Source organism: Patagioenas fasciata, chromosome 37 (genome assembly GCF_037038585.1).
Source record: "Patagioenas fasciata isolate bPatFas1 chromosome 37, bPatFas1.hap1, whole genome shotgun sequence".
In the NCBI taxonomy this organism is placed as follows: Eukaryota; Metazoa; Chordata; class Aves; order Columbiformes; family Columbidae; genus Patagioenas; species Patagioenas fasciata.
The window spans coordinates 1,603,914-1,748,092 of NC_092556.1; the positions used below are offsets into that span (position 1 = coordinate 1,603,914).

General features: G+C 60.8%; 1 long non-coding RNA gene across 4 annotated transcripts; it reads left to right on the forward strand.

The window, feature by feature from the left end:
* The first annotated feature begins 522 nt into the window (after positions 1–522).
* Positions 523–62,462, forward strand: LOC139826234 (uncharacterized). Of its 4 annotated transcripts, none has more exons than XR_011736214.1 (4): positions 523–923; positions 1,719–1,778; positions 61,133–61,250; positions 61,350–62,462. It is a non-coding gene; the product is annotated as an uncharacterized lncRNA (long non-coding RNA). The 4 variants fall into 4 exon arrangements; XR_011736215.1 differs by having other exon boundaries at positions 61,138–61,250; XR_011736212.1 differs by lacking the exon at positions 523–923 and having other exon boundaries at positions 1,208–1,778.
* The last annotated feature ends 81,717 nt before the right edge of the window (positions 62,463–144,179 follow it).

Genomic DNA, 144,179 nt, shown 5'->3' on the forward strand with positions numbered 1-144,179 from the left:
TGACCCATTGATCCCCATTGACCCCATTGAGCCATTGAGTCATTGACTTCATTGACCCCCCATTGACCCCCATTGCCCCCCATTGACTCCCATTGACCCCATTGACCCATTGACTCCCATTGCCCCCCATTGACCCCATTGACTCCCATTGCCCCCCATTGCCCCCATTGCCCCCATTGTCCCATTTCAGGTAAAAGAGGACATAAACAAGAGAGAAAAAACAAAACACAACACATTTGGGCACTCCTGGGTCCTTTGGGGCACTCCTGGGTCCTTTGGGGCACTCCTGGGTCCCTCCTGAACTCCTGGGTCCTTTGGGGCACTCCTGGGTCCCTCCTGAACTCCTGGGTCCTTTGGGGTACTCCTGGGTCCCTTGGGGTACTCCTGGGTCCCTCCTGAACTCCCCATAGACCCCCATAATTTCCCCCTTAGGGACCCAGGAGTGCCCCATAGTGACCCATAAGTGACTCATGGAGCCCCCTAAGTGCGTTCGGGTCCCCTCGGGTCCCTTCGGGTGAGTTCGGGCCCCACTCGGGTCCCTTCGGGTCCCTTCGGGTGTGTTCGGGTCCCCTCGGGTCCCTTCGGGTGCGTTCGGGTCCCTTCGGGTGCGTTCGGGTCCCTTCGGGTGCGTTCGGGCCCCACTCGGGTCCCTTCGGGTGCGTTCGGGTCCCTTCGGCTGCCTTAGGGTCCCCTCGGGTGCGTTCGGGCCCCACTCGGGTCCCTTCGGGTGCGTTCGGGTCCCTTCGGGTGCGTTCGGGTCCCTTCGGCTCCCTTCGTGTATCTTCGGCTCCTCTCGGAGCCGCCTCTGCGCACGCCACGCATAGTGGGCGTGGCCACGCACCTCCCCGCCGCTTCCCATTGGCCACCTCCTGAGGAAGGGGGCGTGGCCTCGCTCGCAGCCGCCGCCGCGGCGGGAAACGATCGTGAGGCGGAAAAAGGGGGAGAAAGTGGGGGGGGGGGGGGGGGGGCGGGGAGGAAGAGGAGGGGCCGGGGGGGGAGCGGAACACGGGTTTTGGGGTAAAAAGGGGGGGATTTGGGAGTTTGGCGCCTTTTGGGGCACTTTCGGGTGGGTTCGGGTCCCTTCGGGGAGACTTCGGGCCCCTTCGGGTGGGTGCGGGTCCACTCGGGTGGGTTCGGGCTCCTTCGGGTGGGTTCGGGCCCCTTCGGGTGGGTTCGGGTCCACTCGGGTGGGTTCGGGTCCACTCGGGTGGGTTCGGGTCCCTTCGGGTGGGTTCGGGTCCACTCGGGTGGGTTCGGGTCCCTTCGGGTGCGTTCGGCTCCACTCGGACCCCTTCGGGTAGACTTCGGGTCCCTTCGGGTGCGTTCGGCCCCGGCCGGGACTCGGGCGCCGTTCGGCTCCGCTCGGGCGCCGTTCGGCTCCGCTCGGGCGCCGTTCGGCTCCGCTCGGGCGCCGCTCGGCTCCGCTCGGGCCCATTCGGCTCCGCTCGGGCGCCGTTCGGCTCCGCTCGGGCCCATTCGGCTCCGCTCGGGCCCATTCGGCTCCGCTCGGGCCCATTCGGCTCCGCTCGGCTCTTTCCGTCTCCGCTCGTTTTCCCGCGCTTTCCCTCAGAGCGCGAAACGAAGCGCGGGGACCCCCGGGGCCGCTTTTTTCGCGCTTTTCCCGAGGTGACAACAGCGGGGGCTTTGGGGACACAGCTCGGGGAGCCTCAGCGGGAGGGTTTTGGGTTGAAAAAGCGCTATTTTGGGTCAATTTTGAGGTGGTTTGTGGCCCTCCCGGCGGGGCAAGATGGCGGCTGCGGACATCGAGGGGCTGCTGGGTGAGTAATGAGGGGGAATTAGGGGTGATTATCGCGAATTAGGGGGTAATTAGGGGGCAGCGGGGATATGGGGGGGTGGGGGGGGTGTTAATTAGCGCTGCTGAGGGTGTTAATTGTTAATGAATGCAGAGGAGGAGCCGTTGCAGGAGCTGCACCCCGGGCTGGCCCCGCTGAGGGGGATTGGGGGGGTGGGAGCGGAGCTGGAGAGGGAGGTGAGACAGGTAAGGGGGCATTGGGGACAATGGGGACAGAGAGAGAGAGTGTGTGCGGATCAGCAGTGATCACCCCAAACCTGCCCCGCAGACACGGCACCCAAAATCCTGCACCCCAAAATACTCTTCCCAAACCTGCACCCCAGATCCTGACCCCAAGCCCTGCACCAAAACCCTGCCCCTCAATCCTGCATCCCCAAATCCTCCACCCCCGATCCTGTCTTCCCAAACCCTGCACCCCAGATCCTGCACCCCCAAATTCGGCCCTACCAAACTCTGCACCCCTAAACCCTACAACTGAAACCTTGCACCCCCTAATCCTGCCCTCCCTACCTTCCTGAACCCCGAAACCTGCACCCCAAACCCTGCATTCCCAAATCTTTCCGTCCTATACCCTCCACCCCTAAACCTGCCCCCAAACCCTGCACCCCAAAGAATTCCCTCCCAAACCCTGCACCTCCAAATCCTGCACCTCAAAGGCCTGGCAACCCAAACCCTTCAACCCCATCCCTGCAACACCAAATCCTGTACCCCAAACCAGCACCCCAGAATCCTGCACCCCAAATCCTGCCTGCCAAACCTTTCACTGCAAACCCCTGCACCCCAAGATTGTGCTGCCCTAAACACTGAACCCCCAAATCCTGCAGACCCGGATCCTTGCCTCCCAAGACTCTGCACCCCCAAATCCTGCACCCAAATCTCTCACCCCCACCACCCTGCACTCCCAACCCCTGCACCCCAAAACTCCACACCTCCAAATCCTGAACCCTGAAACCCCGCACCCCCAAATCCTGTGCCCCAGTCCTGTGAACCCCACACTCTGCAACCTTAAATTTCCCCCCAAGCCCCTGCACCCCAAACGCTGCACTCTTAGACCTGACTTCTAAACCCCAAGGGCCCATTGTGACATCCCAGAACCTCCTATTGTCCCCAGGGCCCATTGTGACATCCTGGGGACCCCCATTGTCCCCAGGGCCCATTGTGACATTCAGGGGACTCCTCTTTGTCCCCAGGGCCCATTGTGACATCCTGGGGACCGCCCCTTGTCACTGGGGCCCATTGTGACGTCCCAGGACCCCCCGTTGTCCCCAGGGTTCATTGTGACGTCTTAGGACCCCCCATTGTCCCCAGGGCCCATTTTGACATCCTGGGGACCCCTCTTTGTCCCCAGGGCCCATTGTGACATCCTGGGGACCCCCCCTTGTCACTGGGGCCCATTGTGACATCCCAGGATCCCTCCTTGTCCCCAGGGCCCATTGTGACGTCTTAGGACCCCCCATTGTCCCCAGGGCCCATTGTGACATTCAGGGCACCCCCTTGTCCCCAGGGCCAATTGTGACATCCTGGGGATCCCTCCTTGTCCCCAGGGCCCATTGTGACGTCCCAGGACCCCCCATTGTCTTCAGGACCCATTGTGACATTCAGGGCACCCCCTTTGTCACTGGGGCCCATTGTGACATCCCAGGACCCCACATTGTCCTCAGGGCCCATTGTGACATCCTGGGGACCCCACTTGTCCCCAGGACTCATTGTGACACTATGGGCACCCCGCCTTGTTCCCAGGGCCCATTGTGAAACCGTGGGTACCACCCTTGTCCCCAGAGCCCATTGTGACATCCAGGGGACCCCCTTTGTCCCCAGGGCCCATTGTGACATCGCAGGACCCCCACTGGTCCCCAGGGCCCATTGTGACATCCTGCGGACCCCTTTTGTCCCCACGGCCCATTGTGGCACCATGGGGACCCCCTTTGTCACTGGGGCCCATTGTGACATCCCAGGACCCCACTTTGTCCCCAGGGCTTATTGTGACACCATGGGGACCTCCCTTGTCCCCAGGGCCCATTGTGACATCCCCTGACCCCCCTTTGTCCCCAGCGCTATTGTGAAATCCTGGGGACCCCCTTTGTGCCCAGGGCCCATTGTGGCACCATGGGGAACGCCTTTGTCACTGGGGGCCATTGTGACATCCCAGGATTCCACTTTGTCCCCAGGGCTCGTTCTGACACCTTGGGGACTCCCATTGTCCCCAGGGCCCATTGTGACATCCTGGGGATCCCCCTTTGTCCCCAGGGTCCATTGTGACATCCTGGGCAACCCCATTGTCCCCAGGGCCCATTGTGACATCTGGGGGACCCCCTTGTCCCCAGGACCCATCGTGACACCGTGGGGCCCTCCTTGTCACTTGGGCCCATTGTGACACCATGGGGACGCCCCCTTTGTCCCCAGTACCCATTGTGACATCCTGCTACCCCCCTTTGTCCCCAGGGCCCATTTTGACATTCAGGGGACCCCCTTGTCCCCAGGACCCATCGTGGCACCGTGGCTGCCCTCCTTGTCACTTGGGCCCATTGTGACACCATGGGGACTCCCCCTTTGTCCCCAGTGCCCATTGTGACATCCTGCGGACTCCCCCTTTGTCCCCAGGGCCCATTTTGACATTCAGGACACCCACCATTGTCCCCAGGGCCCATTGTGACCTTCAAGGGACCCCCATTGTTCCTAGGGCCCATTGTGACGTCCTGGGGACCCCCTCTGTTCCCAGGGCTCATTGTGACTTTCAGGGGACCCCCCCCTTGTCCCCAGGGCTGATTGTGACGTCCTAGGGCCCCTCTGTGTCCCCAGGGCCCATTGTGACACTTTAGAGACCCCTCTTTGTCCCCAGGGCCCATTGTGACATCCTGGGGACCCCCCCTTGTCCCCAGGGCCCATTGTGACATCCTCGGCACCCCCTTGTCCCCAGGGCCCATTGTGACATTCAGGGGACCCCTCTTTGTCCCCAGGGCCCATTGTGACATCCTGGGGACCCCCTCTTGTCCCCAGGGCCCATTGTGATGTCCCAGGACCCCCCATTGTCCCCAGGGCCCATTGTGACATCCTGGGGATCCCTCCTTGTCCCCAGGGCCCATTGTGACGTCCCAGGACCCCAGATTGTCCCCAGGGCCCATTGTGACATCCTGGGGACCCCCTTTGTCACTGGGGCCCATTGTGACGTCCCAGGACCCCACATTGTCCCCAGGGCCCATTGTGACATCCTGGGGACCCCCTTTGTCTCCAGGGCCCATTGTGACGTCCCAGGACCCCCCATTGTCCCCAGGGTCCATTGTTACATCCTGGGGACCCCCTTGTCCCCAGGACCCATCGTGACACCATGGGGACCCTCCTTGTCACTGGGGACCCATTCCGACACCCTGGGGAGCCCCCCTTGTCCTCAGGGCCCATTGTGACATCCTGGGCATCCTCCTTTTTCCCCCTGGACCATTGTAACACCGTGGGGACCCCCTTTGTCCCCAGGGCCCATTGTGACACTGTGGCACCCCCCCTTTGTCCCCAGGGCCTATTATTCCGTCCCGGGACCCCCATTGTCCCCAGGGCCCATTGTGACACTTGGGGACCCCCCTTGTCACTGGGGACCCATTGTGACACCATGGGGACCACCCCTTGTCCTCAGGGCCTATTGTGAACATCCTGGGGAACCTCCATTGTCCCCAGAGCCCACTGTGAGTCCTGGGGACCCCCTTGTCCCCAGGTCCCATTGTGACATCCTGGGCAGCCTCTTTGTCCCCAGGGCCCATTGTGACGTCCCAGGACACCCCATTGTCCCCAGGGCCCATTGTGGCATCCTGGGGACCTCCTTGTCCCCAGGACCCATTGTGGCACCGTGGGGACCTCCCTTGTCACTGGGGACCCTTTGTGACACCATGGGGACCTCCCATTGTCCTCAGGGCCCATTGAGACATCCTGGGGACCCCCTTTGTCACTGGGGACCCATTGTGACATCCCAGGAACCCCATTGTCCCAAGGGCCCATTGTGACATCCTGGGGACCCCTCTTTGTCTCCAGGACATATTGTGACACCGTGGGGACCACATTAGTCCCCAGGGCCCATTGTGACATCCTAGGAATCCCCTCTTGTCCCCAGGGCCCATTGTGACATCCCAGGACCCCCCTTTGTCCCCAGGGCTCATTGTGACATTCTTGGACCCCACTTTGTCCCCAGGGCCTATTGTGACACCATGGGGAACCCTCCTTGTCACTGGGGACCCATTGTGACACCATGGGGACCCCCCCTTTGTCCCCAGTGCCCATTGTGACATCCTGCCCACCCCCCTTTGTCCCCAGGGTCCATTGTGACATCCTGGGCAACCCCATTGTCCCCAGGGCCCATTGTGACATCCCAGGAACCCCATTGTGCCAAGAGCAGATTGTAACATCCTGGGGACCCCCCTTTTTCTCCAGGACGCATTGTGACACCGTGGGGACCTCATTAGTCCCCAGGGCCCATTGTGACATTGTAGGGACCTCCCTTTGTCCCCAGGGCTCATTGTGGCACCATGGGGACCCCCCCGTGTCACTGGGGATTGTGACACCATGGGGACCTCCCCATGTCCTCAGGGTCCATTGTGACATCCTGGGCACCCCCCATTGTCCCCAGGACCCATTGTGACATCCTGGCCACCCCCTTGCTCCCAGGGCCCATTGTAGCACCATGGGGACCGCCTTTGACCCCAGGGCCCCTTGTGGCACCATGGCAACCACTTTTGTTCCCAGGGCCCATTGTGACATTCAGGGGACCCCATTGTCCCCAGGGCCTATTGTGACACCATGGGGACCCCTCCTTGTCACTGGGGACCCATTGTGACACCATGGGGACCCCCCCATGTCCTCAGGACTCATTTTCACATCCTGGGCACCCCCCATTGTCCCCAGGGCCCATTGTGACATCCCAGAACCTCCTATTGTCCCCAAGGCCCATTGTGACATCCTGGGGACCCCCATAGTCCCCAGTGCCCATTGTGACATTCCAGGACCCCCCATTGTCCCCAGGGCCCATTGTGACATCCTCGGCACGCCCTTGTCCCCAGGGCCCATTGTGACATTCAGGGGACCCCTCTTTGTCCTCAGGGCCCATTGTGACATCCTGGGGACCCCCCCTTGTCACTGGGGCCCATTGTGACGTCCCAGGACCCCCCATTGTCCCCAGGGCCCATTGTGACATCCTGGGGATCCCTCCTTGTCCCCAGGGCCCATTGTGACGTCCCAGGACCCCACATTGTACCCAGGACCCATTGTGACATTCAGGGGACCCCCTTTGTCACTGGGGCCCATTGTGACATCCCAGGACCCCACATTGTCCCCAGGACCTATTGTGACATCCTGGGGACCCCACTTGTCCCCAGGACCCATTGTGACACTATGGGGACCCCCCCTTGTGCCCAGGGCCCATTGTGACACCGTGGGTACCACCCTTGTCCGCAGGGCTCATTGTGACATCCCAGGACCCCCATTGTCCCCAGGGCCCATTGTGACATTCAGGGGACCCCCCTTTGTCCCCAGGGCCCATTCTGATACCGTGGGGACCCCCTTTGTCCCCAGGGCATATTGTGACATCCTGGGGACGCCCTTTGTCCCCAGGACCCATTTTGACACCGTCGACACCCCCGTTTGTCCCCAGGGCCCATTGTGACATCCAGTGGACCCCCTTTCTCCCCAGGGCCCATTGTGACATTGCAGTACCCCCCCTGGTCCCCACGGCCCATTGTGGCACCATGGAGACCCCCTTTTGTCACTGGGGCCCATTGTGACATCCCAACACCCCACTTTGTCCCCAGGGCTTATTGTGACACCATGGGGACCTCCCTTGTCCCCAGGGCCCACTGTGACATCCCATGACCCCCATTTGTCCCCAGTGCTATTGTCAAATCCTGGGGACCCCCTTTGTTCCCAGGGACCATTGTGGCACCATGGGGAACCCCTTTGTCACTGGGGCCCATTGTGACATCCCAGGACCCCACATTGTCCCCAGGACCCATTGTGACATCCTGGGGACCCCACTTGTCCCCAGGACCCATTGTGACACTATGGAGACCCCACCTTGTTCCCAGGGCCCATTGTGAAACCATCGACACCCCCCTTGTCCGCAGGGGTCATTGTGACATCCTGGGGACCCTCCTTGTCCCCAGAGCCCATTGTGACATCCAGGGGACCCCCTTTCTCCCCAGGGCCCATTGTGACATCGCAGGACCCCCCTGGTCCCCAGGGCCCATTGTGACATCCTGGGGATCCCCCTTTGTCCCCAGGGTCCATTGTGACATCCTGGGGAACCCCATTGTCCCCAGGGCCCATTGTGACATCTGGTGGACCCCCTTGTCCCCAGGACCCATCGTGGCACCGTGGGGACCCTCCTTGTCACTTGGGCCCATTGTGACACCATGGGGACCTCCCCTTTGTCCCCAGTGCCCATTGTGACATCCTGCGGACCCCCCTTTGTCCCCAGGGCCCATTTTGACATTCAGGGGACCCACCATTGTTCCCAGGGCCCATTGTGACCTTCAAGGGACCCCCATTGTTCCCAGGGCCCATTGTGACGTCCTGGGGAGCCCCCTCTGCTCCCAAGGCTCATTGTGACTTTCAGGGGATCCCCCCATGTACCCAGGGCTGATTGTGACGTTGTAGGGCCCCTCTTTGTCCCCAGGGCCCATTGTGACATCCTGGGGAACCCCCTTGTTCCCCGGGCCCATTGTGATGTCCCGGGACCCCCCATTGTCCCCATGGCCCATTGTGACATCCTGGGGATCCCTCCTTGTCCCCAGGGCCCATTGTGACGTCCCAGGACCCCCCATTGTCCCCAGGGCCCATTGTGACATCCTGGGGATCCCTCCTTGTCCCCAGGGCCCATTGTGACGTCCCAAGACCCCCCCATTGTCCCCAGGGCCCATTGTGACATTCAGGGCACCCCCTTTGTCACTGGGGCCCATTGTGACATCCCAGGACCCCACATTGTCCCCAGGGCCCATTGTGACATCCTGGGGACCCCTCTTTGTCCTAAGGACCCATTGTGACGTCCCAGGACCCTGCATTGTCCCCAGGGCCCATTGTGACATCCTGGAGACACCCTTTGTCCCCAGGACCCATTGTGACGTCCCAGGACCCCCCATTGTCCCCAGGGTTCATTCTTACATCCTGGAGACCCCCTTGTCCCCAGGACCCATCGTGACACCATGGGGACCCTCCTTGTCACTGGGGACCCATTGTGACACCATGGAGACCCCTCCTTGCCTCAGGGCCCATTGTGACATCCTGGGCATCCCCCTTTGTCACCCGGGACCATTGTAACACCGTGGGGACCCCCTTTGTCCCTAGGGCCTATTGTTACGTCCCAGGACCCCCCGTTGTTCCCAGGGCCCATTGTGACACCTTGGGGACCCCCTTGTCACTGGGGACCCATTGTGACACCATGGGGACCACCCCTTGTCCTCAGGGCCTATTGTGAACATCCTGGGGAACCTCCATTGTCCCCAGAGGCCATTGTGAGTTCCTGGGGACCCCCTTGTCCCCAGGTCCCATTGTGACATCCTGGGGAGTCTCTTTGTCCCCAGGGCCCATTGTGACATCCTGGGGACCCCCTTTGTCCCCAGGGCCCATGGTGACATCCTGGGGACCTCCTTGTCCGCAGGACCCATCCTGGCACCGTGGGGACCTCCCTTGTCACTGGGGACCCTTTGTGACACCATGGGGACCTCCCATTGTCCTCAGGGCCCATTGAGACATCCTGGGGACCCCCTTTGTCACTGGGGACCCGTTGTGACATCCCAGGAACCCCATTGTCCCAAGGGCCCATTGTGACATCCTAGGGACCTCCCTTTGTCCCCAGGGTTCATTGTGGCACCATGGGGACCCCCTTTGCACTGTGTCACATTGTGATATCCAAGAACCCCACTTTGTCCCCAAGGCCCATTTTGACATCCTGGGGACCCCCTTTCTCCCCAGGGCCCATTGTGACATTCAGGGGACACCCCCCTTGTCCCCAGGGCCCATTGTAACTTCCCAGGACCCCCCATTGTCCCCAGGGCCCATTGTGACATTCAGGGGACCCACTTTGGCACTGGGGCCCATTGTGACATCCCAGGACCCCACATTGTCCCCAGGGCCCATTGTGACATTCAGGGGTCCCCCCCTTGTCCCCAGGACCCATTGTGATGTCCCAGGACCCCTCATTGTCCCCACGGCCCATTGTGACATCCTGGGGACCCCCCTTTGTCACTGGGGCTCATTGAGACATCGTGGGGACCAACTTTGTCCCCAGGGCCCATTGTGACGTCCCAGGACCTCCCGTTGTCCCCAGTGTCCATTGTGACATCCGAGGAGCCCACTTTGTCCCCAGGACCCATTTTGATATTGAGGGGAACCACGTTTGTCCCCAGGGCCCATTGTGACACCATGGGGACCCCCCCTTGTCACTGGGGACCCATTGTGACACCATGGAGACCCCTGCTTGTCCTCAGGGTCCATTGTGACATCTTGGGCACCTCCCATTGTCCCCAGGACCCATTGTGACATCCTGGGGACCCCCTTGCTCCCAGGGCCCATTGTGGCACCATGTGGACATCCCCTTTGTCCCCAGGGCCCATTGTGACATTCCAGGACCCCCCATTGTCCCCAGGGCCCATTGTGACATCCACTGCACCCCCTTGTCCCCAGGGCCCATTGTGACATTCAGGGGACCCCTCTTTATCCCCAGGGCCCATTGTGACGTCCCAGGACCCCCCATTGTCCCCAGGGCCCATTGTGACATCCTGGGGATCCCTCCTTGTCCTCAGGGCCCATTGTGACGTCTTAGGACCCCCCATTGTCCCCAGGGCCCATTGTGACATTCAGGGGACGCCTCTTTGAAACCCAGGGCACATTGTGACATCCTGGGGACCCCCCCTTGTCCCCACAGCCCACTGTGACGTCCCAGGACCCCCCATTGTTCCCAGGGCCCATTGTGACATCCTGGGGATCCCTCCTTGTCCCCAGGGCCCATTGTGACACTATGGGGACCCCCCCTTGTTCCCAGGGCTTATTGTGACATCCTGGGTACCACCCTTGTCCGCAGGGCTCATTGTGACGTCCCAGGACCCCCCATTGTCCCCAGGGCCCATTGTGACATCCTCTGCACCCCCTTGTGCCCAGGGCCCATTGTGACATTCCGGGGACCCCTGTTTGTTCCCACGGCCCATTGTGACATCCTGGTGACCCCCTCTTGTCACTGGGGCCCATTGTGACGTCCCAGGACCCCCCATTGTCCCCAGGGCCCATTGTGACATTCAGGGGACCCCTCCTTGTCCCCACGGCCCATTGTGACATCCTGGGGACCCTCCTTGTCCCCAGAGCCCATGTTGACATCCAAGGGACCCCCTTTGTCTCCAGGGCCCATTGTGGCACCATGGGGACCCCCTTTGACACTGGGGCCCATTGTGACACCGTCGACACCGCCCTTTGTCCCCAGGGCCCATTGTGACGTCCTGGGGACCCCCCTTGTCCCCAGAGCCCATTGTGACATCCAGGGGACCCCCTCTTGTCCCCAGGGCCCATTGTGACGTCCCAGGACCCTCCATTGTCCCCAGGGCCCATTGTGAAATCCTGGGGATTCCTCCTTGTCCTCAGGGCCCATTGTGACGTCCCAGGACCGCCCATTGTCCCCAGGGCCCATTGTGACATCCTGGGGATCCCTCCTTGTCCCCAGGGCCCATTGTGACGTCCCAGGACCCCCCATTGTCCCCAGGACCCATTTTGACATTCAGGGGACCCCCTTTGTCACTGGGGCCCATTGTGACATCCCAGGACCCCACATTGTCCCCAGGGCACATTGTGACATCCTGGGGACCCCACTTGTCCCAAGGACCCATTGTGACACTATGGGGACCCCCCCTTGTCCCCAGGGCCCATTGTGACGTCCTGGGCACCACCCTTGTCCGCAGGGCTCATTGTGACGTCTCAGGACCCCCCATTGTCCCCAGGGCCCATTGTGACATCCTGGGGATCCCTCCTTGTCCGCAGGGCCCATTGTGACGTCCCAGGACCCCCCATTGTCCCCAGGGCCCATTGTGACATCCTCGGCACCCCCTTGTCCCCAGGGCCCATTGTGACATTCAGGGGACCCCTCTTTGTCCCCAGGGCCCATTGTGACATCCTGGGGACCCCCTCTTGTCACTGGGGCCCATTGTGACGTCCCAGGACCCCCCATTTTCCCCAGGGCCCATTGTGACATTCAGGGGACCCCTCTTTGTCCCCAGGGGCCATTGTGATGTCTAACGACCCCCCATTGTCCCCAGGGCCCATTGTGACATCCTGGGGATCCCTCCTTGTCCTCAGGGCCCATTGTGACGTCCCAGGACCGCCCATTGTCCCCAGGGCCCATTGTGACATCCTGGGGATCCCTCCTTGTCCCCAGGGCCCATTGTGACGTCCCAGGACCCCCCATTGTCCCCACGACCCATTGTGACATTCAGGGGACCCCCTTTGTCACTGGGGCCCATTGTGACATCCCAGGACCCCACATTGTCCCCAGGGCCCATTGTGACATCCTCAGCACCCCTTTGTCCCCAGGGCCCATTGTGACATCCTGGGGACCCCCCCTTGTCCCCAGGGCCCATTGTGACGTCCCAGAACCCGCCATTGTCCCCAGGGCCCATTGTGACATCCTGGGGATCCCTCCTTGTCCCCAGGGCCCATTGGGACGTCCCAGGACCTTACATTGTCCCCAGGGCCCATTGTGACATTCAGGGGCCCCCGTTTGTCACTGGGGCCCATTGTGACATCCCAGGACCCCACATTGTCCCCAGGGCCCTTGTGACATCCTGGGGACCCCACTTGTCCCCAGGACCCATTGTGACACTATAGGGACCCCCCCTTGTGCCCAGTGACCATTGTGACACCGTGGGTACCACCCTTGTCCGCACGGCCCATTGTGACATCCTAGGGACACCCCCTTGTCCCCAGGGCCCATTGTGACATTCAGGGGACCCCCCATTGTCCCCAGGGCCCATTGTGACATCCTCTGCACCCCCTTGTCCCCAGGGCCCATTGTGACATTCAGGGGACCCCTCTTTGTCCCCAGGGCCCATTGTGACATCCTGGGGATCCCTCGTTGTCCCCAGGGCCCATTGTGTCGTCCCAGGACCTCCCATTGTCCCCAGGACCTATTGTGACATTCAGGGGAGCCCCTTTGTCACTGGGGCCCATTGTGACACCATGGAGACCCCCGCTTGTCCTCAGGGTCCATTGTGACATCCTGGGCACCCCCCATTTTCCCCAGGACCCATTGTGACATCCTGGCCACCCCCTTGCTCCCAGGGCCCGTTGTGGCACCATGGGGACACCCCCTTTGTCCCCAGGGCCCATTGTGACATCCCAGGACCCCCCTTTGTCCCAAGGGCCCATTGTAGCACCATGGGGACCCCCTTTGACCCCAGGGCCCATTGTGGCACCATGGCAACCCCTTTTGTCCCCAGGGCCCATTGTGACATTCTTGGACCCCACTTTGTCCCCAGGGCCCATTGTGACACCATGGGGACCCCTCCTTGTCCTCAGGACTCATTCTCACATCCTGGACACCCCCCATTGTCCCCAGGGCCCATTGTGACATCCACTGCACCCCCTTGTCCCCAGGGCCCATTGTGACATTCAGGGGACCCCTCTTTGTCCCCAGGGCCCATTGTGACATCCTGGGGACCCCCCCTTGTCCCCAGGGCTCATTGAGACGTCCCAGGACCCCCCACTGTCCCCAGGGCCCATTGTGACATTCAGGGGACCCCCTTTGTCCCCAGGGCCCATTCTGATACCGTGGGGACCCCCCATTGTCCCCAGGGCCCATTGTGACATGCTGGGGACGCTCTTTGTCCACAGGGCCCATTGTGACATCCTGGGGACCCCCCCTTGTCCCCAGGGCCCATTGTGGCACCATGAGGACCCTCATTGTCACTGGGGCCCATTGTGACATCCCAGGACCCCCCTTTGTCCCCAGGGCCCATTGTGACATCCAGGGGACCCCCTTTGTCCCCAGGGCCCATTGTGACATCCCAGGACCCCCCTTTGTCCCCAGAGCCCATTGTGACATCCAGGGGACCCCCTTTGTCCCCAGGGCCCATTGTGGCACCATGAGGACCCTCATTGTCACTGGGGCCCATTGTGACATCCCAGGACCCCCCTTTGTCCCCAGGGCCCATTGTGACATCCTGGGGACCCTCCTTGTCCCCAGAGCCCATTGTGACATCCCAGGACCCCACTTTGTCCCCAGGGCTTATTGTGACGCCATGGGGATCTCCCTTGTCCCCAGGGCCCATTGTGACATCCCATGACCCCCCTTTGTCCCCAGTGCTATTGTGAAATCCTGGGGACCCCTTTTGTCCCCAGGGCCCATTGTGACACCGTGGGGAACCCCTTTGTCACTGGGGCCATTGTGACATTCCAGGATTTCACTTTGTTCCCAGGGCTCGTTCTGACACCTTGGGTACTCCCATTGTCCCCAGGGCCCATTGTGACATCCTGGGCAACCCCATTGTCCCCAGGGCCCATTGTGACATCCTGGGGACCCCCATTGTCCCCAAGGCCCATTGTGACATTCCAGGACCCCCCATTGTCCCCAGGGCCCATTGTGACATCCACTGTACCCCCTTGTCCCCAGGGCCCATTGTGACATTCAGGGGACCCCTCTTTGTCCCCAGAGCCCATTGTGACATCCTGGGGACCCCCCTTCTCACTGGGGCCCATTGTGACGTCCCAGGACCCCCCATTGTCCCCAGGGCCCATTGTGACATCCCAGGACCCCCCATTGTCCCCAGGACCCATTGTGACATTCAGGGGGCCCCTTTGTCACTGGGGCCCATTGTGACATCCCAGGACCCCACATTATCCCCAGGACACATTGTGACATGCTGGGGACGCTCTTTGTCCCCAGGGCCCATTGTGACATCCTGGGGACCCTCCTTGTCCCCAGAGCCCACTCTGACATCCAGGGGACCCCCTTTGTCCCCATGGCCCATTGTGGCACCATAGGGACCCCCTTTGTCACTGGGGCCATTGTGACATCCCAGGACACCCCCTGGTCCCCAGGCCCCATTGTGACATCCTGGGGACCCCCTTTGTCCCACGACTTCATTGTGACATCCTGGGGACCCCCCTTGTCCTCAGGGTCCATTGTGACAGCCCAGGACCTTACATTGTCCCCAGGGCCCATTGTGATATCTGGGGGACCCCCTTGTCCCCAGGGCCCATTGTGACATCCCAGGACCCCCCATTGTCCCCAGGGCCCATTGTGAACATCCCAGGACCCCCCATTGTCCCCAGGGCCCATTGTGACATCCTCGGCACCCCTTTGTCCCCCGGGCCCATTGTGACATCCTGGGGACCCCCCCTTGTCCCCAGGGCCCATTGTGACGTCCCAGGACCCCCCATTGTCCCCCGGGCCCATTGTGACACCATGGAGACGCCCGCTTGTCCCCAGGGCCCATTGTGACATCCCAGGACCCCCCTTTGTCCCCAGGGCCCATTGTAGCACCATGGGGACCCCCTTTGACCCCAGGGCCCATTGTGGCACCATGGCAACCCCTTTTGTCCCCAGGGCCCATTGTGACATTCTTGGACCCCACTTTGTCCCCAGGACCTATTGTGACACCATGGGGACCCCTCCTTGTCACTGGGGACCCATTGTGACACCATGGGGACCCCCCCTTGTCCTCAGGACTCATTCTCACATCCTGGACACCCCCCATTGTCCCCAGGGCCCATTGTGACATCCACTGCACCCCATTGTCCCCAGGGCCCATTGTGACATTCAGGGGACCCCTCTTTGTCCCCAGGGCCCATTGTGACATGCTGGGGACGCTGTTTGTCCCCAGGGCCCATTGTGACATCCTGGGGACCCCCTTTGTCCCCAGGGCCCATTGTGGCACCATGGGGACCCTCTTTGTCACTGGGCCCCATTGTGACATCCCAGGACCCCCCTTTGTCCCCAGGGCCCATTGTGACATCCCATGACCCCCCTTTGTCCCCAGTGCTATTGTGAAATCCTGGGGACCCCTTATGTCCCCAGGGCCCATTATGACACCATGGGGAACCCCTTTGTCACTGGGGGCCATTGTGACATTCCAGGATTCCACTTTGTCCCCAGGGCTCGTTCTGACACCTTGGGGACTCCCATTGTCCCCAGGGCCCATTGTGACATTCCAGGACCCCCCATTGTCCCCAAGGCCCATTGTGACATCCACTGCACCCCCTTGTCCCCAGGGCCCATTGTGACATTCAGGGCACCCCTCTTTGTCCCCAGGGCCCATTGTGACATCCTGGGGACCCCCACTTGTCACTGGGGCCCATTGTGACATCCCAGGACCCCCCATTGTCCCCAGGGCCCATTGTGACATTCAGGGCACCCCCTTGTCCCCAGGGCCCATTGTGACATTCCGGGGACGCCTCTTTGTAGCCAGGGCACACTGTGACATCCTGGGGACCCCCCCTTGTCACTGGGGCCCATTGTGACGTCCCAGGACCCCCCATTGTCGCCAGGGCCCATTGTGACATCCTGGGGATCCCTTCTTGTCCCCAGGACCCATTGTGACGTCCCAGGACCCCCCATTGTCCCCAGGACCCATTGTGACATTCAGGTGGCCCCTTTGTCACTGGGGCCCATTGTGACATCCCAGGACCCCACATTGTCCCCAGGACACATTGTCACATCCTGGGGACCCCACTTGTCCCCAGGACCCATTGTGACACTATGGGGACCCCCCCTTGTTCCCACGGCCCATTGTGACACCGTGGGTACCACCCTTGTCCGCAGGGCTCATTGTGACATCGCAGGACCCCCCTTTGTCCCCAGGGCCCATTCTGATACCGTGGGGATCCCCTTTGTCCCCAGAGTCCATTGTGACATCCAGGGGACCCCCTTTGTCCCCAGGGCCCATTGTGACATCGCAGGACCCCCCTGGGCCCCAGGGCGCATTTTGACATCCTGGGGATGCCCCCTTGTCAACGGGGCCCATTGTGACGTCCCAGGACCCCCCATTGTGTCCAGGGCCCATTGTGACATCCTGGGGATCCCTGCTTGGCCCCAGGGCCCATTGTGACGTCTTAGGACCCCCCGTTGTCCCCAGGGCCCATTGTGACATCCTGGGGATCCCTCCTTGTCCCCAGGGCCCATTGTGACGTCCCAGGACTCCCCACTGTCCTCAGGACCTATTGTAACATTCAGGGGACCCCCTTTGTCACTGGGGCCCATTGTGACATCCCAGGACCCCACATTGTCCCCAGGGCCCATTGTGACATCCTGGGGACCCCATTTTCCCCAGGACCCATTGTGACACTATGGGTACCCCCCCTTGTCCCCAGGGCCAATTGTGACGTCCCAGGACCCCCCATTGTTCCCAGGGCCCATTGTGATGTCCTTGGGAGCCCCCTCTCTTCCCAGGGCTCATTGTGACTCTCAGGGGACCCCACCTTGTCCCCAGGACTGATTGTGACGTCCTAGGGCCCCTCTGTGTCCCCAGGGCCCATTGTGACGTCCCAGGACCCCCATTGTCCCCAGGGCCCATTGTGACATCCTCAGCACCCCCTTGTCCCCAGGGCCCATTGTGACATTCAGGGGACCCCTCTTTGTCCCCAGGGCCCATTGTGACATCCTGGGGACCCCCTCTTGTCCCCAGGGCCCATTGTGACGTCCCAGGACCCCCCATTGTCCCCAGGGCCCATTGTGACATCCTGGGGATCCCTCCTTGTCCCCAGGGCCCATTGTGACGTCCCAGGAACCCCCATTGTCCCCAGGACCCATTGTGACATTCAGGGGACCCCCTTTGTCACTGGGGCCCATTGTGACATCCCAGGACCCCACATTGTCCCCAGGGCCCATTGTGACATCCTGGGGACCCCCATGTCACTGGGGCCCATTGTGACGTCCCAGGACCCCGCATTGTCCCCAGGGCCCATTGTGACACCTTGGGGACCCCCTTGTCACTGGAGACCCGTTGTGACATCATGGGGACCACCCCTTGTCCTCAGGGCCTATTGTTACGTCCCAGGACCCCCCATTGTCCCCAGGGCCCATTGTGACACCTTGGGGACCCCCTTGTCACTGGAGACCCGTTGTGACAGCATGGGGACCACCCCTTGTCCTCAGGGCCTATTGTGAACATCCTGGGGAACCTCCATTGTCCCCAGAGCCCATTGTGAGTTCCTGGAGACCCCCTTGTCCCCAGGTCCCATTGTGACATCCTGGGCAGCCTCTTTGTCCCCACGGCCCATTGTGACATCCTGGGGACCTCCTTGTCCCGAGGACCCATCCTGGCACCGTGGAGACCTCCCTTGTTACTGGGGACACATTGTGACACCATGGGGACCTCCCATTGTCCTCAGGGCCCATTGAGACATCCTGGGGACCCCCTTTGTCACTGGGGACCCAATGTGACATCCCAGGAACCCCATTGTCCCAAGGGCCCATTGTGACATCCTGGGGACCCCCCTTTGTCTCCAGGACATATTGTGACACCGTGGGGACCACATTAGTCCCCAGGGCCCATTGTGACATCCTAGGGATCCCCTCTTGTCCCCAGGGCCCATTGTGACGTCCCAGGACCCCCCATTGTCCCCAGGGCCCATTGTGACCTCCTCGGCACCCCCTTGTCCCTAGGGCCCATTGTGACATTCACGGGACCCCCCTTTGTCCCCAGGACCCATTGTGACATCCTGGGGACCCTCCTTGTCCCCAGAGCCCATTGTGACATCCAGGGGACCCCCTTTGTCCCCAGGGCCCATTGTGACATCCTGGGGTCCCCCCTTTGTCCCCAGGGCCCATTGAAATGTCCCAGGACCACCGTTTGTCCCCAGGGTTCATTATGACATCCTGGGGACCCCATTTGTCCCCACGGCCTATTGTGGCACCATGGGGACCCCCTTTGTCACTGGGGCCCATTGTGACATCCCATGACCCCCCTTTATCCCCAGTGCTATTGTGAAATCCTGGGGACCCCTTTTGTCCCCAGGGCCCATTGTGGCACCATGGGGATCTCCCTTGTCCCCAGGGCCCATTGTGACATCCCATGACCCCCCTTTATCCCCAGTGCTATTGTGAAATCCTGGGGACCCCTTTTGTCCCCAGGGCCCATTGTGGCACCATAGGGACCCCCTTTGTCACTGGGGCCCATTGTGACATCCCAGGACCCCCCTGGTCCCCAGGCCCCATTGTGACATCCTGGGGACCCCCCTTGTCCTCAGGGTCCATTGTGACAGCCCAGGACCTTACATTGTCCCCAGGGCCCATTGTGATATCTCGGGGAACCCCTTGTTCGCAAGGCCCATTGTGACATCCTGGGCACCCCCCATTTTCCCCAGGACCCATTGTGACATCCTGGCCACCCCCTTGCTCCCAGGGCCCGTTGTGGCACCATGGGGACACCCACTTTGTCCCCAGGGCCCATTGTGACATACCAGGACCCCCCTTTGTCCCCAGGGCCATTGTAGCACCATGGGGACCCCCTTTGACCTCAGGGCCCATTGTGGCACCATGGCAACCCCTTTTGTCCCCAGGGCCCATTGTGACACCATGGGGACCCCCCCTTTGTCCCCAGTGCCCATTGTGACATCCTGCGGACCCCCCGTTGTCCCCAGGGCCCATTGTGACATTCAGGGGACCCACCATTGTCCTCAGGGCCCATTGTGACGTCCCAGGACCCCCCATTGTCCCCAGGGCCCATTGTGACATCCTCAGCACCCCCTTGTCCCCAGGGCCCATTGTGACATTCAGGGGACCCCTCTTTTTCCCCAGGGCCCATTATGACATCCTGGGGACCCCCCCTTGTCTCCAGGGCACATTGTGACGTCCTGGGTACCACCCTTGTCCACAGGGCTCATTGTGACGTCTCAGGACCCCCCATTGTCCCCAGGGCCCATTGTGACATCCCTGGGATCCCTCCTTGTCCGCAGGGCCCATTGTGACGTCCCAGGACCCCCCATTGTCCCCAGGGCCCATTGTGACATCCTCGGCACCCCCTTGTCCCCAGGGCCCATTGTGACATTCAGGGGACCCCTGTTTGTCCCCAGGGCCCATTGTGACATCCTGGGGACCCCCTCTTGTCACTGGGGCCCATTGTGACGTCCCAGGACCCCCCATTTTCCCCAGGGCCCATTGTGACATTCAGGGGACCCCTCTTTGTCCCCAGGGGCCATTGTGACGTCTAACGACCCCCCATTGTCCCCAGGGCCCATTGTGACATCCTGGGGATCCCTCCTAGTCCTCAGGGCCCATTGTGACGTCCCAGGACCGCCCATTGTCCCCAGGGCCCATTGTGACATCCTGGGGATCCCTTCTTGTCCCCAGGGCCCATGGTGACGTCCCAGGACCCCCCATTGTCCCCAGGACCCATTGTGACATTCAGGGGACCCCCTTTGTCACTGGGGCCCATTGTGACATCCCAGGACCCCACATTGTCCCCAGGGCCCATTGTGACATCCTCTGCACTCCCTTGTCCCCAGGGCCCATTGTGACATTCAGGGGACCCCTCTTTGTCCCCAGGGCCCATTGTGACATCCTGGGGATCCCTCGTTGTCCCCAGGGCCCATTGTGACGTCCCAGCACCCCCCATTGTCCCCAGGACCTACTGTGACATTCAGGGGAGCCCCTTTGTCACTGGGGCCCATTGTGACACCATGGAGACCCCCGCTTGTCCTCAGGGTCCATTGTGACATCCTGGGCACCCCCCATTTTCCCCAGGACCCATTGTGACATCCTGGCCACCCCCTTGCTCCCAGGGCCCGTTGTGGCACCATGGGGATACCCCCTTTGTCCCCAGGGCCCATTGTGACATCCCAGGACCCCCCTTTGTCCCCAGGGCCATTGTGAAATCCTGGGGACCCCTTTTGTCCCCAGGGCCCATTGTGGCACCATGGGGAACCCCTTTGTCACTGGGGACCATTGTGACATTCCAGGATTCCACTTTGTCCCCAGGGCTTGTTCTGACACCTTGGGGACTCCCATTGTCCCCAGGGCCCATTGTGACATCCCAGGACCCCACTTTGTCCCCAGGGCTTATTGTGACATCTGGGGGACGCCCTTGTCCCCAGGACCCATCCTGGCACCGTGGGGACCCTCCTTGTCACTTGGGCCCATTGTGACACCATGGGGACCCCCCCTTTGTCCCCAGTGCCCATTGTGACATCCTGCAGACCCCCCGTTGTCCCCAGGGCCCATCGTGACATTCAGGGGACCCACCATTGTCCTCAGGGCCCATTGTGACGTCCCAGGACCCCCCATTGTCCCCAGGGCCCATTGTGACATCCTCAGCACCCCCTTGTCCCCAGGGCCCATTGTGACATTCAGGGGACCCCTCTTTTTCCCCAGGGCCCATTGTGACATCCTGGGGACCCCACTTGTCCCCAGGACCCATTGTGACACTATGGGGACCACCCCTTGTGCCCAGGGCCCATTGTGACACTGTGGGTACCACCCTTGTCCGCAGGGCTCATTGTGACATCCCAGGACCCCCATTGTCCCCAGGGCCCATTGTGACATTCAGGGGACCCCCCTTTGTCCCCAGGGCCCATTCTGATACCGTGGGGACCCCCTTTGTCCCCAGGGCATATTGTGACATCCTGGGGACGCCCTTTGTCCCCAGGGCCCATTGTGGCACCATGGGGACCCTCTTTGTCACTGGGCCCCATTGTGACATCCCAGGACCCCCCTTTGTCCCCAGGGCCCATTGTGACATCCCATGACCCCCCTTTGTCCCCAGTGCTATTGTGAAATCCTGGGGACCCCTTATGTCCCCAGGGCCCATTATGACACCATGGGGAACCCCTTTGTCACTGGGGGCCATTGTGACATTCCAGGATTCCACTTTGTCCCCAGGGCTCGTTCTGACACCTTGGGGACTCCCATTGTCCCCAGGGCCCATTGTGACATTCCAGGACCCCCCATTGTCCCCAAGGCCCATTGTGACATCCACTGCACCCCCTTGTCCCCAGGGCCCATTGTGACATTCAGGGCACCCCTCTTTGTCCCCAGGGCCCATTGTGACATCCTGGGGACCCCCACTTGTCACTGGGGCCCATTGTGACATCCCAGGACCCCCCATTGTCCCCAGGGCCCATTGTGACATTCAGGGCACCCCCTTGTCCCCAGGGCCCATTGTGACATTCCGGGGACGCCTCTTTGTAGCCAGGGCACACTGTGACATCCTGGGGACCCCCCCTTGTCACTGGGGCCCATTGTGACGTCCCAGGACCCCCCATTGTCGCCAGGGCCCATTGTGACATCCTGGGGATCCCTTCTTGTCCCCAGGACCCATTGTGACGTCCCAGGACCCCCCATTGTCCCCAGGACCCATTGTGACATTCAGGTGGCCCCTTTGTCACTGGGGCCCATTGTGACATCCCAGGACCCCACATTGTCCCCAGGACACATTGTCACATCCTGGGGACCCCACTTGTCCCCAGGACCCATTGTGACACTATGGGGACCCCCCCTTGTTCCCACGGCCCATTGTGACACCGTGGGTACCACCCTTGTCCGCAGGGCTCATTGTGACATCGCAGGACCCCCCTTTGTCCCCAGGGCCCATTCTGATACCGTGGGGATCCCCTTTGTCCCCAGAGTCCATTGTGACATCCAGGGGACCCCCTTTGTCCCCAGGGCCCATTGTGACATCGCAGGACCCCCCTGGGCCCCAGGGCGCATTTTGACATCCTGGGGATGCCCCCTTGTCAACGGGGCCCATTGTGACGTCCCAGGACCCCCCATTGTGTCCAGGGCCCATTGTGACATCCTGGGGATCCCTGCTTGGCCCCAGGGCCCATTGTGACGTCTTAGGACCCCCCGTTGTCCCCAGGGCCCATTGTGACATCCTGGGGATCCCTCCTTGTCCCCAGGGCCCATTGTGACGTCCCAGGACTCCCCACTGTCCTCAGGACCTATTGTAACATTCAGGGGACCCCCTTTGTCACTGGGGCCCATTGTGACATCCCAGGACCCCACATTGTCCCCAGGGCCCATTGTGACATCCTGGGGACCCCATTTTCCCCAGGACCCATTGTGACACTATGGGTACCCCCCCTTGTCCCCAGGGCCAATTGTGACGTCCCAGGACCCCCCATTGTTCCCAGGGCCCATTGTGATGTCCTTGGGAGCCCCCTCTCTTCCCAGGGCTCATTGTGACTCTCAGGGGACCCCACCTTGTCCCCAGGACTGATTGTGACGTCCTAGGGCCCCTCTGTGTCCCCAGGGCCCATTGTGACGTCCCAGGACCCCCATTGTCCCCAGGGCCCATTGTGACATCCTCAGCACCCCCTTGTCCCCAGGGCCCATTGTGACATTCAGGGGACCCCTCTTTGTCCCCAGGGCCCATTGTGACATCCTGGGGACCCCCTCTTGTCCCCAGGGCCCATTGTGACGTCCCAGGACCCCCCATTGTCCCCAGGGCCCATTGTGACATCCTGGGGATCCCTCCTTGTCCCCAGGGCCCATTGTGACGTCCCAGGAACCCCCATTGTCCCCAGGACCCATTGTGACATTCAGGGGACCCCCTTTGTCACTGGGGCCCATTGTGACATCCCAGGACCCCACATTGTCCCCAGGGCCCATTGTGACATCCTGGGGACCCCCATGTCACTGGGGCCCATTGTGACGTCCCAGGACCCCGCATTGTCCCCAGGGCCCATTGTGACACCTTGGGGACCCCCTTGTCACTGGAGACCCGTTGTGACATCATGGGGACCACCCCTTGTCCTCAGGGCCTATTGTTACGTCCCAGGACCCCCCATTGTCCCCAGGGCCCATTGTGACACCTTGGGGACCCCCTTGTCACTGGAGACCCGTTGTGACAGCATGGGGACCACCCCTTGTCCTCAGGGCCTATTGTGAACATCCTGGGGAACCTCCATTGTCCCCAGAGCCCATTGTGAGTTCCTGGAGACCCCCTTGTCCCCAGGTCCCATTGTGACATCCTGGGCAGCCTCTTTGTCCCCACGGCCCATTGTGACATCCTGGGGACCTCCTTGTCCCGAGGACCCATCCTGGCACCGTGGAGACCTCCCTTGTTACTGGGGACACATTGTGACACCATGGGGACCTCCCATTGTCCTCAGGGCCCATTGAGACATCCTGGGGACCCCCTTTGTCACTGGGGACCCAATGTGACATCCCAGGAACCCCATTGTCCCAAGGGCCCATTGTGACATCCTGGGGACCCCCCTTTGTCTCCAGGACATATTGTGACACCGTGGGGACCACATTAGTCCCCAGGGCCCATTGTGACATCCTAGGGATCCCCTCTTGTCCCCAGGGCCCATTGTGACGTCCCAGGACCCCCCATTGTCCCCAGGGCCCATTGTGACCTCCTCGGCACCCCCTTGTCCCTAGGGCCCATTGTGACATTCACGGGACCCCCCTTTGTCCCCAGGACCCATTGTGACATCCTGGGGACCCTCCTTGTCCCCAGAGCCCATTGTGACATCCAGGGGACCCCCTTTGTCCCCAGGGCCCATTGTGACATCCTGGGGTCCCCCCTTTGTCCCCAGGGCCCATTGAAATGTCCCAGGACCACCGTTTGTCCCCAGGGTTCATTATGACATCCTGGGGACCCCATTTGTCCCCACGGCCTATTGTGGCACCATGGGGACCCCCTTTGTCACTGGGGCCCATTGTGACATCCCATGACCCCCCTTTATCCCCAGTGCTATTGTGAAATCCTGGGGACCCCTTTTGTCCCCAGGGCCCATTGTGGCACCATGGGGATCTCCCTTGTCCCCAGGGCCCATTGTGACATCCCATGACCCCCCTTTATCCCCAGTGCTATTGTGAAATCCTGGGGACCCCTTTTGTCCCCAGGGCCCATTGTGGCACCATAGGGACCCCCTTTGTCACTGGGGCCCATTGTGACATCCCAGGACCCCCCTGGTCCCCAGGCCCCATTGTGACATCCTGGGGACCCCCCTTGTCCTCAGGGTCCATTGTGACAGCCCAGGACCTTACATTGTCTCCAGGGCCCATTGTGATATCTCGGGGAACCCCTTGTTCGCAAGGCCCATTGTGACATCCTGGGCACCCCCCATTTTCCCCAGGACCCATTGTGACATCCTGGCCACCCCCTTGCTCCCAGGGCCCGTTGTGGCACCATGGGGACACCCACTTTGTCCCCAGGGCCCATTGTGACATACCAGGACCCCCCTTTGTCCCCAGGGCCATTGTAGCACCATGGGGACCCCCTTTGACCTCAGGGCCCATTGTGGCACCATGGCAACCCCTTTTGTCCCCAGGGCCCATTGTGACACCATGGGGACCCCCCCTTTGTCCCCAGTGCCCATTGTGACATCCTGCGGACCCCCCGTTGTCCCCAGGGCCCATTGTGACATTCAGGGGACCCACCATTGTCCTCAGGGCCCATTGTGACGTCCCAGGACCCCCCATTGTCCCCAGGGCCCATTGTGACATCCTCAGCACCCCCTTGTCCCCAGGGCCCATTGTGACATTCAGGGGACCCCTCTTTTTCCCCAGGGCCCATTATGACATCCTGGGGACCCCCCCTTGTCTCCAGGGCACATTGTGACGTCCTGGGTACCACCCTTGTCCACAGGGCTCATTGTGACGTCTCAGGACCCCCCATTGTCCCCAGGGCCCATTGTGACATCCCTGGGATCCCTCCTTGTCCGCAGGGCCCATTGTGACGTCCCAGGACCCCCCATTGTCCCCAGGGCCCATTGTGACATCCTCGGCACCCCCTTGTCCCCAGGGCCCATTGTGACATTCAGGGGACCCCTGTTTGTCCCCAGGGCCCATTGTGACATCCTGGGGACCCCCTCTTGTCACTGGGGCCCATTGTGACGTCCCAGGACCCCCCATTTTCCCCAGGGCCCATTGTGACATTCAGGGGACCCCTCTTTGTCCCCAGGGGCCATTGTGACGTCTAACGACCCCCCATTGTCCCCAGGGCCCATTGTGACATCCTGGGGATCCCTCCTAGTCCTCAGGGCCCATTGTGACGTCCCAGGACCGCCCATTGTCCCCAGGGCCCATTGTGACATCCTGGGGATCCCTTCTTGTCCCCAGGGCCCATGGTGACGTCCCAGGACCCCCCATTGTCCCCAGGACCCATTGTGACATTCAGGGGACCCCCTTTGTCACTGGGGCCCATTGTGACATCCCAGGACCCCACATTGTCCCCAGGGCCCATTGTGACATCCTCTGCACTCCCTTGTCCCCAGGGCCCATTGTGACATTCAGGGGACCCCTCTTTGTCCCCAGGGCCCATTGTGACATCCTGGGGATCCCTCGTTGTCCCCAGGGCCCATTGTGACGTCCCAGCACCCCCCATTGTCCCCAGGACCTACTGTGACATTCAGGGGAGCCCCTTTGTCACTGGGGCCCATTGTGACACCATGGAGACCCCCGCTTGTCCTCAGGGTCCATTGTGACATCCTGGGCACCCCCCATTTTCCCCAGGACCCATTGTGACATCCTGGCCACCCCCTTGCTCCCAGGGCCCGTTGTGGCACCATGGGGATACCCCCTTTGTCCCCAGGGCCCATTGTGACATCCCAGGACCCCCCTTTGTCCCCAGGGCCATTGTGAAATCCTGGGGACCCCTTTTGTCCCCAGGGCCCATTGTGGCACCATGGGGAACCCCTTTGTCACTGGGGACCATTGTGACATTCCAGGATTCCACTTTGTCCCCAGGGCTTGTTCTGACACCTTGGGGACTCCCATTGTCCCCAGGGCCCATTGTGACATCCCAGGACCCCACTTTGTCCCCAGGGCTTATTGTGACATCTGGGGGACGCCCTTGTCCCCAGGACCCATCCTGGCACCGTGGGGACCCTCCTTGTCACTTGGGCCCATTGTGACACCATGGGGACCCCCCCTTTGTCCCCAGTGCCCATTGTGACATCCTGCAGACCCCCCGTTGTCCCCAGGGCCCATCGTGACATTCAGGGGACCCACCATTGTCCTCAGGGCCCATTGTGACGTCCCAGGACCCCCCATTGTCCCCAGGGCCCATTGTGACATCCTCAGCACCCCCTTGTCCCCAGGGCCCATTGTGACATTCAGGGGACCCCTCTTTTTCCCCAGGGCCCATTGTGACATCCTGGGGACCCCACTTGTCCCCAGGACCCATTGTGACACTATGGGGACCACCCCTTGTGCCCAGGGCCCATTGTGACACTGTGGGTACCACCCTTGTCCGCAGGGCTCATTGTGACATCCCAGGACCCCCATTGTCCCCAGGGCCCATTGTGACATTCAGGGGACCCCCCTTTGTCCCCAGGGCCCATTCTGATACCGTGGGGACCCCCTTTGTCCCCAGGGCATATTGTGACATCCTGGGGACGCCCTTTGTCCCCAGGACCCATTTTGACACCGTCGACACCCCCGTTTGTCCCCAGGGCCCATTGTGACATCCTGGGGACACTCCTTGTCCCCAGAGCCCATTGTGACATCCAGGGGACCCCCTTTCTCCCCAGGGCCCATTGTGACATTGCAGTACCCCCCCTGGTCCCCACGGCCCATTGTGGCACCATGGGGACCCCCTTTTGTCACTGGGGCCCATTGTGACATCCCAACACCCCACTTTGTCCCCAGGGCTTATTGTGACACCATGGGGACCTCCCTTGTCCCCAGGGCCCACTGTGACATCCCATGACCCCCATTTGTCCCCAGTGCTATTGTCAAATCCTGGGGACCCCCTTTGTCCCCAGGGACCATTGTGGCACCATGGGGAACCCCTTTGTCACTGGGGCCCATTGTGACATCCCAGGACCCCACATTGTCCCCAGGACCCATTGTGACATCCTGGGGACCCCACTTGTCCCCAGGACCCATTGTGACACTATGGGGACCCCACCTTGTTCCCAGGGCCCATTGTGAAACCATCGACACCCCCCTTGTCCGCAGGGGTCATTGTGACATCCTGGGGACCCTCCTTGTCCCCAGAGCCCATTGTGACATCCAGGGGACCCCCCTTTGTCCCCAGGGTCCATTGTGACATCCTGGGCAACCCCATTGTCCCCAGGGCCCATTGTGACATCCGGTGGACCCCCTTGTCCCCAGGACCCATCGTGGCACCGTGGGGACCCTCCTTGTCACTTGGGCCCATTGTGACACCATGGGGACCTCCCCTTTGTCCCCAGTGCCCATTGTGACATCCTGCGGACCCCCCTTTGTCCCCAGGGCCCATTTTGACATTCAGGGGACCCACCATTGTCCCCAGGTCCCATTGTGACCTTCAAGGGACCCCCATTGTTCCCAGGGCCCATTGTGATTTTCAAGGGACCCCCATTGTTCCCAGGGCCCATTGTGACGTCCTGGGGAGCCCCCTCTGCTCCCAAGGCTCATTGTGACTTTCAGGGGATCCCCCCATGTACCCAGGGCTGATTGTGACGTTGTAGGGCCCCTCTTTGTCCCCAGGGCCCATTGTGACATCCTGGGGAACCCCCTTGTTCCCCGGGCCCATTGTGATGTCCCGGGACCCCCCATTGTCCCCATGGCCCATTGTGACATCCTGGGGATCCCTCCTTGTCCCCAGGGCCCATTGTGACGTCCCAGGACCCCCCATTGTCCCCAGGGCCTACTGTGACATCCTCTGCACCCCCTTGTCCCCAGGGCCCATTGTGACATTCAGGGGACACCTCTTTGTCCCCAGGGCCCATTGTGACATCCTGGGGACCCCCTCTTGTCCCCAGGGCCCATTGTGACATCCTGGCGATCCCTCCTTGTCCCCAGGGCCCATTGTGACGTCCCAAGACCCCCCCATTGTCCCCAGGGCCCATTGTGACATTCAGGGCACCCCCTTTGTCACTGGGGCCCATTGTGACATCCCAGGACCCCACATTGTCCCCAGGGCCCATTGTGACATCCTGGGGACCCCTCTTTGTCCTAAGGACCCATTGTGACGTCCCAGGACCCTGCATTGTCCCCAGAGCCCATTGTGACATCCTGGAGACACCCTTTGTCCCCAGGACCCATTGTGACGTCCCAGGACCCCCATTGTCCCCAGGGTTCATTCTTACATCCTGGGGACCCCCTTGTCCCCAGGACCCATCGTGACACCATGGAGACCCCTCCTTGCCTCAGGGCCCATTGTGACATCCTGGGCATCCCCCTTTGTCACCCGGGACCATTGTAACACCGTGGGGACCCCCTTTGTCCCTAGGGCCTATTGTTACGTCCCAGGACCCCCCGTTGTTCCCAGGGCCCATTGTGACACCTTGGGGACCCCCTTGTCACTGGGGACCCATTGTGACACCATGGGGACCACCCCTTGTCCTCAGGGCCTATTGTGAACATCCTGGGGAACCTCCATTGTCCCCAGAGGCCATTGTGAGTTCCTGGGGACCCCCTTGTCCCCAGGTCCCATTGTGACATCCTGGGGAGTCTCTTTGTCCCCAGGGCCCATTGTGACATCCTGGGGACCCCCTTTGTCCCCAGGGCCCATGGTGACATCCTGGGGACCTCCTTGTCCGCAGGACCCATCCTGGCACCGTGGGTACCTCCCTTGTCACTGGGGACCCTTTGTGACACCATGGGGACCTCCCATTGTCCTCAGGGCCCATTGAGACATCCTGGGGACCCCCTTTGTCACTGGGGACCCGTTGTGACATCCCAGGAACCCCATTGTCCCAAGGGCCCATTGTGACATCCTAGGGACCTCCCTTTGTCCCCAGGGTTCATTGTGGCACCATGGGGACCCCCTTTGCACTGTGTCACATTGTGATATCCAAGAACCCCACTTTGTCCCCAAGGCCCATTTTGACATCCTGGGGACCCCCTTTCTCCCCAGGGCCCATTGTGACATTCAGGGGACACCCCCCTTGTCCCCAGGGCCCATTGTGACTTCCCAGGACCCCCCATTGTCCCTAGAGCCCATTGTGACATTCAGGGGACCCCCTTTGTCACTGGGGCCCATTGTGACATCCCAGGACCCCACATTGTCCCCAGGGCCCATTGTGACATTCAGGGGACACCCCCCTTGTCCCCAGGGCCCATTGTGACGTCCCAGGATCCCCCATTGTCCCCAGGGCCCATTGTGACATTCAGGGGACCCTCTTTGGCACTGGGGCCCATTGTGACATCCCAGGACCCCACATTGTCCCCAGGGCCCATTGTGACATTCAGGGGTCCCCCCCTTGTCCCCAGGACCCATTGTGATGTCCCAGGACCCCTCATTGTCCCCACGGCCCATTGTGACATCCTGGGGACCCCCCTTTGTCACTGGGGCTCATTGAGACATCATGGGGACCAACTTTGTCCCCAGGGCCCATTGTGACGTCCCAGGACCTCCCGTTGTCCCCAGTGTCCATTGTGACATCCGAGGAGCCCACTTTGTCCCCAGGACCCATTTTGATATTGAGGGGAACCACGTTTGTCCCCAGGGCCCATTGTGACACCATGGGGACCCCCCCTTGTCACTGGGGACCCATTGTGACACCATGGAGACCCCTGCTTGTCCTCAGGGTCCATTGTGACATCTTGGGCACCTCCCATTGTCCCCAGGACCCATTGTGACATCCTGGGGACCCCCTTGCTCCCAGGGCCCATTGTGGAACCATGTGGACATCCCCTTTGTCCCCAGGGCCCATTGTGACATTCCAGGACCCCCCATTGTCCCCAGGGCCCATTGTGACATCCACTGCACCCCCTTGTCCCCAGGGCCCATTGTGACATTCAGGGGACCCCTCTTTGTCCCCAGGGCCCATTGTGACATTCAGGGGACGCCTCTTTGAAACCCAGGGCACATTGTGACATCCTGGGGACCCCCCCTTGTCCCCACAGCCCATTGTGACGTCCCAGGACCCCCCATTGTTCCCAGGGCCCATTGTGACATCCTGGGGATCCCTCCTTGTCCCCAGGGCCCATTGTGACACTATGGGGACCCCCCCTTGTCCCCAGGGCCCATTGTGACGTCCTGGGTACCACCCTTGTCCGCAGGGCTCATTGTGACGTCTCAGGACCCCCCATTGTCCCCAGGGCCCATTGTGACATCCTGGGGATCCCTCCTTGTCCGCAGGGCCCATTGTGACGTCCCAGGACCCCCCATTGTCCCCAGGGCCCATTGTGACATCCTCTGCACCCCCTTGTCCCCAGGGCCCATTGTGACATTCCGGGGACCCCTGTTTGTTCCCAGGGCCCATTGTGACATCCTGGGGACCCCCTCTTGTCACTGGGGCCCATTGTGACGTCCCAGGACCCGCTATTGTCCCCAGGGCCGATTGTGACATTCAGGGGACCCCTCTTTGTCCCCAGGGCCCATTGTGACATCCTGGGGATCCCTCCTTGTCCCCACGACCCATTGTGACATCCTGGGGACCCTCCTTGTCCCCAGAGCCCATTGTGACATCCAAGGGACCCCCTTTGTCTCCAGGGCCCATTGTGGCACCATGGGGACCCCCTTTGACACTGGGGCCCATTGTGACACCGTCGACACCCCACTTTGTCCCCAGGGCCCATTGTGACGTCCTGGGGACCCCCCTTGTCCCCAGAGCCCATTGTGACATCCAGGGGACCCCCTCTTGTCCCCAGGGCCCATTGTGACATCCTGGGGATTCCTCCTTGTCCTCAGGGCCCATTGTGACGTCCCAGGACCGCCCATTGTCCCCAGGGCCCATTGTGACATCCTGGGGATCCCTCCTTGTCCCCAGGGCCCATTGTGACGTCCCAGGACCCCCCATTGTCCCCAGGACCCCTTGTGACATTCAGGGGACCCCCTTTGTCACTGGGGCCCATTGTGACATCCCAGGACCCCACATTGTCCCCAGGGCCCATTGTGACATCCTGGGGACCCCACTTGTCCCCAGGACCCATTGTGACACTATGGGGACCCCCCCTTGTCCCCAGGGCCCATTGTGACGTCCTGGGTACCACCCTTGTCCGCAGGGCTCATTGTGACGTCTCAGGACCCCCCATTGTCCCCAGGGCCCATTGTGACATCCTGGGGATCCCTCCTTGTCCGCAGGGCCCATTGTGACGTCCCAGGACCCCCCATTGTCCCCAGGGCCCATTGTGACATCCTCGGCACCCCCTTGTCCCCAGGGCCCATTGTGACATTCAGGGGACCCCTGTTTGTCCCCAGGGCCCATTGTGACATCCTGGGGACCCCCTCTTGTCACTGGGGCCCATTGTGACGTCCCAGGACCCCCCATTTTCCCCAGGGCCCATTGTGACATTCAGGGGACCCCTCTTTGTCCCCAGGGGCCATTGTGACGTCTAACGACCCCCCATTGTCCCCAGGGCCCATTGTGACATCCTGGGGATCCCTCCTTGTCCTCAGGGCCCATTGTGACGTCCCAGGACCGCCCATTGTCCCCAGGGCCCATTGTGACATCCTGGGGATCCCTCCTTGTCCCCAGGGCCCATTGTGACGTCCCAGGACCCCCCATTGTCCCCAGGACCCATTGTGACATTCAGGGGACCCCCTTTGTCACTGGGGCCCATTGTGACATCCCAGGACCCCACATTGTCCCCAGGGCCCATTGTGACATCCTCTGCACCCCCTTGTCCCCAGGGCCCATTGTGACATTCAGGGGACCCCTCTTTGTCCCCAGGGCCCATTGTGACATCCTGGGGATCCCTCGTTGTCCCCAGGGCCCATTGTGACGTCCCAGCACCCCCCATTGTCCCCAGGACCTACTGTGACATTCAGGGGAGCCCCTTTGTCACTGGGGCCCATTGTGACACCATGGAGACCCCCGCTTGTCCTCAGGGTCCATTGTGACATCCTGGGCACCCCCCATTTTCCCCAGGACCCATTGTGACATCCTGGCTACCCCCTTGCTCCCAGGGCCCGTTGTGGCACCATGGGGATACCCCCTTTGTCCCCAGGGCCCATTGTGACATCCCAGGACCCCCCTTTGTCCCCAGGGCCATTGTGAAATCCTGGGGACCCCTTTTGTCCCCAGGGCCCATTGTGGCACCATGGGGAACCCCTTTGTCACTGGGGACCATTGTGACATTCCAGGATTCCACTTTGTCCCCAGGGCTTGTTCTGACACCTTGGGGACTCCCATTGTCCCCAGGGCCCATTGTGACATCCCAGGACCCCACTTTGTCCCCAGGGCTTATTGTGACATCTGGGGGACGCCCTTGTCCCCAGGACCCATCCTGGCACCGTGGGGACCCTCCTTGTCACTTGGGCCCATTGTGACACCATGGGGACCCCCCCTTTGTCCCCAGTGCCCATTGTGACATCCTGCGGACCCCCCGTTGTCCCCAGGGCCCATTGTGACATCCTGGGGACCCCCCCTTGTCCCCAGGGCCCATTGTGACGTCCCAGAACCCGCCATTGTCCCCAGGGCCCATTGTGACATCCTCGGCACGCCCTTGTCCCCAGGGACCATTGTGACATTCAGGGGACCCCTCTTTGTCCTCAGGGCCCATTGTGACATCCTGGGGACCCCCCCTTGTCACTGGGGCCCATTGTGACGTCCCAGGACCCCCCATTGTCCCCAGGGCCCATTGTGACATCCTGGGGATCCCTCCTTGTCCCCAGGGCCCATTGTGACATCCCAGGACCCCACATTGTACCCAGGACCCATTGTGACATTCAGGGGACCCCCTTTGTCACTGGGGCCCATTGTGACATCCCAGGACCCCACATTGTCCCCAGGACCTATTGTGACATCCTGGGGACCCCACTTGTCCCCAGGACCCATTGTGACACTATGGGGACCACCCCTTGTGCCCACGGCCCATTGTGACACTGTGGGTACCACCCTTGTCTGCAGGGCTCATTGTGACATCCCAGGACCCCCATTGTCCCCAGGGCCCATTGTGACATCTGGGGGACCCCCCTTTGTCCCCAGGGCCCATTCTGATACCGTGGGGACCCCCTTTGTCCCCAGGGCATATTGTGACATCCTGGGGACGCCCTTTGTCCCCAGGACCCATTTTGACATCGTCGACACCCCCGTTTGTCCCCAGGGCCCATTGTGACATCCTGGGGACACTCCTTGTCCCCAGAGCCCATTGTGACATCCAGGGGACCCCCTTTCTCCCCAGGGCCCATTGTGACATTGCAGTACCCCCCCTGGTCCCCACGGCCCATTGTGGCACCATGGGGACCCCCTTTTGTCACTGGGGCCCATTGTGACATCCCAACACCCCACTTTGTCCCCAGGGCTTATTGTGACACCATGGGGACCTCCCTTGTCCCCAGGGCCCACTGTGACATCCCATGACCCCCATTTGTCCCCAGTGCTATTGTCAAATCCTGGGGACCCCCTTTGTCCCCAGGGACCATTGTGGCACCATGGGGAACCCCTTTGTCACTGGGGCCCATTGTGACATCCCAGGACCCCACATTGTCCCCAGGACCCATTGTGACATCCTGGGGACCCCACTTGTCCCCAGGACCAATTGTGACACTATGGGGACCCCACCTTGTTCCCAGGGCCCATTGTGAAACCATCGACACCCCCCTTGTCCGCAGGGGTCATTGTGACATCCTGGGGACCCTCCTTGTCCCCAGAGCCCATTGTGACATCCAGGGGACCCCCTTTCTCCCCAGGGCCCATTGTGACATCGCAGGACCCCCCTGGTCCCCAGGGCCCATTGTGACATCCTGGGCAACCCCATTGTCCCCAGGGCCCATTGTGACATCTGGGGGACCCCCTTGTCCCCAGGACCCATCGTGGCACCGTGGGGACCCTCCTTGTCACTTGGGCCCATTGTGACACCATGGGGACCTCCCCTTTGTCCCCAGTGCCCATTGTGACATCCTGCGGACCCCCATTTGTCCCCAGGGCCCATTTTGACATTCAGGGGACCCACCATTGTCCCCAGGGCCCATTGTGACCTTCAAGGGACCCCCATTGTTCCCAGGGCCCATTGTGACGTCCTGGGGAGCCCCCTCTGCTCCCAAGGCTCATTGTGACTTTCAGGGGATCCCCCCATGTACCCAGGGCTGATTGTGACGTTGTAGGGCCCCTCTTTGTCCCCAGGGCCCATTGTGACATCCTGGGGAACCCCCTTGTTCCCCGGGCCCATTGTGATGTCCCGGGACCCCCCATTGTCCCCATGGCCCATTGTGACATCCTGGGGATCCCTCCTTGTCCCCAGGGCCCATTGTGACGTCCCAGGACCCCCCATTGTCCCCAGGGCCTATTGTGACATCCTCTGCACCCCCTTGTCCCCAGGGCCCATTGTGACATTCAGGGGACACCTCTTTGTCCCCAGGGCCCATTGTGACATCCTGGGGACCCCCTCTTGTCCCCAGGGCCCATTGTGACATCCTGGGCACCCTCCATTGTCCCCAGGACCCATTGTGACATCCTGGCCACCCCCTTGCTCCCAGGGCCCATTTTAGCACCATGGGGACCGCCTTTGACCCCAGGGTCCCTTGTGGCACCATGGCAACCACTTTTGTTCCCAGGGCCCATTGTGACATTCAGGGGACCCCATTGTCCCCAGGGCCTATTGTGACACCATGGGGACCCCCCCATGTCCTCAGGACTCATTTTCACATCCTGGGCACCCCCCATTGTCCCCAGGGCCCATTGTGACATGCCAGAACCTCCTATTGTCCCCAAGGCCCATTGTGACATCCTGGGGACCCCCATAGTCCCCAGTGCCCATTGTGACATTCCAGGACCCCCCATTGTCCCCAGGGCCCATTGTGACATCCTCGGCACGCCCTTGTCCCCAGGGCCCATTGTGACATTCAGGGGACCCCTCTTTGTCCTCAGGGCCCATTGTGACATCCTGGGGACGCCCCCTTGTCACTGGGGCCCATTGTGACGTCCCAGGACCCCCCATTGTCCCCAGGGCCCATTGTGACATCCTGGGGATCCCTCCTTGTCCCCAGGGCCCATTGTGACGTCCCAGGACCCCACATTGTACCCAGGACCCATTGTGACATTCAGGGGACCCCCTTTGTCACTGGGGCCCATTGTGACATCCCACGACCCCACATTGTCCCCAGGACCTATTGTGACATCCTGGGGACCCCACTTGTCCCCAGGACCCATTGTGACACTATGGGGACCACCCCTTGTGCCCAGGGCCCATTGTGACAATGTGGGTACCACCCTTGTCTGCAGGGCTCATTGTGACATCCCAGGACCCCCATTGTCCCCAGGGCCCATTGTGACATTCAGGGGACCCCCCTTTGTCCCCAGGGCCCATTCTGATACCGTGGGGACCCCCTTTGTCCCCAGGGCATATTGTGACATCCTGGGGACGCCCTTTGTCCCCAGGACCCATTTTGACACCGTCGACACCCCCGTTTGTCCCCAGGGCCCATTGTGACATCCTGGGGACACTCCTTGTCCCCAGAGCCCATTGTGACATCCAGGGGACCCCCTTTGTCCCCAGGGCCCATTGTGACATTGCAGTACCCCCCCTGGTCCCCACGGCCCATTGTGGCACCATGGGGACCCCCTTTTGTCACTGGGGCCCATTGTGACATCCCAACACCCCACTTTGTCCCCAGGGCTTATTGTGACACCATGGGGACCTCCCTTGTCCCCAGGGCCCACTGTGACATCCCATGACCCCCATTTGTCCCCAGTGCTATTGTCAAATCCTGGGGACCCCCTTTGTCCCCAGGGACCATTGTGGCACCATGGGGAACCCCTTTGTCACTGGGGCCCATTGTGACATCCCAGGACCCCACATTGTCCCCAGGACCCATTGTGACATCCTGGGGACCCACTTGTCCCCAGGACCCATTGTGACACTATGGGGACCCCACCTTGTTCCCAGGGCCCATTGTGAAACCATCGACACCCCCCTTGTCCGCAGGGGTCATTGTGACATCCTGGGGACCCTCCTTGTCCCCAGAGCCCATTGTGACATCCAGGGGACCCCCTTTCTCCCCAGGGCCCATTGTGACATCGCAGGACCCCCCTGGTCCCCAGGGCCCATTGTGACATCCTGGGCAACCCCATTGTCCCCAGGGCCCATTGTGACATCTGGGGGACCCCCTTGTCCCCAGGACCCATCGTGGCACCGTGGGGACCCTCCTTGTCACTTGGGCCCATTGTGACACCATGGGGACCTCCCCTTTGTCCCCAGGGCCCATTTTGACATTCAGGGGACCCACCATTGTCCCCAGGGCCCATTGTGACCTTCAAGGGACCCCCATTGTTCCCAGGGCCCATTGTGACGTCCTGGGGAGCCCCCTCTGCTCCCAAGGCTCATTGTGACTTTCAGGGGATCCCCCCATGTACCCAGGGCTGATTGTGACGTTGTAGGGCCCCTCTTTGTCCCCAGGGCCCATTGTGACATCCTGGGGAACCCCCTTGTTCCCCGGGCCCATTGTGATGTCCCGGGACCCCCCATTGTCCCCATGGCCCATTGTGACATCCTGGGGATCCCTCCTTGTCCCCAGGGCCCATTGTGACATCCTGGGGATCCCTCCTTGTCCCCAGGGCCCATTGTGACGTCCCAGGACCCCCCATTGTCCCCAGGGCCTATTGTGACATCCTCTGCACCCCCTTGTCCCCAGGGCCCATTGTGACATTCAGGGGACACCTCTTTGTCCCCAGGGCCCATTGTGACATCCTGGGGACCCCCTCTTGTCCCCAGGGCCCATTGTGACATCCCAGGACCCCCCATTGTCCCCAGGGCCCATTGTGACATCCTGGGGATCCCTCCTTGTCCCCAGGGCCCATTGTGACGTCCCAAGACCCCCCCATTGTCCCCAGGGCCCATTGTGACATTCAGGGCACCCCCTTTGTCACTGGGGCCCATTGTGACATCCCAGGACCCCACATTGTCCCCAGGGCCCATTGTGACATCCTGGGGACCCCTCTTTGTCCTAAGGACCCATTGTGACGTCCCAGGACCCTGCATTGTCCCCAGAGCCCATTGTGACATCCTGGAGACACCCTTTGTCCCCAGGACCCATTGTGACGTCCCAGGACCCCCCATTGTCCCCAGGGTTCATTCTTACATCCTGGGGACCCCCTTGTCCCCAGGACCCATCGTGACACCATGGGGACCCTCCTTGTCACTGGGGACCCATTGTGACACCATGGAGACCCCTCCTTGCCTCAGGGCCCATTGTGACATCCTGGGCATCCCCCTTTGTCACCCGGGACCATTGTAACACCGTGGGGACCCCCTTTGTCCCTAGGGCCTATTGTTACGTCCCAGGACCCCCCGTTGTTCCCAGGGCCCATTGTGACACCTTGGGGACCCCCTTGTCACTGGGGACCCATTGTGACACCATGGGGACCACCCCTTGTCCTCAGGGCCTATTGTGAACATCCTGGGGAACCTCCATTGTCCCCAGAGCCCATTGTGAGTTCCTGGGGACCCCCTTGTCCCCAGATCCCATTGTGACATCCTGGGGAGTCTCTTTGTCCCCAGGGCCCATTGTGACATCCTGGGGACCCCCTTTGTCCCCAGGGCCCATGGTGACATCCTGGGGACCTCCTTGTCCGCAGGACCCATCCTGGCACCGTGGGGACCTCCCTTGTCACTGGGGACCCTTTGTGACACCATGGGGACCTCCCATTGTCCTCAGGGCCCATTGAGACATCCTGGGGACCCCCTTTGTCACTGGGGACCCGTTGTGACATCCCAGGAACCCCATTGTCCCAAGGGCCCATTGTGACATCCTAGGGACCTCCCTTTGTCCCCAGGGCTCATTGTGGCACCATGGGGACCCCCTTTCTCCCCAGTGCCCATTGTGACATTCAGGGGACACCCCCCTTGTCCCCAGGGCCCATTGTGACGTCCCAGGATCCCCCATTGTCCCCAGGGCCCATTGTGACATTCAGGGGACCCCCTTTGGCACTGGGGCCCATTGTGACATCCCAGGACCCCACATTGTCCCCAGGGCCCATTGTGACATTCAGGGGTCCCCCCCTTGTCCCCAGGACCCATTGTGATGTCCCAGGACCCCTCATTGTCCCCACGGCCCATTGTGACATCCTGGGGACCCCCCTTTGTCACTGGGGCTCATTGAGACATCGTGGGGACCAACTTTGTCCCCAGGGCCCATTGTGACGTCCCAGGACCTCCCGTTGTCCCCAGTGTCCATTGTGACATCCGAGGAGCCCACTTTGTCCCCAGGACCCATTTTGATATTGAGGGGAACCACGTTTGTCCCCAGGGCCCATTGTGACACCATGGGGACCCCCCCTTGTCACTGGGGACCCATTGTGACACCATGGAGACCCCTGCTTGTCCTCAGGGTCCATTGTGACATCTTGGGCACCTCCCATTGTCCCCAGGACCCATTGTGACATCCTGGGGACCCCCTTGCTCCCAGGGCCCATTGTGGCACCATGTGGACATCCCCTTTGTCCCCAGGGCCCATTGTGACATTCCAGGACCCTCCATTGTCCCCAGGGCCCATTGTGACATCCACTGCACCCCCTTGTCCCCAGGGCCCATTGTGACATTCAGGGGACCCCTCTTTGAAACCCAGGGCACATTGTGACATCCTGGGGACCCCCCCTTGTCACTGGGGCACATTGTGACGTCCCAGGACCCCCCATTGTCCCCAGGGCCCATTGTGACGTCCCAGGAACCCCCATTGTTCCCAGGGCCCATTGTGACATCCTCTGCACCCCCTTGTCCCCAGGGCCCATTGTGACATTCCGGGGACCCCTGTTTGTTCCCAGGGCCCATTGTGACATCCTGGGGACCCCCTCTTGTCACTGGGGCCCATTGTGACGTCCCAGGACCCCCCATTGTCCCCAGGGCCCATTGTGACATTCAGGGGACCCCTCTTTGTCCCCAGGGCCCATTGTGAAGTCTAAGGACCCCCCATTGTCCCCAGGGCCCATTGTGACATCCTGGGGATCCCTCCTTGTCCCCACGGCCCATTGTGACATCCTGGGGACCCTCCTTGTCCCCAGAGCCCATTGTGACATCCAAGGGACCCCCTTTGTCTCCAGGGCCCATTGTGGCACCATGGGGACCCCCTTTGACACTGGGGCCCATTGTGACACCGTCGACACCCCCCTTTGTCCCCAGGGCCCATTGTGACGTCCTGGGGACCCCCCTTGTCCCCAGAGCCCATTGTGACATCCAGGGGACCCCCTCTTGTCCCCAGGGCCCATTGTGACCTCCCAGGACCCTCCATTGTCCCCAGGGCCCATTGTGACATTCAGGGGACCCCCCCTTGTCACTGGGGCACATTGTGACGTCCCAGGACCCCCCATTGTCCCCAGGGCCCATTGTGACGTCCCAGGAACCCCCATTGTTCCCAGGGCCCATTGTGACATCCTCTGCACCCCCTTGTCCCCAGGGCCCATTGTGACATTCCGGGGACCCCTGTTTGTTCCCAGGGCCCATTGTGACATCCTGGGGACCCCCTCTTGTCACTGGGGCCCATTGTGACGTCCCAGGACCCCCCATTGTCCCCAGGGCCCATTGTGACATTCAGGGGACCCCTCTTTGTCCCCAGGGCCCATTGTGAAGTCTAAGGACCCCCCATTGTCCCCAGGGCCCATTGTGACATCCTGGGGATCCCTCCTTGTCCCCACGGCCCATTGTGACATCCTGGGGACCCTCCTTGTCCCCAGAGCCCATTGTGACATCCAAGGGACCCCCTTTGTCTCCAGGGCCCATTGTGGCACCATGGGGACCCCCTTTGACACTGGGGCCCATTGTGACACCGTCGACACCCCCCTTTGTCCCCAGGGCCCATTGTGACGTCCTGGGGACCCCCCTTGTCCCCAGAGCCCATTGTGACATCCAGGGGACCCCCTCTTGTCCCCAGGGCCCATTGTGACCTCCCAGGACCCTCCATTGTCCCCAGGGCCCATTGTGACATCCTGGGGATTCCTCCTTGTCCCCAGGGCCCATTGTGACGTCCCAGGACCGCCCATTGTCCCCAGGGCCCATTGTGACATCCTGGGGATCCCTCCTTGTCCCCAGGGCCCATTGTGACGTCCCAGGACCCCCCATTGTCCCCAGGACCCATTGTGACATTCAGGGGACCCCCTTTGTCACTGGGGCCCATTGTGACATCCCAGGACCGCACATTGTCCCCAGGGCCCATTGTGACATCCTGGGGACCCCACTTGTCCCCAGGACCCATTGTGACACTATGGGGACCCCCCCTTGTCCCCAGGGCCCATTGTGACGTCCTGGGTACCACCCTTGTCCGCAGGGCTCATTGTGACGTCTCAGGACCCCCCATTGTCCCCAGGGCCCATTGTGACATCCTGGGGATCCCTCCTTGTCCGCAGGGCCCATTGTGACGTCCCAGGACCCCCCATTGTCCCCAGGGCCCATTGTGACATCCTCGGCACCCCCTTGTCCCCAGGGCCCATTGTGACATTCAGGGGACCCCTGTTTGTCCCCAGGGCCCATTGTGACATCCTGGGGACCCCTCTTTGTGCCAGGGGCCATTGTGACCTCTAACGACCCCCCATTGTCCCCAGGGCCCATTGTGACATCCTGGGGATCCCTCCTTGTCCTCAGGGCCCATTGTGATGTCCCAGGACCGCCCATTGTCCCCAGGGCCCATTGTGACATCCTGGGGATCCCTCCTTGTCCCCAGGGCCCATTGTGACGTCCCAGGACCCCGCATTGTCCCCAGGACCCATTGTGACATTCAGGGGACCCCCTTTGTCACTGGGGCCCATTGTGACATCCCAGGACCCCACATTGTCCCCAGGGCCCATTGTGACATCCTCTGCACCCCCTTGTCCCCAGGGCCCATTGTGACATTCAGGGGACCCCTCTTTGTCCCCAGGGCCCATTGTGACATCCTGGGGATCCCTCGTTGTCCCCAGGGCCCATTGTGACGTCCCAGCACCCCCCATTGTCCCCAGGACCTACTGTGACATTCAGGGGAGCCCCTTTGTCACTGGGACCCATTGTGACACCATGGAGACCCCCGCTTGTCCTCAGGGTCCATTGTGACATCCTGGGCACCCCCCATTTTCCCCAGGACCCATTGTGACATCCTGGCCACCCCCTTGCTCCCAGGGCCCGTTGTGGCACCATGGGGATACCCCCTTTGTCCCCAGGGCCCATTGTGACATCCCAGGACCCCCCTTTGTCCCCAGGGCCATTGTGAAATCCTGGGGACCCCTTTTGTCCCCAGGGCCCATTGTGGCACCATGGGGAACCCCTTTGTCACTGGGGACCATTGTGACATTCCAGGATTCCACTTTGTCCCCAGGGCTCGTTCTGACACCTTGGGGACTGCCATTGTCCCCAGGGCCCATTGTGACATCCCAGGACCCCGCTTTGTCCTCAAGGCCCATTGTGACATCCTGGGGACCCTCCTTGTCCCCAGAGCCCATTGTGACATCCCAGGACCCCACTTTGTCCCCAGGGCTTATTGTGACGCCATGGGGATCTCCCTTGTCCCCAGGGCCCATTGTGACGTCCCAGGACCCCCCCTTGTCCCCAGGGCCCATTGTGACGTCCCAGGACCCCCCTTTGTCCCCAGGGCCCATACTGATACCGTGGGGACCCCCTTTGTCCCCAGGGCCCATTGTGGCACCATGAGGACCCTCTTTGTCACTGGAGCCCATTGTGACATCCCATGACCCCCCTTTGTCCCCAGTGCTATTGTGAAATCCTGGGGACCCCTTTTGTCCCCAGGGCCCATTGTGACACCGTGGGGAACCCCTTTGTCACTGGGGCCCATTGTGACGTCCCAGGACCCCCCATTGTCCCCAGGGCCCATTGTGACATCCTGGGGATCCCTCCTAGTCCCCAGGGCCCATTGTGACATCCCAGGACCCCCCATTGTCCCCAGGACCCATTGTGACATTCAGGGGGCCCCTTTGTCACTGGGGCCCATTGTGACATCCCAGGACCCAACATTGTCCCCAGGACACATTGTGACATTCAGGGCACCCCTCTTTGTCCCCAGGGCCCATTGTGACATCCTGGGGACCCCCACTTGTCACTGGGGCCCATTGTGACATCCCAGGACCCCCTATTGTCCCCAGGGCCCATTGTGACATTCAGGTTACCCCCTTGTCCCCAGGGCCCATTGTGACATTCCGGGGACGCCTCTTTGTACCCAGGGCACACTGTGACATCCTGGGGACCCCCCCTTGTCACTGGGGCCCATTGTGACGTCCCAGGACCCCCCATTGTCCCCAGGACCCATTGTGACATTCAGGTGGCCCCTTTGTCACTGGGGCCCATTGTGACATCCCAGGACCCCACATTGTCCCCAGGACACATTGTCACATCCTGGGGACCCCACTTGTCCCCAGGACCCATTGTGACACTATGGGGACCCCCCCTTGTTCCCAGGGCCCATTGTGACACCGTGGGTACCACCCTTTTCCGCAGGGCTCATTGTGACATCGCAGGACCCCCCTTTGTCCCCAGGGCCCATTCTGATACCGTGGGGATCCCCTTTGTCCCCAGAGTCCATTGTGACATCCAGGGGACCCCCTTTGTCCCCAGGGCCCATTGTGACATCGCAGGACCCCCCTGGGCCCCAGGGCGCATTTTGACATCCTGGGGATGCCCCCTTGTCAACGGGGCCCATTGTGACGTCCCAGGACCCCCCATTGTGTCCAGGGCCCATTGTGACATCCTGGGGATCCCTGCTTGGCCCCAGGGCCCATTGTGACGTCTTAGGACCCCCCGTTGTCCCCAGGGCCCATTGTGACATCCTGGGGATCCCTCCTTGTCCCCAGGGCCCATTGTGACGTCCCAGGACCCCCCACTGTCCTCAGGACCTATTGTAACATTCAGGGGACCCCCTTTGTCACTGGGGCCCATTGTGACATCCCAGGACCCCACATTGTCCCCAGGGCCCATTGTGACATCCTGGGGACCCCATTTTCCCCAGGACCCATTGTGACACTATGGGTACCCCCCCTTGTCCCCAGGGCCAATTGTGACGTCCCAGGACCCCCCATTGTTCCCAGGGCCCATTGTGATGTCCTTGGGAGCCCCCTCTCTTCCCAGGGCTCATTGTGACTCTCAGGGGACCCCACCTTGTCCCCAGGACTGATTGTGACGTCCTAGGGCCCCTCTGTGTCCCCAGGGCCCATTGTGACGTCCCAGGACCCCCATTGTCCCCAGGGCCCATTGTGACATCCTCGGCACCCCCTTGTCCCCAGGGCCCATTGTGACATTCAGGGGACCCCTCTTTGTCCCCAGGGCCCATTGTGACATCCTGGGGATCCCTCCTTGTCCCCAGGGCCCATTGTGACGTCCCAGGAACCCCCATTGTCCCCAGGACCCATTGTGACATTCAGGGGACCCCCTTTGTCATTGGGGCCCATTGTGACATCCCAGGACCCCACATTGTCCCCAGGGCCCATTGTGACATCCTGGGGACCCCCATGTCACTGGGGCCCATTGTGACGTCCCAGGACCCCGCATTGTCCCCAGGGCCCATTGTGACACCTTGGGGACCCCCTTGTCACTGGAGACCCGTTGTGACATCATGGGGACCACCCCTTGTCCTCAGGGCCTATTGTTACGTCCCAGGACCCCCCATTGTCCCCAGGGCCCATTGTGACACCTTGGGGACCCCCTTGTCACTGGAGACCCGTTGTGACAGCATGGGGACCACCCCTTGTCCTCAGGGCCTATTGTGAACATCCTGGGGAACCTCCATTGTCCCCAGAGCCCATTGTGAGTTCCTGGAGACCCCCTTGTCCCCAGGTCCCATTGTGACATCCTGGGCAGCCTCTTTGTCCCCACGGCCCATTGTGACATCCTGAGGACCTCCTTGTCCCCAGGACCCATCCTGGCACCGTGGAGACCTCCCTTGTTACTGGGGACCCATTGTGACACCATGGGGACCTCCCATTGTCCTCAGGGCCCATTGAGACATCCTGGGGACCCCCTTTGTCACTGGGGACCCATTGTGACATCCCAGGAACCCCATTGTCCCAAGGGCCCATTGTGACATCCTGGGGACCCCCCTTTGTCTCCAGGACATATTGTGACACCGTGGGGACCACATTAGTCCCCAGGGCCCATTGTGACATCCTAGGGATCCCCTCTTGTCCCCAGGGCCCATTGTGACATTCACGGGACCCCCCATTGTCCCCAGGGCCCATTGTGACCTCCTCGGCACCCCCTTGTCCCTAGGGCCCATTGTGACATTCACGGGACCCCCCTTTGTCCCCAGGACCCATTGTGACATCCTGGGGACCCTCCTTGTCCCCAGAGCCCATTGTGACATCCAGGGGACCCCCTTTGTCCCCAGGGCCCATTGTGACATCCTGGGGTCCCCCCTTTGTCCCCAGGGCCCATTGAAATGTCCCAGGACCACCGTTTGTCCCCAGGGTTCATTGTGACATCCTGGGGACCCCATTTGTCCCCACGGCCCATTGTGGCACCATGGGGACCCCCTTTGTCACTGGGGCCCATTGTGACATCCCAGGACCCCCCTTTGTCCCCAGGGCCCATTGTGACATCCTGGGGACCCTCCTTGTCCCCAGAGCCCATTGTGACATCCCAGGACCCCACTTTGTCCCCAGGGCTTATTGTGACACCATGGGGATCTCCCTTGTCCCCAGGGCCCATTGTGACATCCCATGACCCCCCTTTATCCCCAGTGCTATTGTGAAATCCTGGGGACCCCTTTTGTCCCCAGGGCCCATTGTGGCACCATGGGGAACCCCTTTGTCAGTGGGGACCCTTGTGACATCCCAGGATTCCACTTTGTCCCCAGGGCTCGTTCTGACACCTTGGGGACTCCCATTGTCCCCAGGGCCCATTGTGACATCCTGGGCAACCCCATTGTCCCCAGGGCCCATTGTGACATCTGAGGGACGCCCTTGTCCCCAGGACCCATCGTGGCACCGTGGGGACCCTCCTTGTCACTTGGGCCCATTGTGACACCATGGGGATCCCCCCTTTGTCTCCAGTACCCATTGTGACATCCTGGGGATCCCTCCTTGTCCCCAGGGCCCATTGTGACGTCCCAGGACCCCCCATTGTCCCCAGGACCCATTGTGACATTCAGGGGACCCCCTTTGTCACTGGGGCCCATTGTGAAATCCCAGGACCCCACATTGTCCCCAGGGCCCTTGTGACATCCTGGGGACCCCACTTGGGGACCCCACTTGTCCCCAAGACCCATTGTGACACTATAGGGACCCCCCCTTTTGCCCAGTGACCATTGTGACACCGTGGGTACCACCCTTGTCCGCAGGGCCCATTGTGACATCCTGGGGACACCCCCTTGTCTCCAGGGCCCATTGTGACATCCTGGGAATCCCTCCTTGTCCCCAGGGCCCATTTTGACATTCAGGGGACCCCACTTGTCCCCAGGACCCATTGTGACACTATGGGGACCCCCCCTTGTGCCCAGGGCCCATTGTGACACTGTGGGTACCACCCTTGTCTGCAGGGCTCATTGTTTCATCCCAGGACCCCCCATTGTCCCCAGGGCCCGTTGTGACATTCAGGGGAACCTCCTTGTCCCCAGAGCTCATTGTGACATCCAGGGGACCCCCTTTGTCCCCAGGGCCCATTGTGACATCCTGGGGACCCTCCTTGTCCCCAGAGCTCATTGTGACATCCAGGGGACCCCCTTTGTCCCCAGGGCCCATTGTGGCACCATAGGGACCCCCTTTGTCACTGGGGCCCATTGTGACATCCCAGGACCCCCCCTGGTCCCCAGGCCCCATTGTGACATCCTGGGGACCCCCCTTGTCCTCAGGGTCCATTGTGACAGCCCAGGACCTTACATTGTCCCCAGGGCCCATTGTGATATCTCGGGGAACCCCTTGTTCCCAAGGCCCATTGTGACATCCTGGGGACCCACCCTTGTCCCCAGGGCCCATTGTGACATCCCAGGACCCCCCATTGTCCCCAGGGCCCATTGTGACATCCTCGGCACCCCCTTGTCCCCAGGGCCCATTGTGACGTCTCACGACCCCCCATTGTCCCCAGGGCCCATTGTGACATCCTGGGGATCCCTCCTTGTCCCCAGGGCCCATTGTGACGTCCCAGGACCCCCCATTGTCCCCAGGACCTATTGTGACATTCAGAGGAGCCCCTTTGTCACTGGGGCCCATTGTGACACCATGGAGACCCCCGTTTGTCCTCAGGGTCCATTGTGACATCCTGGGGACCCCCCATTTTCCCCAGGATCCATTGTGACATCTTGGCCACCCCCTTGCTCCCAGGGCCCGTTGTGGCACGATGGGGACACCCCCTTTGTCCCCAGGGCTCATTGTGACATCCCAGGACCCCCCTTTGACCTCAGGGCCCATTGTGGCACCATGGAAACCCCTTTTGTCCCCAGGGCCCATTGTGACATTCTTGGACCCCACTTTGTCCCCAGGGCCTATTGTGACACCATGGGGACCCCTCCTTGTCACTGGGGACCCATTGTGACACCATGGGGACCCCTCCTTGTCCTCAGGACTCATTCTCACATCCTGGACACCCCCCATTGTCCCCAGGGCCCATTGTGACATCCTGGGGACCCTCCTTGTCCCCAGAGCCCATTGTGACATCCAGGGGACCCCCTTTGTCCCCAGGGCCCATTGTGGCACCATGAGGACCCTCTTTGTCACTGGGGCCCATTGTGACATCCCAGGACCCCCCTTTGTCCCCAGGGCCCATTGTGACACCATGGGGATCTCCCTTGTCCCCAGGGCCCATTGTGACATCCCAGGACCCCCCTTTGTCCCCAGTGCTATTGTGAAATCCTGGGGACCCCTTTTGTCCCCAGGGCCCATTGTGACACCATGGGGAACCCCTTTGTCACTGGGGGCCATTGTGACATTCCAGGATTCCACTTTGTCCCCAGGGCTCGTTCTGACACCTTGGGGACTCCCATTGTCCCAAGGGCCCATTGTGTCATCCTGGGGACCCCCATTGTCCCCAAGGCCCATTGTGACATTCCAAGACCCCCCATTGTCCCCAGGGCCCATTGTGACATCCTCTGCACCCCCTTGTCCCCAGGGCCCATTGTGACTTTCAGGGGACCCCTCTTTGTCCCCAGGGCCCATTGTGACATCCTGGGGACCCCCCCTTGTCACTGGGGCCCATTGTGACGTCCCAGGACCCCCCACTGTCCCCAGGGCCCATTGTGACATCCTGGGGATCCCTCCCTGTCCCCAGGGCCCATTGTGACGTCCCAGGACCCCCCATTGTCCCCAGGACCCATTGTGACATTCAGGGGGCCCCTTTGTCACTGGGGCCAATTGTGACATCCCAGGACCCCACATTGTCCCCAGGACCCATTGTGACATTCAGGGGGCCCCTTTGTCACTGGGGCCAATTGTGACATCCCGGGACCCCACATTGTCCCCAGGACACATTGTGACATCCTGGGGATCCCACTTGTCCCCAGGACCCATTGTGACACTATGGGGACCCCCCCTTGTCCCCAGGGCCCATTGTGACATCCTGGGGATCCCTGCTTGGCCCCAGGGCCCATTGTGACGTCTTAGGACCCCCCTTGTCCCCAGGGCCCATTGCGACATTCAGGGGACGCCTCTTTGTACCCAGGGCACATTGTGACATCCTGGGGACCCCCCCTTGTCCCCAGGGCCCATTGTGACATCCTGGGCACCCCTTTTGTCCCCACGGCCCATTGTGGCACTATGGGGACCCCCTTTGTCACTGGGGCCCATTGTGACATCCCAGGACCCCACTTTGTCCCCAGGGTTGATTGTGATGTCCCAGGGCCCCTCTGTGTCCCCAGGGCCCATTGTGACACTTTAGGGACCCCTCTTTGTCCCCAGGGCCCATTGTGACATCCTGGAGACCCCCCGTTGTCCCCAGGTCCCATTGTGACGTCCCAGGATCCCCCATTGTTCCCAGGGCCCATTGTGATGTCCTGGGGAGCCCCCTCTGTTCCCAGGGCTCATTGTGACTTTCAGGGGACCCCCCCTTGTCCCCAGGGCTGATTGTGACGTCCTAGGGCCCCTCTGTGTCCCCAGGGCCCATTGTGGCACCATGGGGAACCCCTTTGTCACTGGGGGCCATTGTGACATTCCAGGATTCCACTTTGTCCCCAGGTCTCGTTCTGACACCTTGGGGACTCCCATTGTCCCCAGGGCCCATTGTGACGTCTTAGGACCCCCCATTTTCCCCAGGCCCCATTGTGACATTCAGGGGGCCCCTTTGTCCCCAGGGCCCATTGTGACATCCCACGACCCCCCATTGTCCCCAGGGCCCATTGTGACGTCCCAGGACCCCCCATTGTCCCCAGGGCCCATTGTGACATCCTCAGCACCCCCTTGTCCCCAGGGCCCATTGTGACATTCAGGGGACCCCTCTTTTTCCCCAGGGCCCATTGTGACATCCTGGGGACCCCCCCTTGTCCCTAGGGCCCATTGTGACGTCCCAGGACCCGCCATTGTCCCCAGGGCCCATTGTGACATCCTGGGGATCCCTGCTTGTCCCCAGGGCCCATTGTGACGTCCCAGGACCCGCCATTGTCCCCAGGGCCCATTGTGACATCCTGGGGATCCCTGCTTGTCCCCAGGGGCCATTGGGACGTCCCAGGACCCGCCATTGTCCCCAGGGCCCATTGTGACATTCTGGGGATCCCTCCTTGTCCCCAGGGCCCATTGTGACGTCCCAGGACCCCCATTGTCCCCAGGGCCCATTGTGACATTCAGGGGCCTTCTTTGTCACTGGGGCCCATTGTGACATCCCAGGACCCCACATTGTCCCCAGGGCCCTTGTGACATCCTGGGGACACCCCCTTATCTCCAGGGCCCATTGTGACATCCTGGGAATCCCTCCTTGTCACTGGGGCCCATTTTGACATTCAGGGGACCCCCCATTGTCCCCAGGGCCCATTGTGACATCCTCTGCACCCCCTTGTCCCCAGGGCCCATTGTGACATTCAGAGGACCCCTCTTAGTCCCCAGGGCCCATTGTGACATCCTGGGGACCCCACTTGTCCCCAGGACCCATTGTGACACTATGGGGACCCCCCCTTGTGCCCAGGGCCCATTGTGACACCGTGGGTACCACCCTTGTCCGCAGGGCTCATTGTGACATCCCAGGACCCCCCATTGTCCCCAGGGCCCATTGTGACATTCAGGGGACCCCCCTTTGTCCCCAGGGCCCATTCTGATACCATGGGGACCCCCTTTGTCTCCAGGGCCCATTGTGACATGCTGGGGACGCTCTTTGTCCCCAGGGCCCATTGTGACATCCTGGGGACCCTCCTTGTCCCCAGAGCCCATTGTGACATCCAGGGGACCCCCTTTGTCCCCAGGGCCCATTGTGGCACCATAGGGACCCCCTTTGTCACTGGGGCCCATTGTGACATCCCAGGACCCCCCCTGGTCCCCAGGCCCCATTGTGACATCCTGGGGACCCCTTTGTCCCAAGACTTCATTGTGACATCCTGGGGACCCCCCTTGTCCTCAGGGTCCATTGTGACAGCCCAGGACCTTACATTGTCCCCAGGGCCCATTGTGATATCTGGGGGACCCCCTTGTTCCCAAGGCCCATTGTGACATCCTGGGGCCACCCCCTTGCTCCCAGGGCCCGTTGTGGCACCGTGGGGACACCCCGTTTGTCCCCAGGGCCCATTGTGACATCCCAGGACCCCCCTTTGTACCCAGGGCCATTGTAGCACCATGGGGTCCCCTTTGACCCTATGGCCCATTGTGGCACCATGGCAACCCCTTTTGTCCCCAGGGCCCATTGTGACATTCTTGGGCCCCACTTTGTCCCCAGGGCCTATTGTGACTCCATGGGGACCCCCCCTTGTCCTCAGGACTCATTCTCACATCCTGGACACCCCCCATTGTCCCCAGGGCCCATTGTGACATCCACTGCACCCCCTTGTCCCCAGGGCCCATTGTGACATTCAGGGGACCCCTCTTTGTCCCCAGGGCCCATTGTGACATCCTGGGGACCCCCCCTTGTCCCCAGGGCCCATTGTGACGTCCCAGGACCCCACACTGTCCCCAGGGCCCATTGTGACATTCAGGGGACCCCCCTTTGTCCCCAGGGCCCATTGTGACATCCTGGGGACCCCCCCTTGTCCCCAGGGCCCATTGTGACGTCCCAGGACCCCCCACTGTCCCCAGGGCCCATTGTGACGTCCCAGGACCCCCCTTTGTCCCCAGGGCCCATTCTGATACCGTGGGGACCCCCTTTGTCCCCAGGGCCCATTGTGACATGCTGGGGACGCTCTTTGTCCACAGGGCCCATTGTGACATCCTGGGGACCCTCCTTGTCCCCAGAGCCCATTGTGACATCCTGGGGACCCCCCCTTGTCCCCAGGGCCCATTGTGACGTCCCAGGACCCCCCACTGTCCCCAGGGCCCATTGTGACGTCCCAGGACCCCCCTTTGTCCCCAGGGCCCATTCTGATACCGTGGGGACCCCCTTTGTCCCCAGGGCCCATTGTGACATGCTGGGGACGCTCTTTGTCCACAGGGCCCATTGTGACATCCTGGGGACCCTCCTTGTCCCCAGAGCCCATTGTGACATCCTGGGGACCCCCTTTGTCCCCAGGGCCCATTGTGGCACCATGAGGACCCTCTTTGTCACTGGGGCCCATTGTGACATCCCATGACCCCCCTTTGTCCCCAGTGCTATTGTGAAATCCTGGGGACCCCTTTTGTCCCCAGGGCCCATTGTGACACCATGGGGAACCCCTTTGTCACTGGGGGCCATTGTGACATTCCAGGATTCCAATTTGTCCCCAGGGCTCGTTCTGACACCTTGGGGACTCCCATTGTCCCCAGGGCCCATTGTGACATCCTGGGCAACCCCATTGTCCCCAGGGCCCATTGTGACATTCCAGGACCCCCCATTGTCCCCAGGGCCCATTGTGACATCCACTGCACCCCCTTCTCCCCAGGGCCCATTGTGACATTCAGGGGACCCCTCTTTGTCCCCAGGGCCCATTGTGACATCCTGGGGACCGCCCCTTGTCACTGGGGCTCATTGTGACGTCCCAGGACCCCCCATTGTCCCCAGGGCCCATTGTGACATCCTGGGGATCCCTCCTTGTCCCCAGGGCCCGTTGTGACGTCCCAGGACCCCCCATTGTCCCTAGGACCCATTGTGACATTCAGGGGGCCCCTTTGTCACTGGGGCCCATTGTGACATCCCAGGACCCCACATTGTCCCCAGGACACATTGTCACATCCTGGGGACCCCACTTGTCCCCAGGACCCATTGTGACACTATGGGGACCCCCCCTTGTGCCCAGGGCCCATTGTGACACCGTGGGTACCACCCTTGTCCGCAGGGCTCATTGTGACATCCCAGGACCCCCCTTTGTCCCCAGGGCCCATTCTGATACCGTGGGGATCCCCTTTGTCCCCAGAGTCCATTGTGACATCCAGGGGACTCCCTTTGTCCCCAGGGCCCATTGTGACATCGCAGGACCCCCCTGGGCCCCAGGGCGCATTTTGACATCCTGGGGATGTCCCCTTGTCAACGGGGCCCATTGTTACGTCCCCGGACTCCCCATTGTGTCCAGGGCCCATTGTGACATCCTGGGGATCCCTGCTTGGCCCCAGGGCCCATTGTGACGTCTTAGGACCCCCCGTTGTCCCCAGGGCCCATTGTGACATCCTGGGGATCCCTCCTTGTCCCCAGGGCCCATTGTGACGTCCCAGGACCCCCCACTGTCCTCAGGACCTATTGTAACATTCAGGGGACCCCCTTTGTCCCCAGGGCCCATTGTGACATCCCAGGACCCCACATTGTCTCCAGGGCCCATTGTGACATCCTGGGGACCCCATTTTCCCCAGGACCCATTGTGACACTATGGGTACCCCCCCTTGTCCCCAGGGCCAATTGTGACGTCCCAGGACCCCCCATTGTTCCCAGGGCCCATTGTGATGTCCTTGGGAGCCCCCTCTCTTCCCAGGGCTCATTGTGACTCTCAGGGGACCCCACCTTGTCCCCAGGACTGATTGTGACGTCCTAGGGCCCCTCTGTGTCCCCAGGGCCCATTGTGACGTCCCAGGACCCCCATTGTCCCCAGGGCCCATTGTGACATCCTCGGCACCCCTTGTCCCCAGGGCCCATTGTGACATTCAGGGGACCCCTCTTTGTCCCCAGGGCCCATTGTGACATCCTGGGGACCCCCTCTTGTCCCCAGGGCCCATTGTGACGTCCCAGGACCCCCCATTGTCCCCAGGGCCCATTGTGACATCCTGGGGATCCCTCCTTGTCCCCAGGGCCCATTGTGACGTCCCAGGACCCCCCATTGTCCCCAGGGCCCATTGTGACATTCAGGGGACCCCCTTTGTCTCCAGGGCCCATTGTGACGTCCCAGGAACCCCCATTGTCCCCAGGGTCCATTGTTACATCCTGGGGACCCCCTTGTCACTGGGACCCATCATGACACCATGGGGACCCTCCTTGTCACTTGGGCCCATTGTGACACCATGGGGACCCCCCCTTTATCCCCAGTGCCCATTGTGACATCCTGCGGACCCCCCATTGTCCCCAGGGCCCATTGTGACATTCAGGGGACCCCCCTTTGTCCCCAGGGCCCATTGTGACATCGTGGGGACCCCCTTTGTCCCAATACTTCATTGTGACATCCTGGGGTCCCCCCTTGTCCTCAGGGTCCATTGTGACAGCCCAGGACCTTACATTGTCCCCAGGGCCCATTGTGATATCTTGGGGACCCCCTTGTTCCCAAGGCCCATTGTGACATCCTGGGGACCCCCCCTTGTCCCCAGGGCCCATTGTGTCGTCCCAGGACCCCCCATTGTCTCCAGGGCCCATTGTGACATCCTGGGGATCCCTCCTTGTCCCCAGGGCCCATTGTGACATCCTCTGCACCCCCTTGTCCCCAGGGCCCATTGTGACATTCAGGGGACCCCTCTTTGTCCCCAGGGACCATTGTGACATCCTGGGGACCCCCCCTTGTCCCCAGGGCCCATTGTGACATCCTGGGGACCCCGCCTTGTCCCCAGGGCCCATTGTGACGTCCCAGGTCCCCCCATTGTCCCCAGGGCCCATTGTGACATCCTGGGGATCCCTCCTTGTCCCCAGGGCCCATTGTGACATCCCAGGACCCCCCATTGTCTTCAGGACCTATTGTGACATTCAGGGGACCCCCTTTGTCACTGGGGCCCATTGTGACACCATGGAGACCCCCGCTTGTCCTCAGGCTCCATTGTGACATCCTGGGCACCCCCCATTTTCCCCAGGACCCATTGTGACATCCTGGCCACCCCCTTGCTTCTAGGACCCGTTGTGGCACCATGGGGACACCCCCTTTGTCCCCAGGGCCCATTGTGACATCCCAGGACCCCCCTTTGTCCCCAGGGCCCATTGTAGCACCATGGGGACCCCCTTTGACCCCAGGGCCCATTGTGGTACTATGGCAACCCCTTTTGTCCCCAGGGTTCATTGTGACATTCTTGGACCCCACTTTGTCCCCAGGACCTATTGTGACACCATGGGGACCCCTCCTTGCCACTGGGGACCCATTGTGACACCATGGGGACCCCCCCTTGTCCTCAGGAGTCATTCTGACATCCTGGACACCCCCATTGTCCCCAGGGCCCATTGTGACATCCACTGCACCCCCCTGTCCCCAGGGCCCATTGTGACATTCAGGGGACTCCTCTTTGTCCCCAGGGCCCATTGTGACATCCTGGGGACCCCCCCTTGTCCCCAGGGCCCATTGTGACGTCCCAGGACCCCCCATTGTCCCCAGGGCCAATTGTGATATCCTGGGGATCCCTCCTTGTATTCAGGGCCCATTGTGATGTCCGAGGACCCCCCATTGTCCCCAGGGCCCATTGTGACATCCTCTGCTCCCCCTTGTCCCCAGGGCCCATTGTGACATTCAGGGGACCCCTCTTTGTCCCCAGGGCCCATTGTGACATCCTGGGGATCCCTCCTTGTCCCCAGGGCCCATTGTGATGTCCCAGGACCCCCCATTGTCCCCAGGACCTATTGTGACACTCAGGGGACCCCCTTTGTCAGTGGGGCCCATTGTGACACCATGGGGACCCCCCTTTTCCTCAGGACTCATTCTCACATCCTGGACACCCCGCATTGTCCCCAGGGCCCATTGTGACATCCACTGCAACCCCTTGTCCCCAGGGCCCATTGTGACATTCAGGGGACCCCTCTTTGTCCCCAGGGCCCATTGTGACATCCTGGGGACCCCCCCTTGTCCCCAGAGCCCATTGTGACGTCCCAGGACCCCCCATTGTCCCCAGGACCCATTGTGACACTATGGGGACCCCCCCTTTTGCCCAGGGCCCATTGTGACCCCGTGGGTACCACCCTTGTCCCCAGGGCCCATTGTGACATCCTCTGCACCCCCTTGTCCCCAGGGCCCATTGTGACATTCAGGGGACCCCTCTTTGTCCCCAGGGCCCATTGTGACATCCTGGGGACCCTCTTTGTCACTGGGGCCTATTATGACATCCCAGGACCCCCCTTTGTCCCCAGGGCCCATTGTAGCACCATGGGGACCCCCTTTGACCCCAGGGCCCATTGTGGCACCATGGCAACCGCTTTTGTCCCCAGGGCCCATTGTGACATTCTTGGACCCCACTTTGTCCCCAGGGCCTATTGTGACACCATGGGGACCCCTCCTTGTCACTGGGGACCCATTGTGATACCATGGGGACCCCGCCTTGTCCTCAGGACTCATTCTCACATCCTGGACGCCCCCCATTGTCCCCAGGGCCCATTGTGACATCCACTGCACCCCCTTGTCCCCAGGGCCCATTGTGACATTCAGGGGACCCCTCTTTGTCCCCAGGGCCCATTGTGACATCCTGGGGACCCCCCCTTGTCCCCAGGGCCCATTGTGACGTCCCAGGACCCCCCATTGTCCCCAGAGCCCATTGTGACATCCTGTGGATCCCTCCTTGTCCCCAGGGCCCATTGTGACGTCCCAGGACCCCCCATTGTCCCCAGGGCCCATTGTGATATGTTGGGGAGCCCTCTTTGTCCCCAGGGCCCATTGTGAAATTCAGGGGACCCCAACTTGTCCTCAGGGCCCATTCTGATATCCTGGGGACACTCTTTGTCCCCAGGGCCCATTGTGACATCCCAGGACCCCCCATTGTCCCCAGGGCCCATTGTGACATTCAGGGGACCCCCCTTGTCCCCAGGGCCCATTCTGATACCGTGGGGACCCCCTTTGTCCCCAGGGCCCATTGTGACATGCTGGGGATCCTCTTTGTCCCCAGGGCCCATTGTGACATCCTGGGGACCCCCTTTGTCCCCAGGGCCCATTGTGGCACCATAGGGACCCCCTTTGGCACTGGGGCCCATTGTGACATCCCAGGACCCCCCCTGGTCCCCAGGGCCCATTGTGACATCCTGGGGACCCCCTTTGTCCCAAGACTTCATTGTGACATCCTGGGGTCCCCCCTTGTCCTCAGGGTCCATTGTGACAGCCCAGGACCTTACATTGTCCCCAGGGCCCATTGTGATATCTGGGGGACCCCCTTGTTCCCAAGGCCCATTGTGACATCCTGGGGACCCCCCCTTGTCCCCAGGGCCCATTGTGACATCCCAGGACGTTACTTTGTCCCCAGGGCCCATTGTGACATCCTGCGGATCCCTCCTTGTCCCCAGGGCCCATTGTGACATCCCAGGACCCCCCATTGTCCCCAGGGCCCATTGTGACATCCTCTGCACCCCCTTGTCCCCAGGGCCCATTGTGACATTCAGGGGACCCCTCTTTGTCCCCAGGGCCCATTGTCACATCCTGGGGACCCCCCCTTGTCCCCAGGGCCCATTGTGACATCCTGGGGATCCCTCCTAGTCCCCAGGGCCCATTGTGACGTCCCAGGACCCCCCATTGTCCCCAGGGCCCATTGTGACATTCAGGGGACCCCCTTTGTCACTGGGGCCCATTGTGACATCCCAGGACCCCACATTGTCCCTTGGGCCCATTGTGACATCCTGGGGACCCGCCCTTGTCCCCAGGGCCAATTGTGACGTCCCAGGACCCCCCATTGTTCCCAGGGCCCATTGTGATGTCCTTGGGAGCCCCCTCTCTTCCCAGGGCTCATTGTGACTCTCAGGGGACCCCATCTTGTCGCCAGGGCTGATTGTGACGTCCTAGGGCCCCTCTGTGTCCCCAGGGCCCATTGTGACGTCCCAGGACCCCCATTGTCCCCAGGGCCCATTGTGACATCCTCGGCACCCCCTTGTCCCCAGGGCCCATTGTGACATTCAGGGGACCCCTCTTTGTCCCCAGGGCCCATTGTGACATCCTGGGGACCCCCTCTTGTCCCTAGGGCCCATTGTGACGTCCCAGGACCCCCCATTGTCCCCAGGGCCCATTGTGACATCCTGGGGATCCCTCCTTGTCCCCAGGGCCCATTGTGACGTCCCAGGACCCCCCATTGTCCCCAGGGCCCATTGTGACATTCAGGGGACCCCCTTGTCCCCAGGACCCATCATGACACCATGGGGACCCTCCTTGTCACTGGGGACCCATTGTGACACCATGGGGACCCCCCCTTGTCCTCAGGGCCCATTGTGACATCCTGGGCATCCCCCTTTGTCCCCCGGGAGCATTGTAACACCGTGCGGATCCCCTTTGTCCCCATGGCCCATTGTGACACTGTGGGGAACCCCCTTGTCACTGGAGACCCATTGTGACAGCATGGGGACCACCCCTTGTCCTCAGGGCCTATTGTGAACATCCTGGGGAACCTCCATTGTCCCCAGAGCCCATTGTGAGTTCCTGGAGACCCCCTTGTCCCCAGGTCCCATTGTGACATCCTGGGGAGCCTCTTTGTCCCCACGGCCCATTGTGACATCCTGGGGACCTCCTTGTCCCCAGGACCCATCCTGGCACTGTGGAGACCTCCCTTGTCACTGGGGACCCATTGTGACACCATGGGGACCTCCCATTGTCCTCAGGGCCCATTGAGACATCCTGGGGACCCCCTTTGTCACTGGGGACCCATTGTGACATCCCAGGAACCCCATTGTCCCAAGGGCCCATTGTGACATCCTGGGGACCCCTCTTTGTCTCCAGGACATATTGTGACACCGTGGGGACCACATTAGTCCCCAGGGCCCATTGTGACATCCTAGGAATCCCCTCTTGTCCCCAGGGCCCATTGTTACATCCTGGGGACACCCCCTTTGTCCCCAGTGCCCATTGTGACATCCTGCGGACCCCCCTTTGTCCCCAGGGCCCATTTTGACATTCAGGGGACCCACCATTGTCCTCAGGGCCCATTGTGAGGTCCCAGGACCCCCCATTGTCCCCAGGGCCCATTGTGACATCCTCGGCACCCCCTTGTCCCCAGGGCCCATTGTGACATTCAGGGGACCCCTCTTTGTCCCCAGGGCCCATTGTGACATCCTGGGGACCCCACTTGTCCCCAGGACCCATTGTGACATGCTGGGGACGCTCTTTGTCCCCAGGGCCCATTGTGACATCCTGGGGACCCTCCTTATCCCCAGACCCCATTGTGACATCCAGGGGACCCCCTTTGTCCCCAGGGCCCATTGTGGCACCATAGGGACCCCCTTTGTCACTAGGGCCCATTGTGACATCCCAGGACCCCCCCTAGTCCCCAGGGCACATTGTGACATCCTGGGGACGCTCTTTGTCCCCAGGGCCCATTGTGACATCCTGGGGACCCTCCTTGTCCCCAGAGCCCATTGTGACATCCAGGGGACCCCCTTTGTCCCCAGGGCCCATTGTGGCACCATAGGGCCGCCTTTGTCACTGGGGCCCATTGTGACATCCTGGGGACCCCCCCTGGTCCCCAGGCCCCATTGTGACATCCTGGGGACCCCCTTTGTCCCCAGACTTCATTGTGACATCCTAGGGACCCCCCTTGTCCCCAGGGCCCATTGTGACATCCCAGGACCCCCCATTGTCCCCAGAGCCCATTGTGACATCCTCGGCACCCCCTTGTCCCCAGGGCCCATTGTGACATCCTGGGGACCCCCCCTTCTTCCCAGGGCCCATTGTGACGTCCCAGGACCCCCCATTGTCACCAGGGCCCATTGTGACATCCTGGGGATCCCTCCTTGTCTCCAGGGCCCATTGTGATGTCCCAGGACCCCCCATTGTCCCCAGGGCCCATTGTGACATCCTCTGCACCCCCTTGTCCCCAGGGCCCATTGTGACATTCAGGGGACCCCTCTTTGTCCCCAGGGCCCATTCTGACATCCTGGGTATCCCTCCTTGTCCCCAGGGCCCATTGTGACGTCCCAGGACCCCCCATTGTCCCCAGGACCTATTGTGACATTCAGGGGACCCCCTTTGTCACTGGGGCCCATTGTGACACCATGGAGACCCCCGCTTGTCCTCAGGGTCCATTGTGACATCCTGGGCACCCCCCATTTTCCCCAGGACCCATTGTGACATCCTGGCCACCCCCTTGCTCCCAGGGCCCGTTGTAACATCCTCTGCACCCCTTTGTCCCCAGGGCCCATTGTGACATCTGGGGGACGCCCTTGTCCCCAGGACCCATCGTGGCACCGTGGGGACCCTCCTTGTCACTTGGGCCCATTGTGACACCATGGGGACCCCCCCTTTATCCCCAGTGCCCATTGTGACATCCTGCGGACCCCCCATTGTCCCCAGGGCCCATTGTGACATTCAGGGGACCCCCCTTTGTCCCCAGGGCCCATTGTGACATCGTGGGGACCCCCTTTGTCCCAAGACTTCATTGTGACATCCTGGGGTCCCCCCTTGTCCTCAGGGTCCATTGTGACAGCCCAGGACCTTACATTGTCCCCAGGGCCCATTGTGATATCTTGGGGACCCCCTTGTTCCCAAGGCCCATTGTGACATCCTGCGGACCCCCCTTTGTCCCCAGGGCCCATTTTGACATTCAGGGGACCCACCATTGTCCTCAGGGCCCATTGTGAGGTCCCAGGACCCCCCATTGTCCCCAGGGCCCATTGTGACATCCTCGGCACCCCCTTGTCCCCAGGGTCCATTGTGACACTATGGGGACCCCCCCTTGTGCCCAGGGCCCATTGTGACACCGTGGGTACCACCCTTGTCCCCAGGGCTCATTGTGACATCCCAGGACCCCCCATTGTCCCCAGGGCCCATTGTGACATTCAGGGAACCTCCCTTGTCCCCAGGGCCCATTCTGACACCGTGGGGACCCCCTTTGTCCCCAGGGCCCATTGTGACATCCTGGGGACCCCCTTTGTCCCAAGATTTCATTGTGACATCCTGGGGACCCCCCTTGTCCTCAGGGTCCATTGTGACAGCCCAGGACCTTACATTGTACCCAGGGCCCATTGTGATATCTGGGGGAACCCCTTGTTCCCAAGGCCCATTGTGACATCCTGGGGACCCCCCCTTGTCCCCAGGGCCCATTGTGACATCCCAGGACCCCCCATTGTCCCCAGGGCCCATTGTGACATCCTCGGCACGCCCTTGTCCCCAGGACCCATTGTGACATCCTGGGGACCCCCCCTTGTCCCCAGGGCCCATTGTGACGTCCCAGGACCCCCCATTGTCCCCAGGGCCCATTGTGACATTCAGGGGACCCCTCTTTGTCCCCAGAGCCCATTGTGACATCCTGGGGACCCCCCCTTGTCCCCAGGGCCCATTGTGACGTCCCAGGACCCCCTATTGTCCCCACGACCTATTGTGACATTCAGGGGACCCCCTTTGTCACTGGGGCCCATTGTGACACCATGGAGACCCCCGCTTGTCCTCAGGGTCCATTGTGACATCCTGGGCACCCCCCATTTTCCCCAGGACCCATTGTGACATCCTGGCCACCCCCTTCCTCCCAGGGCCCGTTGTGGCACCATGGGGACACCCCCTTTGTCCCCAGGGTTCATTGTGACATCCCAGGACCCCCCTTTGTCCCCAGGGCCCATTGTAGCACCATGGGGACCCCCTTTGACCCCAGGGCCCATTGTGGCACTATGGCAACCCCTTTTGTCCCCAGGGCCCATTGTGACATTCTTGGACCCCACTTTGTCCCCAGGGCCTATTGTGACACCATGGGGACCCCTCCTTTTCACTGGGGACCCATTGTGACACCATGGGGACCCCCCCTTGTCCTCATGACTCATTCTGATATCCTGGATGCCCCCCATTGTCCCCAGGGCCCATTGTGACATACACTGCACCCCCCTGTCCCCAGGGCCCATTGTGACATTCAGGGGACCCCTCTTTGTCCCCAGGGCCCATTGTGACATCCTGGGGACCCCCCCTTGTCCCCAGGGCCCATTGTGACGTCCCAGGACCCCCCATTGTCCCCAGGGCCCATTGTGATATGCTGGGGAGCCCTCTTTGTCCCCAGGGCCCATTGTGAAATTCAGGGGACCCCAACTTGTCCCCAGGGCCCATTGTGACATCCTGGGGACCCCATTGTCACCAGAGCCCATTGTGATATCCTGGCGACCGCCCTTTGTCCCCAGGGCCCATTGTGACATCCTGGGTCCCCCTTTGTCCCTGTCGAGGGTTAGGATTGCGGGGTGACAATCAAACCCTGGCAGATGTGTTGTCAACCTCCTCTCCCCCCCCCCACTCCCCCTTTTGCCCCTCCCTCTCCCCCCTTCCCACTCAGGGCAGGCGATCGGGAGGGGAAGAAGCACAGAGGGGAGAGAGCTGGAAAAGTTCAAGATGTTTTACTGATGCTACTGATGAGAACAGAGAAAATGATACAAATATACAAAACCCATCTTGTAAGTCTGAGCAACTGCAGAGCCAGCACCCAAAGTCCTGGATCAGACTCTGCAGCCAACCGGAGCTGGATTCAGTCTCTCACTGGCCTCCGTTCGCAGGGACGACCAGCAAGGTCCTCTCCTGATGTCGGCCATGAGGAAAAAAGGGAGAAAGGGAAAAGGGGCGAGATCCTCGTGATCTCCCACTTTTATATGAAGTATTCACGTGAATGGAATGTTATTCACCGTTGGTCAGTCTCTCGATCACCAGTTTCTCGTTGCCCCTCTCGCGAGATGTCCATCTGTGCTTGTCAATAAGTTTGCATTCCCTTGCTGGGTTTAACCAAAACATGTGTCTGGTTCTCCAGGAAAATGCAGCTGACATGAAGGCTTGAGCTGACAGGCAAATTCACTAAAAGAGAAACTTGTTTTTAACAAAACCAGGACATTCCACCCCTTATCATATGACATTCACTGAATACTTAAACCTTATCAATACAATCTATCAATACAATCTAATTAATCACTACTACTATATATATATACATATGTACATATATACACAGGAGTAATTAATCAGTGGACCATCCTTTGAAAAGTTCATTAAGTTCATTTTGTCACCACAGTCTCCCAGGGCAGGGAAAATGGTCCAAGTGCATCTCATGACCCCTGTTGGTGGGTTAAGGACACCAACTTCCAAGAAGGTGTCGGGCGCCACTCGAAGAAGCCAGCGCTGGTTTCATCACCATTGTCTTGATCTGAAAGACACTTATTAAACATTGTTAGTGCGGCAATTCACATCGTACAGTTCAGCATTGCATATTTTCACCTAAAATCAAATCCCCGTGAGGTGCACACCGAACTTCTCCATCCTTAAGCATCACCCACCAGGTGCTGCCAGGTCCCTGGGCAAAAACAATCCCACGAATAGGTTTGCCTGTGCCCGAGGCAGGAGGAACCCAGACTGCCTTTCCTAACATATTTTCCATGTGTACTACAGGGACTTTATCTCCTTCCACAGTCCATAGAATTTCTGATTGGGCAGGCCCGGCTCGATTGGTTGATCCCCTGGTGTTGACCAACCAAGTGGCTTTTGCTAAATGTGAATCCCAGTTTTTAAAGGCTCCACCACCCAGTGCCTTTAGTGTAGTTTTTAACAAACCATTGTACCTTTCAGTTTTCCCAGAGGCTGGTGCATGATATGGAATATGATACACCCACTCAATACCATGTTCTTTGGCCCAATTGTCTATAATACTGGTTTTGAAATGAGTACCATTGTCTGATTCAATTCTTTCTGGCGTACCCGGCCACCAAAGGACTTGCTTCTCAAGGCCCAAGATGGTATTTCGGGCTGTAGCAGGAGGTACGGCAGATGTTTCCAACCATCCAGTGGTTGCTTCCACCATTGTAAGTACATAACGCTTACCTTGGCGTGTTTGTGGAAGTGTAATATAATCAATTTGCCAAGCTTCTCCATACTTATACTTTAACCATCGCCCCCCATACCATACAGGCTTTAACCGTTTTGCTTGTTTGATTTCGGCGCAAGTTTCACATTCATGAATAACCTGTGAAACAGTGTCCATAGTTAAATCCACCCCTCGATCACGAGCCCATTTTCATGTTGCATCTCTACCTTGATGCCCTGAAGCACCATGGGCCCACCGAGCTAGGAAAAGTTCACCTTTATGTTGCCAGTCCAAGTCCACCTCAGCTACTTTAATCTTAGCAGCTTGATCCGCTTGTTGGTTGTTTCGATGTTCCTCGGTGGCTCGACTTTTAGGCACATGAGCATCTACATGACCAACTTCCCCAGGCAGGCTCTCCAGCCGAGCAGCAATGTCTTCCCACAGCGTGGTTCCCAATGGTTTCACCTCTGCGCTGCCAGTTGCTTTTCTTCCATTGCCGTAGCCACCCCCACAAGGCATTTGCTCCCATCCATGAGTCAGTATAGAGACAAAGCATTGGCCACTTCTCTCGTTCAGCAATGTCCAAAGCCAGCTGGATGGCTTTCACTGCTGCAAACTGACTGGATTCACCTTGTCCTTCAGTGGCTTCTGTAACTTGTCGTGTGGGACTCCACACAGCAGCTTTCACCTTCGATGTTTTCCTACAGACGACAGGATCCACCTGTGAACAGTGCACACTGCTTATCAGTCTCTGAAAGCGGATTATATGGTGGTGCTTCTTCAGCACGTTTTACTTCCTCCTCATCTGCAGACATCCCAAAGTCTTTGCTTTCTGGCCAGTCTGTAATCACTTCTAATATCCCTGGACGGTTGGGACTTCCAATCCGAGCTCATTGCGTGATCAGTGCAATCCATTTACTCCATGTAACTTCGGTGCCATGATGTGGAGAGGGAACCGTCCCTTTGCACACCCAGCTCAGCACCGGCAGTCGAGGTGCAGGAGGAGCTGTGCTTCAGTGCCCATCACTTCTGAAGCAGCTCCAACTCCTTCATATGCTGCCAGTCTCTCCTTTTCAGTTGCAGTACAGTTGGCCTCAGATCCTTTGTATCCTCGACTCCAAAAACCTAAGGGTCGACCTCGGGTTTCTCCTGGTGCTTTGTGCCAGAGGCTCCAGGTAAGTCCATTATCTCCGGCTGCGGTGTAGAGCACATTTTTAACACCTAGTCCAGTTCGAACTGGTCCAAGGGCCACCGCATGAGTTATCTCACGCTTCATTTGTTCAAAGGCTTGGCGTTGTTCAGGGCCCCACTCAAATTGGTTCTTTTTTACGAGTCACTCGATAGAGAGGCTCACAATGTGGCTGTGGTCAGGAATGTGCATTCTCCAAAAACCTACAACGCCCAAGAAAGTCTGTGTCTCCTTTTTATTAGTAGGTGGAGACATTGCTGCAGTTTTGTTGATCACATCCATTGGGATCTGACGACGGCCATCTTGCCATTTTATTCCTAAAAACTGGATCTCCCGTGCAGGTCCCTTGACCTTGCTTCGTTTTATGGCAAAACCAGCATCCAAAAGAACAGGAATTATTCTCTCACCTTTTTTGAAGACTTCTTTCGCTGTGTCGCCCCATACCATGATGTCATCAATGTATTGCAAGTGTTCTGGAGCTTCACCTTGCTCCAGCGTGGTCTGGATCAGCCCATGGCAGATGGTAGCACTGTGGTCCCTGGGGTCATTGGTTGGGTCATGGAGTCACTGGTTGGGTGATGGGGTCATTAGTTGAATAATGGGGTCATTGGTTGAATGATGGGGTCATTGGTTGAATGATGGGGTCATTGGTTGGGTCATGGGGTCACTGATTGCGTGATGGGGTCATTGGTTGAACGATGGAGTCATTGGTTGGGTTGTGGAGTCACTGATTGGGTGATGGGGTCACTGGTTGGGTTCAGGATTGGTTGGTTGGATGATGATGATGGTGGTTGGATGATGATGGTGGTTGGATGATGATGGTGGTTGGATGATGATGGTGGTGGTTGGATGATGATGGTGGTTGGATGATGATGGTGGTGGTTGGATGATGATGGTGGTGGTTGGATGATGATGGTGGTTGGATGATGATGGTGGTTGGATGATGATGGTGGTTGGATGATGATGGTGCTCTATGCCAAGGATGCACGGAGCATCTGGGCCAGTCACAAGAGGATGCTTTTGGATATTGGGGTGCAGGGCTTTGGTGTGAAGGTTCGGGAGACAGACTTTTGGGTGCAGGGATTTGGGCACCAAGAGTTCTGGGTGCAGCATTTGGGTCTGCAGGGTTCAGGTGTTCAGGACCTGGGGGTGCAGGACTTGTGGGCTGGAGGATTTGAGCGTGCAGGGATTTGGGGTGAGGGATTTCAGGGTGCCAGTTATGGGAGGGAAGGATCTGGGGTGCAGGGTTAAGGGGTTTAGGATTTTGGGGTGCAGAGTTTAGGGTGCACGTTCTGGGCATGTATGATTTGAGAGTGCAGGGCTTTGGGGTACAGGATTTGGGGTGCAGGGTTTTGGGGTCAGGATCTGGGGGTGCATGGTGTTGGGGAGAAGGATTTGGGGGTGCAGCATTTTGAAGTGCAGGGTTTGGAGGAGGGAGGTTTTGGGGGTGAAGGATTTGGTGGTGCTGGTTTTGGGGGTGCAGTGTTAAGGGCGTGGAAGATTAGTGGTGCAGGATTTGTGGGGGTTCAGGATTTGGGGGTGCAGGGTATGGGAGGGAAGGATCTGGGGTTGCAGGATTTGGGGGTGCACTGTTGGGGGTGCAGGGTTTAGAAGTCAGGTCTCAGAGTGCAGCGTTTGGGGTGCAGGGGCTTGGGGGGAAATTTAAGGTTGCAGAGTGTGGGGTGCACAGGACTGGGGCACAGGATTTGGGGGTGCGGGGTTTCAGGGTTCAGGATTTGGAGGTGTGGAGTTTTGGGGTGCAGGGGATGGGGTTGAAGGATTTGAGGCTGCAGGGTGGTGGGGGAAGGATTTGGGGGTGAGAGATTTGGGGTGCAGGATTTGGGGGTGCAGAGTTTTGGGAGGCAAGGATCTGGGGCTGCAGGACTTGGGGGTTCAGTGTTTAGGGCAGCACAATCTTGGGGTGCAGGGGTCTGCACTGAAGGGTTTGGTAGAGCAGGATTTGGGGGTGCAGGACTTTTGGGTGAGGTTTGGGGGTGCAGGGTTCATGTGTTCAGGAACTGGGGGTGCAGGATTTGAGGGTGCAGGGCTCTGGGTGCAGAGTTTGGGAGTTCAGGGTTTGGGGTGCAGGGTTTTTGGCAGGAGGATCTGAGGGTGCAGGATCTGGGGGGCAGGATTTGGGGTTCAGCATTTTCAGTGCAGGTTTTGGGGGGACTTGATTTTAGGGTGCTCGCTTTGGGCTGCAGGATCTGGGTGCAGGATTTGGGGTTTCAGGGTTTAGGGTAACCGGAATTTGGGGTGCAGGGGCTTGGGGTGAAGAGGATGGTAGAGCAGGATTGGTGGGGGCAGGATCTAGTGTTCGGGGTTCAGGAATGCAGTGTTTTGAAGTGCAGGATCTGGGGTGCTTGATTTTGGGGTGCAGAGTCTTGCAGGAAGGATCTGGTGGTGCAGGGTTTAGGGTGCAGAATTTGGGGGTGTAGGGTTTTAGGGAGAAAGGCTTGGGGGTGCAGGTCTAGGGGGTTAAAATTTGGGGGCAAAGGGTTTGAAGGAGCAGGATTTGGGGTGCAGGATTTGGGGGTGCAGAGTTTGGGCGTGCAGTGTTAAGGTGGTGGAGGGTGCAGGGTTTGTGGTGAAGGTTTTGGGGTGCAGGATCTGGGGGTGCAGGATTTGGGAATGCGGCATCTGGGGTACCTGATTTGGGGTGCAGGATTTAGGGTGCAGGTTTTTGGGTTTCATGGTTTTGGGGCACAGGGCTGGGTGAGGCCAGATTTGGGGTGCAGGTTTGGGTGAGGAATCTGGGGGTGCAGGGTTTGGTAGTGCGGGAATTGAGGGTGCAGAGTTTGGGGGGCAGGGCTTGGGGGAGCAGGAGTTTGGGGTTCAGAACCTGTGGGTGCAGAGTTTGGGGTGCAGAACCCGTGGGTACCGGGTTTGGGGAGGCAGAATTGGGGGTGCAGGGTTTTGGGGTTCAGGACATGGGGTTGAGGATTTGGGGGTGCAAGGTTTGGAAGTGCATTGATTAGGGGGAAGGATTTAGGGTGGTGGGATTTGGGGGCACGGGGTTTGGGGGTCAGCATTTGGGGCTGCAAAGCTTAGGGGGCAGTGTTTTGAGTGCAAGTTGGGGGAGGACTTGATTTTGGGGTGCAGGGTTTGGGGTGCAAGTTTGGGGATGGCAGCATTTCGGGTATACAGTTTGGGGGTGCAGGGTTTTGGGGAGCAGTATCTGGGGGTACAGGATTATGGGATGTGCAGGGTTTGGGGGCGCAGGGTTCAGGGTTGCAGGGTTTGGTATCACAGGTTTGAGGGGTTCATGGCTTGGGAGGAAGGATTTGGGGGTGCAGAATTTAGGGGTGCACGTTTTAAGGGTGCAGAGCTTAGGGGGAAGAATCGGAGATGTAGGGGTTTTGGGGACATTATCTGGGGGTCAGGATTTGGGGTGCAGGGTTTTGAGGTGCAGGGTTCAGGTGTTCAGGGTTTGAGGAAAGGATCTGGAGGTGCAGGGCTTTGGAGTGGAGGATTTTGGGGTGCAGGGTTAGTTGGGATTTGGGGTTGCAGGGATTTGGGGTGCAGGGTTTGGTGGTGCATTGGTTTTGGGGGTGGAGGACTGGGGGACACAGGGTTTCAGGGTGCAGGATGTGGGGGTGCAGGATTTGGGAGTGCAGAGTTGGGGGGCAGAATTTTTGGTGCAGGGCTTTGGGGTACAGGACTTGGGGGTGCAGGGGTTTGGGTGGGGAATTTGGGGTGCAGGGTGTTGAGGAAGGATCTGGGGGTGCATTGTTTGGGGGGCTGGATGAGGAGGTGCACGATTTAGGGCTGCAGAGCCTGGGGGGCAGGGGTTTGTTGGCAGAATGTGGGGGTGCGGGGTTCTGGGGTGCAGAGTTTGGGAGATCAGGGGTTTGGGGTGCAGGGGTTTGGGGGGAAATTTAACGTTGCGCAGTGTGGGTTGCATTGGTTTGGGGGTGAAGGATTTGGGGGTGCGGGGTTTGGGGGTCAGGATCTGGGGGTGAAAGGCAGTGGGGAAGGATCTGGGGGTGAGATATTTGGGGTGCAGGGTTTGGGATGCCAGGTTTGGGGGTGAAGGGTTTGGGGGCAAGGATCTGGGGTGCAGGATTAGGGCAATCAGGGCTGGGGGGATAAGTTTGTGTGGGGCAGAATTTCGGGGTGCAGGGTCTGGGTGGGCAGGATTTCGGGGGATCCGGGCTTGGGAGTGCAGGATTTTGGAGTACAGGGTTTGGGGGTGCAGGCTTGGGGAGGCAGAATTTGGGGGTGCAGGTTTGGAAGGGTCAGGACCTCGGGGGGCACAGTTTGGACAGCACAATGGGGGGTGCAGGATTTGGGAGAGAAGGATCTGGGGGGGCAGGGTTTGGGCTGAAGGGTTTGGTAGGGCAGGGGTTGGGGGGGCAGGATTTGCGGGTTCAGAACCTGAGGGTGCAGGGTATTGGGGAGCAGGATCTAGAAGGGCAGGGTTTGGGGGTGCAGGATTTTGGGGAGCAGAGTTTGGGGGTTCATGACGTGGGGATGGAGGAATTCGGGGCGCAGGGTTTGTGGGTGCAGGGTTCACATGTTTAGGACCTGGGGGTGCAGAATTTAGGTGTGCAGGGGTCTGGGGTGCTGGGTTTTGGGGTGCAGGATCAGGGGGTGCAAGGTTTGGAAGTGCAGGGTTTTGGGGCGCAGGGTTTGGGAAATCAAGGTTTGGGGTTCCAGGATTTGGGGGTGCAGTGTTAGGGGGTGAATGCTTTCGAGGGGCAGGGTTTGGGGGTGTATGATCTGGGGGTGAAGGGTTTCAGGGTGCAGGGTCAGGGGGAAGGATTTGGGGGGCAGGGTTAGGTGGGATGTGGGGCTGCAGGGTTTAAGCGTGCAGGATTTTGGGGTGTAGGGGTTTGTAGTGCAAGGTTCGGTAGGGCAGGATTTGGGGGTGCAGGGCTTTGGGGTGAGGGATTTCAGGGTGCCGGGTTTGGGAGGGAAGGATCTGGGGGTACAGGTTTTGGGGCTTCGGGCTTTTAGGGTGCAACTTGTGGAGCACGGGGTTTCAGGGTGCAAGGTTCCGTGGTGTGGGGTTTGAGGGTGAAGGGTTTGGGGAGACAGAATTGGGGGTGCAGGGTTTGGGATTGCAGGGTGTGGGGGAAGGATCTAGGGGTACAAGGTTTGGGGTAGCAGGGTTTTGGGGAGCAGGGTTTCGGGGTCAGGCTTTAGGGGACAGGGTTTGGGGGGCAGGGCTGGGAGGGATGATGTGGGGGTGCAGGGTTTAGGGCAGCAGGATCTTGGGGTGAAGGGGTTTGGGCTGAAGGGTTGGGTAGGACAGGATTTGGGGTGCAGGATTTTAGGGTGCAACTTGTGGGGGCAGGATTTGGGGTACAGGAGGTTGGGGGTGCAGGGTTTGGGGTGTAGGATTTGTGGAGCAGGGACTGGGGGTGAAGGTCTTGTGGAGGCAGAATTGGGGGTGCAGATTTTGGGTGTTCAGGACCTGGGGCTTCAGGATTTGGGGGTGCACTGTTTGGGGGTGCAGGGTTTAGAAGTCAGGTCTAAGAGTGCAGCGTTTGGGGTGCAGAGTGTGGGGTGCACAGGACTGGGGCACAGGATTTGGGGGTGCAGGGTTTCAGGGTTCAGGATTTGGAGGTGTGGAGTTTTGGGGTGCAGGGGATGGGGGTGAAGGATCTGAGGGTGTAGGGTGGTGGGGGAAGGATTTGGGGGTGAGAGATTTGGGGTGCAGGATTTGGGGGTGCAGAGTTTTGGGAGGCAAGGATCTGGGGCTGCAGGATTTGGGGGTTCAGTGTTTGGGGCAGCACAATCTTGGGGTGCAGGGGTTTGCAGTGAAAGGTTTGGTAGGGCAGGATTTGGGGTGCAGGATTCTGGGGTGCTGGGTTTGGGGTACAGGATTTGGTGTTGCAGGGATGGGGTTGAAGGGCTTGGGTTTCCAGGCCTTTGAGGTGCAGGATTTGGAGGTGCAAGGTTTGGGAGGGAATTCTTTGGGGTGCAGGGTTTGGGGGCAGGGTTTGGGGCTGTAGGCAACGAGAAGAGAGGAGATGGAGAGAACAGTGGGGAGGTGGAGGAGCAGGAGTGGAGGTGAATACCAGAGAGAGCGAGTGTGTGCGGATCAGCAGTGATCACCCCAAACCTGCCCCGCAGACACGGCACCCAAAATCCTGCACCCCAAAATACTCTTCCCAAACCCGCACCCCAGATCCTGACCCCAAGCCCTGCACCAAAACCCTGCCCCTCAGTCCTGCACCCCCAAATCCTCCACCCCCGATCCTGTCTTCCCAAACCCTGCACCCCAGATCCTGCACCCCCAAATTCGGCCCTACCAAACTCTGCACCCCTAAACCCTACAACCGAAACCTTGCACCCCCTAATCCTGCCCTCCCTACCTTCCTGAACCCTGAAACCTGCACCCCAAACCCTGCATTCCCAAATCCTTCCATCCTATACCCTACACCCCCAAACCCTGCCCCCAAACCCTGCACCCCAAAGAATTCCCTTCCAAACCTTGCACCTCCAAATCCTGCACCTCAAAGGCCTGGAAACCCAAGCCCTTCAACCCCATCCCTGCAACACCAAATCCTGTGCCCCAAACCAGCACCCCAGAATCCTGCACCCCAAATCCTGCCTGCCAAACCTTTCACTGCAAACCCCTGCACCCCAAGATTGTGCTGCCCTAAACACTGAACCCCCAAATCCTGCAGCCCCAGATCCTTGCCTCCCAAAACTCTGCACCCCCAAATCCTGCACCCCAAATCTCTCACCCCCAAATCCTTCCCCCACTGCCCTGCAGCCTCAGATCCTTCACCCCCATCCCCTGCACCCCAAACCTCCACACCTCCAAATCCTGAACCCTGAAACCCCGCACCCCCAAATCCTGAGCCCCAGTCCTGTGCACCCCACACTCTGCAACCTTAAATTTCCCCCCAAGCCCCTGCACCCCAAACGCTGCACTCTGAGACCTGACTTCTAAACCCTGCACCCCCAAATCCTGAAGCCCCAGATCCTTCCCTCCCATACTCTGCAGCCCCAAATCCTGAACCCCCAAATCCTGCACCCCTAATCCTCCACGCCCTTAACACTGCACCCCCAAAACCTGAACCACCAAATCCTTCACCCCCAAAACCTCCCTCCTCCAAACCCTGCACTTCAAAATGCTGCACCCCCAAATCCTTCTCCCCAACACCCTGCACCCCCAGATCCTGACCCCAAAACCCTGCACCCCAAATCCTGTACCCCAAAGCCCTGCACTCTCAAATCATACATGCCCAGAACGTGCACCCTAAACTGTGCACCCCAAAATCCTAAACCCCTTAACCCTGCACCCCCAAATCCTCCAGACCCATGTCCCAAACCCAGCACCCCAAAATCTACCCCCCAAAACCTACATCCCCAAATCCTGCACCCCCAGGTCCTGAACAGCCAAAATCTGCACCCCCAATTCTGCCTCCCCAAGACCTGCACCCCCAATTCTGCCTCCACAAGACCTTCACCCCCAGTCCCTGCTCCACTAAATCCTACACCCCAAACCCTGCACCCCCAACCTCCTGTACCCCAAATCCTGCCCCCACAAGTTGCACCCCAAAACCCTGCTACCCCACATCTTGTACCCCCAGATCCTTCCCCCAACACCCTGCAATCCCACACCCTGTACCCCCAATTCTGGCGCTAAACCCTGCACCCCCAGAACCCTGCACCACTGAACCTTGCACCCTGAAACCCTGCTCCCCCAATCCTCCCCCACAAAACTCTGCACCCCAAAACCCTATACCCAAAACCCTGCACCCCACAAGTTGCACCCCATATCCCTGCACCCCCAAATCCTCCAGCCATCAGGTCCTGCACCCCCAGGTGCTGAACACCTGAACCCCTCACCCCAGACCCCTCACCCCAAAGCCCTGCACCCCCAAATCGTGCCTCTAAATGCTGAACTACAAGGTTCTGTACCCCAACAGCCTGCTCACCCAGATCCTGCACCCCAGAACCCTGCACCCCCATATTCTGATCCCTACAGTCTGCACCCCCAGCTCCTGCACCCCCAAAACCTGTACCCCTAAATCCTGCACCCTTCAACCCTGCAGCCCACAACGCTGCACCCCCAACCTCTGCAGCCCCAGTTCCTTAACGTGTGAAACCTGCGCCCCCAAGTCCTGCACCTCAAAACCTTACACCCGGAATCCTGCCCCCCAAACCATGCACCCCAAAATCAAGGCCCCTCAAACTTGCACTCAAAAGTCCGCACCAAGAAACCCTCCCCGCCCAGTTCCTAAAGACATGGAACCTGCACCCCCAAATCCCGCACCCCAAAACCCTGCACCCCAGTACCCCAGACCACCAAATCTTGCACCTCCAAATCCTGCCCCCTTTAGCCCTGCACTTCAAACCCTGCACCCCAAATCCTGCAACCAAACCCTGCACCCCAAATCCTGCAACCAGCCCTTGTACCCCTAAATCCTTGACCTCCACATCCCGAATCTCCAAACGCAGCAACCCCAAAACCCTACACCCCCAATCCCTGCACCCCCAAATCATTGTCCTTCAAATCCCACACCCAACGCTCGTACACCCCAAGATCTTGCACCCCCACACACTGCACCCCAAATCCTGCATCCCCAAATCCTCCAGCCCCATGTCCCAAACCCACAAACCCTGCACCCTCAAGTCTTGCACCCCCAAACCATTCTCCTCGAAATCCTGCAACCCCAAACCCCACACCTCCTGCACCCCAAAATTCGACACCTCCAAATTCTAAACCCTTAAACCCTGCATCCCCCAAATCCTTCCCCCCAAAACAGTGCCCCCCAAACCCTGCACCCCAGATCCTGCAGCCCCTAACTCTGCACCCCAAACGCTGCACCCTCAGATCCTGCGTCCCCCAACCCTGCACCCCAAATCCTTTACCCCAAAATTCCCCAAACCTGCAAACCCAAATCCTGCACCCCCAGTTCCTGAACATGCGAACCCTGCACCCCCAAACCCTCAGCCCAAAGCCCTGCACCCCCAAATCCTGCCGTACACAACCCTTCCCCCCAAACCTCTTCAACCCAAGGTACTGAAACCCTAAGCCCTGCCCCCCCAAACCTACATCCCCAAATCCTGCACCCCCAGGTCCTGAACACCCAAAATCTGCACCCCCAAATCCCTTAACTCCAATAACCTGCACCCCCAATTCTGCTTCCCCAAGACCCGCACCCCCAAACCCTGCACCATTAAACCCTGCACCCCAAACCCTGTACCCCAAATCCTGACCCCCACAAGTTGCACCCTAAAAACCTGCACCCCAAATCCTGTCCAACCCAACCCTTCACCCCAAACCCCTTCACCCCAAGATCCTGCTGACCTAAACCCTGCTCCCCAAAACCCTGCTACCCCCAATCTTGCACCCCCCAACTCTGCACCCCCAGATCGTGCTGCTCCAAACCCTGCACCCCCAAATCCTCCAGCCCCACGTACCGATCTCCCAAACCCTGCACCCCACAACCCTGCACCTCACAACCCCTTCAGCCCCAAATCCTGCACCCCCAGCCCTACCCAATAAAATTTCCACCCCCAAATCCTGCCCTACCAAGCCCTCCACCCCAAGCCCCTGCACCCCAAGATCCTGCTCTCCTATACCCTGCACCCCCATATCCTCCTTCCCCAAACCCTGCACTCCAAACCACTGCACCCCTAAATCCTGCAACCCCAAATCCTGGCCCCCAAACCCGGCACCCCAAACTCCTGCACCCAAATATCCTACTGCCCTAAACCGTGAACCCCCAAATCCTGCACCCCTGGAACCTGCAACCCCAGACTCTGCAGCCACAAATCAGGCCCCGCAAAATCCTTGCACCCGCAAATCCTGCACCACCTAATCCTCCAACCCCCTAAGACAACCCCCTAAACCCTTCTCCCCAGGGTCCATTGTGACACCCTGGGGATCCCCCTTGTCCCCAGGGCCCACTGTGACACCATGGGGGACCCCCTTCTCACTGAGGACCCATTGTGACACCATGGGGACCTCCCCTTGTCCTCAGGGCCCATTGTGACATCCTGGGGACTCCCCTTTGTCCCCAAGGCCCATTGTGGCACCATGGGGACCCCCTTTGTCCCCAGGGCCAATTGTGACATCCCAGGACCCCCCTTTGTCCCCAGGGCCCATTGTGACAGGGTGGAGATCCCCCTTGTCCCCAGGCCTGTTGTGATGTCCCAGGACTCCCCATTGTCCCCAGGGCCCATTGTGACACCTTGTGGACCCCCCTTGTCCTAAGGGCCCATTGTGACATCCTGGGGACCCCCTTTGTCACCAGGGCCCATTGTGACGTCCCAGGACCCCTCTTTGTCCCCAGGGCCCATTGTGACATCCCCGGACCCCCCATTGTCCCCAGAGCCCATTGTGACATCCTTGGGACCCCCATTGTCCCCAGGGCCCATTCTGACATTCAGGGGACAGCCTTTTTCCCAAGGGCCCATTGTGACACCATCGGGACCCCCGTTGTCCCCAGGACCAATTGTGACACCATGGGGACCCTCCTCGTCACTGCGGACCCATTGTGACACCATGGGGACCTGCCCTTGTCCTCAGGGCCAATTGTGACATCCTGGGGACCCTCTTGTCCCCAGGGCCCATAGTTGCACCCTGGGGACCCCCTCTTTATTCCCAGTGCCCATTGTGACATCCCAGGACCCCCCTATGTCCCCAGGGCCCATTGTGACACCATGGGGACCCCCCTTGTCACTGGGGACCCATTGTATACACCATGGGGACCCCCATTGTCCCCAGGGCCCATTGTGACATCCTGGGGACCCCCCCTTGTCACTGGTGACCCATTGTGACACCATGGGGACCCCTGTTTGTTTGTCCCCAGGGCTCATTGTGACATCCCAGGACCCCCCATTGTCCCAAGGACCCATTGTGACATCTCAGGACCCCACTTGTCACTGGGGACCCATTGTGACACCATAGGGACCCCCGTTTGTCCCCAGGGCTCATTGTGACATCCCAGGACCTCCCATTGTCCCCAGGGCCCATTGTGACATCATGGGGACCGCCTTGTCCCTCTGGCCCGTTGTGGCACCGTGGGGACCTCCTTTGTCCCCAGGGCCCATTGTGACACCATGGGGACCCCTTTTGTCACTGTGGTCCAATGTGACATCCCAGGACCCCACTTTGTACCCAAGGCCCACCGTGGCACCGTGGGGACCACCCTTGTCACTGGGACCCATTGTAACACTATGGGGATCCCCCCTTGTCCCCAGAGCCCATTGTGACATCCTGGGGACCCCCTTGTTCCCCAGGGCCCACTGTGATGTCCCAGGACCCCCCCCTTGTCCCCAGAGCCCATTGTGACATCCTGGGGACGCCATTTTTCCCCAGGACCCATTGTGGCACCATTGGGACCCCCTTTGTCACTGGGGCCCATTGTGACTTCCCAGGACCTCACTTTGTCCCCAGGGCCCATTGTGACTTCCGGGGGACCCCCTTTGTCCACAGGGCCCATTGTGACGTCCCAGGACCCCCCATTGTCCCCAGGGTGCATTGTGACACCGTGGGGACCCCCTTTGTCCCCAGAGCCCATTGTGACATCCTGGGGAGCCCCCTTTGTCCCCAGGGCCCATTGTGACATTTCTGGACCCCCCACTGTCTCCAGGGCCCATTGTGAACATCCTGGGGACCCCTCTTTGTCCCCAGGGCCCATTGTGACATCCTGGGCTGCCCCGTATGTCACCAGGGCCCATTTTGACACCGTGGGGACCCCCTGTTGTCCTCAGGGCCCATTGTGACATCCCAGGACCCCCAATTGTCCCCAGGGCCCATTGTGACACCATGGGGAACCCTCTTGTCACTGGGGATGCATTGTGACACAATGGGGACCCCACCTTTGTCTCAAGTGCCCATTGTGACATCCTGGGGACCCCCTTTATCCCCAGGACCCATTGTGACGTCCCAGGACCCCGTTTGTCCCCAGGGCCCATTGTTACAGGGTGGGACCCCCCTTGTCCCCAGGGCCCATTGTGGCACCATGGGGACCCTCTTTGTCACTGGGGCCCATTGTGACATCCCAGGACCCCACTTTGTCTTAGAAGGTCACTGATCGGACTACTGGTGCATCCTGACTCTGCTTTCTCAATAAACATTGAAGAACACCTGGGGTTTGTTTGCTCCAAGGGAAAACTTCCCTGCCACGGTTCCTGGTTCCCGGTCCTGTTTCCCGGTCCGGTTTGGCTTCGCTATCAGAACAGCTGCTGCCTCCACAGCCGCGCTCAAAGTCCCCGTTGTGACACCGGGATGGCGGGAGAAGGGGGGTGGCGGGGGCGGCAGCGGCGGCGATTGGGGGGGGGCAGTCGGGGCTGGGCGGACAAGCGGCGGCTGCTGCGGCTCCTCAGGCAGCGACAGCAGCAGCGATCGGGTGGACGTGGGGGGGCGGACAAGCGGCGGCTGCTGCGGCTCCTCAGGCAGCGACAGCAGCAGCGATCGGGGGGACGTGGGGGGCGGACAAGCGGCGGCTGCTGCGGCTCCTCAGGCAGCGACAGCAGCAGCGATCGGGGGGACGTGGGGGGCGGACAAGCGGCGGCTGCTGCGGCTCCTCAGGCAGCGACAGCAGCAGCGATCGGGGGGACGTGGGGGGCGGACAAGCGGCGGCTGCTGCGGCTCCTCAGGCAGCGACAGCAGCAGCGATCGGGGGGACGTGGGGGGCGGACAAGCGGCGGCTGCTGCGGCTCCTCAGGCAGCGACAGCAGCAGCGATCGGGGGGACGTGGGGGGCGGACAAGCGGCGGCTGCTGCGGCTCCTCAGGCAGCGACAGCAGCAGCGATCGGGGGGACGTGGGGGGCGGACAAGCGGCGGCTCCTGCGGCTCCTCAGGCAGCGACAGCAGCAGCGATCGGGGGGACGTGGGTGGCGGACAAGCGGCGGCTCCTCCGGCCGCGGCCAGGACGTGGCTTCGCCGGCACCGGGGCCCGAGACCGCGCGCTGTGGGGCTGCGGGGCGGGTGTGGGGCCGGGGGGCTCCGGGGGTCCCGCAGCGGCCGCTGTGGGGCGGGATGGGGCGGCTGTGGAATTACCTGTGGGGCACTCATGGGGCTGCTGTAGGGGTCTTAAGAGGCATGTCTGGAGCACTTATGGGGCGACTATGGGGCAGGTGCTGGGCTGCTACAGCGGGACCTGTGGGGCACCCAGGTATGTGCACCCAGCACCGCGTGCACGCACACGCAGCTACACACTGATGTGTAAGCAAACACGTGGCCACACACACGCACACTTCCACAAGCGTGCCCAGTCCCATCTATTGACAGAAAGACGTACGTGAAATGTACTGACATGCTTGAGGGTAAACACGTGCGTGGATGTTTGGCACACTGCACACACGCACACGTCTGAACGATGATGCTCCAGCTTTAGCATAAATGGAGCTGACATCAAGGCACTCGCATGTGGACAGACCAACGTTTATAGGCACTAAGGCTTTCGCGCACAGGTTCGTCCAAGAACAGGCACATACCTGCAGGCACCTCCGAATGTGTGTTCTGTGCATTCTCTTAAGGGACGCTAGATGGCAGCAAAGACCATGAAATTATTAACCTCAGTCTAACCCGAGGTTTATGACATTTTTTCTTACTATAGATGCGTTTGATGCTAAAAATTCCCCCAAATTGTAATGAATATGCGATAATTGTGTGAATACAAGCATCGCAAGAGCATCCAGTTTTTGGAGCACTTGTGGAACATGATAAAGCCAGGCAGAGCCTGACAAAGCGCGACAGAGCCCAACAGGGCTTGACAGAGCCTGATAGAACTCAACAGGGGCCGACAAATCCCGACAGCGCCTGACAGCGAACAGTGGAGTCTGGCAGGGCCTGACAGAGGCTGTCACAGCACGACAGAGCCAGAGGAGCCTGGCAGAGCCCAGCAAACCCGACAGGAATAGACAAGGCCTGGGTGCACAGACCTGGGTGCGTGTGGAAAGGTTTCTGCCTGTTTTCCAGTGAGGAATGGTGTGTGTGCACGTGGACAAACAGAAGGCGAAGCAGCTCGGTTCCAACACTGAAGAAGGCTGCACAGTCACGTAGACACGGGGGCTGCTCCGCTCCTGCTCTCCTGCTCTCTTGCAGGACACAGAGGCCTCAGAGCCTGTTCAGTTCAGTTCAGTTCCATACAATGTTCACTGACTGCAAGAAAATCCCTCAAATCCCCCACAATGTGGGGCTCAAAAGGGAGTCCCCCTGAAAAGAGGGGGTCACAGTCCAAAAATGCCTGAAAATTCCTGGGGGAGGATAAAACTTATTAAACCCTGTAAATATGAGCGTGAGAATTTCAAACAGAGAGAAGTCTGTCGTTTGTATTTATATATTGCAGAATGGTATTCATGTAGATATAAAATGATTTTAAAATAAAACCCCTTTTCTACTCTGTTATATAAAGGATTTGAGAATGTAAAAAATTTCTGTTGATGGTTTTAAGAATACAAACATGTTATCTATTTGTAGATTAAAAAGTGAAGGACTTGAAAAAGAAAAAAATATCTAGATAGGAACTTAAAATAGAAAAAAGTGTGAGTAGGCAGAGCTCTGTATAATTACTACGTGTTACATAGTCTAAATAGGTAATAAATATCATCTATATATATCCACTCACACCCGTATACATACCTTTAATTTATTAATAAATGTAAATCGATATCCCAGTCTAAATATATATAATTGTAAATATGTCAAAATCTGTAAATTTGAAAAGATACCTGAGTGTTAAAATGGAAGTTTAAATGTATTTAAGTGTAAATAGACACCGGATCAGAGCGCAGCGCGGGGCAAACGGGGACGGGTGATGATAGGCGGAGAGAATGGAAATTGACGTGCTTAGCTGGCCAATCAGATTGCGGAGAGGGAAGAGAAGGGGCGGGCCGCGGGGGAAGGGTTGTCTCGAGGGCTTCCCAATGCGCATGCGCAGAAATGGGCGCTGCGAGGTGCACGGGGCGCTTTCGGCGGCCCCGTGCGCGCACCGTTGGAGCCCGGAGCGGACTCGCTGCGCCGCTGTTTCTGCGAGGCCCCGGGGAGTGCCCGGCCCGGCCCCGCCCGGCCCGCTCCGCTCCGTCTCAGAGCCGCCTGGAGAGCCGGGTCGGGCAGCCCCTTCTCGGCTCCACCTCTTCCCGAGCTAAGCCACGCCCCCTTGCGGCCGTGCCATGCTGACCGCACCCTCTCCCTACCCCAAGAGGCTCCTCCCATGGGGGCGTGCCCCAGAGAATGCCCGCCCCCAGACCACCTCCCATGGGGCGTGACACAGAGGCTCCGCCCCCCCGAGGGGCTCCCCGTGGGCGTGCCCTCTCAGTACCCGCCCCTCGGCACTGACCCCACCCCATGTAGGCGGGGCCACACCCAGCTGCCCCCTCCCATCTGTGACCCATAACCAACCCCATAGCAGCCCTATGGCTGCCCCACAGGTCCCGCTGTAGCAGCCCAGCACCTGCCCCATAGTCGCCCCATAAGTGCTCCAGACATGCCTCTTAAGAGCCCCTACAGCAGCCCCATGAGTGCCCCACAGGTAATTCCACAGCCGCCCCATCCCGCCCCACAGCGGCCGCTGCGGGACCCCCGGAGCCCCCCGGCCCCACAGCCGCCCCGCAGCCCCACAGCGCGCGGTCTCGGGCCCCGGTGCCGGCGAAGCCACGTCCTGGCCGCGGCCGGAGGAGCCGCCGCTTGTCCGCCCCCCACGTCCCCCCGATCGCTGCTGCTGTCGCTGCCTGAGGAGCCGCAGCAGCCGCCGCTTGTCCGCCCCCCACGTCCCCCCGATCGCTGCTGCTGTCGCTGCCTGAGGAGCCGCAGCAGCCGCCGCTTGTCCGCCCCCCACGTCCCCCCGATCGCTGCTGCTGTCGCTGCCTGAGGAGCCGCAGCAGCCGCCGCTTGTCCGCCCCCCCACGTCCCCCCGATCGCTGCTGCTGTCGCTGCCTGAGGAGCCGCAGCAGCCGCCGCTTGTCCGCCCCCCACGTCCCCCCGATCGCTGCTGCTGTCGCTGCCTGAGGAGCCGCAGCAGCCGCCGCTTGTCCGCCCAGCCCCGACTGCCCCCCCCCAATCGCCGCCGCTGCCGCCCCCGCCACCCCCCTTCTCCCGCCATCCCGGTGTCACAACGGGGACTTTGAGCGCGGCTGTGGAGGCAGCAGCTGTTCTGATAGCGAAGCCAAACCGGACCGGGAAACAGGACCGGGAACCAGGAACCGTGGCAGGGAAGTTTTCCCTTGGAGCAAACAAACCCCAGGTGTTCTTCAATGTTTATTGAGAAAGCAGAGTCAGGATGTACCAGTAGTCCGATCAGTGACCTTCTAAGACAAAGTGGGGTCCTGGGATGTCACAATGGGCCCCAGTGACAAAGAGGGTCCCCATGGTGCCACAATGGGCCCTGGGGACAAAGGGAGTCACCAGGATGTCACAATGGGCCCTGGGGACAAGGGGGGTCCCACCCTGTAACAATGGGCCCTGGGGACAAAGTGGGGCCCTGGGATGTCACAATGGGCCCTGGGGACAAATGGGGTCCTGGGGATAAAGGGGGTCCCCAGGATGTCACAATGGGCACTTGAGACAAAGGTGGGGTCCCCATTGTGTCACAATGCATCCCCAGTGACAAGAGGATTCCCCATGGTGTCACAATAGGCCCTGGGGACAATTGGGGGTCCTGGGATGTCACAATGGGCCCTGAGGACAACAGGGGGTGCCCACGGTGTCAAAATGGGCCCTGGTGACATACGGGGCAGCCCAGGATGTCACAATGGGCCCTGGGGACAAAGAGGGGTCCCCAGGATGTTCACAATGGGCCCTGGAGACAGTGGGGGGTCCAGAAATGTCACAATGGGCCCTGGGGACAAAGGGGGCTCCCCAGGATGTCACAATGGGCTCTGGGGACAGAGGGGGTCCTCACGGTGTCACAATGCACCCTGGAGACAATGGGGGGTCCTGGGACGTCACAATGGGCCCTGGGGACACAGGGGTCCCAAGGATGTGATAATGGGCTCTGGGGACAAGTGGGGTCCCCAGGATGTCACAATGGGCACTGGGGAGAAAGGGGTGGTCCCCATGGTGTCACAATGGGCCCTAGTGACAAGGAGGGTCCCCACGGTTCCACGATGGGCCCTGGGGACAAGGGGGTCCACCAGATGTCACAATGGGCCCTGGGGAAAACAGGGGGTCCCCACGGTGTCACAATGGGCCCTGGGGACAAAGGGAGGTCCTAGGACGTCACAGTGGGCCCTGGGGACAAAGTGGGGTCCCCTGAATGTCACATTGGGACCTGCAGACAAAGGGGGGTCCTGGGATGCCACAATGGGCCCCAGTGACAAAGGGGGTCCCCAGGATGTCACAACAGGCCCTGGGGACAAAGAGGGCTCTCCTGAATGTCAAAATGGGCCCTGGGGACAAGGGGGGACCCCAGGATGCAACAACGGGCCCTGGGGACAAAGAGGGGTCCCCTGAATGTCACAAAGGGCCCTGGGGACAAGGGGGTGTCCTGGGATGTCACAATGGACCCTGGGGACAAATAGCAGTTCCCTGAATATCACAATGGGCCCTGGAGACAAGGGGTGCCCTGAGATGTCACAATGGGCCCCAGTGACAAAGGGAGGTCCCCAGGATGCCACAATGAGCCCTGGGGACAAGCAGGGTACCCACGGTGTCACAATGGGCCCTGGGGACAAAGGGGGGTCCCGAGGATGTCACAATGGGCCCTGGGAACAATTGGGGGATCCTGGGATGTCACAATGGGCCCTGGGGACAAAGATGAGTCCCCTAAATGTCACAATGGGCCCTGGAGACAGAGGGGCTCCCCATGGTGCCACAATGGGCCCTGAGGAAAAAGCGGGGTCGCCAGGATGTCACAATGGGCTCTTGGAAAAATGGAGGGTCCTGGGACGTCACAATGGGCCCTGGGGACAAAGGAGGTCCCCAGGATGTCACAATGACCCCTTGGGACAACGGGGCCATTGTGGACATCACAATGGGTCCTGGGAACAAAGTGGGGTCCCCAGGATGTCACAATAGGCCCTGGGGACAAAGAGGGGTCCCCTGAATGTCACAATGGGCCCTGGGGACAAAGGGGGGTCCCCAGGATGTCACAATAAGCCCTGGAAACAATTGGGGGGTCCTGAGATGTCACAATGGGCCCTGGGGACAAAGGGGGTCCCCAGGATTTCACAATGGGCCTTGGGGACAAAGGGAGTCCCCACACTGTCACAATAGGCCCTGGGGACACAGGGGGTGCCCAGGATGTCACAATGGGTCCTGGGGACAAAGGGGGTCCTGTGATGTCACAATGGGTCCTGGGGACAAAGGGCATCCCCATGGTGCCACAATGGACCCTAGTGACAAACGGGGTCCCCAGGATGTCACAATGGGCCCTGGGGACAAGGGGGTCCCCAGGATCTCACAATGGACCCTGGGGACAAAGGGGGGTCCTGGGATGTCACAATGAGCCCTGGGCACAATTGGGGGGTCCTTAGATGTCACAACGGGCTCTGGGGACAAAGGGCGTCTCCAGGATGTCACAATGGGCCCTGGGGACAAAGTGGGGTCCTGAAATGTCACAATGGGCCCTGGGCACAAAGGGGGTTCCCAGGATGTCACAATGGGCTATGGGGACAACGGGGATTCCAACGGTGTCACAATGGGCCCTTGGGACAAAGGGGGTCCCCAGGATGTCACAATGGGCTCTGGGGACAAAGGGGGTCCCCAGGATGTCACAATGGGCTCTGGGGACAATGGGAGGTCCGGGGACGTCACAATGGGCCCTGGGGACAAAGGGGGGTCCTGGGATGTCACAATGGGCCCTGGGGACAAAGGGGGTCCCCCGGAAGTCACAATGGGCCCTGGGGACAAAGTGAGGTCCTGGGAAGTCACAATGGGCCCCAGTGACAAAGGGGGTCCCAATGGTGCCACAATGGGTCCTGGGGAAAAAGGGCGTCCCCAGGATGTCACAATGGGCTCTGGGGACAAGGGGGGGTTCTGGGACATCACAGTGGGCCCTGGGGAACAAGGGGGTCCCCAGGATGTCACAATGGGCTCTGGGGACAAGGGGGGGTCTCCATAGTGTTACAATGGGGCCCAGTGACAAGGGTTGTCCCCACGGTGCCACGGTGGGCCCTGGAGACAAGGGGGGTCCCCAGGATGTCACAATGGGCTCTGGGGACAAGGGGGGTCCCCACGGTGTCACAATGGGCCTTGGGTACAAAGTGGGGTCCTGGGATGTCACATTGGGCCACAGTGACAAAAGGGGTCCCCATGGTGTCACAACGGGCCCTGGGGACAAAGGAGGTCCCCACGGTGCCACAACGGGCCAGAGGGACAAGGCGGTCCCCATGATGTCACAATGGGCCCTGGGGACAATGGGAGGTCCTGGGATGTCACAATGAGCCCTGGGGACAAACGGGGGTCCCTATGGTGTCACAATGGGTCCCCAGTGACAAGTGGGGTCCTGAGATGTCACAATGGGTCCTTGGGACAATGGGGGGTCCTGGGATGTCACAATGGGTGCAAGGTTTCAGTTGTAGGGTTTAGGGGTGCAGAGTTTGGTAGGGCCGAATTTGGGGGTGCAGGGTTTGGGGTGCAGGGTTTGGGAAGACAGGATCGGGGTGGAGGATTTGGGGGTGCAGGATTGAGGGGCAGGGTTTTGGTGCAGGGCTTGGGGTCAGGATCTGGGGTGCAGGGTTTGGGAAGAGGATTTTGGGGTGCAGGATTTTGGGTGCCGTGTCTGCGGGGCAGGTTTGGGGTGATCACTGCACCTTTTCCTTTCTCCAGGTGCAGAGCCCGTGCCTCACTTGGTTCCGTCTGCAAACAGCGCCCATCCCAGCTCGAATCCCCCTGCCCCTCTCACCCTGTGCAGCTCTTTGTGCGCTGAGCTCCGCACTCAGCACCAGCGGGTGCGGCTCCTCCCGAGGGGCTGGGGGGAGGGGGCGGGGCCAAGGGCTGGTTTGAGGGGGCGGGGCTGAGGCGGCGAGCTGCGATTGGCCGGCCGGGCCGCAGCGGCCGTTCCCGCCTGAGCCTTGGGGCGGAGCCAGAGCAGGAGTGCGGGGGGCGGCCGGGCCAGGAGCCGCCCGCAGAGCGCCCGGAGAGCGGGCTTCGGGGACTCTGCCCGGGAACGAGCGGCAGGAGGAGAGGAGACGGCCCCAGCGGTACCGGGTGAGCTTCTGGCTGGAGCCTGGGAGCTGTTCCTCCCAGCGAGGGCTGTCGGGCACTGAACGGGCTGCCCAGGGCAGGGCTGGAGCCGCCATCCCTGGAGGGGTTTCCACAGGAGCTCCTGAGGGCCGTGGGCAGTGCCGGGGGGTTGTGCTTGGACTCCAGCACCTTCAAGGTGTTTGACACCCAAAGGGATTCTGTGGCACACTCCATTTTCACATTGCCATGGAGCCCGGAGGTCCCAGCGGGGTTTGGATCAGCGTGTTCTGGAACATTCTCAGTGGTCGGGTCTGTGTGCAGAGTGTGGTGGGAACGAGAAGAGAGGAGTGGAGAGAACAGTGGGGAGGTGAAGGAGCAGGAGTGGAGGTGAATACCAGAGAGAGCGAGTGTGTGCGGATCAGCAGTGATCACCCCAAACCTCAGGGGTGAATTGGAGAAACTGCCGGTTTGACCCGGAAGGATGGAGCCAGAATTTGAGGGCAGAAATCAGTTGCCCCAGGTCCTTGGGTCTGGAGGTTGTGGTTTTGGGCTTCACCTCCCGTCCGGGTACCCCGGGGTGACAGCGGGGCCTCTCCGGTCCTTCCGCGGGCTCTACCCGGTCGGAGCAGCAAGGCCGGCGATGGGGAGGGGTTCCCGGGGAGGGCAGAGCGCGTCCCGCGGGGCTGCGGGGACGTTTCTAGGCAGGCTCCGCGCTAAACAGCCCCGTTGCTAGGGCAGCGGGGCATTTGCAGCCCGGCGCTGCGGTAGACAGCCCCGTTGCTATGGGAACGGGGGCCTTGCGGGCCGGACCCCGCGCGGCGCGGCCCCCGTTGCTATGGGAACGGGGTCCTTCCAGTGCGGGCGGCGCGCAGCATGGCGGTGCCGCCCGAGCGCGGCGCTGAGCGGCGTCCGGAGCGGGCACGGCCGGTGAGTCCCGGGCCGGGGAGCCCCGGTTCCCCTGGGCGGGCAGCGGGAGCCGCTTGGGGGGTGGCGGGGAGAGCGCTCGGGCGGCTGAATTCCTGGCGCGGCCGGCTCGGGGAGGCGGGGGTGGCTCCGGCTCTTCCCGGGCTCTCTCGGCCTCGTCTCTTGCGCTCTGGAGAAAGCGGGAACTCTCTGGCAGCGAAGAGATGGAGTGAAGAGCAGAGGCAATGCCGCTGTTCGGCGGCATTCTTTATTTCATCAGCGCTGGGCAGCACTGGTAGAGTCTTGCACCTGGGCAGGAACAAGCCCAGGTTTCAGTCTAAGCTGGGGAAGGACCTGTTGGAGAGCAGCGTAGGGGAAAGGGAGCTGGGGGTCCTGGGGACAGCAGGGTGACCATGAGCCAGCACTGGGCCCTTGTGGCCAGGAAGCCAATGGTACCTGGGGTGGGTTAGAAGGGGGTGGTCAGTGGGTCAGAGAGGTTCTCCTGCCCCTCTGCTCTGCCCTGGTGAGACCACACCTGGAATGTTGTGTCCAGTTGTGGCCCCTCAGTTCCAGAAGGACAGGGAACTGCTGGAGAGAGTCCAGCGCAGCCACCAAGATGCTGAAGGGAGTGGAGCATCTCCCGTGTGAGGAAAGGCCCCATGCCCCAGATTCTTTCCTGATTCTCCCCCATTCCTCTTTACCCCTCCAAACCCCCTCCAGCTCCGTTGCCCTCCGCAGGACTTTGCTCCTGTCCCCTGCTCAATCACCTCCATCCCCACCAAGCACCTTCAGCTCGGCTCTGGTCCCTGCGTGCTCACTCCCACCCTGTGTGACACCCCCTGCACCCTCCCATCCCTTTCCCCCTCCCCATATACACTTGGATCCTCTCCGGACCCATCTCCAAGACCCTCCCTGCGTTTCTGTGCCCCCTGCTCTGCTCCAAGCTCCTCCGGGGCCACCCAGACCCCTCTGTCCCTTCCTCTGCTCCCCGCGAGCTCGGGCAGGATGTGCCCCCCATGTCCCCCATGGATGGGACCCTGCCCCACGGTCTCACAGCGATGGATGGAGGGATGGATGGATGGACGGATGGATGGACGGATGGATGGACGGACGGATGGAGGGACGGATGGAGGGACGGATGGAGGGACGGATGGAGGGACGGATGGATGGAGGGATGGATGGAGGGATGGATGGAGGGAGGGATGGAGGGAGGGATGGAGGGAGGGATGGAGGGAGGGATGGAGGGAGGGATGGAGGGAGGGATGGAGGGAGGGAGGGATGGAGGGAGGGATGGAGGGAGGGATGGAGGGAGGGAGGGATGGAGGGAGGGATGGATGGAGGGAGGGATGGACGGAGGGATGGACGGAGGGATGGACGGAGGGAGGGACGGATGGAGGGAGGGATGGAGGGAGGGATGGAGGGAGGGATGGAGGGAGGGATGGAGGGAGGGATGGAGGGAGGGAGGGATGGAGGGAGGGATGGAGGGAGGGATGGATGGAGGGAGGGATGGAGGGAGGGATGGAGGGAGGGATGGAGGGAGGGATGGATGGAGGGATGGATGGAGGGATGGAGGGAGGGATGGATGGAGGGAGGGATGGATGGAGGGATGGATGGAGGGAGGGATGGACGGAGGGATGGACGGAGGGATGGACGGAGGGATGGACGGAGGGATGGACGGACGGATGGACGGACGGATGGAGGATGGAGGGATGGATGGAGGGATGGACGGATGGACGGATGGATGGATGGACGGATGGATGGATGGAGGATGGATGGATGGATGGACAGATGGATGGATGGACAGATGGATGGATGGACGGATGGATGGACGGATGGACGGATCCTCCTAAAACCCTCCTAAAACCAACATGGAAATGGTGGATGTTTGCGCCTCCTTGCGTGGAAGCAGCTCCGGCTCCCTCGTCCCGCATCCCACCCTTGCAGCTCCAGCACAGACCCCACCCTGGTATTTCGGCGTGGTCAACGCTCCCATGCCAATTCTCCCATGTCCTATTTTAGGTTTCTCGCCGGCACCGGCTGCGGACGACTGTGCTGGAGCTCCTGTCCAACCTTAGACAACGTCCTCAGGGATATGGGTCAGTGCCAGGGCTGGGTTATGCTTGGCCTCCATGACCTCGAGGGTCTTTTCCAACCAAAATGAGTTTTAGGGTTTATCCCAAATGATGGGAACCCCCGCTTCCATCTCTGCTCTTCACCAAGCACCTTTTAGAGGATGAAGAGGAAGGAGACGCAACACCTCAGCATACGGAGGGTCTTCCCCAAAGGGGTGGTCTGGGGTATCCAAAACACAAGGGGTGGTCTGGGGTATCCAAAACACAAGGGGTGGTGTGGGCATCCAAAGCACAAGGGGTGGTCTGGGGCATCCAAAACACAAGGGGTGGTGTGGGCATCCAAAGCACAAGGGGTGGTCTGGGGTATCCAAAGCTCTCCTGGAGCGACTGCTGCTTCTTCTTGCTTTCCATCAGCTTCTTGATGTCTTCCCGCATGGGGCCGCGCTCGTCATCTTCGTCATCTTCGTCATCTTCACCATCAGATTCAGAGGATTCTGGAGGAGCGAACAGCGAGAAATGGGCTGGGGAGGGTCCAGCACCGGCCCTGGCTCTTCCTGCCCAGCATCCCAGGCCCATCCCCAGCTGCTCCAGCTTCATCCAAAAGAGGTGGCGAGCTCCAAAAACTCAGTGGCTCCTCCAAGAGCGTCCAATGGGAAGAGGCCCCAGGCAGAGAAGTCGTGGGCTCAAAAGAAAGCACCACGTTCCGAGGATCTCCAGAAGATCCCTGGCCTGCTCCAGGAGATCCCCATCATCAACAAGATGAGGTCGGCCGTGTTGTTTTCAAAGGCGAGGACGAGCTCAAGGGCCCTCAGCATCGGGGCTCGCGTGCGGTTATGAGAGGGCAAGGAGGGAAGGAGGGAAGGAGGGAAGGAGGGAAGGAGGGAAGGAAGGAAGGAGGGAAGGAGGGAAGGAAGGAGGGAAGGAAGGAAGGAGGGAAGGAAGGAAGGAAGGAAGGAGGGAAGGAAGGAAGGAAGGAGGGAAGGAGGGAAGGAAGGAAGGAAGGAAGGAGGGAAGGAAGGAGCCGGGGGTTCCCATCATTTGGGATAAACCCTAAAAACTCATTAATCACTTTGGTTGGAAAAAACCACCCACCTCCATAGGACCCCATAGGGACCCATAGAGACCATAGAGGCCCATAGGGAGCCACAGAGCCCCATGGAACCCCATAGAGACCCATAGGGACCGTAGAGCCTGTAGAGACCCATAGGGACCCATAGAGACCCATAGAGCTCCATAGGACCCCATAGGGACCCATACAGACCATAGAGGCCCATAGGGAGCCACAGAGCCCCATGGAACCCCATAGAGACCCATAGGGACCGTAGAGCCTGTAGAGACCCATAGGGACCCATAGAGACCATAGAGGCCCATAGGGAGCCACAGAGCCCCATGGAACCCCATAGAGACCCATAGGGACCCATAGAGACCCATAGGGACCCATAGAGAGGGAGGGGTTTAGGACCCTGGGGGTTCCATAGAGACCCATAGAGCATCAAGGAGCCCCATAGGGACCCATAGAGCCCCAAAGAGCCCTATAGGGACCCACAGACACCCAAGGAGCCCCATAGAGACCCATTAAGACCCATAAGGACCCATAGGGACCCATAGGGACCCATAGAGCCCCATAGAGGCCCATAGGAAACCACAGAGCCCCATGGAACCCCATAGGGACCTATAGAGACCCATAGGACCCCATAGAGATCCAAGGAGCCCCATAGAGCTCCATAGGGACCCATAGAGACCCATAGGGACCCATAGAGAGGGAGGGTTTTAGGACCCCGGGGGTTCCTGCTGGGCTCAACTATGGCAAGAAAACCTTAACGAATAATTAACCGAATATTAATGAATGCAAAAGGCCAGGAACCAATGAAGAGTGAGCACTGAGCCCTGGGACAGCGGGGACAGCGGGGACAGGGACAGCGGGAATGTGACCCTGGGACCCATTGACCCCGTTGACTCCCATTGACCCCATTGACCCCATTGATCCCCATTGACCCATTGACCCATTGATCCCCATTGACCCCCATTGACCCCATTGACCCCCATTGACCCCCATTGATCCCCATTGACCCCATTGACCCCATTGACCCATTGACCCATTGATCCCCATTGACCCCCATTGACCCCCATTGACCCCATTGACCCCATTGACCCCATTGACCCATTGACCCCATTGACTCCCATTGACCCCCATTGACCCATTGACCCCATTGACCCATTGATCCCCATTGCCCCCCATTGATCCCCATTGACCCATTGACCCCATTGACCCATTGACCCCCATTGACCCCCATTGACCCCATTGACCCCATTGACCCATTGACCCCATTGACTCCCATTGACCCCCATTGACCCATTGACCCCATTGACCCCATTGACCCATTGATCCCCATTGCCCCCCATTGATCCCCATTGACCCATTGACCCCATTGACCCATTGATCCCCTTTGACCCCATTGACCCATTGACCCATTGATCCCCATTGACCCCATTGAGCCATTGAGTCATTGACTTCATTGACCCCCCATTGACCCCCATTGCCCCCCATTGACTCCCATTGACCCCATTGACCCATTGACTCCCATTGCCCCCCATTGACCCCATTGACTCCCATTGCCCCCCATTGCCCCCATTGCCCCCATTGTCCCATTTCAGGTAAAAGAGGACATAAACAAGAGAGAAAAAACAAAACACAACACATTTGGGCACTCCTGGGTCCTTTGGGGCACTCCTGGGTCCTTTGGGGCACTCCTGGGTCCCTCCTGAACTCCTGGGTCCTTTGGGGCACTCCTGGGTCCCTCCTGAACTCCTGGGTCCTTTGGGGTACTCCTGGGTCCCTTGGGGTACTCCTGGGTCCCTCCTGAACTCCCCATAGACCCCCATAATTTCCCCCTTAGGGACCCAGGAGTGCCCCATAGTGACCCATAAGTGACTCATGGAGCCCCCTAAGTGCGTTCGGGTCCCCTCGGGTCCCTTCGGGTGAGTTCGGGCCCCACTCGGGTCCCTTCGGGTCCCTTCGGGTGTGTTCGGGTCCCCTCGGGTCCCTTCGGGTGCGTTCGGGTCCCTTCGGGTGCGTTCGGGCCCCACTCGGGTCCCTTCGGGTGCGTTCGGGTCCCTTCGGCTGCCTTAGGGTCCCCTCGGGTGCGTTCGGGCCCCACTCGGGTCCCTTCGGGTGCGTTCGGGTCCCTTCGGCTCCCTTCGTGTATCTTCGGCTCCTCTCGGAGCCGCCTCTGCGCACGCCACGCATAGTGGGCGTGGCCACGCACCTCCCCGCCGCTTCCCATTGGCCACCTCCTGAGGAAGGGGGCGTGGCCTCGCTCGCAGCCGCCGCCGCGGCGGGAAACGATCGTGAGGCGGAAAAAGGGGGAGAAAGTGGGGGGGGGGGGGGGGGGCGGGGAGGAAGAGGAGGGGCCGGGGGGGGAGCGGAACACGGGTTTTGGGGTAAAAAGGGGGGGATTTGGGAGTTTGGCGCCTTTTGGGGCACTTTCGGGTGGGTTCGGGTCCCTTCGGGGAGACTTCGGGCCCCTTCGGGTGGGTGCGGGTCCACTCGGGTGGGTTCGGGCTCCTTCGGGTGGGTTCGGGCCCCTTCGGGTGGGTTCGGGTCCACTCGGGTGGGTTCGGGTCCACTCGGGTGGGTTCGGGTCCCTTCGGGTGGGTTCGGGTCCACTCGGGTGGGTTCGGGTCCCTTCGGGTGCGTTCGGCTCCACTCGGACCCCTTCGGGTAGACTTCGGGTCCCTTCGGGTGCGTTCGGCCCCGGCCGGGACTCGGGCGCCGTTCGGCTCCGCTCGGGCGCCGTTCGGCTCCGCTCGGGCGCCGTTCGGCTCCGCTCGGGCGCCGCTCGGCTCCGCTCGGGCCCATTCGGCTCCGCTCGGGCGCCGTTCGGCTCCGCTCGGGCCCATTCGGCTCCGCTCGGGCCCATTCGGCTCCGCTCGGGCCCATTCGGCTCCGCTCGGCTCTTTCCGTCTCCGCTCGTTTTCCCGCGCTTTCCCTCAGAGCGCGAAACGAAGCGCGGGGACCCCCGGGGCCGCTTTTTTCGCGCTTTTCCCGAGGTGACAACAGCGGGGGCTTTGGGGACACAGCTCGGGGAGCCTCAGCGGGAGGGTTTTGGGTTGAAAAAGCGCTATTTTGGGTCAATTTTGAGGTGGTTTGTGGCCCTCCCGGCGGGGCAAGATGGCGGCTGCGGACATCGAGGGGCTGCTGGGTGAGTAATGAGGGGGAATTAGGGGTGATTATCGCGAATTAGGGGGTAATTAGGGGGCAGCGGGGATATGGGGGGGTGGGGGGGGTGTTAATTAGCGCTGCTGAGGGTGTTAATTGTTAATGAATGCAGAGGAGGAGCCGTTGCAGGAGCTGCACCCCGGGCTGGCCCCGCTGAGGGGGATTGGGGGGGTGGGAGCGGAGCTGGAGAGGGAGGTGAGACAGGTAAGGGGGCATTGGGGACAATGGGGACAGAGAGAGAGAGTGTGTGCGGATCAGCAGTGATCACCCCAAACCTGCCCCGCAGACACGGCACCCAAAATCCTGCACCCCAAAATACTCTTCCCAAACCTGCACCCCAGATCCTGACCCCAAGCCCTGCACCAAAACCCTGCCCCTCAATCCTGCATCCCCAAATCCTCCACCCCCGATCCTGTCTTCCCAAACCCTGCACCCCAGATCCTGCACCCCCAAATTCGGCCCTACCAAACTCTGCACCCCTAAACCCTACAACTGAAACCTTGCACCCCCTAATCCTGCCCTCCCTACCTTCCTGAACCCCGAAACCTGCACCCCAAACCCTGCATTCCCAAATCTTTCCGTCCTATACCCTCCACCCCTAAACCTGCCCCCAAACCCTGCACCCCAAAGAATTCCCTCCCAAACCCTGCACCTCCAAATCCTGCACCTCAAAGGCCTGGCAACCCAAACCCTTCAACCCCATCCCTGCAACACCAAATCCTGTACCCCAAACCAGCACCCCAGAATCCTGCACCCCAAATCCTGCCTGCCAAACCTTTCACTGCAAACCCCTGCACCCCAAGATTGTGCTGCCCTAAACACTGAACCCCCAAATCCTGCAGACCCGGATCCTTGCCTCCCAAGACTCTGCACCCCCAAATCCTGCACCCAAATCTCTCACCCCCACCACCCTGCACTCCCAACCCCTGCACCCCAAAACTCCACACCTCCAAATCCTGAACCCTGAAACCCCGCACCCCCAAATCCTGTGCCCCAGTCCTGTGAACCCCACACTCTGCAACCTTAAATTTCCCCCCAAGCCCCTGCACCCCAAACGCTGCACTCTTAGACCTGACTTCTAAACCCCAAGGGCCCATTGTGACATCCCAGAACCTCCTATTGTCCCCAGGGCCCATTGTGACATCCTGGGGACCCCCATTGTCCCCAGGGCCCATTGTGACATTCAGGGGACTCCTCTTTGTCCCCAGGGCCCATTGTGACATCCTGGGGACCGCCCCTTGTCACTGGGGCCCATTGTGACGTCCCAGGACCCCCCGTTGTCCCCAGGGTTCATTGTGACGTCTTAGGACCCCCCATTGTCCCCAGGGCCCATTTTGACATCCTGGGGACCCCTCTTTGTCCCCAGGGCCCATTGTGACATCCTGGGGACCCCCCCTTGTCACTGGGGCCCATTGTGACATCCCAGGATCCCTCCTTGTCCCCAGGGCCCATTGTGACGTCTTAGGACCCCCCATTGTCCCCAGGGCCCATTGTGACATTCAGGGCACCCCCTTGTCCCCAGGGCCCATTGTGACATCCTGGGGATCCCTCCTTGTCCCCAGGGCCCATTGTGACGTCCCAGGACCCCCCATTGTCTTCAGGACCCATTGTGACATTCAGGGCACCCCCTTTGTCACTGGGGCCCATTGTGACATCCCAGGACCCCACATTGTCCTCAGGGCCCATTGTGACATCCTGGGGACCCCACTTGTCCCCAGGACTCATTGTGACACTATGGGCACCCCGCCTTGTTCCCAGGGCCCATTGTGAAACCGTGGGTACCACCCTTGTCCCCAGAGCCCATTGTGACATCCAGGGGACCCCCTTTGTCCCCAGGGCCCATTGTGACATCGCAGGACCCCCACTGGTCCCCAGGGCCCATTGTGACATCCTGCGGACCCCTTTTGTCCCCACGGCCCATTGTGGCACCATGGGGACCCCCTTTGTCACTGGGGCCCATTGTGACATCCCAGGACCCCACTTTGTCCCCAGGGCTTATTGTGACACCATGGGGACCTCCCTTGTCCCCAGGGCCCATTGTGACATCCCCTGACCCCCCTTTGTCCCCAGCGCTATTCTGAAATCCTGGGGACCCCCTTTGTGCCCAGGGCCCATTGTGGCACCATGGGGAACGCCTTTGTCACTGGGGGCCATTGTGACATCCCAGGATTCCACTTTGTCCCCAGGGCTCGTTCTGACACCTTGGGGACTCCCATTGTCCCCAGGGCCCATTGTGACATCCTGGGGATCCCCCTTTGTCCCCAGGGTCCATTGTGACATCCTGGGCAACCCCATTGTCCCCAGGGCCCATTGTGACATCTGGGGGACCCCCTTGTCCCCAGGACCCATCGTGACACCGTGGGGCCCTCCTTGTCACTTGGGCCCATTGTGACACCATGGGGACGCCCCCTTTGTCCCCAGTACCCATTGTGACATCCTGCTACCCCCCTTTGTCCCCAGGGCCCATTTTGACATTCAGGGGACCCACCATTGTCCCCAGGGCCCATTGTGACGTCCCAGGACCCCCCATTGTCCCCAGGGCCCATTGTGACATCTGGGGGACCCCCTTGTCCCCAGGACCCATCGTGGCACCGTGGCTGCCCTCCTTGTCACTTGGGCCCATTGTGACACCATGGGGACTCCCCCTTTGTCCCCAGTGCCCATTGTGACATCCTGCGGACCCCCCCTTTGTCCCCAGGGCCCATTTTGACATTCAGGACACCCACCATTGTCCCCAGGGCCCATTGTGACCTTCAAGGGACCCCCATTGTTCCTAGGGCCCATTGTGACGTCCTGGGGACCCCCTCTGTTCCCAGGGCTCATTGTGACTTTCAGGGGACCCCCCCCTTGTCCCCAGGGCTGATTGTGACGTCCTAGGGCCCCTCTGTGTCCCCAGGGCCCATTGTGACACTTTAGAGACCCCTCTTTGTCCCCAGGGCCCATTGTGACATCCTGGGGACCCCCCCTTGTCCCCAGGGCCCATTGTGACATCCTCGGCACCCCCTTGTCCCCAGGGCCCATTGTGACATTCAGGGGACCCCTCTTTGTCCCCAGGGCCCATTGTGACATCCTGGGGACCCCCTCTTGTCCCCAGGGCCCATTGTGATGTCCCAGGACCCCCCATTGTCCCCAGGGCCCATTGTGACATCCTGGGGATCCCTCCTTGTCCCCAGGGCCCATTGTGACGTCCCAGGACCCCAGATTGTCCCCAGGGCCCATTGTGACATCCTGGGGACCCCCTTTGTCACTGGGGCCCATTGTGACGTCCCAGGACCCCACATTGTCCCCAGGGCCCATTGTGACATCCTGGGGACCCCCTTTGTCTCCAGGGCCCATTGTGACGTCCCAGGACCCCCCATTGTCCCCAGGGTCCATTGTTACATCCTGGGGACCCCCTTGTCCCCAGGACCCATCGTGACACCATGGGGACCCTCCTTGTCACTGGGGACCCATTCCGACACCCTGGGGAGCCCCCCTTGTCCTCAGGGCCCATTGTGACATCCTGGGCATCCTCCTTTTTCCCCCTGGACCATTGTAACACCGTGGGGACCCCCTTTGTCCCCAGGGCCCATTGTGACACTGTGGCACCCCCCCTTTGTCCCCAGGGCCTATTATTCCGTCCCGGGACCCCCATTGTCCCCAGGGCCCATTGTGACACTTGGGGACCCCCCTTGTCACTGGGGACCCATTGTGACACCATGGGGACCACCCCTTGTCGTCAGGGCCTATTGTGAACATCCTGGGGAACCTCCATTGTCCCCAGAGCCCACTGTGAGTCCTGGGGACCCCCTTGTCCCCAGGTCCCATTGTGACATCCTGGGCAGCCTCTTTGTCCCCAGGGCCCATTGTGACGTCCCAGGACACCCCATTGTCCCCAGGGCCCATTGTGGCATCCTGGGGACCTCCTTGTCCCCAGGACCCATTGTGGCACCGTGGGGACCTCCCTTGTCACTGGGGACCCTTTGTGACACCATGGGGACCTCCCATTGTCCTCAGGGCCCATTGAGACATCCTGGGGACCCCCTTTGTCACTGGGGACCCATTGTGACATCCCAGGAACCCCATTGTCCCAAGGGCCCATTGTGACATCCTGGGGACCCCTCTTTGTCTCCAGGACATATTGTGACACCGTGGGGACCACATTAGTCCCCAGGGCCCATTGTGACATCCTAGGAATCCCCTCTTGTCCCCAGGGCCCATTGTGACATCCCAGGACCCCCCTTTGTCCCCAGGGCTCATTGTGACATTCTTGGACCCCACTTTGTCCCCAGGGCCTATTGTGACACCATGGGGAACCCTCCTTGTCACTGGGGACCCATTGTGACACCATGGGGACCCCCCCTTTGTCCCCAGTGCCCATTGTGACATCCTGCCCACCCCCCTTTGTCCCCAGGGTCCATTGTGACATCCTGGGCAACCCCATTGTCCCCAGGGCCCATTGTGACATCCCAGGAACCCCATTGTGCCAAGAGCAGATTGTAACATCCTGGGGACCCCCCTTTTTCTCCAGGACGCATTGTGACACCGTGGGGACCTCATTAGTCCCCAGGGCCCATTGTGACATTGTAGGGACCTCCCTTTGTCCCCAGGGCTCATTGTGGCACCATGGGGACCCCCCCGTGTCACTGGGGATTGTGACACCATGGGGACCTCCCCATGTCCTCAGGGTCCATTGTGACATCCTGGGCACCCCCCATTGTCCCCAGGACCCATTGTGACATCCTGGCCACCCCCTTGCTCCCAGGGCCCATTGTAGCACCATGGGGACCGCCTTTGACCCCAGGGCCCCTTGTGGCACCATGGCAACCACTTTTGTTCCCAGGGCCCATTGTGACATTCAGGGGACCCCATTGTCCCCAGGGCCTATTGTGACACCATGGGGACCCCTCCTTGTCACTGGGGACCCATTGTGACACCATGGGGACCCCCCCATGTCCTCAGGACTCATTTTCACATCCTGGGCACCCCCCATTGTCCCCAGGGCCCATTGTGACATCCCAGAACCTCCTATTGTCCCCAAGGCCCATTGTGACATCCTGGGGACCCCCATAGTCCCCAGTGCCCATTGTGACATTCCAGGACCCCCCATTGTCCCCAGGGCCCATTGTGACATCCTCGGCACGCCCTTGTCCCCAGGGCCCTTTGTGACATTCAGGGGACCCCTCTTTGTCCTCAGGGCCCATTGTGACATCCTGGGGACCCCCCCTTGTCACTGGGGCCCATTGTGACGTCCCAGGACCCCCCATTGTCCCCAGGGCCCATTGTGACATCCTGGGGATCCCTCCTTGTCCCCAGGGCCCATTGTGACGTCCCAGGACCCCACATTGTACCCAGGACCCATTGTGACATTCAGGGGACCCCCTTTGTCACTGGGGCCCATTGTGACATCCCAGGACCCCACATTGTCCCCAGGACCTATTGTGACATCCTGGGGACACCACTTGTCCCCAGGACCCATTGTGACACTATGGGGACCCCCCCTTGTGCCCAGGGCCCATTGTGACACCGTGGGTACCACCCTTGTCCGCAGGGCTCATTGTGACATCCCAGGACCCCCATTGTCCCCAGGGCCCATTGTGACATTCAGGGGACCCCCCTTTGTCCCCAGGGCCCATTCTGATACCGTGGGGACCCCCTTTGTCCCCAGGGCATATTGTGACATCCTGGGGATGCCCTTTGTCCCCAGGACCCATTTTGACACCGTCGACACCCCCGTTTGTCCCCAGGGCCCATTGTGACATCCAGTGGACCCCCTTTCTCCCCAGGGCCCATTGTGACATTGCAGTACCCCCCCTGGTCCCCACGGCCCATTGTGGCACCATGGAGACCCCCTTTTGTCACTGGGGCCCATTGTGACATCCCAACACCCCACTTTGTCCCCAGGGCTTATTGTGACACCATGGGGACCTCCCTTGTCCCCAGGGCCCACTGTGACATCCCATGACCCCCATTTGTCCCCAGTGCTATTGTCAAATCCTGGGGACCCCCTTTGTTCCCAGGGACCATTGTGCCACCATGGGGAACCCCTTTGTCACTGGGGCACATTGTGACATCCCAGGACCCCACATTGTCCCCAGGGCCCATTGTGACATCCTGGGGACCCCTCTTTGTCCTAAGGACCCATTGTGACGTCCCAGGACCCTGCATTGTCCCCAGGGCCCATTGTGACATCCTGGAGACACCCTTTGTCCCCAGGACCCATTGTGACGTCCCAGGACCCCCCATTGTCCCCAGGGTTCATTCTTACATCCTGGAGACCCCCTTGTCCCCAGGACCCATCGTGACACCATGGGGACCCTCCTTGTCACTGGGGACCCATTGTGACACCATGGAGACCCCTCCTTGCCTCAGGGCCCATTGTGACATCCTGGGCATCCCCCTTTGTCACCCGGGACCATTGTAACACCGTGGGGACCCCCTTTGTCCCTAGGGCCTATTGTTACGTCCCAGGACCCCCCGTTGTTCCCAGGGCCCATTGTGACACCTTGGGGACCCCCTTGTCACTGGGGACCCATTGTGACACCATGGGGACCACCCCTTGTCCTCAGGGCCTATTGTGAACATCCTGGGGAACCTCCATTGTCCCCAGAGCCCATTGTGAGTTCCTGGGGACCCCCTTGTCCCCAGGTCCCATTGTGACATCCTGGGGAGTCTCTTTGTCCCCAGGGCCCATTGTGACATCCTGGGGACCCCCTTTGTCCCCAGGGCCCATGGTGACATCCTGGGGACCTCCTTGTCCGCAGGACCCATCCTGGCACCGTGGGGACCTCCCTTGTCACTGGGGACCCTTTGTGACACCATGGGGACCTCCCATTGTCCTCAGGGCCCATTGAGACATCCTGGGGACCCCCTTTGTCACTGGGGACCCGTTGTGACATCCCAGGAACCCCATTGTCCCAAGGGCCCATTGTGACATCCTAGGGACCTCCCTTTGTCCCCAGGGCTCATTGTGGCACCATGGGGACCCCCTTTGCACTGTGTCACATTGTGATATCCAAGAACCCCACTTTGTCCCCAAGGCCCATTTTGACATCCTGGGGACCCCCTTTCTCCCCAGTGCCCATTGTGACATTCAGGGGACACCCCCCTTGTCCCCAGGGCCCATTGTGACGTCCCAGGATCCCCCATTGTCCCCAGGGCCCATTGTGACATTCAGGGGACCCACTTTGGCACTGGGGCCCATTGTGACATCCCAGGACCCCACATTGTCCCCAGGGCCCATTGTGACATTCAGGGGTCCCCCCCTTGTCCCCAGGACCCATTGTGATGTCCCAGGACCCCTCATTGTCCCCACGGCCCATTGTGACATCCTGGGGACCCCCCTTTGTCACTGGGGCTCATTGAGACATCGTGGGGACCAACTTTGTCCCCAGGGCCCATTGTGACGTCCCAGGACCTCCCGTTGTCCCCAGTGTCCATTGTGACATCCGAGGAGCCCACTTTGTCCCCAGGACCCATTTTGATATTGAGGGGAACCACGTTTGTCCCCAGGGCCCATTGTGACACCATGGGGACCCCCCCTTGTCACTGGGGACCCATTGTGACACCATGGAGACCCCTGCTTGTCCTCAGGGTCCATTGTGACATCTTGGGCACCTCCCATTGTCCCCAGGACCCATTGTGACATCCTGGGGACCCCCTTGCTCCCAGGGCCCATTGTGGCACCATGTGGACATCCCCTTTGTCCCCAGGGCCCATTGTGACATTCCAGGACCCCCCATTGTCCCCAGGGCCCATTGTGACATCCACTGCACCCCCTTGTCCCCAGGGCCCATTGTGACATTCAGGGGACCCCTCTTTATCCCCAGGGCCCATTGTGACGTCCCAGGACCCCCCATTGTCCCCAGGGCCCATTGTGACATCCTGGGGATCCCTCCTTGTCCTCAGGGCCCATTGTGACGTCTTAGGACCCCCCATTGTCCCCAGGGCCCATTGTGACATTCAGGGGACGCCTCTTTGAAACCCAGGGCACATTGTGACATCCTGGGGACCCCCCCTTGTCCCCACAGCCCACTGTGACGTCCCAGGACCCCCCATTGTTCCCAGGGCCCATTGTGACATCCTGGGGATCCCTCCTTGTCCCCAGGACCCATTGTGACACTATGGGGACCCCCCCTTGTTCCCAGGGCTTATTGTGACATCCTGGGTACCACCCTTGTCCGCAGGGCTCATTGTGACGTCCCAGGACCCCCCATTGTCCCCAGGGCCCATTGTGACATCCTGGGGATCCCTCCTTGTCCGCAGGGCCCATTGTGACGTCCCAGGACCCCCCATTGTCCTCAGGGCCCATTGTGACATCCTCTGCACCCCCTTGTGCCCAGGGCCCATTGTGACATTCCGGGGACCCCTGTTTGTTCCCACGGCCCATTGTGACATCCTGGTGACCCCCTCTTGTCACTGGGGCCCATTGTGACGTCCCAGGACCCCCCATTGTCCCCAGGGCCCATTGTGACATTCAGGGGACCCCTCCTTGTCCCCACGGCCCATTGTGACATCCTGGGGACCCTCCTTGTCCCCAGAGCCCATTTTGACATCCAAGGGACCCCCTTTGTCTCCAGGGCCCATTGTGGCACCATGGGGACCCCCTTTGACACTGGGGCCCATTGTGACACCGTCGACACCGCCCTTTGTCCCCAGGGCCCATTGTGACGTCCTGGGGACCCCCCTTGTCCCCAGAGCCCATTGTGACATCCAGGGGACCCCCTCTTGTCCCCAGGGCCCATTGTGACGTCCCAGGACCCTCCATTGTCCCCAGGGCCCATTGTGAAATCCTGGGGATTCCTCCTTGTCCTCAGGGCCCATTGTGACGTCCCAGGACCGCCCATTGTCCCCAGGGCCCATTGTGACATCCTGGGGATCCCTCCTTGTCCCCAGGGCCCATTGTGACGTCCCAGGACCCCCCCTTTGTCACTGGGGCCCATTGTGACATCCCAGGACCCCACATTGTCCCCAGGGCACATTGTGACATCCTGGGGACCCCACTTGTCCCAAGGACCCATTGTGACACTATGGGGACCCCCCCTTGTCCCCAGGGCCCATTGTGACGTCCTGGGCACCACCCTTGTCCGCAGGGCTCATTGTGACGTCTCAGGACCCCCCATTGTCCCCAGGGCCCATTGTGACATCCTGGGGATCCCTCCTTGTCCGCAGGGCCCATTGTGACGTCCCAGGACCCCCCATTGTCCCCAGGGCCCATTGTGACATCCTCGGCACCCCCTTGTCCCCAGGGCCCATTGTGACATTCAGGGGACCCCTGTTTGTCCCCAGGGCCCATTGTGACATCCTGGGGACCCCCTCTTGTCACTGGGGCCCATTGTGACGTCCCAGGACCCCCCATTTTCCCCAGGGCCCATTGTGACATTCAGGGGACCCCTCTTTGTCCCCAGGGGCCATTGTGATGTCTAACGACCCCCCATTGTCCCCAGGGCCCATTGTGACATCCTGGGGATCCCTCCTTGTCCTCAGGGCCCATTGTGACGTCCCAGGACCACCCATTGTCCCCAGGGCCCATTGTGACATCCTGGGGATCCCTCCTTGTCCCCAGGGCCCATTGTGACGTCCCAGGACCCCCCATTGTCCCCAGGACCCATTGTGACATTCAGGGGACCCCCTTTGTCACTGGGGCCCATTGTGACATCCCAGGACCCCACATTGTCCCCAGGGCCCATTGTGACATCCTCAGCACCCCCTTGTCCCCAGGGCCCATTGTGACATCCTGGGGACCCCCCCTTGTCCCCAGGGCCCATTGTGACGTCCCAGAACCCGCCATTGTCCCCAGGGCCCATTGTGACATCCTGGGGATCCCTCCTTGTCCCCAGGGCCCATTGGGACGTCCCAGGACCTTACATTGTCCCCAGGGCCCATTGTGACATTCAGGGGCCCCCGTTTGTCACTGGGGCCCATTGTGACATCCCAGGACCCCACATTGTCCCCAGGGCCCTTGTGACATCCTGGGGACCCCACTTGTCCCCAGGACCCATTGTGACACTATAGGGACCCCCCCTTGTGCCCAGTGACCATTGTGACACCGTGGGTACCACCCTTGTCCGCACGGCCCATTGTGACATCCTAGGGACACCCCCTTGTCCCCAGGGCCCATTGTGACATTCAGGGGACCCCCCATTGTCCCCAGGGCCCATTGTGACATCCTCTGCACCCCCTTGTCCCCAGGGCCCATTGTGACATTCAGGGGACCCCTCTTTGTCCCCAGGGCCCATTGTGACATCCTGGGGATCCCTCGTTGTCCCCAGGGCCCATTGTGTCGTCCCAGGACCTCCCATTGTCCCCAGGACCTATTGTGACATTCAGGGGAGCCCCTTTGTCACTGGGGCCCATTGTGACACCATGGAGACCCCCGCTTGTCCTCAGGGTCCATTGTGACATCCTGGGCACCCCCCATTTTCCCCAGGACCCATTGTGACATCCTGGCCACCCCCTTGCTCCCAGGGCCCGTTGTGGCACCATGGGGACACCCCCTTTGTCCCCAGGACCCATTGTGACATCCCAGGACCCCCCTTTGTCCCAAGGGCCCATTGTAGCACCATGGGGACCCCCTTTGACCCCAGGGCCCATTGTGGCACCATGGCAACCCCTTTTGTCCCCAGGGCCCATTGTGACATTCTTGGACCCCACTTTGTCCCCAGAGCCCATTGTGACACCATGGGGACCCCTCCTTGTCCTCAGGACTCATTCTCACATCCTGGACACCCCCCATTGTCCCCAGGGCCCATTGTGACATCCACTGCACCCCCTTGTCCCCAGGGCCCATTGTGACATTCAGGGGACCCCTCTTTGTCCCCAGGGCCCATTGTGACATCCTGGGGACCCCCCCTTGTCCCCAGGGCTCATTGAGACGTCCCAGGACCCCCCACTGTCCCCAGGGCCCATTGTGACATTCAGGGGACCCCCTTTGTCCCCAGGGCCCATTCTGATACCGTGGGGACCCCCCATTGTCCCCAGGGCCCATTGTGACATGCTGGGGACGCTCTTTGTCCACAGGGCCCATTGTGACATCCTGGGGACCCCCCCTTGTCCCCAGGGCCCATTGTGGCACCATGAGGACCCTCATTGTCACTGGGGCCCATTGTGACATCCCAGGACCCCCCTTTGTCCCCAGGGCCCATTGTGACATCCAGGGGACCCCCTTTGTCCCCAGGGCCCATTGTGACATCCCAGGACCCCCCTTTGTCCCCAGAGCCCATTGTGACATCCAGGGGACCCCCTTTGTCCCCAGGGCCCATTGTGGCACCATGAGGACCCTCATTGTCACTGGGGCCCATTGTGACATCCCAGGACCCCCCTTTGTCCCCAGGGCCCATTGTGACATCCTGGGGACCCTCCTTGTCCCCAGAGCCCATTGTGACATCCCAGGACCCCACTTTGTCCCCAGGGCTTATTGTGACACCATGGGGACCTCCCTTGTCCCCAGGGCCCATTGTGACATCCCATGACCCCCCTTTGTCCCCAGTGCTATTGTGAAATCCTGGGGACCCCTTTTGTCCCCAGGGCCCATTGTGACACCGTGGGGAACCCCTTTGTCACTGGGGCCATTGTGACATTCCAGGATTTCACTTTGTTCCCAGGGCTCGTTCTGACACCTTGGGTACTCCCATTGTCCCCAGGGCCCATTGTGACATCCTGGGCAACCCCATTGTCCCCAGGGCCCATTGTGACATCCTGGGGACCCCCATTGTCCCCAAGGCCCATTGTGACATTCCAGGACCCCCCATTGTCCCCAGGGCCCATTGTGACATCCACTGTACCCCCTTGTCCCCAGGGCCCATTGTGACATTCAGGGGACCCCTCTTTGTCCCCAGAGCCCATTGTGACATCCTGGGGACCCCCCTTCTCACTGGGGCCCATTGTGACGTCCCAGGACCCCCCATTGTCCCCAGGGCCCATTGTGACATCCCAGGACCCCCCATTGTCCCCAGGACCCATTGTGACATTCAGGGGGCCCCTTTGTCACTGGGGCCCATTGTGACATCCCAGGACCCCACATTATCCCCAGGACACATTGTGACATGCTGGGGACGCTCTTTGTCCCCAGGGCCCATTGTGACATCCTGGGGACCCTCCTTGTCCCCAGAGCCCACTCTGACATCCAGGGGACCCCCTTTGTCCCCATGGCCCATTGTGGCACCATAGGGACCCCCTTTGTCACTGGGGCCATTGTGACATCCCAGGACACCCCCTGGTCCCCAGGCCCCATTGTGACATCCTGGGGACCCCCTTTGTCCCACGACTTCATTGTGACATCCTGGGGACCCCCCTTGTCCTCAGGGTCCATTGTGACAGCCCAGGACCTTACATTGTCCCCAGGGCCCATTGTGATATCTGGGGGACCCCCTTGTCCCCAGGGCCCATTGTGACATCCCAGGACCCCCCATTGTCCCCAGGGCCCATTGTGAACATCCCAGGACCCCCCATTGTCCCCAGGGCCCATTGTGACATCCTCGGCACCCCTTTGTCCCCCGGGCCCATTGTGACATCCTGGGGACCCCCCCTTGTCCCCAGGGCCCATTGTGACGTCCCAGGACCCCCCATTGTCCCCAGGGGCCATTGTGACATCCTAGGGATCCCTCCTTGTCCCCAGGGCCCATTGTGACATTCAGGGGACCCCGCTTTGTCCCTAGGGCCCATTGTGACATCCTGGGGATCCCTCCTTGTCCCCAGGACCCATTGTGACGTCCCAGGATCCCCATTGTCCCCAGGACCTATTGTGACATTCAGGGGACCCCCTTTGTCACTGGGGCCCATTGTGACACCATGGAGACGCCCGCTTGTCCCCAGGGCCCATTGTGACATCCCAGGACCCCCCTTTGTCCCCAGGGCCCATTGTAGCACCATGGGGACCCCCTTTGACCCCAGGGCCCATTGTGGCACCATGGCAACCCCTTTTGTCCCCAGGGCCCATTGTGACATTCTTGGACCCCACTTTGTCCCCAGGACCTATTGTGACACCATGGGGACCCCTCCTTGTCACTGGGGACCCATTGTGACACCATGGGGACCCCCCCTTGTCCTCAGGACTCATTCTCACATCCTGGACACCCCCCATTGTCCCCAGGGCCCATTGTGACATCCACTGCACCCCATTGTCCCCAGGGCCCATTGTGACATTCAGGGGACCCCTCTTTGTCCCCAGGGCCCATTGTGACATGCTGGGGACGCTGTTTGTCCCCAGGGCCCATTGTGACATCCTGGGGACCCCCTTTGTCCCCAGGGCCCATTGTGGCACCATGGGGACCCTCTTTGTCACTGGGCCGCATTGTGACATCCCAGGACCCCCCTTTGTCCCCAGGGCCCATTGTGACATCCCATGACCCCCCTTTGTCCCCAGTGCTATTGTGAAATCCTGGGGACCCCTTATGTCCCCAGGGCCCATTATGACACCATGGGGAACCCCTTTGTCACTGGGGGCCATTGTGACATTCCAGGATTCCACTTTGTCCCCAGGGCTCGTTCTGACACCTTGGGGACTCCCATTGTCCCCAGGGCCCATTGTGACATCCTGGGGACCCCCATTGTCCCCAGGGCCCATTGTGACATTCCAGGACCCCCCATTGTCCCCAAGGCCCATTGTGACATCCACTGCACCCCCTTGTCCCCAGGGCCCATTGTGACATTCAGGGCACCCCTCTTTGTCCCCAGGGCCCATTGTGACATCCTGGGGACCCCCACTTGTCACTGGGGCCCATTGTGACATCCCAGGACCCCCCATTGTCCCCAGGGCCCATTGTGATATTCAGGGCACCCCCTTGTCCCCAGGGCCCATTGTGACATTCCGGGGACGCCTCTTTGTAGCCAGGGCACACTGTGACATCCTGGGGACCCCCCCTTGTCACTGGGGCCCATTGTGACGTCCCAGGACCCCCCATTGTCGCCAGGGCCCATTGTGACATCCTGGGGATCCCTTCTTGTCCCCAGGACCCATTGTGACGTCCCAGGACCCCCCATTGTCCCCAGGACCCATTGTGACATTCAGGTGGCCCCTTTGTCACTGGGGCCCATTGTGACATCCCAGGACCCCACATTGTCCCCAGGACACATTGTCACATCCTGGGGACCCCACTTGTCCCCAGGACCCATTGTGACACTATGGGGACCCCCCCTTGTTCCCACGGCCCATTGTGACACCGTGGGTACCACCCTTGTCCGCAGGGCTCATTGTGACATCGCAGGACCCCCCTTTGTCCCCAGGGCCCATTCTGATACCGTGGGGATCCCCTTTGTCCCCAGAGTCCATTGTGACATCCAGGGGACCCCCTTTGTCCCCAGGGCCCATTGTGACATCGCAGGACCCCCCTGGGCCCCAGGGCGCATTTTGACATCCTGGGGATGCCCCCTTGTCAACGGGGCCCATTGTGACGTCCCAGGACCCCCCATTGTGTCCAGGGCCCATTGTGACATCCTGGGGATCCCTGCTTGGCCCCAGGGCCCATTGTGACGTCCCAGGACCCCCCGTTGTCCCCAGGGCCCATTGTGACATCCTGGGGATCCCTCCTTGTCCCCAGGGCCCATTGTGACGTCCCAGGACTCCCCACTGTCCTCAGGACCTATTGTAACATTCAGGGGACCCCCTTTGTCACTGGGGCCCATTGTGACATCCCAGGACCCCACATTGTCCCCAGGGCCCATTGTGACATCCTGGGGACCCCATTTTCCCCAGGACCCATTGTGACACAATGGGTACCCCCCCTTGTCCCCAGGGCCAATTGTGACGTCCCAGGACCCCCCATTGTTCCCAGGGCCCATTGTGATGTCCTTGGGAGCCCCCTCTCTTCCCAGGGCTCATTGTGACTCTCAGGGGACCCCACCTTGTCCCCAGGACTGATTGTGACGTCCTAGGGCCCCTCTGTGTCCCCAGGGCCCATTGTGACGTCCCAGGACCCCCATTGTCCCCAGTGGCCATTGTGACATCCTCGGCACCCCCTTGTCCCCAGGGCCCATTGTGACATTCAGGGGACCCCTCTTTGTCCCCAGGGCCCATTGTGACATCCTGGGGACCCCCTCTTGTCCCCAGGGCCCATTGTGACGTCCCAGGACCCCCCATTGTCCCCAGGGCCCATTGTGACATCCTGGGGATCCCTCCTTGTCCCCAGGGCCCATTGTGACGTCCCAGGAACCCCCATTGTCCCCAGGACCCATTGTGACATTCAGGGGACCCCCTTTGTCACTGGGGCCCATTGTGACATCCCAGGACCCCACATTGTCCCCAGGGCCCATTGTGACATCCTGGGGACCCCCATGTCACTGGGGCCCATTGTGACGTCCCAGGACCCCGCATTGTCCCCAGGGCCCATTGTGACACCTTGGGGACCCCCTTGTCACTGGAGACCCGTTGTGACAGCATGGGGACCACCCCTTGTCCTCAGGGCCTATTGTGAACATCCTGGGGAACCTCCATTGTCCCCAGAGCCCATTGTGAGTTCATGGGGACCCCCTTGTCCCCAGCTCCCATTGTGACATCCTGGGCAGCCTCTTTGTCCCCACGGCCCATTGTGACATCCTGGGGACCTCCTTGTCCCCAGGACCCATCCTGGCACCGTGGAGACCTCCCTTGTTACTGGGGACACATTGTGACACCATGGGGACCTCCCATTGTCCTCAGGGCCCATTGAGACATCCTGGGGACCCCCTTTGTCACTGGGGACCCAATGTGACATCCCAGGAACCCCATTGTCCCAAGGGCCCATTGTGACATCCTGGGGACCCCCCTTTGTCTCCAGGACATATTGTGACACCGTGGGGACCACATTAGTCCCCAGGGCCCATTGTGACATCCTAGGGATCCCCTCTTGTCCCTAGGGCCCATTGTGACGTCCCAGGACCCCCCATTGTCCCCAGGGCCCATTGTGACCTCCTCGGCACCCCCACTTTGTCCCCAGGACCCATTGTGACATTCTGGGGACCCTCCTTGTCCCCAGAGCCCATTGTGACATCCAGGGGACCCCCTTTGTCCCCAGGGCCCATTGTGACATCCTGGGGTCCCCCATTTGTCCCCAGGGCCCATTGAAATGTCCCAGGACCACCGTTTGTCCCCAGGGTTCATTATGACATCCTGGGGACCCCATTTGTCCCCACGGCCCATTGTGGCACCATGGGGACCCCCTTTGTCACTGGGGCCCATTGTGACATCCCAGGACCCCACATTGTCCCCAGGACACATTGTGACATGCTGGGGACGCTCTTTGTCCCCAGGGCCCATTGTGACATCCTGGGGACCCTCCTTGTCCCCAGAGCCCACTCTGACATCCAGGGGACCCCCTTTGTCCCCATGGCCCATTGTGGCACCATAGGGACCCCCTTTGTCACTGGGGCCCATTGTGACATCCCAGGACACCCCCTGGTCCCCAGGCCCCATTGTGACATCCTGGGGACCCCCCTTGTCCTCAGGGTCCATTGTGACAGCCCAGGACCTTACATTGTCCCCAGGGCCCATTGTGATATCTGGGGGACCCCCTTGTCCCCAGGGCCCATTGTGACATCCCAGGACCCCCCATTGTCCCCAGGGCCCATTGTGACATCCTCGGCACCCCTTTGTCCCCCGGGCCCATTGTGACATCCTGGGGACCCCCCCTTGTCCCCAGGGCCCATTGTGACGTCCCAGGACCCCCCATTGTCCCCAGGGGCCATTGTGACATCCTAGGGATCCCTCCTTGTCCCCAGGGCCCATTGTGACATTCAGGGGATCCCTCCTTGTCCCCAGGACCCATTGTGACGTCCCAGGATCCCCATTGTCCCCAGGACCTATTGTGACATTCAGGGGACCCCCTTTGTCACTGGGGCCCATTGTGACACCATGGAGACCCCCGCTTGTCCCCAGGGCCCATTGTGACATCCCAGGACCCCCCTTTGTCCCCAGGGCCCATTGTAGCACCATGGCAACCCCTTTTGTCCCCAGGGCCCATTGTGACATCGCAGGACCCCCCTGGGCCCCAGGGCGCATTTTGACATCCTGGGGATGCCCCCTTGTCAACGGGGCCCATTGTGACGTCCCAGGACCCCCCATTGTGTCCAGGGCCCATTGTGACATCCTGGGGATCCCTGCTTGGCCCCAGGGCCCATTGTGACGTCTTAGGACCCCCCGTTGTCCCCAGGGCCCATTGTGACATCCTGGGGATCCCTCCTTGTCCCCAGGGCCCATTGTGACGTCCCAGGACTCCCCACTGTCCTCAGGACCTATTGTAACATTCAGGGGACCCCCTTTGTCACTGGGGCCCATTGTGACATCCCAGGACCCCACATTGTCCCCAGGGCCCATTGTGACATCCTGGGGACCCCATTTTCCCCAGGACCCATTGTGACACTATGGGTACCCCCCCTTGTCCCCAGGGCCAATTGTGACGTCCCAGGACCCCCCATTGTTCCCAGGGCCCATTGTGATGTCCTTGGGAGCCCCCTCTCTTCCCAGGGCTCATTGTGACTCTCAGGGGACCCCACCTTGTCCCCAGGACTGATTGTGACGTCCTAGGGCCCCTCTGTGTCCCCAGGGCCCATTGTGACGTCCCAGGACCCCCATTGTCCCCAGGGCCCATTGTGACATCCTCAGCACCCCCTTGTCCCCAGGGCCCATTGTGACATTCAGGGGACCCCTCTTTGTCCCCAGGGCCCATTGTGACATCCTGGGGACCCCCTCTTGTCCCCAGGGCCCATTGTGACGTCCCAGGACCCCCCATTGTCCCCAGGGCCCATTGTGACATCCTGGGGATCCCTCCTTGTCCCCAGGGCCCATTGTGACGTCCCAGGACCCCCCATTGTCCCCAGGACCCATTGTGACATTCAGGGGACCCCCTTTGTCACTGGGGCCCATTGTGACATCCCAGGACCCCACATTGTCCCCAGGGCCCATTGTGACATCCTGGGGACCCCCATGTCACTGGGGCCCATTGTGACGTCCCAGGACCCCGCATTGTCCCCAGGGCCCATTGTGACACCTTGGGGACCCCCTTGTCACTGGAGACCCGTTGTGACATCATGGGGACCACCCCTTGTCCTCAGGGCCTATTGTTACGTCCCAGGACCCCCCATTGTCCCCAGGGCCCATTGTGACACCTTGGGGACCCCCTTGTCACTGGAGACCCGTTGTGACAGCATGGGGACCACCCCTTGTCCTCAGGGCCTATTGTGAACATCCTGGGGAACCTCCATTGTCCCCAGAGCCCATTGTGAGTTCCTGGAGACCCCCTTGTCCCCAGGTCCCATTGTGACATCCTGGGCAGCCTCTTTGTCCCCACGGCCCATTGTGACATCCTGGGGACCTCCTTGTCCCGAGGACCCATCCTGGCACCGTGGAGACCTCCCTTGTTACTGGGGACACATTGTGACACCATGGGGACCTCCCATTGTCCTCAGGGCCCATTGAGACATCCTGGGGACCCCCTTTGTCACTGGGGACCCAATGTGACATCCCAGGAACCCCATTGTCCCAAGGGCCCATTGTGACATCCTGGGGACCCCCCTTTGTCTCCAGGACATATTGTGACACCGTGGGGACCACATTAGTCCCCAGGGCCCATTGTGACATCCTAGGGATCCCCTCTTGTCCCCAGGGCCCATTGTGACGTCCCAGGACCCCCCATTGTCCCCAGGGCCCATTGTGACCTCCTCGGCACCCCCTTGTCCCTAGGGCCCATTGTGACATTCACGGGACCCCCCTTTGTCCCCAGGACCCATTGTGACATCCTGGGGACCCTCCTTGTCCCCAGAGCCCATTGTGACATCCAGGGGACCCCCTTTGTCCCCAGGGCCCATTGTGACATCCTGGGGTCCCCCCTTTGTCCCCAGGGCCCATTGAAATGTCCCAGGACCACCGTTTGTCCCCAGGGTTCATTATGACATCCTGGGGACCCCATTTGTCCCCACGGCCTATTGTGGCACCATGGGGACCCCCTTTGTCACTGGGGCCCATTGTGACATCCCATGACCCCCCTTTATCCCCAGTGCTATTGTGAAATCCTGGGGACCCCTTTTGTCCCCAGGGCCCATTGTGGCACCATGGGGATCTCCCTTGTCCCCAGGGCCCATTGTGACATCCCATGACCCCCCTTTATCCCCAGTGCTATTGTGAAATCCTGGGGACCCCTTTTGTCCCCAGGGCCCATTGTGGCACCATAGGGACCCCCTTTGTCACTGGGGCCCATTGTGACATCCCAGGACCCCCCTGGTCCCCAGGCCCCATTGTGACATCCTGGGGACCCCCCTTGTCCTCAGGGTCCATTGTGACAGCCCAGGACCTTACATTGTCCCCAGGGCCCATTGTGATATCTCGGGGAACCCCTTGTTCGCAAGGCCCATTGTGACATCCTGGGCACCCCCCATTTTCCCCAGGACCCATTGTGACATCCTGGCCACCCCCTTGCTCCCAGGGCCCGTTGTGGCACCATGGGGACACCCACTTTGTCCCCAGGGCCCATTGTGACATACCAGGACCCCCCTTTGTCCCCAGGGCCATTGTAGCACCATGGGGACCCCCTTTGACCTCAGGGCCCATTGTGGCACCATGGCAACCCCTTTTGTCCCCAGGGCCCATTGTGACACCATGGGGACCCCCCCTTTGTCCCCAGTGCCCATTGTGACATCCTGCGGACCCCCCGTTGTCCCCAGGGCCCATTGTGACATTCAGGGGACCCACCATTGTCCTCAGGGCCCATTGTGACGTCCCAGGACCCCCCATTGTCCCCAGGGCTCATTGTGACATCCTCAGCACCCCCTTGTCCCCAGGGCCCATTGTGACATTCAGGGGACCCCTCTTTTTCCCCAGGGCCCATTATGACATCCTGGGGACCCCCCCTTGTCTCCAGGGCACATTGTGACGTCCTGGGTACCACCCTTGTCCTCAGGGCCCATTGTGACGTCCCAGGACCCCCCATTGTCCCCAGGGCCCATTGTGACATCCTCAGCACCCCCTTGTCCCCAGGGCCCATTGTGACATTCAGGGGACCCCTCTTTTTCCCCAGGGCCCATTGTGACATCCTGGGGACCCCACTTGTCCCCAGGACCCATTGTGACACTATGGGGACCACCCCTTGTGCCCAGGGCCCATTGTGACACTGTGGGTACCACCCTTGTCCGCAGGGCTCATTGTGACATCCCAGGACCCCCATTGTCCCCAGGGCCCATTGTGACATTCAGGGGACCCCCCTTTGTCCCCAGGGCCCATTCTGATACCGTGGGGACCCCCTTTGTCCCCAGGGCATATTGTGACATCCTGGGGACGCCCTTTGTCCCCAGGACCCATTTTGACACCGTCGACACCCCCGTTTGTCCCCAGGGCCCATTGTGACATCCTGGGGACACTCCTTGTCCCCAGAGCCCATTGTGACATCCAGGGGACCCTCTTTCTCCCCAGGGCCCATTGTGACATTGCAGTACCCCCCCTGGTCCCCACGGCCCATTGTGGCACCATGGGGACCCCCTTTTGTCACTGGGGCCCATTGTGACATCCCAACACCCCACTTTGTCCCCAGGGCTTATTGTGACACCATGGGGACCTCCCTTGTCCCCAGGGCCCACTGTGACATCCCATGACCCCCATTTGTCCCCAGTGCTATTGTCAAATCCTGGGGACCCCCTTTGTCCCCAGGGACCATTGTGGCACCATGGGGAACCCCTTTGTCACTGGGGCCCATTGTGACATCCCAGGACCCCACATTGTCCCCAGGACCCATTGTGACATCCTGGGGACCCCACTTGTCCCCAGGACCCATTGTGACACTATGGGGACCCCACCTTGTTCCCAGGGCCCATTGTGAAACCATCGACACCCCCCTTGTCCGCAGGGGTCATTGTGACATCCTGGGGACCCTCCTTGTCCCCAGAGCCCATTGTGACATCCAGGGGACCCACTTTCTCCCCAGGGCCCATTGTGACATCGCAGGACCCCCCTGGTCCCCAGGGCCCATTGTGACATCCTGGGGATCCCCCTTTGTCCCCAGGGTCCATTGTGACATCATGGGCAACCCCATTGTCCCCAGGGCCCATTGTGACATCTGGTGGACCCCCTTGTCCCCAGGACCCATCGTGGCACCGTGGGGACCCTCCTTGTCACTTGGGCCCATTGTGACACCATGGGGACCTCCCCTTTGTCCCCAGTGCCCATTGTGACATCCTGCGGACCCCCCTTTGTCCCCAGGGCCCATTTTGACATTCAGGGGACCCACCATTGTCCCCAGGTCCCATTGTGACCTTCAAGGGACCCCCATTGTTCCCAGGGCCCATTGTGATTTTCAAGGGACCCCCATTGTTCCCAGGGCCCATTGTGACGTCCTGGGGAGCCCCCTCTGCTCCCAAGGCTCATTGTGACTTTCAGGGGATCCCCCCATGTACCCAGGGCTGATTGTGACGTTGTAGGGCCCCTCTTTGTCCCCAGGGCCCATTGTGACATCCTGGGGAACCCCCTTGTTCCCCGGGCCCATTGTGATGTCCCGGGACCCCCCATTGTCCCCATGGCCCATTGTGACATCCTGGGGATCCCTCCTTGTCCCCAGGGCCCATTGTGACGTCCCAGGACCCCCCATTGTCCCCAGGGCCTACTGTGACATCCTCTGCACCCCCTTGTCCCCAGGGCCCATTGTGACATTCAGGGGACACCTCTTTGTCCCCAGGGCCCATTGTGACATCCTGGGGACCCCCTCTTGTCCCCAGGGCCCATTGTGACGTCCCAGGACCCCCCATTGTCCCCAGGGCCCATTGTGACATCCTGGCGATCCCTCCTTGTCCCCAGGGCCCATTGTGACGTCCCAAGACCCCCCCATTGTCCCCAGGGCCCATTGTGACATTCAGGGCACCCCCTTTGTCACTGGGGCCCATTGTGACATCCCAGGACCCCACATTGTCCCCAGGGCCCATTGTGACATCCTGGGGACCCCTCTTTGTCCTAAGGACCCATTGTGACGTCCCAGGACCCTGCATTGTCCCCAGAGCCCATTGTGACATCCTGGAGACACCCTTTGTCCCCAGGACCCATTGTGACGTCCCAGGACCCCCATTGTCCCCAGGGTTCATTCTTACATCCTGGGGACCCCCTTGTCCCCAGGACCCATCGTGACACCATGGAGACCCCTCCTTGCCTCAGGGCCCATTGTGACATCCTGGGCATCCCCCTTTGTCACCCGGGACCATTGTAACACCGTGGGGACCCCCTTTGTCCCTAGGGCCTATTGTTACGTCCCAGGACCCCCCGTTGTTCCCAGGGCCCATTGTGACACCTTGGGGACCCCCTTGTCACTGGGGACCCATTGTGACACCATGGGGACCACCCCTTGTCCTCAGGGCCTATTGTGAACATCCTGGGGAACCTCCATTGTCCCCAGAGCCCATTGTGAGTTCCTGGGGACCCCCTTGTCCCCAGGTCCCATTGTGACATCCTGGGGAGTCTCTTTGTCCCCAGGGCCCATTCTGACAGACTGGGGACCCCCTTTGTCCCCAGGGCCCATGGTGACATCCTGGGGACCTCCTTGTCCGCAGGACCCATCCTGGCACCGTGGGGACCTCCCTTGTCACTGGGGACCCTTTGTGACACCATGGGAACCTCCCATTGTCCTCAGGGCCCATTGAGACATCCTGGGGACCCCCTTTGTCACTGGGGACCCGTTGTGACATCCCAGGAACCCCATTGTCCCAAGGGCCCATTGTGACATCCTAGGGACCTCCCTTTGTCCCCAGGGTTCATTGTGGCACCATGGGGACCCCCTTTGCACTGTGTCACATTGTGATATCCAAGAACCCCACTTTGTCCCCAAGGCCCATTTTGACATCCTGGGGACCCCCTTTCTCCCCAGGGCCCATTGTGACATTCAGGGGACACCCCCCTTGTCCCCAGGGCCCATTGTGACTTCCCAGGACCCCCCATTGTCCCTAGAGCCCATTGTGACATTCAGGGGACCCCCTTTGTCACTGGGGCCCATTGTGACATCCCAGGACCCCACATTGTCCCCAGGGCCCATTGTGACATTCAGGGGACACCCCCCTTGTCCCCAGGGCCCATTGTGACGTCCCAGGATCCCCCATTGTCCCCAGGGCCCATTGTGACATTCAGGGGACCCTCTTTGGCACTGGGGCCCATTGTGACATCCCAGGACCCCACATTGTCCCCAGGGCCCATTGTGACATTCAGGGGTCCCCCCCTTGTCCCCAGGACCCATTGTGATGTCCCAGGACCCCTCATTGTCCCCACGGCCCATTGTGACATCCTGGGGACCCCCCTTTGTCACTGGGGCTCATTGAGACATCGTGGGGACCAACTTTGTCCCCAGGGCCCATTGTGACGTCCCAGGACCTCCCGTTGTCCCCAGTGTCCATTGTGACATCCGAGGAGCCCACTTTGTCCCCAGGACCCATTTTGATATTGAGGGGAACCACGTTTGTCCCCAGGGCCCATTGTGACACCATGGGGACCCCCCCTTGTCACTGGGGACCCATTGTGACACCATGGAGACCCCTGCTTGTCCTCAGGGTCCATTGTGACATCTTGGGCACCTCCCATTGTCCCCAGGACCCATTGTGACATCCTGGGGACCCCCTTGCTCCCAGGGCCCATTGTGGAACCATGTGGACATCCCCTTTGTCCCCAGGGCCCATTGTGACATTCCAGGACCCCCCATTGTCCCCAGGGCCCATTGTGACATCCACTGCACCCCCTTGTCCCCAGGGCCCATTGTGACATTCAGGGGACCCCTCTTTGTCCTCAGGGCCCATTGTGACGTCTTAGGACCCCCCATTGTCCCCAGGGCCCATTGTGACATTCAGGGGACGCCTCTTTGAAACCCAGGGCACATTGTGACATCCTGGGGACCCCCCCTTGTCCCCAGGGCCCATTGTGACATTCAGGGGACCCCTCTTTGTCCTCAGGGCCCATTGTGACGTCCCAGGACCCCCCATTGTTCCCAGGGCCCATTGTGACATCCTGGGGATCCCTCCTTGTCCCCAGGGCCCATTGTGACACTATGGGGACCCCCCCTTGTTCCCAGGGCCCATTGTGACATCCTGGGTACCACCCTTGTCCGCAGGGCTCATTGTGACGTCCCAGGACCCCCCATTGTCCCCAGGGCCCATTGTGACATCCTGGGGATCCCTCCTTGTCCGCAGGGCCCATTGTGACGTCCCAGGACCCCCCATTGTCCCCAGGGCCCATTGTGACATCCTCTGCACCCCCTTGTCCCCAGGGCCCATTGTGACATTCCGGGGACCCCTGTTTGTTCCCAGGGCCCATTGTGACATCCTGGGGACCCCCTCTTGTCACTGGGGCCCATTGTGACGTCCCAGGACCCGCTATTGTCCCCAGGGCCGATTGTGACATTCAGGGGACCCCTCTTTGTCCCCAGGGCCCATTGTGACATCCTGGGGATTCCACCTTGTCCCCACGACCCATTTGGACATCCTGGGGACCCTCCTTGTCCCCAGAGCCCATTGTGACATCCAAGGGACCCCCTTTGTCTCCAGGGCCCATTGTGGCACCATGGGGACCCCCTTTGACACTGGGGCCCATTGTGACACCGTCGACACCCCACTTTGTCCCCAGGGCCCATTGTGACGTCCTGGGGACCCCCCTTGTCCCCAGAGCCCATTGTGACATACAGGGGACCCCCTCTTGTCCCCAGGGCCCATTGTGACATCCTGGGGATTCCTCCTTGTCCTCAGGGCCCATTGTGACGTCCCAGGACCGCCCATTGTCCCCAGGGCCCATTGTGACATCCTGGGGATCCCTCCTTGTCCCCAGGGCCCATTGTGACGTCCCAGGACCCCCCATTGTCCCCAGGACCCCTTGTGACATTCAGGGGACCCCCTTTGTCACTGGGGCCCATTGTGACATCCCAGGACCCCACATTGTCCCCAGGGCCCATTGTGACATCCTGGGGACCCCACTTGTCCCCAGGACCCATTGTGACACTGTGGGGACCCCCCCTTGTCCCCAGGGCCCATTGTGACGTCCTGGGTACCACCCTTGTCCGCAGGGCTCATTGTGACGTCTCAGGACCCCCCATTGTCCCCAGGGCCCATTGTGACATCCTGGGGATCCCTCCTTGTCCGCAGGGCCCATTGTGACGTCCCAGGACCCCCCATTGTCCCCAGGGCCCATTGTGACATCCTCGGCACCCCCTTGTCCCCAGGGCCCATTGTGACATTCAGGGGACCCCTGTTTGTCCCCAGGGCCCATTGTGACATCCTGGGGACCCCCTCTTGTCACTGGGGCCCATTGTGACGTCCCAGGACCCCCCATTTTCCCCAGGGCCCATTGTGACATTCAGGGGACCCCTCTTTGTCCCCAGGGGCCATTGTGACGTCTAACGACCCCCCATTGTCCCCAGGGCCCATTGTGACATCCTGGGGATCCCTCCTTGTCCTCAGGGCCCATTGTGACGTCCCAGGACCGCCCATTGTCCCCAGGGCCCATTGTGACATCCTGGGGATCCCTCCTTGTCCCCAGGGCCCATTGTGACGTCCCAGGACCACCCATTGTCCCCAGGACCCATTGTGACATTCAGGGGACCCCCTTTGTCACTGGGGCCCATTGTGACATCCCAGGACCCCACATTGTCCCCAGGGCCCATTGTGACATCCTCTGCACCCCCTTGTCCCCAGGGCCCATTGTGACATTCAGGGGACCCCTCTTTGTCCCCAGGGCCCATTGTGACATCCTGGGGATCCCTCGTTGTCCCCAGGGCCCATTGTGACGTCCCAGCACCCCCCATTGTCCCCAGGACCTACTGTGACATTCAGGGGAGCCCCTTTGTCACTGGGGCCCATTGTGACACCATGGAGACCCCCGCTTGTCCTCAGGGTCCATTGTGACATCCTGGGCACCCCCCATTTTCCCCAGGACCCATTGTGACATCCTGGCCACCCCCTTGCTCCCAGGGCCCGTTGTGGCACCATGGGGATACCCCCTTTGTCCCCAGGGCCCATTGTGACATCCCAGGACCCCCCTTTGTCCCCAGGGCCATTGTGAAATCCTGGGGACCCCTTTTGTCCCCAGGGCCCATTGTGGCACCATGGGGAACCCCTTTGTCACTGGGGACCATTGTGACATTCCAGGATTCCACTTTGTCCCCAGGGCTTGTTCTGACACCTTGGGGACTCCCATTGTCCCCAGGGCCCATTGTGACATCCCAGGACCCCACTTTGTCCCCAGGGCTTATTGTGACATCTGGGGGACGCCCTTGTCCCCAGGACCCATCCTGGCACCGTGGGGACCCTCCTTGTCACTTGGGCCCATTGTGACACCATGGGGACCCCCCCTTTGTCCCCAGTGCCCATTGTGACATCCTGCGGACCCCCCCGTTGTCCCCAGGGCCCATTGTGACATTCAGGGGACCCACCATTGTCCTCAGGGCCCATTGTGACGTCCCAGGGCCCCCCATTGTCCCCAGGGCCCATTGTGACATCCTCAGCACCCCCTTGTCCCCAGGGCCCATTGTGACATTCAGGGGACCCCTCTTTTTCCCCAGGGCCCATTGTGACATCCTGGGGACCCCCCCTTGTCCCCAGGGCCCATTGTGACGTCCCAGAACCCGCCATTGTCCCCAGGGCCCATTGTGACATCCTCGGCACGCCCTTGTCCCCAGGGACCATTGTGACATTCAGGGGACCCCTCTTTGTCCTCAGGGCCCATTGTGACATCCTGGGGACCCCCCCTTGTCACTGGGGCCCATTGTGACGTCCCAGGACCCCCCATTGTCCCCAGGGCCCATTGTGACATCCTGGGGATCCCTCCTTGTCCCCAGGGCCCATTGTGACATCCCAGGACCCCACATTGTACCCAGGACCCATTGTGACATTCAGGGGACCCCCTTTGTCACTGGGGCCCATTGTGACATCCCACGACCCCACATTGTCCCCAGGACCTATTGTGACATCCTGGGGACCCCACTTGTCCCCAGGACCCATTGTGACACTATGGGGACCACCCCTTGTGCCCAGGGCCCATTTTGACACTGTGGGTACCACCCTTGTCTGCAGGGCTCATTGTGACATCCCAGGACCCCCATTGTCCCCAGGGCCCATTGTGACATTCAGGGGACCCCCCTTTGTCCCCAGGGCCCATTCTGATACCGTGGGGACCCCCTTTGTCCCCAGGGCATATTGTGACATCCTGGGGACGCCCTTTGTCCCCAGGACCCATTTTGACATCGTCGACACCCCCGTTTGTCCCCAGGGCCCATTGTGACATCCTGGGGACACTCCTTGTCCCCAGAGCCCATTGTGACATCCAGGGGACCCCCTTTCTCCCCAGGGCCCATTGTGACATTGCAGTACCCCCCCTGGTCCCCACGGCCCATTGTGGCACCATGGGGACCCCCTTTTGTCACTGGGGCCCATTGTGACATCCCAACACCCCACTTTGTCCCCAGGGCTTATTGTGACACCATGGGGACCTCCCTTGTCCCCAGGGCCCACTGTGACATCCCATGACCCCCATTTGTCCCCAGTGCTATTGTCAAATCCTGGGGACCCCCTTTGTCCCCAGGGACCATTGTGGCACCATGGGGAACCCCTTTGTCACTGGGGCCCATTGTGACATCCCAGGACCCCACATTGTCCCCAGGACCCATTGTGACATCCTGGGGACCCCACTTGTCCCCAGGACCAATTGTGACACTATGGGGACCCCACCTTGTTCCCAGGGCCCATTGTGAAACCATCGACACCCCCCTTGTCCGCAGGGGTCATTGTGACATCCTGGGGACCCTCCTTGTCCCCAGAGCCCATTGTGACATCCAGGGGACCCCCTTTCTCCCCAGGGCCCATTGTGACATCGCAGGACCCCCCTGGTCCCCAGGGCCCATTGTGACATCCTGGGCAACCCCATTGTCCCCAGGGCCCATTGTGACATCTGGGGGACCCCCTTGTCCCCAGGACCCATCGTGGCACCGTGGGGACCCTCCTTGTCACTTGGGCCCATTGTGACACCATGGGGACCTCCCCTTTGTCCCCAGTGCCCATTGTGACATCCTGCGGACCCCCATTTGTCCCCAGGGCCCATTTTGACATTCAGGGGACCCACCATTGTCCCCAGGGCCCATTGTGACCTTCAAGGGACCCCCATTGTTCCCAGGGCCCATTGTGACGTCCTGGGGAGCCCCCTCTGCTCCCAAGGCTCATTGTGACTTTCAGGGGATCCCCCCATGTACCCAGGGCTGATTGTGACGTTGTAGGGCCCCTCTTTGTCCCCAGGGCCCATTGTGACATCCTGGGGAACCCCCTTGTTCCCCGGGCCCATTGTGATGTCCCGGGACCCCCCATTGTCCCCATGGCCCATTGTGACATCCTGGGGATCCCTCCTTGTCCCCAGGGCCCATTGTGACGTCCCAGGACCCCCCATTGTCCCCAGGGCCTATTGTGACATCCTCTGCACCCCCTTGTCCCCAGGGCCCATTGTGACATTCAGGGGACACCTCTTTGTCCCCAGGGCCCATTGTGACATCCTGGGGACCCCCTCTTGTCCCCAGGGCCCATTGTGACATCCCAGGACCCCCCATTGTCCCCAGGGCCCATTGTGACATCCTGGGGATCCCTCCTTGTCCCCAGGGCCCATTGTGACGTCCTAAGACCCCCCCATTGTCCGCAGGGCCCATTGTGACTTTCAGGGCACCCCCTTTGTCACTGGGGCCCATTGTGACATCCCAGGACCCCACATTGTCCCCAGGGCCCATTGTGACATCCTGGGGACCCCTCTTTGTCCTAAGGACCCATTGTGACGTCCCAGGACCCTGCATTGTCCCCAGAGCCCATTGTGACATCCTGGAGACACCCTTTGTCCCCAGGACCCATTGTGACGTCCCAGGACCCCCCATTGTCCCCAGGGTTCATTCTTACATCCTGGGGACCCCCTTGTCCCCAGGACCCATCGTGACACCATGGGGACCCTCCTTGTCACTGGGGACCCATTGTGACACCATGGAGACCCCTCCTTGCCTCAGGGCCCATTGTGACATCCTGGGCATCCCCCTTTGTCACCCGGGACCATTGTAACACCGTGGGGACCCCCTTTGTCCCTAGGGCCTATTGTTACGTCCCAGGACCCCCCGTTGTTCCCAGGGCCCATTGTGACACCTTGGGGACCCCCTTGTCACTGGGGACCCATTGTGACACCATGGGGACCACCCCTTGTCCTCAGGGCCTATTGTGAACATCCTGGGGAACCTCCATTGTCCCCAGAGCCCATTGTGAGTTCCTGGGGACCCCCTTGTCCCCAGATCCCATTGTGACATCCTGGGGAGTCTCTTTGTCCCCAGGGCCCATTGTGACATCCTGGGGACCCCCTTTGTCCCCAGGGCCCATGGTGACATCCTGGGGACCTCCTTGTCCGCAGGACCCATCCTGGCACCGTGGGGACCTCCCTTGTCACTGGGGACCCTTTGTGACACCATGGGGACCTCCCATTGTCCTCAGGGCCCATTGAGACATCCTGGGGACCCCCTTTGTCACTGGGGACCCGTTGTGACATCCCAGGAACCCCATTGTCCCAAGGGCCCATTGTGACATCCTAGGGACCTCCCTTTGTCCCCAGGGCTCATTGTGGCACCATGGGGACCCCCTTTGCACTGTGTCACATTGTGATATCCAAGAACCCCACTTTGTCCCCAAGGCCCATTTTGACATCCTGGGGACCCCCTTTCTCCCCAGTGCCCATTGTGACATTCAGGGGACACCCCCCTTGTCCCCAGGGCCCATTGTGACGTCCCAGGATCCCCCATTGTCCCCAGGGCCCATTGTGACATTCAGGGGACCCACTTTGGCACTGGGGCCCATTTTGACATCCCAGGACCCCACATTGTCCCCAGGGCCCATTGTGACATTCAGGGGTCCCCCCCTTGTCCCCAGGACCCATTGTGATGTCCCAGGACCCCTCATTGTCCCCACGGCCCATTGTGACATCCTGGGGACCCCCCTTTGTCACTGGGGCTCATTGAGACATCATGGGGACCAACTTTGTCCCCAGGGCCCATTGTGACGTCCCAGGACCTCCCGTTGTCCCCAGTGTCCATTGTGACATCCGAGGAGCCCACTTTGTCCCCAGGACCCATTTTGATATTGAGGGGAACCACGTTTGTCCCCAGGGCCCATTGTGACACCATGGGGACCCCCCCTTGTCACTGGGGACCCATTGTGACACCATGGAGACCCCTGCTTGTCCTCAGGGTCCATTGTGACATCTTGGGCACCTCCCATTGTCCCCAGGACCCATTGTGACATCCTGGGGACCCCCTTGCTCCCAGGGCCCATTGTGGCACCATGTGGACATCCCCTTTGTCCCCAGGGCCCATTGTGACATTCCAGGACCCCCCATTGTCCCCAGGGCCCATTGTGACATCCACTGCACCCCCTTGTCCCCAGGGCCCATTGTGACATTCAGGGGACCCCTCTTTGTCCCCAGGGCCCATTGTGACATCCTGGGGACCCCCCCTTGTCACTGGGGCACATTGTGACGTCCCAGGACCCCCCATTGTCCCCAGGGCCCATTGTGACATCCTGGGGATCCCTCCTTGTCCTCAGGGCCCATTGTGACGTCTTAGGACCCCCCATTGTCCCCAGGGCCCATTGTGACATTCAGGGGACGCCTCTTTGAAACCCAGGGCACATTGTGACATCCTGGGGACCCCCCCTTGTCCCCACAGCCTATTGTGACGTCCCAGGACCCCCCATTGTTCCCAGGGCCCATTGTGACATCCTGGGGATCCCTCCTTGTCCCCAGGGCCCATTGTGACACTATGGGGACCCCCCCTTGTTCCCAGGGCCCATTGTGACATCCTGGGTACCACCCTTGTCCGCAGGGCTCATTGTGACGTCCCAGGACCCCCCATTGTCCCCAGGGCCCATTGTGACATCCTCTGCACCCCCTTGTCCCCAGGGCCCATTGTGACATCCTGGGGACCCCCCCTTGTCCCCAGGGCCCATTGTGACATCCTCGGCACCCCCTTGTCCCCAGGGCCCATTGTGACATTCAGGGGACCCCTCTTTGTCCCCAGGGCCCATTGTGACATCCTGGGGACCCCCTCTTGTCCCCAGGGCCCATTGTGACGTCCCAGGACCCCCCATTGTCCCCAGGGCCCATTGTGACATCCTGGGGATCCCTCTTTGTCCCCAGGGCCCATTGTGACGTCCCAGGACCCCAGATTGTCCCCAGGGCCCATTGTGACATCCTGGGGACCCCCTTTGTCTCCAGGGCCCATTGTGACGTCCCAGGACCCCCCATTGTCCCCAGGGTCCATTGTTACATCCTGGGGACCCCCTTGTCCCCAGGACCCATCGTGACACCATGGGGACCCTCCTTGTCACTGGGGACCCATTCCGACACCCTGGGGAGCCCCCCTTGTCCTCAGGGCCCATTGTGACATCCTGGGCATCCTCCTTTTTCCCCCTGGACCATTGTAACACCGTGGGGACCCCCTTTGTCCCCAGGGCCCATTGTGACACTGTGGGACCCCCCCTTTGTCCCCAGGGCCTATTATTCCGTCCCGGGACCCCCATTGTCCCCAGGGCCCATTGTGACACTTGGGGACCCCCCTTGTCACTGGGGACCCATTGTGACACCATGGGGACCACCCCTTGTCCTCAGGGCCTATTGTGAACATCCTGGGGAACCTCCATTGTCCCCAGAGCCCATTGTGAGTTCCTGGGGACCCCCTTGTCCCCAGGTCCCATTGTGACATCCTGGGGAGCCTCTTTGTCCCCAGGGCCCATTGTGACGTCCCAGGACCCCCCATTGTCCCCAGGGCCCATTGTGGCATCCTGGGGACCTCCTTGTCCCCAGGACCCATCGTGGCACCGTGGGGACCTCCCTTGTCACTGGGGACCCTTTGTGACACTATGGGGACCTCCCATTGTCCTCAGGGCCCATTGAGACATCCTGGGGACCCCCTTTGTCACTGGGGACCCATTGTGACATCCCAGGAACCCCATTGTGCCAAGAGCCCATTGTAACATCCTGGGGACCCCCCTTTGTCTCCAGGACGCATTGTGACACCGTGGGGACCTCATTAGTCCCCAGGGCCCATTGTGACATTGTAGGGACCTCCCTTTTTCCCCAGGGCTCATTGTGGCCCCATGGGGACCCCCCCGTGTCACTGGGGACCCATTGTGACACCATGGGGACCCCCCCATATCCTCAGGGTCCATTGTGACATCCTGGGCACCCTCCATTGTCCCCAGGACCCATTGTGACATCCTGGCCACCCCCTTGCTCCCAGGGCCCATTTTAGCACCATGGGGACCGCCTTTGACCCCAGGGTCCCTTGTGGCACCATGGCAACCACTTTTGTTCCCAGGGCCCATTGTGACATTCAGGGGACCCCATTGTCCCCAGGGCCTATTGTGACACCATGGGGACCCCCCCATGTCCTCAGGACTCATTTTCACATCCTGGGCACCCCCCATTGTCCCCAGGGCCCATTGTGACATGCCAGAACCTCCTATTGTCCCCAAGGCCCATTGTGACATCCTGGGGACCCCCATAGTCCCCAGTGCCCATTGTGACATTCCAGGACCCCCCATTGTCCCCAGGGCCCATTGTGACATCCTCGGCACGCCCTTGTCCCCAGGGCCCATTGTGACATTCAGGGGACCCCTCTTTGTCCTCAGGGCCCATTGTGACATCCTGGGGACGCCCCCTTGTCACTGGGGCCCATTGTGACGTCCCAGGACCCCCCATTGTCCCCAGGGCCCATTGTGACATCCTGGGGATCCCTCCTTGTCCCCAGGGCCCATTGTGACGTCCCAGGACCCCACATTGTACCCAGGACCCATTGTGACATTCAGGGGACCCCCTTTGTCACTGGGGCCCATTGTGACATCCCACGACCCCACATTGTCCCCAGGACCTATTGTGACATCCTGGGGACCCCACTTGTCCCCAGGACCCATTGTGACACTATGGGGACCACCCCTTGTGCCCAGGGCCCATTGTGACAATGTGGGTACCACCCTTGTCTGCAGGGCTCATTGTGACATCCCAGGACCCCCATTGTCCCCAGGGCCCATTGTGACATTCAGGGGACCCCACTTTGTCCCCAGGGCCCATTCTGATACCGTGGGGACCCCCTTTGTCCCCAGGGCATATTGTGACATCCTGGGGACGCCCTTTGTCCCCAGGACCCATTTTGACACCGTCGACACCCCCGTTTGTCCCCAGGGCCCATTGTGACATCCTGGGGACACTCCTTGTCCCCAGAGCCCATTGTGACATCCAGGGGACCCCCTTTGTCCCCAGGGCCCATTGTGACATTGCAGTACCCCCCCTGGTCCCCACGGCCCATTGTGGCACCATGGGGACCCCCTTTTGTCACTGGGGCCCATTGTGACATCCCAACACCCCACTTTGTCCCCAGGGCTTATTGTGACACCATGGGGACCTCCCTTGTCCCCAGGGCCCACTGTGACATCCCATGACCCCCATTTGTCCCCAGTGCTATTGTCAAATCCTGGGGACCCCCTTTGTCCCCAGGGACCATTGTGGCACCATGGGGAACCCCTTTGTCACTGGGGCCCATTGTGACATCCCAGGACCCCACATTGTCCCCAGGACCCATTGTGACATCCTGGGGACCCACTTGTCCCCAGGACCCATTGTGACACTATGGGGACCCCACCTTGTTCCCAGGGCCCATTGTGAAACCATCGACACCCCCCTTGTCCGCAGGGGTCATTGTGACATCCTGGGGACCCTCCTTGTCCCCAGAGCCCATTGTGACATCCAGGGGACCCCCTTTCTCCCCAGGGCCCATTGTGACATCGCAGGACCCCCCTGGTCCCCAGGGCCCATTGTGACATCCTGGGCAACCCCATTGTCCCCAGGGCCCATTGTGACATCTGGGGGACCCCCTTGTCCCCAGGACCCATCGTGGCACCGTGGGGACCCTCCTTGTCACTTGGGCCCATTGTGACACCATGGGGACCTCCCCTTTGTCCCCAGGGCCCATTTTGACATTCAGGGGACCCACCATTGTCCCCAGGGCCCATTGTGACCTTCAAGGGACCCCCATTGTTCCCAGGGCCCATTGTGACGTCCTGGGGAGCCCCCTCTGCTCCCAAGGCTCATTGTGACTTTCAGGGGATCCCCCCATGTACCCAGGGCTGATTGTGACGTTGTAGGGCCCCTCTTTGTCCCCAGGGCCCATTGTGACATCCTGGGGAACCCCCTTGTTCCCCGGGCCCATTGTGATGTCCCGGGACCCCCCATTGTCCCCATGGCCCATTGTGACATCCTGGGGATCCCTCCTTGTCCCCAGGGCCCATTGTGACATCCTGGGGATCCCTCCTTGTCCCCAGGGCCCATTGTGACGTCCCAGGACCCCCCATTGTCCCCAGGGCCTATTGTGACATCCTCTGCACCCCCTTGTCCCCAGGGCCCATTGTGACATTCAGGGGACACCTCTTTGTCCCCAGGGCCCATTGTGACATCCTGGGGACCCCCTCTTGTCCCCAGGGCCCATTGTGACATCCCAGGACCCCCCATTGTCCCCAGGGCCCATTGTGACATCCTGGGGATCCCTCCTTGTCCCCAGGGCCCATTGTGACGTCCCAAGACCCCCCCATTGTCCCCAGGGCCCATTGTGACATTCAGGGCACCCCCTTTGTCACTGGGGCCCATTGTGACATCCCAGGACCCCACATTGTCCCCAGGGCCCATTGTGACATCCTGGGGACCCCTCTTTGTCCTAAGGACCCATTGTGACGTCCCAGGACCCTGCATTGTCCCCAGAGCCCATTGTGACATCCTGGAGACACCCTTTGTCCCCAGGACCCATTGTGACGTCCCAGGACCCCCCATTGTCCCCAGGGTTCATTCTTACATCCTGGGGACCCCCTTGTCCCCAGGACCCATCGTGACACCATGGGGACCCTCCTTGTCACTGGGGACCCATTGTGACACCATGGAGACCCCTCCTTGCCTCAGGGCCCATTGTGACATCCTGGGCATCCCCCTTTGTCACCCGGGACCATTGTAACACCGTGGGGACCCCCTTTGTCCCTAGGGCCTATTGTTACGTCCCAGGACCCCCCGTTGTTCCCAGGGCCCATTGTGACACCTTGGGGACCCCCTTGTCACTGGGGACCCATTGTGACACCATGGGGACCACCCCTTGTCCTCAGGGCCTATTGTGAACATCCTGGGGAACCTCCATTGTCCCCAGAGCCCATTGTGAGTTCCTGGGGACCCCCTTGTCCCCAGATCCCATTGTGACATCCTGGGGAGTCTCTTTGTCCCCAGGGCCCATTGTGACATCCTGGGGACCCCCTTTGTCCCCAGGGCCCATGGTGACATCCTGGGGACCTCCTTGTCCGCAGGACCCATCCTGGCACCGTGGGGACCTCCCTTGTCACTGGGGACCCTTTGTGACACCATGGGGACCTCCCATTGTCCTCAGGGCCCATTGAGACATCCTGGGGACCCCCTTTGTCACTGGGGACCCGTTGTGACATCCCAGGAACCCCATTGTCCCAAGGGCCCATTGTGACATCCTAGGGACCTCCCTTTGTCCCCAGGGCTCATTGTGGCACCATGGGGACCCCCTTTCTCCCCAGTGCCCATTGTGACATTCAGGGGACACCCCCCTTGTCCCCAGGGCCCATTGTGACGTCCCAGGATCCCCCATTGTCCCCAGGGCCCATTGTGACATTCAGGGGACCCCCTTTGGCACTGGGGCCCATTGTGACATCCCAGGACCCCACATTGTCCCCAGGGCCCATTGTGACATTCAGGGGTCCCCCCCTTGTCCCCAGGACCCATTGTGATGTCCCAGGACCCCTCATTGTCCCCACGGCCCATTGTGACATCCTGGGGACCCCCCTTTGTCACTGGGGCTCATTGAGACATCGTGGGGACCAACTTTGTCCCCAGGGCCCATTGTGACGTCCCAGGACCTCCCGTTGTCCCCAGTGTCCATTGTGACATCCGAGGAGCCCACTTTGTCCCCAGGACCCATTTTGATATTGAGGGGAACCACGTTTGTCCCCAGGGCCCATTGTGACACCATGGGGACCCCCCCTTGTCACTGGGGACCCATTGTGACACCATGGAGACCCCTGCTTGTCCTCAGGGTCCATTGTGACATCTTGGGCACCTCCCATTGTCCCCAGGACCCATTGTGACATCCTGGGGACCCCCTTGCTCCCAGGGCCCATTGTGGCACCATGTGGACATCCCCTTTGTCCCCAGGGCCCATTGTGACATTCCAGGACCCTCCATTGTCCCCAGGGCCCATTGTGACATCCACTGCACCCCCTTGTCCCCAGGGCCCATTGTGACATTCAGGGGACCCCTCTTTGAAACCCAGGGCACATTGTGACATCCTGGGGACCCCCCCTTGTCACTGGGGCACATTGTGACGTCCCAGGACCCCCCATTGTCCCCAGGGCCCATTGTGACGTCCCAGGAACCCCCATTGTTCCCAGGGCCCATTGTGACATCCTCTGCACCCCCTTGTCCCCAGGGCCCATTGTGACATCCTCTGCACCCCCTTGTCCCCAGGGCCCATTGTGACATTCCGGGGACCCCTGTTTGTTCCCAGGGCCCATTGTGACATCCTGGGGACCCCCTCTTGTCACTGGGGCCCATTGTGACGTCCCAGGACCCCCCATTGTCCCCAGGGCCCATTGTGACATTCAGGGGACCCCTCTTTGTCCCCAGGGCCCATTGTGAAGTCTAAGGACCCCCCATTGTCCCCAGGGCCCATTGTGACATCCTGGGGATCCCTCCTTGTCCCCACGGCCCATTGTGACATCCTGGGGACCCTCCTTGTCCCCAGAGCCCATTGTGACATCCAAGGGACCCCCTTTGTCTCCAGGGCCCATTGTGGCACCATGGGGACCCCCTTTGACACTGGGGCCCATTGTGACACCGTCGACACCCCCCTTTGTCCCCAGGGCCCATTGTGACGTCCTGGGGACCCCCCTTGTCCCCAGAGCCCATTGTGACATCCAGGGGACCCCCTCTTGTCCCCAGGGCCCATTGTGACCTCCCAGGACCCTCCATTGTCCCCAGGGCCCATTGTGACATCCTGGGGATCCCTCCTTGTCCCCAGGGCCCATTGTGACGTCCCAGGACCCCCCATTGTCCCCAGGACCCATTGTGACATTCAGGGGACCCCCTTTGTCACTGGGGCCCATTGTGACATCCCAGGACCGCACATTGTCCCCAGGGCCCATTGTGACATCCTGGGGACCCCACTTGTCCCCAGGACCCATTGTGACACTATGGGGACCCCCCCTTGTCCCCAGGGCCCATTGTGACGTCCTGGGTACCACCCTTGTCCGCAGGGCTCATTGTGACGTCTCAGGACCCCCCATTGTCCCCAGGGCCCATTGTGACATCCTGGGGATCCCTCCTTGTCCGCAGAGCCCATTGTGACGTCCCAGGACCCCCCATTGTCCCCAGGGCCCATTGTGACATCCTCGGCACCCCCTTGTCCCCAGGGCCCATTGTGACATTCAGGGGACCCCTGTTTGTCCCCAGGGCCCATTGTGACATCCTGGGGACCCCTCTTTGTGCCAGGGGCCATTGTGACCTCTAACGACCCCCCATTGTCCCCAGGGCCCATTGTGACATCCTGGGGATCCCTCCTTGTCCTCAGGGCCCATTGTGATGTCCCAGGACCGCCCATTGTCCCCAGGGCCCATTGTGACATCCTGGGGATCCCTCCTTGTCCCCAGGGCCCATTGTGACGTCCCAGGACCCCGCATTGTCCCCAGGACCCATTGTGACATTCAGGGGACCCCCTTTGTCACTGGGGCCCATTGTGACATCCCAGGACCCCACATTGTCCCCAGGGCCCATTGTGACATCCTCTGCACCCCCTTGTCCCCAGGGCCCATTGTGACATTCAGGGGACCCCTCTTTGTCCCCAGGGCCCATTGTGACATCCTGGGGATCCCTCGTTGTCCCCAGGGCCCATTGTGACGTCCCAGCACCCCCCATTGTCCCCAGGACCTACTGTGACATTCAGGGGAGCCCCTTTGTCACTGGGACCCATTGTGACACCATGGAGACCCCCGCTTGTCCTCAGGGTCCATTGTGACATCCTGGGCACCCCCCATTTTCCCCAGGACCCATTGTGACATCCTGGCCACCCCCTTGCTCCCAGGGCCCGTTGTGGCACCATGGGGATACCCCCTTTGTCCCCAGGGCCCATTGTGACATCCCAGGACCCCCCTTTGTCCCCAGGGCCATTGTGAAATCCTGGGGACCCCTTTTGTCCCCAGGGCCCATTGTGGCACCATGGGGAACGCCTTTGTCACTGGGGACCATTGTGACATTCCAGGATTCCACTTTGTCCCCAGGGCTCGTTCTGACACCTTGGGGACTGCCATTGTCCCCAGGGCCCATTGTGACATCCCAGGACCCCGCTTTGTCCTCAAGGCCCATTGTGACATCCTGGGGACCCTCCTTGTCCCCAGAGCCCATTGTGACATCCCAGGACCCCACTTTGTCCCCAGGGCTTATTGTGACGCCATGGGGATCTCCCTTGTCCCCAGGGCCCATTGTGACGTCCCAGGACCCCCCCTTGTCCCCAGGGCCCATTGTGACGTCCCAGGACCCCCCTTTGTCCCCAGGGCCCATACTGATACCGTGGGGACCCCCTTTGTCCCCAGGGCCCATTGTGGCACCATGAGGACCCTCTTTGTCACTGGAGCCCATTGTGACATCCCATGACCCCCCTTTGTCCCCAGTGCTATTGTGAAATCCTGGGGACCCCTTTTGTCCCCAGGGCCCATTGTGACACCGTGGGGAACCCCTTTGTCACTGGGGCCCATTGTGACGTCCCAGGACCCCCCATTGTCCCCAGGGCCCATTGTGACATCCTGGGGATCCCTCCTAGTCCCCAGGGCCCATTGTGACATCCCAGGACCCCCCATTGTCCCCAGGACCCATTGTGACATTCAGGGGGCCCCTTTGTCACTGGGGCCCATTGTGACATCCCAGGACCCCACATTGTCCCCAGGACACATTGTGACATTCAGGGCACCCCTCTTTGTCCCCAGGGCCCATTGTGACATCCTGGGGACCCCCACTTGTCACTGGGGCCCATTGTGACATCCCAGGACCCCCCTTTGTCCCCAGTGCTATTGTGAAATCCTGGGGACCCCTTTTGTCCCCAGGGCCCATTGTGACACCGTGGGGAACCCCTTTGTCACTGGGGCCCATTGTGACGTCCCAGGACCCCCCATTGTCCCCAGGGCCCATTGTGACATCCTGGGGATCCCTCCTAGTCCCCAGGGCCCATTGTGACATCCCAGGACCCCCCATTGTCCCCAGGACCCATTGTGACATTCAGGGGGCCCCTTTGTCACTGGGGCCCATTGTGACATCCCAGGACCCCACATTGTCCCCAGGACACATTGTGACATTCAGGGCACCCCTCTTTGTCCCCAGGGCCCATTGTGACATCCTGGGGACCCCCACTTGTCACTGGGGCCCATTGTGACATCCCAGGACCCCCTATTGTCCCCAGGGCCCATTGTGACATTCAGGTTACCCCCTTGTCCCCAGGGCCCATTGTGACATTCCGGGGACGCCTCTTTGTACCCAGGGCACACTGTGACATCCTGGGGACCCCCCCTTGTCACTGGGGCCCATTGTGACGTCCCAGGACCCCCCATTGTCCCCAGGACCCATTGTGACATTCAGGTGGCCCCTTTGTCACTGGGGCCCATTGTGACATCCCAGGACCCCACATTGTCCCCAGGACACATTGTCACATCCTGGGGACCCCACTTGTCCCCAGGACCCATTGTGACACTATGGGGACCCCCCCTTGTTCCCAGGGCCCATTGTGACACCGTGGGTACCACCCTTTTCCGCAGGGCTCATTGTGACATCGCAGGACCCCCCTTTGTCCCCAGGGCCCATTCTGATACCGTGGGGATCCCCTTTGTCCCCAGAGTCCATTGTGACATCCAGGGGACCCCCTTTGTCCCCAGGGCCCATTGTGACATCGCAGGACCCCCCTGGGCCCCAGGGCGCATTTTGACATCCTGGGGATGCCCCCTTGTCAACGGGGCCCATTGTGACGTCCCAGGACCCCCCATTGTGTCCAGGGCCCATTGTGACATCCTGGGGATCCCTGCTTGGCCCCAGGGCCCATTGTGACGTCTTAGGACCCCCCGTTGTCCCCAGGGCCCATTGTGACATCCTGGGGATCCCTCCTTGTCCCCAGGGCCCATTGTGACGTCCCAGGACCCCCCACTGTCCTCAGGACCTATTGTAACATTCAGGGGACCCCCTTTGTCACTGGGGCCCATTGTGACATCCCAGGACCCCACATTGTCCCCAGGGCCCATTGTGACATCCTGGGTACCCCATTTTCCCCAGGACCCATTGTGACACTATGGGTACCCCCCCTTGTCCCCAGGGCCAATTGTGACGTCCCAGGACCCCCCATTGTTCCCAGGGCCCATTGTGATGTCCTTGGGAGCCCCCTCTCTTCCCAGGGCTCATTGTGACTCTCAGGGGACCCCACCTTGTCCCCAGGACTGATTGTGACGTCCTAGGGCCCCTCTGTGTCCCCAGGGCCCATTGTGACGTCCCAGGACCCCCATTGTCCCCAGGGCCCATTGTGACATCCTCGGCACCCCCTTGTCCCCAGGGCCCATTGTGACATTCAGGGGACCCCTCTTTGTCCCCAGGGCCCATTGTGACATCCTGGGGACCCCCTCTTGTCCCCAGGGCCCATTGTGACGTCCCAGGACCCCCCATTGTTCCCAGGGCCCATTGTGACATCCTGGGGATCCCTCCTTGTCCCCAGGGCCCATTGTGACGTCCCAGGAACCCCCATTGTCCCCAGGACCCATTGTGACATTCAGGGGACCCCCTTTGTCACTGGGGCCCATTGTGACATCCCAGGACCCCACATTGTCCCCAGGGCCCATTGTGACATCCTGGGGACCCCCATGTCACTGGGGCCCATTGTGACGTCCCAGGACCCCGCATTGTCCCCAGGGCCCATTGTGACACCTTGGGGACCCCCTTGTCACTGGAGACCCGTTGTGACATCATGGGGACCACCCCTTGTCCTCAGGGCCTATTGTTACGTCCCAGGACCCCCCATTGTCCCCAGGGCCCATTGTGACACCTTGGGGACCCCCTTGTCACTGGAGACCCGTTGTGACAGCATGGGGACCACCCCTTGTCCTCAGGGCCTATTGTGAACATCCTGGGGAACCTCCATTGTCCCCAGAGCCCATTGTGAGTTCCTGGAGACCCCCTTGTCCCCAGGTCCCATTGTGACATCCTGGGCAGCCTCTTTGTCCCCACGGCCCATTGTGACATCCTGGGGACCTCCTTGTCCCCAGGACCCATCCTGGCACCGTGGAGACCTCCCTTGTTACTGGGGACCCATTGTGACACCATGGGGACCTCCCATTGTCCTCAGGGCCCATTGAGACATCCTGGGGACCCCCTTTGTCACTGGGGACCCATTGTGACATCCCAGGAACCCCATTGTCCCAAGGGCCCATTGTGACATCCTGGGGACCCCCCTTTGTCTCCAGGACATATTGTGACACCGTGGGGACCACATTAGTCCCCAGGGCCCATTGTGACATCCTAGGGATCCCCTCTTGTCCCCAGGGCCCATTGTGACGTCCTAGGACCCCCCTTTGTCCCCAGGACCCATTGTGACATCCTGGGGACCCTCCTTGTCCCCAGAGCCCATTGTGACATCCAGGGGACCCCCTTTGTCCCCAGGGCCCATTGTGACATCCTGGGGTCCCCCCTTTGTCCCCAGGGCCCATTGAAATGTCCCAGGACCACCGTTTGTCCCCAGGGTTCATTGTGACATCCTGGGGACCCCATTTGTCCCCACGGCCCATTGTGGCACCATGGGGACCCCCTTTGTCACTGGGGCCCATTGTGACATCCCAGGACCCCCCTTTGTCCCCAGGGCCCATTGTGACATCCTGGGGACCCTCCTTGTCCCCAGAGCCCATTGTGACATCCCAGGACCCCACTTTGTCCCCAGGGCTTATTGTGACACCATGGGGATCTCCCTTGTCCCCAGGGCCCATTGTGACATCCCATGACCCCCCTTTATCCCCAGTGCGATTGTGAAATCCTGGGGACCCCTTTTGTCCCCAGGGCCCATTGTGGCACCATGGGGAACCCCTTTGTCAGTGGGGACCCTTGTGACATCCCAGGATTCCACTTTGTCCCCAGGGCTCGTTCTGACACCTTGGGGACTCCCATTGTCCCCAGGGCCCATTGTGACATCCTGGGCAACCCCATTGTCCCCAGGGCCCATTGTGACATCTGAGGGACGCCCTTGTCCCCAGGACCCATCGTGGCACCGTGGGGACCCTCCTTGTCACTTGGGCCCATTGTGACACCATGGGGATCCCCCCTTTGTCTCCAGTACCCATTGTGACATCCTGGGGATCCCTCCTTGTCCCCAGGGCCCATTGTGACGTCCCAGGACCCCCCATTGTCCCCAGGACCCATTGTGACATTCAGGGGACCCCCTTTGTCACTGGGGCCCATTGTGAAATCCCAGGACCCCACATTGTCCCCAGGGCCCTTGTGACATCCTGGGGACCCCACTTGGGGACCCCACTTGTCCCCAAGACCCATTGTGACACTATAGGGACCCCCCCTTGTGCCCAGTGACCATTGTGACACCGTGGGTACCACCCTTGTCCGCAGGGCCCATTGTGACATCCTGGGGACACCCCCTTGTCTCCAGGGCCCATTGTGACATCCTGGGACTCCCTCCTTGTCCCCAGGGCCCATTTTGACATTCAGGGGACCCCACTTGTCCCCAGGACCCATTGTGACACTATGGGGACCCCCCCTTGTGCCCAGGGCCCATTGTGACACTGTGGGTACCACCCTTGTCTGCAGGGCTCATTGTTTCATCCCAGGACCCCCCATTGTCCCCAGGGCCCGTTGTGACATTCAGGGGAACCTCCTTGTCCCCAGAGCTCATTGTGACATCCAGGGGACCCCCTTTGTCCCCAGGGCCCATTGTGACATCCTGGGGACCCTCCTTGTCCCCAGAGCTCATTGTGACATCCAGGGGACCCCCTTTGTCCCCAGGGCCCATTGTGGCACCATAGGGACCCCCTTTGTCACTGGGGCCCATTGTGACATCCCAGGACCCCCCCTGGTCCCCAGGCCCCATTGTGACATCCTGGGGACCCCCCTTGTCCTCAGGGTCCATTGTGACAGCCCAGGACCTTACATTGTCCCCAGGGCCCATTGTGATATCTCGGGGAACCCCTTGTTCCCAAGGCCCATTGTGACATCCTGGGGACCCACCCTTGTCCCCAGGGCCCATTGTGACATCCCAGGACCCCCCATTGTCCCCAGGGCCCATTGTGACATCCTCGGCACCCCCTTGTCCCCAGGGCCCATTGTGACGTCTCACGACCCCCCATTGTCCCCAGGGCCCATTGTGACATCCTGGGGATCCCTCCTTGTCCCCAGGGCCCATTGTGACGTCCCAGGACCCCCCATTGTCCCCAGGACCTATTGTGACATTCAGAGGAGCCCCTTTGTCACTGGGGCCCATTGTGACACCATGGAGACCCCCGTTTGTCCTCAGGGTCCATTGTGACATCCTGGGGACCCCCCATTTTCCCCAGGACCCATTGTGACATCTTGGCCACCCCCTTGCTCCCAGGGCCCGTTGTGGCACGATGGGGACACCCCCTTTGTCCCCAGGGCTCATTGTGACATCCCAGGACCCCCCTTTGACCTCAGGGCCCATTGTGGCACCATGGCAACCCCTTTTGTCCCCAGGGCCCATTGTGACATTCTTGGAACCCACTTTGTCCCCAGGGCCTATTGTGACACCATGGGGACCCCTCCTTGTCACTGGGGACCCATTGTGACACCATGGGGACCCCTCCTTGTCCTCAGGACTCATTCTCACATCCTGGACACCCCCCATTGTCCCCAGGGCCCATTGTGACATCCTGGGGACCCTCCTTGTCCCCAGAGCCCATTGTGACATCCAGGGGACCCCCTTTGTCCCCAGGGCCCATTGTGGCACCATGAGGACCCTCTTTGTCACTGGGGCCCATTGTGACATCCCAGGACCCCCCTTTGTCCCCAGGGCCCATTGTGACACCATGGGGATCTCCCTTGTCCCCAGGGCCCATTGTGACATCCCAGGACCCCACTTTGTCCCCAGGGCTTATTGTGACACCATGGGGATCTCCCTTGTCCCCAGGGCCCATTGTGACATCCCATGACCCCCCTTTGTCCCCAGTGCTATTGTGAAATCCTGGGGACCCCTTTTGTCCCCAGGGCCCATTGTGACACCATGGGGAACCCCTTTGTCACTGGGGCCCATTGTGACATCCCAGGATTCCACTTTGTCCCCAGGGCTCGTTCTGACACCTTGGGGACTCCCATTGTCCCAAGGGCCCATTGTGTCATCCTGGGGACCCCCATTGTCCCCAAGGCCCATTGTGACATTCCAAGACCCCCCATTGTCCCCAGGGCCCATTGTGACATCCTCTGCACCCCCTTGTCCCCAGGGCCCATTGTGACTTTCAGGGGACCCCTCTTTGTCCCCAGGGCCCATTGTGACATCCTGGGGACCCCCCCTTGTCACTGGGGCCCATTGTGACGTCCCAGGACCCCCCACTGTCCCCAGGGCCTATTGTGACATCCTGGGGATCCCTCCCTGTCCCCAGGGCCCATTGTGACGTCCCAGGACCCCCCATTGTCCCCAGGACCCATTGTGACATTCAGGGGGCCCCTTTGTCACTGGGGCCAATTGTGACATCCCAGGACCCCACATTGTCCCCAGGACCCATTGTGACATTCAGGGGGCCCCTTTGTCACTGGGGCCAATTGTGACATCCCGGGACCCCACATTGTCCCCAGGACACATTGTGACATCCTGGGGATCCCACTTGTCCCCAGGACCCATTGTGACACTATGGGGACCCCCCCTTGTCCCCAGGGCCCATTGTGACATCCTGGGGATCCCTGCTTGGCCCCAGGGCCCATTGTGACGTCTTAGGACCCCCCTTGTCCCCAGGGCCCATTGCGACATTCAGGGGACGCCTCTTTGTACCCAGGGCACATTGTGACATCCTGGGGACCCCCCCTTGTCCCCAGGGCCCATTGTGACATCCTGGGCACCCCTTTTGTCCCCACGGCCCATTGTGGCACTATGGGGACCCCCTTTGTCACCGGGGCCCATTGTGACATCCCAGGACCCCACTTTGTCCCCAGGGTTGATTGTGATGTCCCAGGGCCCCTCTGTGTCCCCAGGGCCCATTGTGACACTTTAGGGACCCCTCTTTGTCCCCAGGGCCCATTGTGACATCCTGGAGACCCCCCGTTGTCCCCAGGTCCCATTGTGACGTCCCAGGATCCCCCATTGTTCCCAGGGCCCATTGTGATGTCCTGGGGAGCCCCCTCTGTTCCCAGGGCTCATTGTGACTTTCAGGGGACCCCCCCTTGTCCCCAGGGCTGATTGTGACGTCCTAGGGCCCCTCTGTGTCCCCAGGGCCCATTGTGGCACCATGGGGAACCCCTTTGTCACTGGGGGCCATTGTGACATTCCAGGATTCCACTTTGTCCCCAGGGCTCGTTCTGACACCTTGGGGACTCCCATTGTCCCCAGGGCCCATTGTGACGTCTTAGGACCCCCCATTTTCCCCAGGCCCCATTGTGACATTCAGGGGGCCCCTTTGTCCCCAGGGCCCATTGTGACATCCCACGACCCCCCATTGTCCCCAGGGCCCATTGTGACGTCCCAGGACCCCCCATTGTCCCCAGGGCCCATTGTGACATCCTCAGCACCCCCTTGTCCCCAGGGCCCATTGTGACATTCAGGGGACCCCTCTTTTTCCCCAGGGCCCATTGTGACATCCTGGGGACCCCCCCTTGTCCCTAGGGCCCATTGTGACGTCCCAGGACCCGCCATTGTCCCCAGGGCCCATTGTGACATCCTGGGGATCCCTGCTTGTCCCCAGGGGCCATTGGGACGTCCCAGGACCCGCCATTGTCCCCAGGGCCCATTGTGACATTCTGGGGATCCCTCCTTGTCCCCAGGGCCCATTGTGACGTCCCAGGACCCCCATTGTCCCCAGGGCCCATTGTGACATTCAGGGGCCTTGTTTGTCACTGGGGCCCATTGTGACATCCCAGGACCCCACATTGTCCCCAGGGCCCTTGTGACATCCTGGGGACACCCCCTTATCTCCAGGGCCCATTGTGACATCCTGGGAATCCCTCCTTGTCACTGGGGCCCATTTTGACATTCAGGGGACCCCCCATTGTCCCCAGGGCCCATTGTGACATCCTCTGCACCCCCTTGTCCCCAGGGCCCATTGTGACATTCAGAGGACCCCTCTTAGTCCCCAGGGCCCATTGTGACATCCTGGGGACCCCACTTGTCCCCAGGACCCATTGTGACACTATGGGGACCCCCACTTGTGCCCAGGGCCCATTGTGACACCGTGGGTACCACCCTTGTCCGCAGGGCTCATTGTGACATCCCAGGACCCCCCATTGTCCCCAGGGCCCATTGTGACATTCAGGGGACCCCCCTTTGTCCCCAGGGCCCATTCTGATACCATGGGGACCCCCTTTGTCTCCAGGGCCCATTGTGACATGCTGGGGACGCTCTTTGTCCCCAGGGCCCATTGTGACATCCTGGGGACCCTCCTTGTCCCCAGAGCCCATTGTGACATCCAGGGGACCCCCTTTGTCCCCAGGGCCCATTGTGGCACCATAGGGACCCCCTTTGTCACTGGGGCCCATTGTGACATCCCAGGACCCCCCCTGGTCCCCAGGCCCCATTGTGACATCCTGGGGACCCCTTTGTCCCAAGACTTCATTGTGACATCCTGGGGACCCCCCTTGTCCTCAGGGTCCATTGTGACAGCCCAGGACCTTACATTGTCCCCAGGGCCCATTGTGATATCTGGGGGACCCCCTTGTTCCCAAGGCCCATTGTGACATCCTGGGGCCACCCCCTTGCTCCCAGGGCCCGTTGTGGCACCGTGGGGACACCCCGTTTGTCCCCAGGGCCCATTGTGACATCCCAGGACCCCCCTTTGTCCCCAGGGCCATTGTAGCACCATGGGGTCCCCTTTGACCCTATGGCCCATTGTGGCACCATGGCAACCCCTTTTGTCCCCAGGGCCCATTGTGACATTCTTGGGCCCCACTTTGTCCCCAGGGCCTATTGTGACTCCATGGGGACCCCCCCTTGTCCTCAGGACTCATTCTCACATCCTGGACACCCCCCATTGTCCCCAGGGCCCATTGTGACATCCACTGCACCCCCTTGTCCCCAGGGCCCATTGTGACATTCAGGGGACCCCTCTTTGTCCCCAGGGCCCATTGTGACATCCTGGGGACCCCCCCTTGTCCCCAGGGCCCATTGTGACGTCCCAGGACCCCACACTGTCCCCAGGGCCCATTGTGACATTCAGGGGACCCCCCTTTGTCCCCAGGGCCCATTGTGACATCCTGGGGACCCCCCCTTGTCCCCAGGGCCCATTGTGACGTCCCAGGACCCCCCACTGTCCCCAGGGCCCATTGTGACGTCCCAGGACCCCCCTTTGTCCCCAGGGCCCATTCTGATACCGTGGGGACCCCCTTTGTCCCCAGGGCGCATTGTGACATGCTGGGGACGCTCTTTGTCCACAGGGCCCATTGTGACATCCTGGGGACCCTCCTTGTCCCCAGAGCCCATTGTGACATCCTGGGACCCCCCCTTGTCCCCAGGGCCCATTGTGACGTCCCAGGACCCCCCACTGTCCCCAGGGCCCATTGTGACGTCCCAGGACCCCCCTTTGTCCCCAGGGCCCATTCTGATACCGTGGGGACCCCCTTTGTCCCCAGGGCCCATTGTGACATGCTGGGGACGCTCTTTGTCCACAGGGCCCATTGTGACATCCTGGGGACCCTCCTTGTCCCCAGAGCCCATTGTGACATCCTGGGGACCCCCTTTGTCCCCAGGGCCCATTGTGGCACCATGAGGACCCTCTTTGTCACTGGGGCCCATTGTGACATCCCATGACCCCCCTTTGTCCCCAGTGCTATTGTGAAATCCTGGGGACCCCTTTTGTCCCCAGGGCCCATTGTGACACCATGGGGAACCCCTTTGTCACTGGGGGCCATTGTGACATTCCAGGATTCCAATTTGTCCCCAGGGCTCGTTCTGACACCTTGGGGACTCCCATTGTCCCCAGGGCCCATTGTGACATCCTGGGCAACCCCATTGTCCCCAGGGCCCATTGTGACATTCCAGGACCCCCCATTGTCCCCAGGGCCCATTGTGACATCCACTGCACCCCCTTCTCCCCAGGGCCCATTGTGACATTCAGGGGACCCCTCTTTGTCCCCAGGGCCCATTGTGACATCCTGGGGACCGCCCCTTGTCACTGGGGCTCATTGTGACGTCCCAGGACCCCCCATTGTCCCCAGGGCCCATTGTGACATCCTGGGGATCCCTCCTTGTCCCCAGGGCCCGTTGTGACGTCCCAGGACCCCCCATTGTCCCTAGGACCCATTGTGACATTCAGGGGGCCCCTTTGTCACTGGGGCCCATTGTGACATCCCAGGACCCCACATTGTCCCCAGGACACATTGTCACATCCTGGGGACCCCACTTGTCCCCAGGACCCATTGTGACACTATGGGGACCCCCCCTTGTGCCCAGGGCCCATTGTGACACCGTGGGTACCACCCTTGTCCGCAGGGCTCATTGTGACATCCCAGGACCCCCCTTTGTCCCCAGGGCCCATTCTGATACCGTGGGGATCCCCTTTGTCCCCAGAGTCCATTGTGACATCCAGGGGACTCCCTTTGTCCCCAGGGCCCATTGTGACATCGCAGGACCCCCCTGGGCCCCAGGGCGCATTTTGACATCCTGGGGATGTCCCCTTGTCAACGGGGCCCATTGTTACGTCCCCGGACTCCCCATTGTGTCCAGGGCCCATTGTGACATCCTGGGGATCCCTGCTTGGCCCCAGGGCCCATTGTGACGTCTTAGGACCCCCCGTTGTCCCCAGGGCCCATTGTGACATCCTGGGGATCCCTCCTTGTCCCCAGGGCCCATTGTGACGTCCCAGGACCCCCCACTGTCCTCAGGACCTATTGTAACATTCAGGGGACCCCCTTTGTCCCCAGGGCCCATTGTGACATCCCAGGACCCCACATTGTCTCCAGGGCCCATTGTGACATCCTGGGGACCCCATTTTCCCCAGGACCCATTGTGACACTATGGGTACCCCCCCTTGTCCCCAGGGCCAATTGTGACGTCCCAGGACCCCCCATTGTTCCCAGGGCCCATTGTGATGTCCTTGGGAGCCCCCTCTCTTCCCAGGGCTCATTGTGACTCTCAGGGGACCCCACCTTGTCCCCAGGACTGATTGTGACGTCCTAGGGCCCCTCTGTGTCCCCAGGGCCCATTGTGACGTCCCAGGACCCCCATTGTCCCCAGGGCCCATTGTGACATCCTCGGCACCCCTTGTCCCCAGGGCCCATTGTGACATTCAGGGGACCCCTCTTTGTCCCCAGGGCCCATTGTGACATCCTGGGGACCCCCTCTTGTCCCCAGGGCCCATTGTGACGTCCCAGGACCCCCCATTGTCCCCAGGGCCCATTGTGACATCCTGGGGATCCCTCCTTGTCCCCAGGGCCCATTGTGACGTCCCAGGACCCCCCATTGTCCCCAGGGCCCATTGTGACATTCAGGGGACCCCCTTTGTCTCCAGGGCCCATTGTGACGTCCCAGGACCCCCCATTGTCCCCAGGGTCCATTGTTACATCCTGGGGACCCCCTTGTCACTGGGACCCATCATGACACCATGGGGACCCTCCTTGTCACTTGGGCCCATTGTGACACCATGGGGACCCCCCCTTTATCCCCAGTGCCCATTGTGACATCCTGCGGACCCCCCATTGTCCCCAGGGCCCATTGTGACATTCAGGGGACCCCCCTTTGTCCCCAGGGCCCATTGTGACATCGTGGGGACCCCCTTTGTCCCAATACTTCATTGTGACATCCTGGGGTCCCCCCTTGTCCTCAGGGTCCATTGTGACAGCCCAGGACCTTACATTGTCCCCAGGGCCCATTGTGATATCTTGGGGACCCCCTTGTTCCCAAGGCCCATTGTGACATCCTGGGGACCCCCCCTTGTCCCCAGGGCCCATTGTGTCGTCCCAGGACCCCCCATTGTCTCCAGGGCCCATTGTGACATCCTGGGGATCCCTCCTTGTCCCCAGGGCCCATTGTGACATCCTCTGCACCCCCTTGTCCCCAGGGCCCATTGTGACATTCAGGGGACCCCTCTTTGTCCCCAGGGACCATTGTGACATCCTGGGGACCCCCCCTTGTCCCCAGGGCCCATTGTGACATCCTGGGGACCCCGCCTTGTCCCCAGGGCCCATTGTGACGTCCCAGGTCCCCCCATTGTCCCCAGGGCCCATTGTGACATCCTGGGGATCCCTCCTTGTCCCCAGGGCCCATTGTGACATCCCAGGACCCCCCATTGTCTTCAGGACCTATTGTGACATTCAGGGGACCCCCTTTGTCACTGGGGCCCATTGTGACACCATGGAGACCCCCGCTTGTCCTCAGGCTCCATTGTGACATCCTGGGCACCCCCCATTTTCCCCAGGACCCATTGTGACATCCTGGCCACCCCCTTGCTTCTAGGACCCGTTGTGGCACCATGGGGACACCCCCTTTGTCCCCAGGGCCCATTGTGACATCCCAGGACCCCCCTTTGTCCCCAGGGCCCATTGTAGCACCATGGGGACCCCCTTTGACCCCAGGGCCCATTGTGGTACTATGGCAACCCCTTTTGTCCCCAGGGTTCATTGTGACATTCTTGGACCCCACTTTGTCCCCAGGACCTATTGTGACACCATGGGGACCCCTCCTTGCCACTGGGGACCCATTGTGACACCATGGGGACTCCCCCTTGTCCTCAGGAGTCATTCTGACATCCTGGACACCCCCATTGTCCCCAGGGCCCATTGTGACATCCACTGCACCCCCCTGTCCCCAGGGCCCATTGTGACATTCAGGGGACTCCTCTTTGTCCCCAGGGCCCATTGTGACATCCTGGGGACCCCCCCTTGTCCCCAGGGCCCATTGTGACGTCCCAGGACCCCCCATTGTCCCCAGGGCCAATTGTGATATCCTGGGGATCCCTCCTTGTATTCAGGGCCCATTGTGATGTCCGAGGACCCCCCATTGTCCCCAGGGCCCATTGTGACATCCTCTGCTCCCCCTTGTCCCCAGGGCCCATTGTGACATTCAGGGGACCCCTCTTTGTCCCCAGGGCCCATTGTGACATCCTGGGGATCCCTCCTTGTCCCCAGGGCCCATTGTGATGTCCCAGGACCCCCCATTGTCCCCAGGACCTATTGTGACACTCAGGGGACCCCCTTTGTCAGTGGGGCCCATTGTGACACCATGGGGACCCCCCTTTTCCTCAGGACTCATTCTCACATCCTGGACACCCCGCATTGTCCCCAGGGCCCATTGTGACATCCACTGCAACCCCTTGTCCCCAGGGCCCATTGTGACATTCAGGGGACCCCTCTTTGTCCCCAGGGCCCATTGTGACATCCTGGGGACCCCCCCTTGTCCCCAGAGCCCATTGTGACGTCCCAGGACCCCCCATTGTCCCCAGGACCCATTGTGACACTATGGGGACCCCCCCTTTTGCCCAGGGCCCATTGTGACCCCGTGGGTACCACCCTTGTCCCCAGGGCCCATTGTGACATCCTCTGCACCCCCTTGTCCCCAGGGCCCATTGTGACATTCAGGGGACCCCTCTTTGTCCCCAGGGCCCATTGTGACATCCTGGGGACCCTCTTTGTCACTGGGGCCTATTATGACATCCCAGGACCCCCCTTTGTCCCCAGGGCCCATTGTAGCACCATGGGGACCCCCTTTGACCCCAGGGCCCATTGTGGCACCATGGCAACCGCTTTTGTCCCCAGGGCCCATTGTGACATTCTTGGACCCCACTTTGTCCCCAGGGCCTATTGTGACACCATGGGGACCCCTCCTTGTCACTGGGGACCCATTGTGATACCATGGGGACCCCGCCTTGTCCTCAGGACTCATTCTCACATCCTGGACGCCCCCCATTGTCCCCAGGGCCCATTGTGACATCCACTGCACCCCCTTGTCCCCAGGGCCCATTGTGACATTCAGGGGACCCCTCTTTGTCCCCAGGGCCCATTGTGACATCCTGGGGACCCCCCCTTGTCCCCAGGGCCCATTGTGACGTCCCAGGACCCCCCATTGTCCCCAGAGCCCATTGTGACATCCTGTGGATCCCTCCTTGTCCCCAGGGCCCATTGTGACGTCCCAGGACCCCCCATTGTCCCCAGGGCCCATTGTGATATGTTGGGGAGCCCTCTTTGTCCCCAGGGCCCATTGTGAAATTCAGGGGACCCCAATTTGTCCTCAGGGCCCATTTTGATATCCTGGGGACACTCTTTGTCCCCAGGGCCCATTGTGACATCCCAGGACCCCCCATTGTCCCCAGGGCCCATTGTGACATTCAGGGGACCCCATTGTCCCCAGGGCCCATTCTGATACCGTGGGGACCCCCTTTGTCCCCAGGGCCCATTGTGACATGCTGGGGATCCTCTTTGTCCCCAGGGCCCATTGTGACATCCTGGGGACCCCCTTTGTCCCCAGGGCCCATTGTGGCACCATAGGGACCCCCTTTGTCACTGGGGCCCATTGTGACATCCCAGGACCCCCCCTGGTCCCCAGGGCCCATTGTGACATCCTGGGGACCCCCTTTGTCCCAAGACTTCATTGTGACATCCTGGGGTCCCCCCTTGTCCTCAGGGTCCATTGTGACAGCCCAGGACCTTACATTGTCCCCAGGGCCCATTGTGATATCTGGGGGACCCCCTTGTTCCCAAGGCCCATTGTGACATCCTGGGGACCCCCCCTTGTCCCCAGGGCCCATTGTGACATCCCAGGACGTTACTTTGTCCCCAGGGCCCATTGTGACATCCTGCGGATCCCTCCTTGTCCCCAGGGCCCATTGTGACATCCCAGGACCCCCCATTGTCCCCAGGGCCCATTGTGACATCCTCTGCACCCCCTTGTCCCCAGGGCCCATTGTGACATTCAGGGGACCCCTCTTTGTCCCCAGGGCCCATT